At 49.7% G+C, this 139313-nt stretch overlaps 7 protein-coding genes across 12 annotated transcripts in view; 2 read left to right on the top strand and 5 right to left on the bottom strand.

The window, feature by feature from the left end:
* The window catches only part of LOC8023859, an 11889-nt gene extending 4750 nt beyond the window's left edge, over nucleotides 1–7139 (bottom strand). The window contains exons 1-4 of the mRNA XM_040499256.2: nucleotides 7003–7139; nucleotides 6470–6563; nucleotides 5870–5897; nucleotides 4686–4934 (exon numbers count right to left, since the gene is read on the bottom strand). Coding sequence (XP_040355190.2) covers nucleotides 4686–4934; nucleotides 5870–5897; nucleotides 6470–6562 — 370 coding nt within the window. The 5' untranslated portion in view covers nucleotide 6563; nucleotides 7003–7139. The remainder of the gene's footprint in view (nucleotides 1–4685; nucleotides 4935–5869; nucleotides 5898–6469; nucleotides 6564–7002) is intronic.
* A 25750-nt stretch (nucleotides 7140–32889) lies between these two features.
* On the bottom strand, nucleotides 32890–41480 carry LOC115332712 (COMM domain-containing protein 8). The gene is made up of 5 exons (XM_029995131.4): nucleotides 41323–41480; nucleotides 35037–35195; nucleotides 34628–34762; nucleotides 33967–34122; nucleotides 32890–33049 (listed from the first exon to the last, which is right to left on the bottom strand). Exons 1-5 carry the CDS (start codon nucleotides 41395–41397, stop codon nucleotides 33026–33028), a joined length of 549 nt encoding a protein of 182 aa, XP_029850991.2. The 5' UTR covers nucleotides 41398–41480; the 3' UTR covers nucleotides 32890–33025.
* A 2033-nt stretch (nucleotides 41481–43513) lies between these two features.
* On the bottom strand, nucleotides 43514–61481 carry LOC8023852 (serine/threonine-protein kinase PAK 2). Of its 2 annotated transcripts, XM_029995142.4 has the most exons (13): nucleotides 61393–61481; nucleotides 59973–60053; nucleotides 59530–59645; nucleotides 59354–59463; nucleotides 59139–59298; nucleotides 57764–57793; nucleotides 53693–53763; nucleotides 51957–52046; nucleotides 51264–51359; nucleotides 50801–51202; nucleotides 49758–49850; nucleotides 49265–49699; nucleotides 43514–46945 (listed from the first exon to the last, which is right to left on the bottom strand). In XM_029995142.4, the coding sequence occupies exons 2-13, from the start codon at nucleotides 60032–60034 to the stop codon at nucleotides 46862–46864; spliced, it is 1749 nt and encodes a 582-aa protein (XP_029851002.1). In that variant the 5' UTR covers nucleotides 60035–60053; nucleotides 61393–61481; the 3' UTR covers nucleotides 43514–46861. The 2 variants fall into 2 exon arrangements, with proteins under 2 accessions (XP_029851002.1, XP_029851003.1); XM_029995143.4 differs by lacking the exon at nucleotides 57764–57793.
* Nucleotides 61482–61648: 167 nt separating this feature from the next.
* LOC8023853 (autophagy-related protein 16-1) lies at nucleotides 61649–90125 on the top strand. 2 transcript variants are annotated; one of them, XM_029995139.4, is made up of 15 exons: nucleotides 61649–62171; nucleotides 62231–62345; nucleotides 68501–68585; nucleotides 69519–69592; nucleotides 70250–70340; nucleotides 70975–71135; nucleotides 76022–76093; nucleotides 78501–78561; nucleotides 79155–79260; nucleotides 80344–80414; nucleotides 82922–82993; nucleotides 83197–83317; nucleotides 84682–84946; nucleotides 88206–88352; nucleotides 89827–90125. In XM_029995139.4, exons 1-15 carry the CDS (start codon nucleotides 62069–62071, stop codon nucleotides 89918–89920), a joined length of 1638 nt encoding a protein of 545 aa, XP_029850999.1. In that variant the 5' UTR covers nucleotides 61649–62068; the 3' UTR covers nucleotides 89921–90125. The 2 variants fall into 2 exon arrangements, with proteins under 2 accessions (XP_029850999.1, XP_029850998.2); XM_029995138.3 differs by having other exon boundaries at nucleotides 61742–62171; nucleotides 78414–78561.
* A 101-nt stretch (nucleotides 90126–90226) lies between these two features.
* Nucleotides 90227–99550, bottom strand: LOC8023854 (SET and MYND domain-containing protein 5). The gene is made up of 11 exons (XM_029995141.4): nucleotides 99240–99550; nucleotides 97862–97965; nucleotides 97287–97434; nucleotides 97040–97155; nucleotides 96087–96330; nucleotides 95653–95723; nucleotides 94575–94681; nucleotides 92516–92572; nucleotides 91779–91873; nucleotides 91493–91563; nucleotides 90227–90395 (listed from the first exon to the last, which is right to left on the bottom strand). The coding sequence occupies exons 1-11, from the start codon at nucleotides 99288–99290 to the stop codon at nucleotides 90275–90277; spliced, it is 1185 nt and encodes a 394-aa protein (XP_029851001.2). The 5' UTR covers nucleotides 99291–99550; the 3' UTR covers nucleotides 90227–90274.
* On the top strand, nucleotides 99523–122143 carry LOC8023855. 4 transcript variants are annotated; one of them, XM_002403212.5, is made up of 13 exons: nucleotides 99523–100317; nucleotides 100782–101666; nucleotides 102539–102812; nucleotides 104930–105181; nucleotides 107468–107628; nucleotides 107686–107921; nucleotides 114944–115000; nucleotides 116941–117015; nucleotides 117696–117992; nucleotides 118811–118837; nucleotides 118895–118990; nucleotides 119052–119134; nucleotides 119794–122143. In XM_002403212.5, exons 1-12 carry the CDS (start codon nucleotides 100049–100051, stop codon nucleotides 119129–119131), a joined length of 2709 nt encoding a protein of 902 aa, XP_002403256.3. In that variant the 5' UTR covers nucleotides 99523–100048; the 3' UTR covers nucleotides 119132–119134; nucleotides 119794–122143. The 4 variants fall into 4 exon arrangements, with proteins under 4 accessions (XP_002403256.3, XP_040355189.1, XP_040355188.1 ...); XM_040499255.1 differs by having other exon boundaries at nucleotides 99727–100317; nucleotides 118811–118990; XM_040499254.2 differs by having other exon boundaries at nucleotides 99775–100317; nucleotides 107468–107921.
* A 1831-nt stretch (nucleotides 122144–123974) lies between these two features.
* LOC8023857 (WW domain-containing oxidoreductase) lies at nucleotides 123975–125617 on the bottom strand. Its single transcript, XM_002403214.5, has 2 exons — nucleotides 124438–125617; nucleotides 123975–124382 (listed from the first exon to the last, which is right to left on the bottom strand). The coding sequence occupies exons 1-2, from the start codon at nucleotides 125415–125417 to the stop codon at nucleotides 124127–124129; spliced, it is 1236 nt and encodes a 411-aa protein (XP_002403258.1). The 5' UTR covers nucleotides 125418–125617; the 3' UTR covers nucleotides 123975–124126.
* Between the last annotated feature and the right edge of the window lie 13696 nt (nucleotides 125618–139313).

The raw sequence follows: 139313 nt of genomic DNA, 5'->3' as shown, positions 1-139313 counted from the left end.
CTTCGGATCACCTGGGTGAACTGTGGCGTGGCATGACAGATTTCTAGTCAAAACATAAGGAAAGCTTTTTTTCAGAAGGCATTGATATGATCTATACTGTTATTATACCTTTGTCAAGAATTAAAGCAAAACAAAATGTTTAAAAAGTCGTTTTGCGCTGTGTTTTGGAATTAGCGGGGTTTTAGCGGTTTTCGGGATTCCGACTGCGGTTTTTCGATTTTTGAGTTGGCAACACTACTTTCAATCATTTGATCGTGCAGCGACAACTGATCGAGATTCACCAGTACAATAATGTAGCCGTAAAAGCGACGGCGGCCAATGTGGCCATCGTACAAAATTCGTACAAATTTCCGTTGAACATTTTATATTAAATTACTGTGTGACACCGCGACAGAGTTCCATACCACCGACGAGAATTCAAGGCGCGACCTTACAAGTGCACAATACAGGCTTAAAATAGATTCGGAATTACGAAACTTTCTCGTAAGCCGCGAAATGACGCCCGGGTTTCGGAGTCGCTCGTTAACAATGCCCGAAACATGTAGACGAACATCTATTCCAGGATCTACAAAAGTGCCAAGATAACGCACATAAATTACTCCCCTTAATTGTTTAAAAAAAAAGATAATAGTCGAAAACTATGCTTTTCTTCTTCCTAGTAAGCGACATTACCAACGTCTTTTTTTTAGGTTCACTTACAGCCTATTAATCAAACACCATTGCTCAACAGAGCGGATATAATTTTGTACCAATAAACAACTATTCTCATTGTTTAAATTCCGGAACAGTTTTAAGTCATCGGCAAACATTGGCATTTTTGAGTTCCTAATACATGACGGTAAATTGTTTACAAACACCAAAAACAAATGCGGTCCCAGGTTAGAAGTTAGAACTTTGTGGTACGCCAGATGGAGATGGAAATGACTCGGACACACAGTTTGAAAATCTAACCAGATTTTTTGGGATTATCGAGATAGCTCTTAAACCATGCGCAGTACAATGGATATAATTCATATTCTTTCGGTTTTAGTTTCCGAAGAGAGCACATCGCTTCATCCTCTGTCACACTTTGGTATGCAAAATAGGAAGAAAAACCTTCGAATGACAATAGGAAGGGTACTATGAGGTTAAAAAATAAGCTTGAGCTAAAGTGCTCAGCGAATGTCAGACACACTCCCTGTGGTTCGATACAGATCCTATCATCATGTTTCAAAAAAGCAGCGCTGACATTATATTTGGTTTGTGGCCGTGCATAACGCCAAAAGCAATTTGGTTCTTTTCTAAAGTTCTCCTCCACGTGGACATGATAGTATCAAGTTCTAAAGTTCTCCTCCACGTGGACATCGCTGGTATCAAGCCTTTTTACTATCATTTTGCAAACTGGAAATATTTGATACCAGGGCTGACTTGTTAATTTTTTACACAGCCTTTGGTACCGCTGCTTTTTAAACATCTAATGTAACAAGTCAGATGAAAGCCAACTAAGAAATTTCAACTTCCTTGAACGCTGTTTGGGTACAAATTTTTCCATAGCGCGCTGGACAGTTGACGTTAACAATTCTACACAAGACTCAATGTTGCTAAGAGAAAAAAAGCGAGACCAATCGCAGTCGTGATGACGATTGCACAGGACCAAATAGTTGCCATGGGCTCACGTAGACTTTGGCATGGCTTGCTCACGTAGTGGATGAAAAGACAAAAGAAAGATAAACTAAATGGTGGATTAAAATTGTCAATTGGAACAAGCGCGTCACGTACCTAATTAACTTCGAAAACGGTCACGTTTGATATGATTAAATCTGAAATGTTTCCAGAACATTTCTTAATTTTATTCTGTTGAAAAAGTCTTAAAATTAATAAAATGCGTCGGGAAGTGTGCATTCTCTCCCTTGGGTGGATTCGTCGAGCGGGCTTGCCCAATCGCGTGCTCGCGCAGCAAAACAAGCGCTAATCTTCGCACCTCCACCACATGAGGCGTCAGTGCTCGGCGGCATCAAAAAATAATCGTCCTATCTTTAAACACGCAAAAAGAACAATACCATTGTAAGAGATCTGTGTAGATAAGCGTGATTGATAAGTTGATTGGATACACAGTATCATAAGACGCTTATATTGGTGAAGAACGCTTTCAGAACGATGAATCTCCGTAGCGATCTTGGCGCGACTGGTTCAAAACGACCTTTTCGAAGCTTCGAAAATTCAAATAGACTGAATTGACGATTTCCATGGCAACTGAGACCGCACAGCCAATCGCCTTGCGAGCTTTCGGTCGTCTGTGTGGTCGTATCAGTTTGCTTCCGGCTAGCAGGCAGAGAAGGCAATGGCGCTATTTTCCCATTTGCTTTAGTTTCGTCAAGCGGGCTTCCCCCAACGCGCGCGTGCGCTGCTGAGAAGCGACATTCGCAGAGCGCATATTTTTGTCGCGCGGTATTCGGCGGCCTCGTCGGCGGCCAAGACTGGTCTCCGAGTTGCGTGTCCATAACCTTTTAAATTCGGTTTGCCTCGACCTAAAGCGATAGCTGCTCTGGGCACTTCCTCCAGCTCGAAATGATGTAGGGCGTCCGTCCTCAACATCGGCCAACGCTCGAAAGAAGAAAATTCTCCAAAACCATTCTTCTCTTTCCCGGATTCAATCCGGAGTCGGTTGTTTGTGAAGCGAGACTCCTATGCGCAGCGCCACTCCAGCTTTAGAAAAGGTACTGCTGCTGACGCCAGCACGTGCGGCGCGTGGAACACCGATCCCTGCATTCTCCTTGATGCTTGGGTAATATAGCAATAGGTCTATTGAAGCAGACAGCAACCAGCCTAGTTTTGCGGTGCTCCTGTGCATTCCTATGGGAATACGCGCATGCATTTTGACTCCTCGACAAAAAATAACCTGTATAACTTTTGTTATTTGGATCGTACTGAGTTGCATGTACCTTCATTAACATTGTAAAAGTAATTGCTTTATTTAGCGCATTTTTCTTCAACAGCGAACGATGTTTAACGTCGCTATATTTCAGGGCGAAACCTCTGTTCCGCAGCAGGTGTGTAAAAACGAGCGACGATTCTAAGCAAAATAACAATCAAAAGGAATATAGAGTGTGTTCAAGGTTTGCCAGCATTCCAGTGACGCCCGTATATTGCTAATGTGCTAGTCCTGTCACTATATGAAAATGACCCCGTCTTGCATCTTTGCGAGCGGTCAACGTTCAAAATGTAAAGAATAATGTACGTGGGCAATAAAATCTGTGTCTTTTTTATTATTTTTTGTGCCGGCCAGTTTTTTTTCAGGTACTTGTTCTCAAAGATTTTGAGCGTGCGTGTTATGTTTTGAACGTGGAACAAGTATCTTCGCATAGAGCAGACTTAATAAAGCAGTACTTACGTATTAAAAATGGGACTATATTACGTGGTCTTTCATTTATTTCGTTCGTACATGCAGCGGTAGTTACTGATACAGTGTTACTAGCTGAGTAGTTCTTACCGTCTCTCTCGGTTTTCTAGATGCCCTTTGTTCGTTTGGCACGTATATCCCCCATGCTGAAAAGCGCCGACGTTGTGTTCGCACTAACAGTTTCCTACAGTGCACATTAATACACGTAGGAAGCCGTTTCAGCCCAGTGTTTAATACAATTAATTGGAAAGAAAAACGCCGTAACCGACCAATTATTTCGTCTGCCTGACTGAGCAATGTTCCAAGCTACCTACGTACGTACGTACAAAATATTCGTGGTATTTGCCTTTATAATCGAGCGCAAGAAGAAAGTGCGCTCACTTTTTCCCATAGAAATGCATTACCGGAAGTCAATTTTCGACTGCTTGCTGTCTGCTTCAACTTGCCACAGCGCACTAGCACCATTTCAACTTCTAGCGTACCTTATAAGAACTCTATGCTCTAAGCATCGCCCTCAAATATGGCGTCCAGTGAATGCATCTATACAGAGTGTAGGATAGCCTCGATTCAAGAGAGGGGGCAACCCGAACCAGCGAGAGCTCTTGCAAGCTAATGGCGACCGCCGCAGATCGACTGAGTAGGTGAATGCGGGAGTTGAAGCGCGGCGAAGATAATAGCGGTAGGAGAAGCGAAGTAAGGAGAGGAGACGCAAACCACCTGACCCCGATGGACACTGCCATCGTTGCTCGTACAAAAAACGCGGAGGCGTGTTTCTCCGAGGAGAAACTGGCTGCAGACGGGAGCATAAACGAGGAAACACACTTCCAGCATAATTTTTGTGCATGATGTACGAGCCAAATTTAGGCATAGAACATAGCCTCCTATATACCAACAAAGCCTGGCAGATCTCCACGACAAGCGGCCGCCGAAATGAAAAAAAGGTGGAGATGCAGACAACGGATGAGAGGAGAGCCACGTGACTGGCGCCCCGCTGCGGCAATACGCCGAAACACACTTCTCCCGAGCGAACAAGTGTGTTTCGGGTCCTCGCCGCTGCAAAGCTGTGCGCTGACGTTCAGGCTCCCCGAGAAATGGCTTTTTGAAGCTCTGCGCTACCAGATCTTCGCGTTCCAAATCTGCGACCGGGCACTCTATGGCTCCGTCGTCGAACCGCCAGGCTTTGTGAGTATATTGGAGGGTATGCATAAAATGAAGGGGGGGGGGGGGGGGGGGATCAAAAGGCCGCAGCCCGACGCAAGTGCTTCGGTCGCGCGTGTGAGGAGAGCGCGTGAGGCGAGAGGCGTACCCCACTCCTTGCGGTTCCTGATGCGGACGCCGGTGACGGTGATGTCTTGCGCCAGGTCGACCATCCACCAGGGGCACAGCTCGTTCCAGTACGAGTCGGCCGTGTGGGCGAAGTAGGGCGGCTTCAGGCCGTCCGTGTTGTGCGACCCGTCCACCGCCTTCTCCGGCGTGTAGTGGATGCCGTACAGCTCGTAGGTGGAGCTCTGCTGCGCCTTCTTCTTCAGCGCGTAGTTGACGCCGGCGCCTGAATCTGCGTCGGGGACGGCACAGAGTCGGCAAGGCGAACGCAACGATCTCTGCTCTGAACGAAGCGATCTGGCTAGGGTTAAACCGACCTCAACGGGTTAAAGGGTAACTGCAAAGAAAAAAAAAGTGTAGTTTTAAACAGCCTAATTGGAACAAGCATGTCACAGAACAATTTTTCCGCCAAAAACAAAAATGTTTACAGCAATATTTATTGCGCAAGACTGATTTTAGTTTTCGGCTATTTCGTCCGTCTTAAATCGCGCTCCACAAAGTCGGTATTATACGTCACAGAGTGGCTGCTGTACGTCACGGAGTGACGTATAACCGCCACTCCGCGCGCGTCGAAAGAGCGGGAGTCTCAAATGTGGAGAGGTTGTGACCCCGACTAAATTACGTCCTGTGGCGTAAATATTGCTAAAAGATTTGTTTTTTCGCGGAAGATTTGTTTTGTGACATGCTTGTCCTAATTAAGCTGTTTAAAAAAAAACTTTTTTTCTTTGCAGTTACCCTTTAAGACGGAACCGAACGGATCTCGTCAGAGCTGGCGAGCGCACATCACTCGCTTTCGCTCGGGACACACTCTCGCAGCTTAAGCCTGGATCGATCCTCGCGATCACGCGGTCCTCCGCTATTCCTGGTGCACGTATTGTTAGAAGGAAGCAAGTGACGTCTTCACCCCGCTTCTGCCCGTGTTCAAATGATTAAGCGCCACCGCAAAGGTCTGCTGGCCTTCTGGCCAAGCGCAACATCAGCTTTTCCCCAAACCTTGGACCCTTTTTAAAGCAGCCGGCTGAATGACCTCGCTTCCTTCCGAAAAGAAGTGCGGCGGAAAAAGTGGACGCAGCAACCAGGATGGTCGCTGCGTCCTTACCGCGCTGAGGTGGACCGTCCAGAAGCGGATGGCAGCCCACGAGACCACTCCCCGTCGTTCTCACTCACCGTTATACAGGGTGTCCCTGTACTTGTTCTGGAACAGAGAACACAAAATCACTGCACGCTCCTTCGCTGCACGGCCGCGCCTATATAGGCAAACCCGCGAGCCGCTAAATGCGGCGCAACACCTCAAGTCGAGCCTCGCTAACTCCTCCGTGAAAGCCAACCAGAGTTCCGAAATTTCCACGTAGACTCGCACCGCGAGCTTTTCCCAAAATGCCGCGTCCTCAAGCCTCTCAAGCTGCACAAAACCGCCGGAAAGCCGCTTGGCCAAAGCATGTTGCCGAGGTCCGTGCCGATTCCGTTCCGGGCTGTGCAAACCTACCACGCCTGAACGGTGAACGCAGGGGCCGGAAGGCCGAGGCACCGACGGCTCTTGGTCGGTGACGTTACGTCGCATTCAATCCACCGTAGAGGACGAAGCGGTAGACATGCATTGCAAGATGCTTTACCTAACTCCTATGAATTGCATGCCCGGTGCGCGATGCCCACGAGGCGCGCTTTGTGCGTGCGGCATTCCTTACTCGCCGAGAGACCACGGAGAGCGCGTTTGCTCCGTGCCCCGCCGCGGGAAGAACACCCGGGAGAGGGTGTCGCACCACGTACCGCGGCATAGTAGATGAACCCTTTAGCCACGAGCGGCTTGCCGTGCGGGAACGGGGTGAGCAGGTCGCACGACGGCTTCTTGGTGTTGGACATCCTGCGCACGAAACGCGGGCAGTCTCTGCAGACGTTCACGCCGTTCACTCGCCAATCGGAGATCCGGTCTTTTAATGCGCACTTTAGCTGACTCAGATTTCGTGCTCATCTCAAGCGCGGTATGAGTGTCACAAGTGGAGAGGGAAGGATTGCCACAAAATTACGTCAGTTTGCCAAGCTTCTATCGCTTAATATTTATCATTTATTTTCCACCACGCACACGTACATGCAGGAAGGAGAACAAAAGCTGCACAAGTGAGCCTTGACGAGTCATCGGCCCCCTCCCCAAAATTACTAATAGCGGCGCATCACAAAATAAAATATAAAAAAAAAACAATTATAGGGAGTAAAAAGTAGGTAATCAGTTTAATAATTCAAAGCCGACTTTGACAGAAAGAAAAGAGCTCTGCCATGGCCCTAGTGCGCCCCCCTGGCCGTACCTGATGCAGGCGCACGGGGGATTCCTCTCGCAGCGGTTCAGGCACTCGAAGACGCGTCCTCGGTCGGGCAGCCGGCCCACCTTCTTGTCGTTGCGGAAGGTGCCCGCCGTGGTCAGGTATCCGTCGCCCAGTACCAAGTGAGCCTGCACGCCCACAATACGCCCTGCTTGTCTTAAGGGCGCCATAGGCCGCGCTAGAGCCACTAAATAAGCTACGCTTCAAAGTAAAGACACTTGAGCCATCTTTGTGCTTAAAATCATGGTTGCCAGTTATATCAAGCTTTATTTGAAATCGCAAAAAAAAAAAAAACGCTTTTCCGTTCTCCAGAAGAAACGTTAAAACAGTTCGCGACAAAGCAATACAATATCATATCACCTGAGCATCCTAACTGAGGAAGTCACATTTTTTAATTGTGCCGATTGACTCTTCCGTCTGCTTTGCACTAAGCACCAAGATGGCAACGCCCACTAGCCGATTGGGCCACGGAGCGCCGATACCAACGTTACTAGAACCACTGTTGGGAACTAGAGACTGCTCTGAAAAAGTGGCCCCAATCTGTCCACCAGAACCGAGCTAATGGCGAACACAACGCCGCCATTTCTCCCGCAGCGGCCACTCGAGGAACTGCACGTTACTTCCATTTTGACTTTAATCCGCCATTTTGGCGTCGAAATAGATACAGCGGGGTGCCACCCCCGTCTCCCCAGGGGACGCGCCGCGAATTTCTACCGAAGTTAAAATCAGTGTTGTACGGAACGGCGTTCCAAGGAACGGCGTTCCTGGAACGCGTTCCTTTTAGGAGGAACGAAGGAACGCCGCCCTTCCATTTTGCATCGCTGGAACTGGAACGGGAACGCGTTACATTTTTACGGGAACGGAAAAAGGAACGGCGTTCCTTTTTTTCGCCCAGTGGGGTAGATTTTATTTATGACAGGGAAATTTTTACGATACAAAAGCAATATCTTTACGAAGTGCAGGATCTCGTTAACTCTTTGGCTGCTATTCTTACGGATAATTTTGTGTGGTTCTCGCTTGCTAATAATTTTGGATCCAGGAGAGCTGGTGGACATTGACTCTTTTTTGAGTGCCCGAAACTGCGGCACAAAAAGCAAAGCTTTAAGTCGTAGGAAAAAACAAAGGGGGTCATTTCAAACTCGGCTACTTTTTTTGGTTTCGCGAACCCTCATACACCAACACCCAGAAATCTAAGGCCCCCCAACTACAACCATTTCTGAACTTTCCTAACGAGAACTACAGTTACAACAAAATCACTGGTTGCCAGACATGTAATGCACCCTGTATCCCGAACATTGGTCACTTAAAAAAATACACAAAAAAATAACCTTTATTTCTTCTCTTGTCCCCCACCTTCAAACTGAACAACAAATCCAACCTTCACAAAGAAGTATTTGTAGTTTTCAAGACTGACCTTCAAAAATCCATATCCGCTCCTGTAGTTGCTCGTCTTGTGGGCAGCAACATCGAGAAGCAACTGTTGCTACATTCTAACAAGGGACTTTGTTAAATTGAAACGTGTGAGGTCGTTGTAAAACGCTCGTGCAATGTGGTTACATTTGGCTCGTCTCAATCGTCCCCTACAAACATGAATATGGTTAAAAGATGAGATTTTTAACTTGAATATATCAACAAAAACCCTGCTTCCGTATGTTTTCTTCTTCTCCGTGCCCTTCCATCGCGACATACAAACTCGTATCGTATGTTGCGTATTGAGGGGATAGATAAAAAAGAAAACAATCTTTACTTGATTTAACTAAATATGGTAAATAGCAAAATACAAATGGAACGTATATGTAACGATACGTTCCATTTTTTTACGCTGTAACGGGAACGAGTTCCTTTTTCGCAGATAGAACTTGTAACGGGAACGCGTTCCAAAAATAAAAACAAAAAACAAAAAAAAACTTTTTTTTTTTTTTTTTTTTTTTTTTACGAACGTGTACAACACTGGTTAAAATGCACCTAGGTCGGGACGCGCTACCTGAAAGGACCGCTGAGGCATGGTTGTATAAAAACAATATTAATTGTTCCGCAAAACCTTGCAAACTAAAGATTATAGAAACATCGCGTGCCCTTCATTTTGTACTAAACTCCAATAAATTTCATACAAAGAGAGTCTTTTCCGTTTGTTTTTACGCAAAAAACATGCTTTCTAAAAGTTCAAGGTGACCACAGTACAGACAAATGATAAAGAGTGGCGCTGTTGTCGTATTTAGCTCGGTCTCGGTGGACTCCAGCGGCCCAGGTTTCGACGGCGAGTTTCACAACTGAGTGGTTCTAGTAACGTTGGCCGATACTCTAAGCGTAGCTCATTTAGTGACTCTAGGCCATAGAGTCTAGGCGGCGCTATGCGCTGCACTCACCGAGTACGCGGCCAGCACGACACCCACGCAGATGACGCTCGTCCAACGGCAGCCCTGCAATCGCCCGCAGTTAAGGTGAATTCACACGCGGACAAATTAAGGGAACCAGATTCGCGGACCAGACAAATGCGCGCATCACGATACCTTGGCGTCATTACGGCCAGATCCGCTCTAAATCGCACGGTTACCGTGTTCCGAAGTGAGGACTGCAAACCCCCATCTAGCTTCGTTTACTAATTTCGCTATACGTGCTACCAAACAAGATCAGTACCTCCCAAAGTTGTGACCCTGCGCCCCTAGCTTTCGCTGCGCTCCAAGCAGCATAACACCAACAAAGCAAAAGGGAACGAACTCATTTTAAGGTATGATGTTAAAGCAATCGATGCAAAGGTGCCGCGAGCTGGACAAAAATAACAATAATATTGGAAATAGAGACGTCCCTGACTCGATACCAGGACCAGAAAGGTTTTTTCAACCACGCACCAGTCACCCAGCTGTGTTTGAAGATCTGTGTTTGTCCTTTGTCCCTCTTGTCCCTCTCTCCTGGGATTACTATTGTTTTTCTTGTCCAGCTCGCGGCACCTTCGCTTTAATTGTATTAACATCTTCCGGCGACGCTCGCGTCAGTCTTCTCGACGCTCACGGTGGAAGGCGACTCGCGAAATTCAACTGCGGGGCCATTCTCACGCTAGTTGTCATTCACCCGTTAGGGTGCGGAGAGAGCTGCGTGAATAGATCCGCTGCGGCAGTACACCATAGAAGCCTCGATGAGACAAAAAAAAGAAAAAAGACGCAGTCGCTAGTTGGCCACATTTTGTTGCCAAAAGCCAGACGGCTGTCAGCGGAGTTCGCCATTCTGGTTGGTGGCGGTCAGATCGTCTCGGGCAGCGTTCTTCGGCGGCGGAAGCTCGTGCTTTGGGGAGGTGCGATCTCGAGCACGTCCGACGTGGATGCACCGAAGTCAACGTAGAATGGGACCCCCTAGAGTGACTACCCGATTCCTGGGGGAAAGCAGGGATGCTTTCGCGGGCCTTCCTGAACCCAATAGCTGGCTGCAGCGCCCAGTAATTCCTTCGCTTTATAGCTGTGCCATCCACGATGCATGTTACACGCGTTTCGAGTTGCCGACGGGACCACTTTGGCGAATGTGTTCGGTGACATCTCCTCAGCATTCTAAACCGAGGAGTGCCTCCTTCCTTGAATGAACCTTTTCGTGCTCTACTGTGGCTTCCGGTTTTTGTGCCCCGCAGCCGACGCGGCCGACAGGGACACCTCTGGCGAGCACTTCTCGCGCATTTCCAACACCAGCTCGCGCGATGCAACGAGTCCCGAAGGCATCGACGCCTCCCCCAGTCTACGAGCCGTGCTCGGCACGCCCGAGTTTTCCCAAGCTCCGTTCGCCGCATCTTCTCTCTCGCGATCTCCGCAGAGCGGTTCGCGAGAGCGAGTCCTCCGACGGCCACGACTGACCTCATCCGTGATGCGAAATATACCCGTGGTCGCGACCAGCGGTGCTGCGTCGGCCCAGTCGGGGAACTCCGAGGGACGGCGGTGCACGTTGCCGATCCTCCGTCGTCGAGCGGCGTGACGACTCTGGTGCGAGTGCTCCTGAGCAACGTCGTCGCCGGCGCTTTGCGACGGGTTGCCGACGACGTCCACGATCTTGTCGGTTTGCCTCGAAAGCATAACCATAGTGAGATCTCTATACGGTGTCGGTCCGCTGCCTCAGGAGGACGCTCAATGAAAGGCTGAGAAAGGTCCTTCAGGCTTCCAGTGCGAGCTTCCTCGATAATACTTGGGCATTTCGTGAGCGCGTAAACAGTCGACGACGGGACGATAGTGACAGAAAGCCGGTGACTGCGGCGCTACGTTCTAGCCCTGGACGTCGGTGCATCGGGGGTGGCAACCGCCTACTTCCATTGGGCAACTTCCTGGAGACCGAAGTGAGCGACCGTACCATCAAACCGCCAGGGCTTCCAGAACGTTCATCGAACAGCTCGCCGAAGGTCACCTTGGCTCGCTGGCCGCCTGAACCGCCATCGAACCTCCAAGACTCGCGCAGCGGTTCTCACAACGTTCAAAAGAGCATGCCGTCCTTATAGTGCTTCTTGCGTATTATATCATCGCATAATCACCTTTCCTATTGTCCATTCACACATAAGCTGAAATTGCAGTCAAATGCAGCAAGCACGAGAACACGAGCGCGCTACTTTGAAACGCTCTCCCGCAGACCGAGCACTCGTGCTAGAAATGCACTTCTCAAAGCCAGCAGTGCGGGCAAGTTCGTGTTTGTAGCTTTGGCTGTAGTCTCAACTTAAAGGCTGGTTCACACAACACAGTTCACACAACACGCGTGCCAGGCTACCTCCTTGAACTGGTGGCCACACTTAACATGATGCACATTTGTCCCGGCAACTTGTACGCGAGGTTTCGTAGCATAACGTAAGGAAGCGGGGCTGTGTGAACCGGCCTTTAGGATGAACAGAGTACATACGCGTCACTATTGGCGACGTGCGCGATCGGAAGCATCGCAGTGGTCGGCTTTCCACGATTGGCCGAACGCTGACTCTGACGTCAGCAAACGATTTCTCATCGACAGAAATAAGAGGAATGTAAGAACTTCAATTTTGATGGAATTGGCAGAGTTGCTTTGAGAGCGTAATGATTTCAAGCTTCCACCATGCTCATTACAAACAGCATTCCGTAAGCTAATGACGTCACGAGAGGTAACCATACGAGGGCGCCACCAAAACATCTCGCCGCTAATAGCGCGGCAACGTATTCGCAGTCCAGAGAGAGAGCTTGAGTGCAGGCGTTGCCCTCGAATTTGGACCGCTTCAACGAATAGAGTCCGGACGAGCCAGCTAATGTCGGACCGGAGGAGCATCTGAGCGGCACCGGAATTGATAGCGACTTTCGACGCCATCGGGCATCGGCACGAGAACGCACACGAGAAGCGAGCCGACAGTGCGCTTCAACGTTTCTGTGCGCGAGCGAGATCACTGGCATCGTTGCAGAAAGACGAAAGGCTCATTCACACTGCCACATTTTCTTACGTTAAGTTGCGTAACGAAATATTACGTTGGACCACTGTGCTTCATATTAAGAGAGGCTACAAGTTCAAGGAGAAAGCATGACACGCAACATTCGAGACACGAATGTTTCGGTGACTTATACGTAACGTAACTTAACGTAAGAAAGTGTGGCAGTGTGAAGGATCGGTTAGTCGCTTTAAATGCTTGAACGTGCACGTGGGTCTACGAGCGCATGTGTGCTTGCGCATCCTGAGAGCTCATTGAAGCTGTGGATTGGGAAATGCCACAGAAGTTTTTTTTTTTTTTTTTTTTTTTTTCCGCGAGTATGGTTTACAGGCAGATGTGACAAGAGAACATAATGAAGCATTTGAAAGTAATCGTGGAAAAAGTCATAACCGGAGCCGGATGAAAGCAAACGCGAGCTCAAAATGTCCACTGAAGCGGGTGCGTCAAGATTTGTGCCTCGTGTGCGCGTGGAAAGGGCCCTTCGCATCGAGTGTCGAAGCAAGAACGGGCGTTTGTTTGTCCAGCGACTGGTCAAGACTGCGCGGCTGATAGGCGAGCGTGCAATATGCGAAGGCGGAGACGCGCAGCAACGCCGCTCAAAAGGACTAATTCCGTACGGGGCTGAGGCCGTGCGGTGGGGAGAGGGCACGTACCGCCTGGTCCCGTCCCGCGGTCCTGCGGCCTCGGCTGTCCTCCATGGCACGACTGTAGCGCTCCGAGTCGCGCACGGTTTGAGCCGTTGTCCGTTCCGCTCGCTGGACGCGTCGTCATTGGCTGGCGCTGGCGGAGACGTCACGTTTCCCACACGGGGCCCACGGACCGATCTCGAAACGGTCGATGTACCCTTGGACAGCGGCGTCACTGCTTGCCCGTCATGAACGCCTCCGCCTTGCCCTCTCGGAACCCGTCTTTTGCAGACCGCTGATTCTACGTGCCCGAAGGAAGCAGTTGTGATCAAGCGAGCGACTTGTAATCAGGATAATTCCGTAAGCTCAGAGTCGCTGCTGCCACACTGGCCTTGACGTCCTTGAGCTTTTGGCGTATATTCAAGGACCCGGGAATGGCGGAGAACCGATGTGAGAATACCTGTCTATACTACTATATATTCTTAGGAAATATTGTGTCCGCTATTCCGATGAGTCCTACCAACGTAATCGTACACTGTGAATGTGTCCATGGAGCCTGAAGGGCTATAGTTGCTTCTAAAGCCAGGAGAGATTTTAAGTGGTGAGGCTATCCTGCGCCGAAAGCACATAGGTGTGTGGCGAGATAAAGGTACGGCACGTCTGTCGGTGCCGTCTCACGCATTGTCCAAACTCTTAGTAATCACCAAGAATATCGCAAATGCCTGCAATCGAGCGTGGAGAATTTCATTTCGGCCGAAAAACAGGGGCCGGCGGAAACGCACCCAAGGCTCAACGTAGGGGAGAGTGCCGACAAGTAACTCGTCAGCGGTATCCACCAACATCATCGGTTTGGATTTTCGATTCAATAAACGTTTTCTCAACTCTTTAATAAAGCTCGTTCCAATTAGTCCTCATCTCCAGCGATACCAATGTGGCACCCAAACTAGATGTAGTTCAGCATTGTGCGTCGGCACAAGCAGAGGAAAGTACTTCAGGTAAGACTGATCATCACCTCTAGTCAGATAATCGCAAACAGATCGAGAGGCAGTTAGATTATGATATCCAATACTTCAGGTAAGACTGATCATCACCTCTAGTCAGATAATCGCAAACAGATCGAGAGGCAGTTAGATTATGATATCCAATAATCATTGGTAGTACTTCTGTCAACTCCAGAACCATGGCGAGAAATGTCGTTTCAAAGATCGGGGTGTAGTCAGGTAAGCGCGTGTGAAAAGCGTGTCCACGGCTTGACATCTTTAGGGTGTCTACAAGGAATATCTGCGAACTAAAGCGAGTCAGAAAAATCGGCGCCTGTGGATAGAAAGCTCGAACATTCACCTAACGTACATTGAAGTGGTGAATTTTTGCTGATGAACTTTTAAGACATAGCTTCCCTTGGGAGCAAAATGAGACCAACGAACTTGTCAGGCTGAATTGCAGAAGGGATCGCAGACGACCGAGTTACTGGTGCTTGTAACGCGTGGCGCCATCTCGGATAGCACACTCTGTAAATTGGATTGTTTCTCTCTCGGGCTTACTAGCACTACAGTATGACCTTTCACTTGCTACGCCAAGAAGCTTTTTTGTCGCGGTGTAACCAAAGATAAAAGCCATCTTTCAGTCTCTCCTTCGCAATGTCAAATGATGTAGTCGCAGGGACTGCAGTGTTGACGTATTCACAGGACGTATTCACAGGGGGATGATGTTGATATGAGGCTTTTAGATCGGGCACCATGACTGCGTGAGCACTCGATTTGGGCGGCTGACAATCGATGCCTCGATATGCATTTGGATAGTGACTCGTGTACAATGGCTGCTGGAATAACCGAACCCTAACCATGTCTGGAATCGACCTATTGCTCTATTACCCATGCATAAAGGAGAAAGGAGGGATTAATGTCCCACGCGCCGCACGTGCTGGCCTCAGCAGTTGTAAATTTTCTAAATCAAAAACCTAAAACAAATTGTATCTTGCACGCGCGTTCGTCAACGCTTTATTTTGGTTATTTACTTCGAATCTTTTATACGGGGAATGCATGCGCGTGCGGCGCGTGGAACACCAATCCCTGCATTTTCCTTGATGCTTGGGTAGTACAGAAAATGGTCTATTCGGGGAGAGATCGATGGCCGAGTGGGTTAGAGCACACCAGCTCGGAGCACGTGGAGCGTAAGCTCGCGCTGCAGAACCCAGGGATCCTGAGTTAAATCCCCAGCCCTGCCCGTTCTGATCCCGATGAGCATCGTACCGGCGTGCAGTCGTGTATCACTACTGCGTGGTGCACGTTAAAGACCCCAGGCTAGCAGTCGTACTGCACTGACTAAATTTCTACTCTGCAGCTGCGATACAAGTTGCCCGTTGAGGCAGACTAACTAATGCTGTATAAACACACCCACAACCTAACCTTTCTGGAGTTCAGCACGTCCCTTGTGCTTTTCCAACCTCAGCGGATATCTGCGATTTAGTGAGTTGAGAGGGCAAACGTTTTTAGCTTTTCTTCACTTTTTTTTTGCAATTCTCATTTCAATGAGAAGGAACACTAACGCGTGCTTCGTAAGTTATGAACGCCATGTATTAAGTTTAAGCAGCATTTAATTAAGTAAAAAAAATGGTTCAACCGCCCTTTCGAGGGAAGGTGATCACTGTTCGTTTTACAATCTACATTGCCTCATTAAAATGGGTAAAGATAATAACTTGAGATCGATCGCTGAGTGAGACACTTCTCTGATAAATGTTAGCTTACTTCGACTCGATACGTCGATATTGTTAGCACACAACCAGCTCCACAGCCGGTTGCACCATACATCAGTTTTCAATTTCTGCTCAGTGTGATGCAAGTTAAAGCCTCTATCAACAATGACACGTGGACGAGATTGAAGACAGCTTGGAACCTCACTGAAAAATCTGTTTTTTTTTGGGGGGCAGCAGGAGTTTAGGCTACCAGAGTATGGCGGCATCGTTACCCACCGTAGATGAGAAATTTAGCCACCGCAGTACGACCGCTAGCCTGGGGTCTTTAACGTGCACCACGCAGTAGGAATACACGACCTCACGCCGATACGATGCTCATTCAGATCGAAACTGAATCTATGCAATAGCTTTGGAAAATTTTGTATGTGTCTTTTTTATAGTCAGAGAGCCAGCTGGAACAGTGGTACCACGATGTCTTCGATCGACAGGGTGCACAAGCTGTTCGATTCCAAGCTCGACCGCAAGCTGGTAGACATCAAGGCCCGCTTTCGCGAAGACCGCCGCCAGGCCAACATTGGCGCCAACTACTGGAGCTCCACCACGGGGGTGCTGCAAGCCCTGCGTCAATGGAAATTCGGCCGGCTCGTCTGCAAGCTGGGCACTCGGGGAGTCCTCGCCAGGCGCTCGAGACTGGCTTGCCACAAGTCAGTAGCCCGTGGCGGCCCAGCGAAGACTTCCGTCACGAAGGCCGCTGCTAGGCCTGATGCACATTATTTCATCATCATCGTCATCATCCACACGATTCATTCACTGCTGGGCCTACAGGGGCTCATGAATGAGTGTGGTGCAATTGGAGAGGTCCTGGGGCTCAGCTTCAGTTCGCATAAATCTGGGCTTATGGCCTTTGGGGGAACAGAGGAAAACGGGACCGCCAATCTGTCCATTCAGGACAACCATGTACCGTGGGTGGACCGCTACAAATATCTGGGTATAGACGTAGCAGGCGGGAAACCACTACCTTCTAGAGCAGGAGGAACAAGGGCATAGCAACGGGCCTTGCCCTTGCTCCTTCTGCTTTGTGCAAGTGTGTCACCGCTCGGTGACACACTCGCACACATAGACACGCACTCACACACACGCGGAACAAGAATAGTGTTGTGTTGTTCATTGTTTTGTTGCTTACACTGCGGGCTGAGAGACAATCCACTTTGAGGCCTACCTCAATGGCACTGTGTGGCGCCGTCTGAGGTACGAGCAGGAAAACAGTAGCCTAAACATTGAGCTTCAGCTTTCAGCCGAGGTTGGGAATTTGAATTGCCTGTGAAGTTATTTTTTTTTTTTACCAGATCTTTACGTCCCTCTTTCAGTACTGTCCCATATTTGTTTCTTCGTATTATTTTCAAGTTTCTTTCCTGTCGGTTTTACGTCGGATATTATTTGCATAAGCATTTCGGAGACTGACCTCGCACCTGTGAATACTGTCACCATTGATTCGAGAGCCCCGATTCGATACTTATATATTTCTGGGCCATTATAATTTCAACTTGATGCCAATAATTTAGAATAATATGAAACGTTTGTATGTGAATGTGGTCGTATTAGGTGCGTGTGGCTTGTAGTTTAATATTAACACTATAAAAATATTCAGATATGACTAATTGTCGCAATCTTTATCTGCCTCGCTAACAAAAGTCTGTCAACCCAATTTTACTTGAGCGATCTGGCGTCTAATACGAACTAATTTATTATTATTTATTCGAAATATAAATACGTGGAGTTTATTACCCCAAACCGTAAAGTTCTATCATTCATTTAACGAAATCCCCAAAAGGAAAGCACAAAACGTGACATTTATGCAGCGATGCTTAAGCCCCCTCAAACATTAGGGCAAGGAATGAGCAAATGCGTTGCATTCTAAACAACTTGTCTAAAGCTATATGGCCCTCTTAGAAATAGTAATTGTAATGTCATTGAATTACTTTTAAAAGTTATTTGTAATTGTAATGAATTACTTTCTACTTGGTTCAGGTTTTCCCACGAGCGCCCGCCCTGGCTTCCGTGATTAGTCGGCGCTGCGCTCGACCTTGGCGCCGGCCAATCACGGCGATCGAATCCCCTTTTTCGCGAAGTGTCCACATTAGAGCCCCTTCTCTTCGCCCTCGCGGCATTTACCACGTGGGACATTGAAGAGAGCGCAGTGCAGTTGCTCGCTTGCCCTCGCCCACATGCCTTCGCCTGGAGGTCTCGTTTGCCGTAATCGGTTGTAGTACATGTGGCATTCCTTTTGGGCGCCCCGAACGCCGTTGCCCGCTTTGCGGTCTTCGTGCGCGGCGGGCGTTGGCCGTAGCGCAGCGCTTCGGACGTCGAGCGATGTCACGGACGCCCTGAGCGCTTGGCTGCGCGCGGCCACGGTCACGAGCCTTGTGCCTCGTGCCCTCCGCAAACGTCGGCCTTTTCGATTATTCGTCCGACGGGGGGTGCGCCCTAAGGCCATCTAACAGCCGTGTTCACACAGCTTTTTGCTCGATGCCTCCGAGGGCGCTGTCAACGCGGCCGGATCTTTGTTGCCCATTTAGGCCGCTCGAATCGATGGCGCCAGAAATTGGCCGTTTTTCAGTACTGTTATTTGTGTCCGGCCAAGATGGCGCTGTTCCGTCGCAGTGTCTAATCTCGCACCATAAAATGCAAGATCCCAATTATCGCACGACAGCTAACACGAGGATTGTATAGGATGTCGTGCCATCTAACAATTATGATGAGTGGCAAGTGCAGCGCCACTTAACGACCGGGCAGAAGCCATCACGAAGGTACTGCGCCAATCATCAGGCCATTGTTCGGGCACACAATACGAGAGTTGAGGCAGCGTTCCACTCGGCTCGTATTGAAAAAGAGGGCTGCGTTCAGCCGCCAATCACGAACTTCCAAGGAATGGCCAAAGCCGACGTCGCTTGATGCGGTCTTGAAGGGGGTCGTCAAAACAAACAGTGTTCGAAGGGATCCCCCCCACGGACGCTACATATAAGTCCGCCCATAGTTGGTCTTTCGGAGCTTTCCTTTACGAAAAGGACATATCCTCACGACGGTGGCGTAGTGGATTATTTGTTCGCTTAACTACTGGAATGCCGAGAACTAATTTTTCGTTGAGATTCGAGAACTCTCTAGGCGCCGCAACTTTGTTGCAGTGGACAGCGCTTGGCGGCTCCACTTTCAGCATGAACAGTGCGCCAGGGAAGGTAGAGATTTGACCAGAACGCGGCAAATATTGGCCGCTCACATCGGCAATCCCGAGAGAAAGAACGAGAAAGACAGCGGCAGAAAATAGAAATAAACAGAGGAAAAGTTAGGCGTGTTCGTTTTGCCGCGACGAGCTGAAGTTGCTCGAGCGCTTGTCAACTTTATGTAGTTAAGTGCAATGCGCGATTCCGGTGTTTTCCTGCAAAGGAACCTAGAAAATAACGAGGTACAGACTTTACAGGTGATCTTTTGCAGCTTCTTTGTTAAGGCGTCAGGATTTCCAACTGGGACCGCCCATGTGTCTATGCCCCGCCGTTTCCAAACGGCCCTTATACATGGGACCCTCTTGACTATTATATTAACTCTATGGAATGGGCTGCAGGGATGGAGAGGCTCTGTTGCAGACGTTTTTGCGTGATTTTTTGTCTACATACGGTATGCGATCCTTATTCCTACCGCATTGTCTACCGCCTTGGATAGCATCAGAAGGTGGTCCGCTGCTTGACTGGGCGGTCGTCGTCGCATAGCAGACCAAAGACCTAGAACCGTCGACGCCCACGGGATATATTTCATCGAACGAGAGAAGACTTGGCTGCTCGGTGTGAAGGTCATTACTAGTGTTTAGGCAGCCCCTTTCTCGGCTTGCGTCGTGGACAGCGCGTGTTGCAGCGTCTCACATCGAGGACGTTAGCGGGCCGCGACGCCAAGAGTCTCGTCGAGCATCAGCGTGTTTTGGGGGACCTACGCGCAAGACTCGTCTCTTATTCTAGATCAGGGGTGGCCAAGCTGCGGCTCGTGAGCCGCATGCGGCTCTTCGCGTCTTAATGTGCGGCTCGCGGCTCCCTCGCCTAACCCCCCCCCCCCCCTCCCCTCCCTGAACTCACCCGAACTCCCCCGCCTCCCTCCTTGTCACAGGAGCACTTCCCCAAGAAAAAGAAATGGAATGTGTTTTAAATAGAAAGACAGGTTGCAGTTTGGTAGTCTTGCGCTACTGCTACCTACATTAAGTACAGTTGGACTGCTTTTGACTCTGTTAGATGGAAAGTAGTTCGAGCTTCGTTTATTTCTCTAAACAAATTTACCCCCCCCCCCCCCCCCCCCCCGCCCCCGCGGCTCTCGGAAGTTTCGTGGTTTTGCTTGCGGCTCTTAGGCCGGGTCAGCCTGGCCACCCCTGTTCTAGATCGTCCTGTCCAAGTGCCCGCACCCGGGACCAATATATCCTTCATTATATTTCATTAAAGGCATCAAATAAGAGACCACAGCGTTTTCCACTCCCGGTCAAGCTCTGGCGCCTTACAAATATGTTGTTTCAAGGTCCACCGACATCCTAGAAAAAGAAGGTCCACCGACATGCTACATTGTTTTTGACTTTACAAGCTCTGGCACGGCTCCAACGCGTAGCTCAGAGCCTCAGGCCCCCTCCAGGCCCTTTTCGATTACCGGGGGGCAAAAGACGCAAGAACGGTTCGTCTTTGAGGAGGGAGGACCGCAGCCCTCGCGCAGCACGCTGTGGCGCGACGCTCACGGATGAATACCGGCCGCGTCTGACTGCTCCAAGCATCGCCTGGGGTTCAGGCAAGGAGGAAAGTCCAAGAGTCAAAGCGCAAAGATTTTTGCGTTACCAAACACGTCCTCGATAAAGGCACAAAAAATAAACCTTCCAGAGCTGAGGAGTTGACGAGGAGGCCTTAGGGGTGCCCATAGACAGATTTGTCACTCACACACACGAGGTAACGTAGCTACAAAGAGGACCAATTTGGAAGCGCCGCTGTGTCAATAGACTACTTTCAAAAATCACTGTATGGTAGAGTGCACCGCACTCTAGCTATGCGCAGCAGTGGCATGGTTTCGATTTCGATCGCCGCGTTGACGAAGTAGTGCTTCTCAGCACTGCATGAAAACAAAGTCAGCGCTCGGTTATCCCACCCATTTATCTCCTTGAGAGCCCCCGTTGAAACACGGATATGTCCAGCGGTCGTAAGGACCTGCCTTAGACTTAGCGAGGAGTCGGAATACGGCCGGCCGCGTCCCACGCCTTCATGGTCCAGCCTGGCTACAACTCTGGAGTGCATCGATCGTGACCCTCCAGGGTTACGTATCATTTAAGAAGCCTAGGACATTGAGACGATGGAACAGACTGATCGGTCCAGTACGCGTCTTCTTCTCCTTTCTTCGTTTACCTGCGCACAAACTCTGGTACGTTGAGAGCCCCTAAAAAAAAAGTATTTCAGCGTTCGTCGGTAAATAACATCTACAGAACGCCACCGCGTCCCAATTGTTCTGATTTAAGCACGCACCGTCCGCTGCGCGATTCACACGGTGCGACTTTACTCTCGATTCACACTTGCGATGTCGCAAAAGCCTGGGGGAAGCTGCAGTGCCCGACGTCGCCGCTGCGAACCCGCGAGCAGAATCGCACCGTGTGAATTGGGCACTGCAACCGCAGATGGCCGGTTGTGTGTACATCCACACACACGTGGCATTATTCTACCGCTGCCTTTGTCACGTTCGGCGAAAACTTTCCTGGAGGGAGGGGGAGCATGTGGCATGTATTGGCCACGAGCATTGCGTCGGCGTGAACTCGGCTCGCATCGAGAACGAGTGTCAGCGTTCGGTGAGTATATCGCGCCCAAAGAATGCGAGCGCCAATGCTGCTCCATTATTTTGGAAAAGGATCTATCGTGAAACGATGGCACTCAAAAAGAAAGTAATTAGAGTGATGTCGTCAAAGATGTTCGTTTTCAGTTCAGTCAATAGGGGAGACGGCCAGGGCACTCCGAGCGAGTCGAGCCAACAACAAGTGGGGCGCTGTATGCGCAGGACGTCCGGCGCCCCTCCGCGCCCTGGGCGGGACCGGCGCTTTGACGTGATTGCGGACGTCAATCGACCCCCTTGACCTTGGGTCCCCTTTTTCCAATTTCCCGGAGCAAGTTCCTCGGCGGAACGACACGGTGTGCGCGTCCACTGATGCGACGGAGCGTGCGATCGTCGTGACGCCCTTCGTTCGATTCTCCACGGCCGCTTGGACGGCCTGAAGGGCGGCACGTGAGCTGCCTGCACTCGGAACACTTGCCGCGGTGTTGCCGTCGCGAGCCGCAGCGGTCCTCCTCCAACGCAAGGCCCTTCGACCAGACCTCGAGACGCCCGACTCTTGGGCCTTGCACCGAGAGCACCATTTGCGCTCGAGCGCACTGCGTTCAGTTGCGGCCGGCAGAACATGGTGGAGAGTGTTTCCGCAAATGAGTTGCGACACCCTCGACCGCAGTCATGAACCACCAAGAAGGGGCATCGCTCGAGAAAATCCAAGGCAAACATGGTGGCACCTGGCGACAGCGCTCATGCACATTTGAAGAGATCCCACTGCGGCTTCCGCCACTTCTGTACAGCTTGAACCGTAGTGCTTCCCAACGAGCAAAAGCAAGGTCCTGCAATCGGAGGCGCGTTGCCCCTAAAAGCACGTGGCGCTTCCTTTCTTTTCTCGGTTTCCGATTGGTCTCCCGCGACACTCCCTGTAAAGACGTTAACAAGTTGAACATGGTTCAACTTTCTTCCTCCCTGCCGCAAGGACGACGTTCCGCCCTGAAAGTTTCAACAGTCCATAAGGGGCACACATACTTGTCTTGGGGACCAAACAGGCCTCTATACCGAAATACGCCAAAGCATAAAAAAAGGTGTTTTTTTTTTTAAATTATTATTAAGGCGAAATTTTTACTTTTCCCATTGAGCGAAAAGCGGCGTATGCGGCCATCAAAATACGATTGAGCGGCACGCGCCGCTCAATCGTATGCTCAAGGACAACGCTGTCCTTGGCGTCGTCCTTGAGGTCGCCCTAGGTGTCGTCCTAGACCTTCGACCTTAGTTGTTCCATTAGGCGATAAAGCGGCGTCGTTGTGCCCGAGAAATGGCCATAAAAGTACGTCATCAAGCACGCGCCAACTCACCCTCACGCTCACACTCAAGTGCGAGAGCGTCATGTCACCGCTGGAGCGCCGTGTGCAAAAGGTGCGCTTCGGACTTCATCTGTGCTCGTTGTATGCGTTTCAGCTGATATTGGTTTTTTCCTAGAATTAAAGCCTCTGACATTTAGTGTCGCAAAACGAGGGCCACCAACTAGAAGGGAAGGAAGAGAAAAAGGGGAGTGGAAAAAGAAGGAGGGGAGGAGAGGGGCTATGGGCACTATGGGTTTGGGTTTAAACACTAGTTGCTAGTGTGCAAGGTAGGTTTCTGCTTACTCGCGGGGGTGGCGTCAGGTGGCACATCTCGTTTTCGTTTGGTGGCGTTAGTGTCCATGGAACTGCTTTTGGTCACATCCATTGAGTCTGGTAGGTCGTCGTTCCCTTCTGACGTCGTCGGCTTCTCAGCAAGATCTGCAGGCTGCTGAGTTAACAGCCGTGGTCGTGGGGTGTCTTCGTCCTTGCTTTCCTTGCGAGTCTTTCCCTTCGTTCTTCGTCACCGAGTTGGTTTGTGGTATCTCCGAAACTTCTTTGACAGCTGGGTCTTTGTTCTCAATGTATTTCTTAATGCCAAAAAGGTGAAATAAACGTTCCTACCTACCTACCGTTCTTATTGGAAATTGCAGCCCCGGCTTGGAGTTTGGAGAACCTCTCCCGTGGCGTCCACGACTTCGGAGATGTCCATGAACTCCTGGTTGGCATCTGATTCTGTGCCAGAGCCCTGTAGCACGGCTGCATAGCTGGAGTAGCACTCGTCTCTTTCGAGTCCGAATCTGTGGCAACGCGCACACTTTCGAGTGCGACACTGCCTACGTATGTGACCAACTCTCTTGCATCTTCAGACACAAGGGTGGTCGTGCAACATGACCAGGAGGGATTGTATACCGGCAACTCTGAGCACATAGAGAATATATTCTGATGTCGTCATGTCATGAAGGGTCAGGCAGACCTCTCCGTTCAGCGTTTCCATGTTTTCCACCCCTGGCACGCGCCACTTTTCTCTCGAAACGCTCCGCACTGTTCCAAATGGCGACGATGCTACAGTAACATTTTTATCTTCTGCGAAGTTATCTTCGGCCTCTCGTGGCGACCAGGAATCGTCGGCCGTATGAAGTAAGTTTGTTGTAAAAACGACAGAGGAGAGCTATAGTCTTCCCTAGAGTCACTAAATGAGCTACGCTTAGAGTATCGGCACTCTGCTCCCCTCGTGGGAGCCGCCATCTTTGTGATTAGTACCATATAGACGAAATCTTCGATCATCACGATTCAAAAGTGCGACTTCGTCAGCATTAAAAAGCCCATGTAATATTGGTTTTCTCTGCAGCAAACTGCTTAAACATTTGTGGAGGACGGAAAAGCGTTTCCTCTAATTTCAAATAAAGCTTCGTACAACTGACAACCATGATTTGAAGCCACAATATGGCCAAGTGTCGTTACTCTAAAGCGTATACCTTATTTAGTGGCTTTGGTCTGCCCCAATCTCCCGCTGTACATGAGAAAGGCTAGTTCACGTGCACCACAATTGTATGGAGGGGCTGCACCTACGTCATAAACTCTAAGAAAAACAAAGGCAAAAGATCGCAATAGTACGTTTTCCTCCCTCCTACTGACGCGCCCCAAGCGGACACGAGAAGAAAGGAGGAACGAGCAGAACGAGACGTTTTTCTCCTTCTCCAGGTTCTTCAGGCCACAATGTCGAACCGGATTTTTTATCGGTTCGGTTCGGATTCGGGTTCAAGGCTTTCGGTTCAGTCCCGGTTCAGTCCTGGGGAGCGAACTGCTAAATTGAGAATATACCCTCCGCGTTGTTTTGACAATAGGCACTCTTTCAACCCTGAAACGAGCAACTATATAGGGCTACTGAAATAACCAGGTTCGACCTAAAAGGGGCCGTAAAAATCGGCACCAGCGCATAGCACTTTACACTTTTCGCCAAAGGTTATTTTACAGGTCGGGTTTATCTTTTGAAATTGCAAAGCGTATTTCACGTTCTGTAAAAAGAGGGAGCAAAAAAAAAAAAAAAAATTGCCAGAGTCAACGGCGGACGCAGCGACGCAAACGTCCGAGTCGAGTGGCGGGTAGCGTTTGGCGCACGTGTTGATAGGCGGCGCTACTCCCTTATTGAGACTGTTCGCGACGACATTGGTTCATTAAACTGAACACAATCTTTTATGTTATGTACTTTTGGTTTAAGCATAAATGCGGAGAAAACTCGAAGTAAAAAAAAAAAGTTAAAGAAAACGCGGTTGCATAACGACGGGGTTCTTGCTGCCGACGGATTTCGTCCGAGTGTCGTCTGCTTTCTTTCGCTGGTCGAACCTTCACTTTCCGACGCTGCTCTAACGGCATCTATCAATACGTGCGCCAAGCGTGCCCTGCCACTCGACTCGGTCGTCTGCGTCACCGTCCACTGTTGACTCTGGCAAATACAGGGTGATTCAAGGAGAGGCCAGGCTCTTTAAATCGACCGCGAAATTCGGTTTCTTAACCTATCGCGCTACGACTTTGTGCAGCGTTGCCCACAGATGGTGCTTTTTTTTTTTTTAGAGCGCAGCTCTTAGGGGCCCGTTTCCGTTTCCGGTTTCCGGCGCGGTCACGTGACCTCGGGGGGGGGGGGGGGGGGGCTCACGTGGCTCCCAGGTCACGTGACCCCCCAAGGTCACGTGGCTCCCCCCGAGGTCACGTGACCCCCTCCCCCCCCCCCCCCCCCCCCCGAGGTCACGTAACCCCCTCCCCGGAGGAGATTCAAGAATGAGGGGAGGAGGAGGATAAGGAGGTGAGGAGGAGGGAGGAGGGGTATACCTTCCCTTCAGTACCCCTCCATCCTCCTCCTCAAGAGCTGCGCTCTAATTCGGCGTTACAGGGAGTTGTAAACGGCTTTCATTTTTTTTCTGTAAAATTTGCAAAAAGCGAATTTACCTGAAGAAAAAGTAAAGAAAGAAAAAGGCTTAGTTCCTATGGAAACGCAGCGAAGCCACCGGTCTTCAAACAATGCGGAGCCGCTTCGCACGGGACCAGGGTGGCCAGATGCGGCCAAGCGAATAAGCAAATGGTCGTCCCCAACCAAGCCCCAAAAAAAGCGGCGTTACCTTCGTGAAGAAGCCCAAAACAAGCGGAAGTTCAATAAATGTAGGCATTGTTGAAAATAGTTTATTAATAATAAAATGAAAAAAAAAAAGAACTGGCTCAAATACGAAGTCAGCGTACCATGCCACTATCCGCCGTGGCATGGCACGCTGAGTAACTTGCTATTGAGCCTCCCTATAACATGCCAGCTTGAGCTCCAGTTCTGGTATCGTTCTTGAAGGCGACGACTTGGTGAAGCCCATGGTAGTCAAACGTGCACTGGAAAGTGGCCAAGAGTTCCTCACGTGTTTTTCTGTTGCTATGTGCTGAACAAGGTCGGTATAATGAGCGCGGATCTTGCACGCTGTTTTTTTATCGTCTCCGGTGACTGGTCGCAGCCACTCCTTGTTTCCTTTTCCTACACTTTCCAATATTTTTTAACATACTACTTCGAAGCCATTTTGGGCAAAATACAATGGCAAGACACAACGACCGCGACTGCCGGCTGGCAAGATGGGCACGACGCCAAAACATTTGTGAATGAATAGTAATTGTTTTGCGCCTTGTGACGGACGGTAGCTTGCACCACCTAACTGCGGCGAAACGGTCGTGCTTTTTTTCGCGTTTTTGACGACAAACGCGCTGTCAATGAGCCATGACGAGCAATAAAATAACAATATTTGCGGGAAAAACGCGAATAAGCCCAAAAAACGCGACAAGCGACTGGAAAAGTCTACCAGCGACTCGGTGAAAAAAAGAAGCCCAAATCCGTTTATAATAAGCGGAACTGGCCACCCTGCACGGGACACAAGAGATGGCGCAAGCGGTCGCGATTCCAACTGCCGCAAACACTGGCCGCAAACGAACCAGCATACGTCGCCGAAAACCGCCGTCTTTAGCAGACGATCGTTTCGACTTAAAAACGGCGCGAGCTTTTCTGATATCAGTTTCCAATACATTATATTATCATCCTTACTACTAAAAAATATTGAATGGACAGATAATCGATTAAAAAATGGTTTGTAGAGATATTTTGACTGTTTTTTTTGTTTTTTTTTTCGGGGTACTGATGTCGTCTGCTTTGCAGTTCCTTGTTGTTACCGCGCCTGTTTTTGTTTCAGCGACTGTCACCGCCTGCGGAACGCGCGCCGCTTTTGAGCCGAAACGATCCTCTGCTAAAGACGCTGGCTCTCGGCGCCGTATGCTCGTTCGTTGGCGGCAGTTGGCATCGCGACCGCTTGCGCCATCTCTTTTCTCCTGTGCGAAGCGGCGCAGTATTGTTTGAAGACCGGTGGCGTCGCTGCGTTTCCATAGGAGCTAAGCTTTTTTCTTTGTTTACTTTTTCCCCAGGTAAGTGCGCTCTTTGCAAATTTTACAAAAAAAAAAAAAATGCACCATTTGTGGGCAACGCTGCACAAAATCGTAGCGCGATAGGTTAAGAAACCGAACTCTGCGGTCGATTTAAAGAGCCTGGCCGCTTTTTGAATCAACCAGTATGTTGGCCTTATTTTTCACAAAAAGGAAGCTACGCTTTGTAATTTTAGAGGACAAAACTGACCTGTGAAATACACCTTTGACGAAAATATTAAAATGTTACGTGCAGGCGCCGATTTGTACGGCCAATTTTAGATCGATCATGGTTATTATTGCGAAGGCATTAACTGTCCCGTGGAGCAATCGACGTCATCAGCTTTTGAAGCCTAGCCAAACCGATGCCCTTTGGCGCGGCTTCAGTGGAGCGAAGCCTCGTCTGTCCCCGATTTTTACGGCCCATTTTAGGTCGAGCCTGCTTATTTCAGTTCAGGGTTGAAATAATGCCTTCCCCTACCCCAATGGAGCGAAGCCTGTCGTCTGTAGTAGAAATCTGATGGATAGGCTCCCATTGACTGGCGCGCGTCATAGCTTCAAGGAACGAGGTATATTTCATTGGGCGCGTTCAGTAGCGCCTCCGAACGGAGTGAATCGAGTCGGAGCTCTTTGGATCTTCTCTCCGGAAATCGTCACTAGTTAGGAAATGGCGTCATCTTTAGCTCCTTTGACACTACGTGCACCGTCTCCGGACCCGGTGCTTCGGAGCTTGACTCCGAAGCCCCGGAGTTACGTGCACCGAGAGTGACTTTTGGCTGTCCAGTAGGAGTCAGTGACCCCTTGACTCCCGGGCCGCTACTGAGCGCGCCCACTGGCTCTCGCGCGGCATAGTTCCAGGGAACGCCACCAGAGAAGCCCTCTCCATGGCGACGCAGCGCATGCACCGGCACGGCTGCCGGTGAAAGGGAGCAGATAGAGCGCGCACGGGCAAACTCCGGAGAGGTTGCACGGCCGAGCACTGCGCGGCGCGGCCACTTCACGAGAACGCGCGCTTTTGAGAGCGCAGGCGCCCGTTTCCGGCTTGAGCGGCGTCGGCGTAACCGCGCGGTGCATTATGGGACGTTTCCCATGATGACGTCATACGAGACGTCACGAAGATCACCAGTGACGTCACCACGCGTTGCATTATGGGTAAATTCCTCCGCTTAATTTAGCGGAACACTTTTTATGCTTAATCTAGCGGGAAACATTTTCCGCTAAATTTAGCGGGAAATTTTTCCGCTATATTTAGCGAAAAATTTTCCCGCTAAATTTAGAGGGAAAAATTCTCCACTAAATTTAGCGGAAATATTTCCCGCTAAATATAGCGGAAAAAATTCCCGGCTAAATTTAGCGGCAAATTTTCTCCTAAATGGGGTCGAGCAGGAGGGGTATATCCTTCTATCCGTACCTTCCCCTCCTCCCCCTCAAGAGCTGCGCTCTAATTCGGCGTTCCAGGGGATTGTAAACGTCTTTAATTCTTTTTTTTTGTCTTTCTAGGGAATACTTTTTATTCCGAAGGACTTTACCTTTGATTGGGGGTGTTAAATTGACAATTATATTTGTCATTCGTTAACAGTAATCCTCCATTTCTTTTATTACAGCGAAGCTGTATGACTCGTTGGTCGTATTTCTTCGTGCCGGCGTCCTAACGAAAAAAAAAAAGCCTTCAGCGATTGAAGCGAAAAGTGCATATAACGCATACGACATACAGCACAGCATTCGCTTCAATGAAGAACAAGCACAAAACAAACATCCGAACCACATAGTTGATGATACGGCGCTCCTGATAGCAACGCGAAACACGTAGCGTTCATATTATATTCCTAACGAGCGTGTGGCTAGAAAGAATGTACTCGTCTGTGTTTCGTCCTCTCTCTGTTTTATACTTTCTGTTATCTAGTACGTAGCGTTCACCGCACACGTTTCGCGGTAAAGATTACTGTTGCGCAAGCTGCCGCGCGACGTGGGAAGTGACGTCACTAGCCTTTCATACAGGGTTTTTCACATAAGGGTGACAAAAACAATTCCTAAAATGAGTGTATTCGATGTAAAAGGGTAATTTTCTCGGGACCGCATTACTTGTGGTGGTTGACATCAGAAAATACGCGATACTTACTAATTGGTTCGCTAATTAACTTTCTAATTAGTGAAAATAGACATATGGTTCCAATTAGAAATTTGCTGGGCGTCATCGAAAACCACCAAATCAGTAATTTTCAGAGACTGAGCGCGTAAGAAGCGTAGTAGAGCGCTAAAGTTAACACTCGTAGAGCAGGTACAAAGCTGGGGCCCTCATAAACGGCCCCTAAAAAGAAAAAGAAAATTAAACAGACTAGTGGGGTCACGTGTGCCCCCCCAAAAAAATTATTTTACGCGAAAAGACAATTTTTTTCGTGCAATATTGACGGCGCCTTTTCCACTTGTTTTCTCTCTTGGCTTTTCGGGCGCATGGGGGAGATGTGGATCGGCTTCGCCTTCACGTTGAGGTGCAAAGGGCGAATGACAATCTCTTTGAGGTCAAAAGAGCGAATGATCATTCCGTGACGTCATACACTTTGAGCACAGAATTTCAAATAAATCTCTCACCGTCAATATCGCTGTTATTTATTCATTTATTTATGCGTAAAATTTATTTTTTGATACGCGCGTTCCTACAAGACTTCCCGCAATCGTCAGCCCTGTACCTGCTCCACGAGTGGTACATTTAGCGCACTATACAGGGCGATTCAAGGAGAGGCCAGGCTCCTTAAATCGACCACGAAATTCGCTTTGTGCAGCGTTGCCCACACATGCTGCGTTTTCTTTTTTTGTAAACTTTGGAAGGAGCAAACTTACCTGGAAAAAGTAAAAAAAGAAAAAGGCTTAGCTCCTATGGAAACGCAGCGACGCTGCCGGTCTTCAAACAACACGGCGCCGTTTCGCACGGGAGACAAGAGATAGCGCAAGCGGTCGCAACGCCAACTGCCGCCAACGAACGAGCATACGGCGCCGAGAGCCGGCGTCTTTAGCAGACAAGGAACTGCAGTCGTTACCGCGTCTGCTTTTGTTTCTGTGACTGTCGCCACCTGCGGAACGCACGCCACTTTTGAGTCGAAAAGCTCGTCTGCTAAAGACGCCGGCTCTCGGCGCCGTATGCTCGTTCGTTGGCGGCGTTCGTTGCGCCATCTCTTGATCCCGTGCGAAACGGCACCGTGTTGTTTGAAGACCGGTGGCGTTGCTGCGTTTCCATAGGAGCTAAGCCTTTTCTTTCTTTACTTTTTCCTCGGGTAAATTCGCTCTTTGCAAATTTTACACAAAAAAATGCACCATCTGTGGGCAACGCTTCACAAAGTCGTGGCGCGATAGGTTAAGAAACCAAATTTTGCGGTCGATTTAAAGAGCCTGGTCTCTCCTTGAATCAATTTGTACTACGCTTCCCATGCGCACAAAGCCTTCGTGAAAATGACTGATGTAGGGGTTTTCGATGACCCTTAGCAAGTTTCTATTGGAACCATATGTATTTTCACTAATGAAAAAGTTAATTATTTCTTTTAATTATCAAACTAATTAGTAAGTATCGCGCATTTTGTAACGTCCGCAACCACGAGTAACACGGATCCTAAAAAATTATCCTTTCACCTCAAATACACTAATTTTAAGAATATTTGGCACCCTTACGCGAAACACCCGGTAAATAAAAAGTTTTGGCTACAGTGCATTCACTTTTCTTTTGCCAATCGTTTGGTAGAGTGCAGTGGGCAGTGAGCAATCGTTGCAGGTGATACAGCTTCGCTGGCCGACCACCTTCACAGCGTGGATTGGAGCGCCGACTTAATTTTCTCGTCTTCTCTCCTTTTCTTTGCCTTTTACCCTTTTTCGCTACATCTAGCGGAGAAACTGAATTTGTCCGCTAAATCTAGCGGAGAAATTGAATTCCACAACTAAATTTAGCGGGGAATTAAATTTGTGTTGAGATCACGTAGCAGGGAATTGAATTGGTGTTGAGGTCACGTGACGTCAATTTTTTCGCTAAATTTAGTAGGTGTTAAGGCCACGTGACGTCAATTTTCCCGCTAAATTTAGTAGGTGTTAAGGTCACGTGATGTCAATTTTCCCGCTAAATTTAGTAGGTGTTAAGGTCACGTGATGTCAATTTTCTTGCTAAATTTAGTAGGTGTTAAGGTCACGTGACGTCAATTTTTTCGCTAAATTTAGTAGGTGTTAAGGCCACGTGACGTCAATTTTCCCGCTAAATTTAGTAGGTGTTAAGGCCACGTGACGTCAATTTTCCCGCTAAATTTAGTAGGTGTTAAGGCCACGTGACGTCAATTTTCCCGCTAAATTTAGTAGGTGTTAAGGTCACGTGATGTCAATTTTCCCGCTAAATTTAGTAGGTGTTAAGGCCACGTGACGTCAATTTTCCCGCTAAATTTAGCGCGGTTACGCCGACGCCGCTCAACCTTGAAACTGGCCTCTAAGAGCTGCGCTCTAAAAGTAGAAAAAAGTGTGTGCGAAGTACCATAGCGGAACGTTGGCAATCTCCGTGCCTCGAAGTTCGGAAGTTTTGTATCTCCGGAAGAAAATTTAGCTACGGCGTTCGTGCACATACCTGAATGCTCCCCCAAGAACACGATTTAACATATATTTTTACATAAATATATATAAAAAAAATATAAGCCGGACCATAATTGCCCAATCTGACGTGGAAACACCCGGCACTAATAAATAAGAGAAACCGTTTTGGTGCAAGTTCGTCACATTTCGCCCAAATGTAGCAGGATATGTACCACGGTAAGCACTTTGGCGCAGTAATCACATATCTGAATTTCAGTGATTTCAAACTGCGTAATAAAGTTTGTTTTGCCGACACGACAGTCCATCGCGTCATAACCTTCCAGACGGGACGTCGGCGGACCCTCGCCGCCGTATATCGACAGGGCGATCGCACCGACGCCGGAAACATCCGCTGCACGCGCCGGCTGGACGTCGTCATCGTAAGCTCGGCACGTTGTTTCAGGTGTCTAAAACAAGGTACCTTCGCATGTGAGCTAACGACATGCCACGCCTTGGTAGGGGCTGTGACAAACATGTGGCACCCCCCGGCCTAACCTTCGATGGCCCGGCAGGCAACATTGATCATCCGCGCCAAATAAACGTCTTTAAATAATTAAAAGCGCCGAAAAAGACAAGGACAAAGAAGTGGAACGACACAAGGACTTCTTTGTCCTTGTTTTTTTTTTCGGCGCTTTTAATTATTTAAAGAACCATGAACCAACTGGCCCAACTTTCCACTTTGTTCCACTTTGCCGAAATAAACGCCGTCGAGCACAGCCTCTCGCAGTGTCAGTCATCGTTCACCATCACCAGGCTGCAGGTCGTCTCTTTTCTCGGCGGGTGCTCCGGCCCCCTTGTCCGCGATCACGGGCCCCCTGTCCGCGATCACGGGCGATCGTGACAGGAGCCCACTGCGACCACCAGCATGGCGCGGGGCCCCCCTCCAGCGAGGCGTGGACAATGGCTTGTCGGCACGACCTCACCCACATCGATACGGGCGGGAATGGAACATGAGTTTTGTTTCGCGTGGCGTGAGCGAAATTTCGACAGCGGCTTTATTGGCCTCGGGAGCACCCCTAGCTCCCCAAGGTTCCAGCGGCACTGAAGAGCTGTCCCTGGAAGTCCCCTACACGAGCAACGGGCAACGTCAGACCTGCAACTGCAGCATAGCCTGCAAAAGAAAAAGGTTCTCGTTCAACGACGAAATACGACGCCGCCCCACCCCGAAGTTAAAAGTAGGGCTCAGCGGCACCGTGTTTTCTGTAAAACCCAAGCATTAAGCCCCGAGCTGGTTCTATCAAAATTGGGGACAACCGAAAAGCCCCGACTTTTATTTAGAACACACCGCAGACCAATGGTTGGCCCAAGCAAGGGTGAAAAAAAAAAAAAAATGTTCATACAAAAAGAGGCATTTGGGAACCAAATTAGCAGGAGAAGAGGTTGGGAGGAATTATATTTGCATGCACAAACACACAGATACAAAAGGTTTAGTTTTTAATAATCTTTATACAAAGCGAATCATGCAGTGTAAATTCTTCATACTTTCTTACTTGGAAATTCGCTTATATGTCAATTATACCAATATTCAAGAATAATAAGCATCGCAAAGGCGTCTCTCAAAAATTTTGGAGGGTTCCCTTCAGTGACGATGCAAGGGCAGGAGGAAAACTTGAAACGATTCGTGCGAGCAAGGACTGGTGTAAACGAGTTCTGATTGAGATGTCTCGTGCTTCGTCTCATCAACGGCTGTAGATAATGAGGCACACAAAGCCTAATTTTCATTTTGTAGTTCAAGGACGCGCCTGAATAAGAAAGAAGACGGCAATGTTTGCGAGAAGAAAACCTTTAAGTAGAGCGGAAAGCCAGACTCAACTGTCCGCGCTTTGTTCGGCACCCGTTCTTCTGTCGGGACGTTTCCCAAGTACACGCGCATGAGGGATCCCCATTCCCTTAGAGCCCCGATAAACGGCTAATTGTGGCCCGACAAAGAGACTTGACCAGGTAGACTAACGAATGTGTGGGCAAAGCCCGAAAGCAGGAAAGAGCGGCAGCGAAGGCCGTGGGCAGCCCGTCGCGGGCCTCACTCGCCTTGTGTGCCGCTTCGAGGGCGCCGACGAGCGCGAGCAGCTCGGCCGATCCGAGCTCCAGACACAGGCGGCGGGGCCCCGTCTGGTCCCGCAAGCACAACTCCAGCGCCGTCAGGGGCACGCCCAGCGAGCTCACCCGGTCGCTGCCCAGCACCAACTGCAGTCCAACGGACAAATCTATTGGCACGAGAGACTGTGGAGCATTGCCAGGTAAAAAGGAAGCATGCGCGCGTGCTAGCCGCCGTAGCAATTCACTGGGGACAAGATCCATCTAGGGGGATTAACCGGGAAGTCAGGGAGATTCGGCAGGTGATTCTGCCACCGGGAGGAATACCGCGATTCGTCTTAGGGCAGTCGCTTCGAAGTAGGACAATGCATGACCAAGTGCACGATGATGACGTTCAAGTAAACACCACGTAGCCATGCTCGATCAAGCAGACGAGTCGCAACGAGGCAGCCTAGTTTTTTTGTCGCGCACAGAAAGAGGTTTCCTGACGAACGACATATCCCAGGGCTGCCGCGCGAGATGCCTTCGACGATGACTCGAGCTTTTTCTGGCTCGAAACACACGCGCTGAACCCGAGTCCACAACTCGAGCAGTTCTTTCGCGCGTTCTTTGGGGCGACCGAGCCGACGCGCGAGCTCGGAGCGCAGGTGCTCACCTTGACGGCCCAGTCGAAGTCGGTCAGGAACGGCCCCGAAACGGTCCCGAGCAGCAGGTGGCGGAGAACGCTGTCGGAGCGCCTTTCCAGCACCGCCTTGGCCGCCGCTCTGTGCGAGGCCGGAATCCGCCCCAGCTGTGGACAGAGAGACGGGCTCACTACGGCGTCCGACATGTCCTATAGGCCCTCTGCGCCTTGCTCTGCACTGCAACTGTCGAGGAACCTGTGAAGCCCGCCTGCTGCCGTACGGGGAGGGCGAGCATCCAAGCCGGGGGGAACGAAAGTGCCCGACACAACGCCAACACAACATCCGTGTGTACTCAAGCATCCAAATGAGCGCAGCCGGCGCAAAGAAGAAAGAAACCGCTGATGGCTCTTTAACTCGGACACGGCCGGGACCGTCGCTTACGGTGCTTTCAGGCGTTCCGGCCGACGTACTCCAGGACTCGAAGCAGGCCTTCCAGGCAGCGTTGCTCTGCCAGAATTCGGACAGGGTCCATAGGTCGGAGTAGCGGTCGAACGAGGGACCCCTCAGGCCACACGCGCTGTCCGCCACGCCGTCCAGGTACTGCGCACCAAACGCCAGCCATCAGCTAGCCAATGGTGACCACGAGAGTGCTCGTCGCTTCGAGCAAAACACGTGTCATATGCGCCAATACTGCAGATGGCCAGAAACTCTTTGTGTTCACTGTTGTTTGGGAAGGAACTAGACGTCCTCGATAGGTGGGATTCACTAAAGTAACTGGATCGTGGGATCGTGAGCCATTTTGGCTCATAAAATGAGCTATTTGTCCTTGACCTCTCCATTCTTGGTGAGCCGACCTAAATTCGCTGGTGACAGGTAACTTCATAGAGACATTTCTTGTACATCGAAATTTTGCTATCCTCGCACCGGCGAAACAAGCGTATGTACATCTTCGTACCACCACCACATGCTGTGTCGGTGCTTGCAGGCACTGAAAAGTAAGTTTACTGTTTTAAAATACGCAAGAAAAACAAGATAATTGTAAGAGATCCGTGGAGTTGGGCATGATTGATAAGTTGATTGCATACACAGTGCCAAAGACGCTTATATTGGCGAGGAACGTCTCCAGTTCGATGATGCTCCACGGTGATCTCGGCGCGAATGGATCAGAACGACCCTCTCGAAGGTTCGAAGATTTGGAGGGGCCGAAATGGCGATAGCCATAGCAACGGAGACCGATTAGCCAATCACCTTGCGGGGTTTCGGTCATCTGTATGTTAGTGTTTGTGTTCGGCTAGCAGGTAGGGAAGGCAATGGCGCTATTTTCCCAGGATCCAGCGACTTTAGTATTCCCTAGACGCTTTATTTGAGGTGACTGCTCACAGCCAGACTTCTACAAGATACTAAAAAAAAAAGTACAATTGAGGTTAGGTTAGGAAATACCACGCTAAAAAGAAACTAAGTGGAGTACTAAACGCCCAACTTTAGAAAGGATCTGAGTAGAGTACTAAATATGCATAAAAGTATCTCGTTACTTCCGAGATTTTTTCAAGTTACAAATTGTTATAAAAATCAGTCACACAGCTGTTCGAAAATAAAGGAAAAAAAACGCTCTTACCAAAAAGGTTTAGTCACTCGAAGGAACAGCTGATTCTCGAAGTTTTCGTCGGACAGCCTGCCCCGGTTCTTTTTGAACACATGACCGCCGACGCTGAACACGTGCTACGGAAGCGCTGGAAGGCACAACGATCTACCCCGAGAGAAGATCATGTGCAAGGTGCTTCGTGAATTATTCCACCCTCCCTCCTATCAATCATTGTGAGAGAAAAGATGTCTTCTCGCCCGCACCCTTCACCCAGGGTAGAATATGAATATTAAAAGAGAACTTGGCAGCGACCTTAATCTTCAAAATCATATAATGCGGGAAATGCCGTATTTAGGAGAGGTCGTTTCAATAGTATGGAACACAGTCTTTCCGGGAGCGAAGAACCTATATTTTTAATGCAACCAGGGACGGGGAGGCGGAAAGGAGGGGGCCACTGTACGAGCGACGGAGAGGTGCCCCCTCTAAATTTAGGGCTGTGTTACGTGACCAGGAAGAGGGGGCACAGTAGGAGAACGGGAGGAGGGGGGAGAGGGACGGGGATTTGGTGTACCACGTGTCGTATATTTCTCTACTAAATTTAGAGACCGAATCATTACACCCGCTAAAATTAGCGGGGGAAACCGGATTGGTGTTCGGGTCACTTGAAGTTTATTTCCCCTCTAAATTTAGCGGGAAAAATGAATTGGTGTTTAGGACACTAGACGCGCAATTTCCCGCCAGATTTAGCGGGGAAACTCAAATGACGTACAAGTCACGTGACATGAACTTCCCTTCTTGTATACGTCACGTCAATTTTCCCGCTATATTTAACGGAAAATACACGGACAGGCAAACATTTTTGGGGGTTGGGCATTAAAGAGCATTTCATGCTTTAAAACTGACTGCGAATAGTTTCTAGTCATTTCGCGTGAACGTGAACACGTGGTTCAATCGCAGCTAGAATCCATAACCAAAGACCCGCCATAGCGAGCAAAATATGCTCGTCCACCGGACCAATTGTGACCACGTGAGCCGTTTCTCCGAGCATGTCGGAGCAAAGAAGCGGAGCTTCACGCGCACGCACCGGAACCGAGCGGTGAAGCTTGAAGCAGGCGGGAGCGCCGGTGCAAAGCAGTCAAGCTTCACGTGAGAGAATTCTCCAGACATTTGGAATTTTCGGCCGGTTCTCACATGCAGCGAAGCGCAGATGTAGGGCTGCTCACATGTCGTCAGCTACTTATCGTCTGCCATGAGCAACAGCTTTGATGGTGCAACACAAATCTGGTAAACGCTCCCGTGAGCACGCGCTTAGCGTGAAGTCAGCGCTGTGGTTGTAGTGCTTCACTGCATGAATCGAATAGGACCTTAAAGGGATACGGAATCGAAACTTGAAATATAGAGAAAACATCAAGAAATGAGTTCAATGTGATCAGCTAAGCCTGTAATGAATAATCGCACGGTCGTATTTTGAGCAGATGGCTATATTTTATGCTCTAAATGCCGCGATTTTGGCGAGCGCTTCAAAATCAGCCATGGAGGAGCGCGATGCATCTCGGGAGATCCGGCAGACGTCTTGACGTCATCATGCCTCGGACGACCAAGCGTACCGTAGTGACGAGTTTTGCCACTTGGAGGCGTCAACGCGTTACAATCTCGCTTTGTCGAAGTACCCAAGGGCTGTAGATATCGCGGGGCCAGCACGCGCACCAAACCTGAGAACAACCGAAGCACGCGTTTGCACGTCGCGCGAGAGCTGAAACCAAGGTGGCTCACTTCGTTTTGGCTCTTTCCACCAAGACGCCTCGGTATTGCGTTCAGGCCTAGGCAATCTATACCAGTGAGCGGACATACCGCTGCGGCGCTGCTTTCAGAGGCATGTTGTCGTCACGACATTCCATTGAAGCTTCATAACCAACTACCAGGTGGTTTTTGATTATCGTTTAATTCACTTTAAAATATGTTTTCTTGCGTTTTCTAGCGCAATATTTATGTTTCTGTGGTTGTGCTGCTACCTGCGTCGTGTTGAAACAAAGAAATGAGCTCCAGAATTTGGTTTCCGTACCCCTTTAAAGTGCCAATCCAATCAGATAGCAAACACTGCCTGCGAATATTTAGAATTCTAGAATATTCGCGCAGTTGCACTTCTCGTTCGCGAGTTTCTCGAGCGTGCGATTTTAATCTGCCAGGGGTTCCATCCCAGAGCGTAGCTCCATTGTACGGCTTGTGAAGGCCAGTTCAGACAGTTGCGTTTGAGTGCGTCTGACTGCGTTGCGTCGAGAACCGAAAGCGAGTCCCCGGCACATCTGTGCTTCGTATGAAGCGTGGACTCCAATTCAAGGAATCATCTTGGCACGCGATATAAGCAGCAGGGATGTCCTGGTTTCTCGCAGCCGCAACGCAGTCAGACGCAGTCAAACGCAACTGTCTGAACCAGGCTTTAGACTGCCGAGTGCGAGTCGTCCCTTTGACCTGTTATACTTGCGTAATGCAAAATAAAGACCACGATCGGGAGCTTCGGAGCACCCCACTATCAAGCGTCAAGAGTGCCAACTGGCCGCTAGAGGCCGGTTCGCGTTTGCGGAGTTTCCGTCTACGCGAACGCAATGCAGGCGACGGAGCCGCAAAAGTCATGCCGACCCAAATGCAGTGACGCGACTAGCTGTTGCACCAAAATGCGTACCCTGCTACATCCGACTACTTTTGGTCGAGATGATATGATCTGCGCAATTATTTGGTTCGAAAATACAATAGGCCCCGCTATAGGGCCGGACGGTGTCCGGATTTTCGAAACTTTCGATTACCGCCTCAATTAATGCACTGCTCTATTTGATATCCGTGCTGACAGTACTGGGAAGTGGAGAAACATTTCTCACGTTTGTGGTCTGTTCTGGAGGCATAGGCAGTTTCATGGGGTGCGCTTCTCGCAGCGCACTGGTGCACTGCAGTGAAGCGAGAACCGCGACACCGCCACTTTGCGCCTCTTGCTTCGCCACAGTGCAGCTGCGTGCTAAGGGGAAAGCCCGACGCTCGTTCCCTAGTCTGGGGTGTCATTTTACGCTATCGTCGATAGCCTGCCCCGTTAAACCAACTCATCTTTTTTTTTTTTCTTTCTTTTTTACAGATTGGGTCAAATTATGTTTGCCGTCTACCGCCCTTTCAGTGCGCATTTTATTTAATAACTTTCTTTTACACATTCGGCGAAAACGTCCAGACATGACTCCACTTCCAAAAGATAACCCACTCCCTATTTTTGGCAGGATTTACTATTTTTCACAAACACAGAAAGGTAGCCCACCTACAGTAATTGCAGAGCTCTGGCCAATGGTGACCTCGGTAGAAATGGTGTTAGTTAGCCACGACGGGAAGTAAGCGAACATTGCTGACCGGGAAGGACAGCCGTCTTTTGTTCATCACCCTTCTTTGCAATCATAAGTTTAGCAGGTCGCAAAACCTAAAACTAGCATTTTTTAAACTTCATTCAGACACCGAAAGTGAGCACACTTCATATTTTCATACAATTTACTTTCGCTTTTAAGCGGGCTATCTCTCGGGATGTTATGTTAGTTATTTCGAGCGTTCCTCTCCATTTGGAGGATAATCTTAGACCTCCGGGATCTTGCTACATCCAATGGAATAACTACAACATCTTTGATTTTAACTTTTTTCTGAGGGAGTTTTTCTTCATTTATGAACGTTTTTAAATCACTGTTCTTTTCATAAGACCCCCAGTTTCTTTCTTTGTCTTTTGACGGGTTACGTTCCAGTAGAGAGGGCACAGGTACATTGGCAAACCACAGCAAGGATTTTCTGGTTAGCCACTCTGACGTCTCCTGAACCTCAAGTCGAGCCCCGAAGAAGAATCTTGACTCCTCAAGGCTTATGTCCTTCTTTCTTTCTTTTTTTTTTTTTTTTCCTGGTTGTTTTGGTGAGTTAATTTGTCTCGAATACCACAAAATATTTTTATAAAACTGTCAAACACAAAAAAAAAAAGAAGATTCCAACAAGTTTTTTTAGTGGACATACAGAACAACCATAATTTTATCACATTCCAATATACAAGCATAGAATCATGCCGTTTTTAATTTCCAAATGTCATTAGTTAGCATTACCATACAGCAATCAATCGAGAATATTAATTCCTTAGAAACACAAATCAATATTATCCTAAATGCTTCTCACAGAAACACAAATCAATATTATCTTAAATGCTTCTCACAGAAACACAAATCAATATTATCTTAAACGCTTTTTCGTTCTGTTCCTAACAAGCATGTTGGTAAATCCTGCTCAATATCACTCACAGCAGCTCATATATCTGTCCTTCATCAGCCAGCATAGTGACTTTTCTACTTTTGGTTGTTTCAAGATTTTCTCACCCAGTGTTTTAACAAAGTGGTAAGGCATATTGCTGTCGTGCTTGGTGCTTTTACACGTTGTGTTTGAGTCATTTGAGGGGCTTACCGTGCAGTAGGTCGCACAGGAGTGGGAAGTCAAAGTTGTCTTTTGATGGAATGGCCAACCCGTAAAACTTAACATATAATATTCGCACTGGTGGAATGAAAACGAAGTGCGCGCTCCAAAACCTCATGCTGCTGCTCCAAAATGGACGTCGAGCTACTTTAAAAGGATTGAAAACTTATCCACGACGACCTTGATGGTCGTCATAGATAGAACCTTCGGATCTACTTGGTGGCAAAGAAGAGACACCTGCTTTGCGGCTCGGAGGCATACGCGTTAGTGGCTCCCAGAACGGTCGGAGAATCGAGGAATCTGATACCGAACCCTGGGCGTTGACCCTGGGGACACATTTTGCGCCTGAAGACTCGGAGCTTCAAGCGCAAAATCGAGTCGGTATGACTTGAGTGCCGCTTGTTGTCTACGAGTCTACGATTATTACTTGGGCCGGGGTCCTTGAGCGATTGGCAGCAATACTGTGCCTCAACAACAGTTGCAACGACGTCCTCGCAGCATCTATCAACAGGAACACCGTGGAGTGGAAAGCTAGCGACGCCCCTGCAGGACACCGATGTGCTGCTACATTAAACGGCAGAGACACACCGGGCCACAATTACAGTTCAAGGTAACGGCAGACACAAAATATCGCTCCAGAAAGTCAGGCCTTTCTTTCAATGCGGTAGTACTCACGTTTTCAATTCGTTCCACCGGGCACTTTGATAGCAAACACAAACCGCCGTCAACCTCAACGGGCGCCGCCATCATTCATTCGGATTGGATTTGGATTTGAATTGGGATGGCTGGCCGACTGGCGTGCGTGAATGAAACGCCAAGGTACAAAACCCTCACCCTGGAGTAAATTTTGGAACACGGCCCGACTGTTGTGTTTACCGTGCCCAAATAAAAGTACTCCCTCAATTTCCGCCCGATGGCGTCATAGAAGACGAGTGATGTTGTCATGTTGTCGCTGGTCGCGATCCTGGTGGTGTTCTAGCAGCTGTGGTTTATGTAGCAGACGCCTGTTCTGCTGCAGGTCGCTCTCCACTTGGACAGTCCACTGAAGCTCCAGCAGCCAGAGCAGCCAGAGATTGGGACGTAGCACCAGCCGCTGACTACAGCGCTTTTCCAGCCCCTGACGGGACGCCCCGATCCGAGTGGCTCGTTGTTTTTCGCCCCGCTTCGGTTGCATAGTGTTTATTTCCTGGAATTTAGCTCTATATGTTCCCATTCTAGCTTCAAACAGCAGTGAGCTCCCCAATGAATTACCATACAACTGTTCCTTCCTTATTTCTTGTTTTAGTACCCTGTATGTTGTTAAAGCTGATTTCCCCTGCATTCTCTTCCCACAATTTCCTGCTTTCTTTACTCCCTTTTCTACCGATATGCCCTAATCGGCCCCATCTCGTCGAATGTATTTAGATCTCAGCTTTCGGGTTCAGTTTGTCCATTTAGCGTTTAGACTTTTCATATGTAGATACTTGTACACTTTCACTGCCCACCTTGTATCCTATACTTCAGCTGGTCTTTGTTCAAATTTTACTTAACTGATCGCTTCTCTTCTCTCGAAAGATGCCCAACCCACATCCCCCTGTACTCCGGTGTATTCCCATGTGCCCCAATGCCAATCTACCCTCACTCCTGCCTCGATTTCTCACCTGAAACACAATACCGAATTCCCAAATGGCAGTCCTGGCACCATGACTCCCTTCCATACACCCCTAACGACTATGTATCTATTATACGCAGGTCCAGAGTGCCCTGTGTTTCATAATAGCCGAGTCTCGTTTCCCCTTCTTTATTACATTATCTTTATGTTCTTTCAGATACTTTCTTCCCCCACTTAACCATGCTCCCAGATATTTGTACTTTTCTACGTGTTTTATCACCGTGTCCTGTATCTCCAAGGGCTCCCCTCCTCGCTGTTGAAAATTATTATACCCGACTCGTCCCTACTGAAATTTAGGCCTAACCTGTCCCCTTCCCAGCTGCAAATCCTAATCAGTTCCTGCATTGTCTCACGACTTTCTGATAAGAGTACAATGTCATCTGCATAGATTAACCCTGGCAATACTTGATTTATTTAATGTCCTTCCTCCATGTAAGTCAGGCCAAAACCTAAGTTGCACTGCTATAATCTTTTTTCCAATTACACTGAAGTATACCAAAATGTCTTGATATGGTGATGACAATGTCCAATGAATGATATGACGAGGACACACTTTACGATAGGCAGAGTTCGCTCTGGTATCTTTGTTTAAATGGTTTGTTCCTGTTGCCACTCCGTTTCTTTACGCACACTTATTTTTGCCAGGTGGGCCTGCTAGGGGGCCACGGGCCGGGATTCAATGGAAGAACCGTGCCCAGCCGCGGGCCGGTCAGAAAACCTCCGCAGACCGGATTTGAACCGCAGTTCGGGTTTTAAATACCCCTGGTTTAGAGTTCCCCGTTTATCAGATCCTTTCATAGAGAAACCCACTTGAGAGAAATCGGTGACAAGATAGTGAATTTGTTTTTATAGAAACAAACACAATTTGCCTAACTCGGCTGATAGTTGGGCCATTCTGCCTCCACCCACAGCTCAGCTGAGCCAGTTGCTCGGGAGGCCAATGAATTTGGAAAAGACTCAACAGGGCCAATTGTGGCACTTCGATCAATGCACTTTGGTGGACGTCACAACCCCATTGTTCCCCAACTGCAAGTGGCACCTCGCCCAGTTTACAAGAGAGGCAGCAAAGCCCGACATGCTCCACGCCGGTTGGATTGCTAAGCAGGTCTCCTGGATGAAGTCTCCTCGAAGCAAAGGTACTCCATCGGAGGATTTTCAAACCAAAGGGTTGGCAGATCCAGGGGGGGCTGCCCTACACATGATCCACGCCCAGAGTTCTTGCAAAAGAATCTTTATTGGCTCCAGTTATTGCATCCTCAAACACCTCTCCAAAGGCACGTCCCGAGTCTGCAAATTGTCCAGGTCGCTCGAGACACGAGCTGCGGCAGCGGGGGAGGCGCACGTGGTGCGGGCACAACTAGACGTACCGCACGGGGCCAAGGGGGGACCTCTTCGGACAGGCTTCCCATGCACTTTTCAAGAAAGTTGATTCTTTGGTACCACGGGCGAGACTTCCTTCGCTCCGGGAGACCTCTCACCCCTAGGGGACGTGCTCCAGACGAACCGTCGGCCGTGCGGTTCTTGTTGGCGCAGAGGGGGAAGGGAGTCCCTTCCAGTCGGGGCTGAGATCATCACTTTCCGAGATGCTGTTGGGACATAGCGGCGCTCCAATGAACAAATCGCACCAATTAGAAATAATAGCCCTCGCGTGCACGTAAAGAGGTCCTTTGCAGTCTGTGTAATGAGTATACGACGGGAAGGAGAAAATCTGTCCTCGCAGTTAAAAGGCCCGCCGGCGATTCTCCAATTTGTGACCGCACACCCCGGGGCAAAACATTTGTTTCTCTTCACCACATTACCATCCATTGCTTTCACTAGAGTATGGCCACAATTCCCAATATTGTACGGAACAAAGACCAAGAACATGCTTGGAATGTTCTCGACCAAGTGGACCAATAAAACTTTTTAAGGACTTATGTTGCGTCAAGCACCAAATCTTTGTTTAATGCGCCCCATCTCGATTGCCATAACCACGAGCACATTTCAAAGCAATGGTTTTGGTGCTTGGTACTTGCTGTCGGATTCGGAACTGCATCTTCGGAGGCAGTCGGTTTGGCACTTCTGGACTGCAGCCGCCTCTCGATGCCGTCATACTCTGTTTTACCTTAAGACAAACCACAGAGGAGCCTACGAGCCATCAAAGCCAGTCCAATGGCGCTCGAGTGACCTTCGAGGGGGGCACTGTGGCACGTGGGCATGTAGAAATACAGTACGTTCAAAGCATCGGATTAAGTGGGAGGACTCGTAGCGTCCGCTGCAGTAAGGTGAAACGGGGTCTAGCGAGGGCTAAGAAATTAAAGCGCCCACTGCTCCTATCTTCTTGCACTCTCGCAAGCGTGTGGTAATGGCTACACACTCAACTTCTCCAAGAGCTGCGCCGTCGTTCAGTTGGTCCTCACTGCCACGCCCACCGGCTGTGATCGCCACAGTGAGGACCCAAATTTCCTCAGGGGGCAAAGAGAAATGATCATTGCTTGCTAACGTAAGTTTTGGAAGGCTAACTGATGGTAACGAGATCGAGGATCAATGCCGCAGGCAAGCAAATATATCCGTAGAACACCGTTGGAAAACAATTGGCCGAATGTTTGGTCATTTTGCAAAACGCGTTAAAATGTAGTAGGTTTATAGGGTGGGTGTTGCCTAGGGCAGTATGATTGTTAGTCTTTCAGTGCATGGGGTGGGTGGTGCTCTTTAATCCAGGTGGTGCCTAGGGTAGGGGCTTGTTTAGAAACAGATTACATCGCACCATTGTCTCTTTGTGACACTGCACGCACTTCCCTTCAGCACCACCCGTATACAAAGCCTTTAAGCTGAATTTTCTAAATCGGCAAGAGGAGAAACGCGCTTTCCTGCTCTTTCCACTCCTCATTCTGCATGCTCCTTCTACACTACCCGTTTTTGCTCCTCTCTTTGGCCTTTCCATCCCTCTCCGCATGGTTTCTTACACCACCTGCTTCTGCTCCTCCTGTTCCTGCGTGCTGGGTCCATAGCTCAGCGAGTGGTGCACTTGGCTTCCACGCCGGTGACTGGGGTTCGACCCCTGGCAACGTTTGCTATTTGTTTCAAGATCATTTAGTGATAACGGATTAACCGCCCTGCAAAATTCGTGCTTACGCGGCTCCTGAGGTTGGTTTACCCTATGAAGTTACTGTTTAAATAAATGCTGTATGGTGATGCAGTAACCTAGAATCGAGGCTCCAGTGTTGCTCTAAAAAAAGTGCTGGATTTACAGCCTGCGGAGCTCGAAGGAGTGGCAGTCGCTGGCCCCTGACCGGGTTCGTACGAGGTGCCCCCGCTGGATGCCGGAGCAGCCACCAACACCTCGGCAGAGCTGCGGGCATTGCGACACACTGGGGAACGTGCCACGACACTGGCCTGTTGCCGAGGCATGTGCCGCAGAGTCTACCTCAAAGCCGACGTACGCACTGCACCGAAGAATCGATGCATCGCTAACCAGGTGCAGGCACCCTAACAGTATTGCTACACCCTTATTTCGTGCAATTAGACTGGGTGCAGCCGGAAAGCTGCCTTTCTCTAGTGCAGGTTTTAAAGAATGCTCGGTGGGGTGGACAAGCGTAGGCTTTAAAAGGGAGACCACAAAGGAGAGAAAAAAAAAAAAGCTGCTTTTACATTGGCAAACAAATCACGGACAGAATCAGTCGGTCTGCAACTTGTGACCAAACATTTTAGAAGGCCAAGATAGGGCCCTTATTGCTGCACTCTGAGACTTCATAAAGTTGCATTACCGACGGCGCGCTTGGACGCTCCTGCATGTGGGGCAATTGCGACTGCGCTGCAGATCACCTGACCGACCCTTCGGCACCGCTGCGGAGGTGCGAGGGCATATTTGATGCGGCCTCCGCATCCGAGAACGGGACCGAAGTGCCCCCCTCTACACGACCCCATCTTGGCGTTGCATGCCACCCCAACGGGCGCCCCCCCAAGAACAGACGAGTGCCCCGGTCTAAGACACCATTCCTTCCAAACCGAGCGAGACGTATGCCTCGTCGAAAACAGCTCCGTCTCAAGCAACGTCCCCCTCAAGAAAGTTAAGCATCCTTTTGCTGCCACAGTGTCGAAGCCACCTAGCGGGCCTGCCCAGAAGTCGGAATGCCACGTCGGTACCGTCCCAGAGCATGTCGCTGCTCCCTCCGCCCGGGGTCTGCCAGCACACGCCCCCTCCGCACGCCGGGAACCCCCACCGCCGGTCGTGCACCCCGAAGTTCGTCCCGACGGCGGGCAAGCACAAAATAAAAGAAATGTGGAGATCAAGTACCACTCCGCTAAAATTAAATAGCTGCCCAAGTTCCTCTTGTAAACGAAGAAAGGAGCTCTCATTAGAGCCGGACATCCGCCTTGGGTGCCGTGAGGGATGCCGCGTGGCTCCGAGAGAAAGTCCAACCTCGTGGGCCGTACGCCCCGGCCACGAGCGGGAAGGACGGGAGAGCGGGCAGATGCAACGCCTTCCCGTATGATGCAGCCGGATCACACTCCCCAGGCAGTCACGGCCGGAGCCGGAGCCGTGCGTCGAGGTGTAGCCCTCCGTGGGAAACAAGGCCGGCCTCAGTGGTTCTTGGCGGCCTCCTTGGCTGCCACGATCAGCGGGTGCAGGCTGGTGAGCGGCCGAGCTTGCTTCAGGAACGGGTGCTGCGAGGCGAAACGCACGCAATCAGATGCCAATAAGCGCAGACTCGGTGGCTGGACAAGAGAAAGGATAACCACCACGCCCCCTGCGCGTGTTGCTTCGACGGTAAGGAAAGTTTTCAACTGTTGTTACCGTTGCATCACCAAGAAAAAAAGTACTAGCTCGAGCAAGAGCTGTTTTTCGCTAGAAATATGTTCGGTAAGTACTTGTGGCAGCAACTGCCTCCCTATATTAAAGGCGCCACGACGCGACTCTTAAATCGAAGGAATTCCAAGTGTATTAGTTTTATTTTGAGTGTCGCATCACGTACGAGAGAAAATGTGCTGTATTCCATCAAAAGGTAGCAGAACCTCGTTGAGGGGTTTTTCCTGGCTGTGATGTTCACCAACGCCATCCAATTCCCATGGGGACTTGTATGAATTTTCTGTCAGTTGTGCTTGATTTCCTGGCACTTACATCCCAACGAGACGCGTTGGGTCACTTGGCTGTGACTGACCGTCCTTTTGTTAGCTCTGTTCCCTATCTTTTCTATTATTCGCCGAGCCGTGCTTTTTGCTCGGGCGTGCAACCTCTTGGACTATGCTCCAAAGGTACCGAGGCCGATGCAATGGGCCATTTATTTTTCCGTGCCCTTCTCCGACAAGCTTTGTGTTACGTTCTGTTACGTTTTCAATAGTTACAATTTGTGTGGAGCGCAAAGCTTGCGATCTTGCACTGTGTGTGGCAAGCGCAGGTCTTGCTTCACTGTTTTGCGTCGGCAGGCGCGTCGAGCTTCACTGCCTTGCACCACTAGGAGCGGCAGCCAACACAGAAAGGGTTAGCTCCATGGGCTCAGAAATTTCGCTCACTCTTATAGATCCTTTTCATGGCAAACGCCATCAGACAGCGTTTTTAACATCCCAGCGAACTTCCGGTTCATAAAAAGAATGAGCAAAGCCCGCCTTAACACTGCCGCTTGAAATGTCGATGAAATGTTTACCCACAAATTCTCCGGGAGAACGCCAAGAAAACCAAGAAGCACGAGATCTGTTATAATTCTTGGAATATTCTAGTAAACCGACTCGTTTGCCCCGAGACGTCGTACGGCCGAATAACCTCGTTAACCCTTCCGCGTAGCATTTAAGCTTTCTAGTACTAGTGACATAAGCAGCTCGACAGGCTTGCAAAGATGGTCCGACCAGAGGTCATTCGGGACGTAAACGGCAGTTCGTGTTCGTAAACAGTTAAAGGGCCCATAGCCCTGGGGCAGTGAACAGGAGGCGCCTCCATCTGGCTGTTAGTTGGCACCACTGGTGGCCAAACTGAGCAACTTTTGGAAGGGGAAACCACCAAATGATTGGGCACGAGCGCCATTTCGGGGTTTGGCAGCGTACTCGGAGATTCGAGCTCGAGATCGTGTCCAACGACTGTGGCCGTGAGCCACTTCAGAGTTGCGAAAATTCCGCAAAAGATGAAGTTACCTGTCAAACCAAACTGTATTGCCCGGTCGGTATAGGTCGACTTCCTTCGGTCCTCAATTTAAGAAATATAGACCATCATTCGAGTAACAAGCTAGTTCTCTACAGCCGCCACGGAAGCTCAAGAGAAGTACTTCGACGTCTTTGGTGGCGCTGCCGCCGGCATGTTACAGCGCAGACACCTGGCACAGGCAAACACGGACTTGTTTGTAAACAGCAAGGTGGTCTACGGGTGCGCAAAAGCATCGTTGGTTTGTACATTTTCCCGGTACCCTATCGACGAAGCTCTACCACGGTGCAACGGAGCTACATTATTAGAAAGTGCTCGTCACACGGCAATCGCTATAGGATCACGTTTTGCGATGCACGTCGGGGTACATCGTAGTGATTGAGCAAGAAGTATCACCCAAATCAAAACTGGCTTCCCAACCTCGCTGTCTGAAGCTTATAACGACAATGAGAAAACCCGAAATATTCAATCCTTGTATCTGGACTCGTGGATTGTACTGTAGTAACAAATGCAATAAAAATATTCTGTTATTGGTAAGACTTTACAATAGATAAATGTTTCGGCGGTTCCTCCTGCGCCTCTATCCCGGTAAATGTTTATCTATTTGCAATGTGCGTACTGGTAGGCTTGCCCGTAACGCATTTCGAGGCGGAAAAAGTAACAAAATCGAAGTACGTCTTTTCCGACGTGAGGAGCTTCCCGACGCAAATATAACATACTTGCACCTTCTGTGCCGTGCGTCACGCTAGAGGACTGTGTGCGAGAGAATCTGCCGTAGAACGGACACTCACGGATGGCGGCGAACCCCTTTTAAACGATCGACTCCACGCAACAGATGCAGGATTGGGACGGACCTTGAGCAGCTCGGAGGCGGAGTACCTCCGGTCGACGTCCACCTCGAGGCAGCGGTCGAGCATGTCCCGAAAAGGGGCCGTGAGCTTGTCCCGGTCCTTGATCTCGGGCTTGCCGTTGGTGGCAATCAGGTACAGGGCCCGCAGGGGGTTCTCGTTGAGGTAGGGGGGCTCGCCTTCGATCATCTCGATGGCCATCACCCCGAGGGACCAGACGTCCACCTTAGGGCCGTACTGCTTGCGGGTCACCACCTCGGGGGCCATCCAGTATGGGGTGCCCACCATCGTCGTACGCTTGCTCTGCTCCGGCGAGATCTGGGCGCAGAAGCCGAAGTCCGTCAGCTTCACGCTGCCGTCCATGCCCAGGAGGATGTTGTCGCTCTTGATGTCTCGGTGGATCACATGGTTGCAGTGCAGGAACTCCAGGGCCTGCAGCACCTGGGGGACGAGCGTGGTTCAGGACCCCGTTCCCCCTGGGGACGGCCGAGTTCCTTACCTCCCGGCAGACGGCAGCGATCTGGCCCTCGTCCATGCAGGTCTCCGTCACCACGTCCGTCAGGGACCCTCCGGCCAGGTACTCCATCACCACCTGCGGCGGGGTGGCCATTTGGGTTGCATTCCAGAGACGCCACCTCGTATTCCAAGGTGGACAAAAAGTCTCGAGCCAAGTTTGCGCACGGCTGCTCTTAGGGAGCCAGACATAATTGGAGCAAAAGTCCGTACATCGTCAAGGGAGAACACTGGTCTTGGGGCTTTCTTCCCTAATTTCTGACCAAACCTAATGAAACAGCATAAGCTTGTTCAGATTTCTGTGCTAATTTCAAATAACTAATATTTTTTTTTATTCGCAATTAGGATAATTATAATTAATGCAGCTTTATTTCCAAAAACAATGGTGAAAAAACATTTTTTAAAACTCATGTTTTACCATATGGTCAGACCCTACAAATTGTGAAGATTACAATATGGGAAGTATTTTTTAGACTGAACCATTATTAGCGACTTTAAATCCCATTGAAATTCAATGTGTGGCTATTGAGCAATAAAATTGCTCGCAAGCCATGCACCTATATTAAAACATCTGCTTCCAACATTGTATGCTACCTATATGTTTCTAAGAAAGTTACAGTTATGTCTGCTCTAGATACCGAAAATTTGTCCGAAATCTGTTTTGCTCAGATAGGTATTATAAAGTGATAATATGGCTCAAAGATAAGAAACTTGGCAAATCAAAAGAAAAATAGCTGTAAATTTCAAAATTGGAAAAAAACAAGTTTATAATTTTTTATGGATTTTTTGGTTCCAAAGATTCATGTTACGGTGCCTGAAATGTGCCTTCGACTGATGTGTTCAGCATTCCATCCTGACATCCAAAGTGGTCCCCAAGTACCACAACTGATGTGTTTAGCATTCCACCCTGACATCCAAAGTGGTCCCCAAGTAACACAAAAGCTGGCGTATCATGCTGCTGGGAGCAGAAATGGAGGAAGCGCTTTAAAGGATAGTCGGAGAGCGAGGGCATGCAAAGCGGTCACCCACCCAGAGCTCCTCCCCGACCAGGTAGGAGTCAAGGTAGTTGACTACGTTGGGGTGCTTGTTCTCGCGCATCACCAGGATCTCGTTGATGATGAGCTCCTTCTTGGGCTGCTGGCACAGGTTCATCTGCTTGATGGCCACCTCGGTGCCCGTCGAGGTCTCAATGGCCGTGTACACCGTGCCCGAGGCCCCCTGACCGATCTTTTCCATCTTGGTGTACTTGCGGTTGGGGTCCCCCACTGACACGATGCTGCGCAGCTTCTCCATTATCTCCTCGTCCGTCATCTTCTTCTTGCGGGCCCGCGCCACCGCCCCCGTCGTGGCCCCGCCGCCGCTGTTGTTGTTGGCAATGTCCCGGGCGTCGTAGCCTCCGTTCTTGTTGTCCTCCTCGATCGGCCGGGTGTACTGCGGGGCGGAGCTTGTTAAGAGGACCGCAAGAGGGGAAGAGGGGAAAGGGGCCACTCACGATGGACTTGGTCTTGTCCGGCCGGGTGGCGATGGGAGGCGGCGGTCCGGGCTCTTCCTCGTCCTCCTCGGGAGAAGAGGGCGGCTCTGGGTGAGACTGTCAAAAAGACCCACCCCGCTCAGTCGGCTCCAGCAACCGTGCCATACGGTTCTCTATTGTTACGGCGACCGCCAAGGTGAGAATGGCGTCTCGTTCCTACACCTCCGGCCTTGCCCCTTCGGCTACGCGTGCATGCACGAGGAGACAAGTTATCCGCGCTAGGAAGCACCTCCCTACCCTTCTCGTCTCGCGAGAGACTATGGCAGTCTGTAGGCCTAACAAGGATGCTGGGGGTGCTGCCTCCAATGCGCTTCCCCGGCTAACCGTGGCAGAACTGCCCTTCTAAGCACTTTGCCGGTCTGATACGTCCGTGGATCAGAAACCGCCAAAGAGGCCGGCGGAAGCCGAGCACCGACCTGGGTGGCTCGGACTCAAAAAAGTGTCGAGCGCCTGACGCGACGCAGCTTTTGAAATCTTCATTTCAATGGCAACGTCCCGAAGAAGAGCCCAAGGAGCACAGCGGCACGCGGTCGCGAGTGCGACAGACGGTCGCATGTTCTGGCGATGTTCCACGAGGAAGCGCGACCAGCGAATGACTGCTGGGTACGACGGCTCGCGGGATGCGGAAGGCAAAGCACGGGAGAGTGCACGCACCTTATAGATGATCTTCTCGGACACGTTTCTTCGGGGCTCGTGAGGTGGGAGGAACTTGGGGGCATTTTCGGGCTCAGATATGCTGTCCTCCTGAAACAGACATAGCAGGAACTGTCCAGCAGGCCTCCCCAGTGTTGGTCAGACGAATGGCACTGGTGAGTCCTGGCCCGGACGTTTTGAGGCCCCTCCGTTTCTTCCTTTCCATTCTTGGCAATCGAAACACGCGTTGCTAAATCTGATGTCAAAGACACCCTGGGTACCAATTCCAAAACCAATGCTGACACAGTGGCACCTGTGATTCTCAAATGCAAAGGGCTTAGTCCCGCCTTTCCCAGCGAACTCACTCGTGGTACTGGGAGCGGAAAGAGGGGACTAGGCGACAGAATTTCGGGAAGCGGGGTGCAAGCAGACTTCAGGAAAAATGCCTGTCGCTTCCCCACAGAACCTCTTCATGCACAAAGGTTTCTTCTACCTTCTGGGACCCCACAAAAAAGCGAGTGACCGACACGCCGTTCAGGAGCGGCAGAGCGTCCATTCGGCTCGTCCACTCAATGCGCTGCAATGCACCCTATTTGTCGGCATCTTTCAAACTTGAAATATTCGGCGGACCACCCTTCGGAACACACCCCCTCCGTAACTGCATGTTCGTCCTTGCGGTTGACATAGGTCCAGCTGAATCCGAGATTTATTCAATTTAGGGAGCAAAGCTTATATAATAAAACTAGATGTAAGAAACAATGTCTCTTATATTCCATTTGTATCCACCTAGACTCCGAATCTTCAGCCACAGCAACAGCCAAACCAAAAAATACCGAGCGTGCAACCGTGTGGCAAAAGGGGGCCACTCCTGCCAATGTTTGAGCCCACCAAGCCGACCGAAGGACTTCTTCGTGCTGGTTAGGTACTTCGAGAAGCCGGAGCCAAGCGGAGAAGCGTGGAAACGACGGCGCATTGGCCTTTCCAAGGAACTGCATTAACCGGTTTATTAACAGACTTGCCGTAATCTCATGCAGAGGTGTAACAAGATAGTTAATTTTTTTAGGAAAATTATGAAAGAAGGAACACTTTCAGGAAAATGATAAAAGAAGGAACAATATGAAAGGCTGAGTTCACCTACCAAAAAAAATGACAAAGTACAATGTTCTGCCTAGGAATGGTTACTCGCAACAAGTATGAGAGCATGACGGAACACAGAGAAGGATAGACGGAGTACGAGGACAAAAGCAGCTTTTGCTGAGCCTAGCATACGCCCCGATATTAAAACGGGACAGACAAGAAATACTTTTTCTCCTTGAGCAGCCACTGTAGCTTTGATTCTGGCAAAATGAAGGCGATAAAATGTAAGCCAATTTTATTCTATTTTCTCTTCACCTTGTTTTCCGTTATAACAAATGCCACACCGACCCGCAACGCTATTCAACGAGTTTGCGAAGAACAGGGCTTAGCAGGAAGTTTGTCCGTACGAAAAGTAGTGTTTCTCTTTCTCTGACCCGAGAGAGCCGACATTTTTCTACTTCCAGGTGATAAATGCAGCACCTACAGGCACCGTTGCAGTAAATTGTACCGCGCTCAAATCTAGGCAGTAGTTCCGAAGGGCATAGTCAGGTCCACGCCCAAGTTCTCGGAAAGTATGGGTAACCTCCTCGGCGCGACTACGACCGCTCGCGGGCTCCCGGCGCTGTTGTCCCGCTCCGACATGAGGAAGCGAGGTCGTGGCAGCACAGCCTACTACTCACGGAGGTCGAGGATCCGATCACCGTCGTTGCAACAGCATACTTGTCTCCCAAAAAGCTCGGCGGAGAGGGATCTGCAAGAGACACGAGCGTCAGCCAGCCCGGGGAAGGTCGGAGGGCGTCTGGGGGGCTAGCCAAGCGGGAAGAGCACCGGCCCAAAGAGCGCCTTTCAGCTAAAGCCGGTTCTTACCGTTTGCGGAATGTATCGAGAAACCACCGATGAAACTGCTCCAAATAATTTATCCATGAATCGGGAGAACAAAAAAATCTGAGTGCATTCACGCTATCGCGTGTCGCGGCGACAGGAGCTCGGCACGTGTGTAGTTCACGGTTCATTATCATTGTGGCTTCGTTGGCGTTTCTGCGCGTCCTCCCGAGCATTATTTGGAGGATTTTGGTGCCATTCTCGCTTCCGCTCTCCATTCCATTTCCCTGCCCGATCCGTACTCCACCTCCAATGAGCTTCTTCGGCGTGCCGTAAGAAGTTGCGTTTCTCAAACACCCTACACACTTTCTAAGGTCTAGCCATATGGCGTGCAGGTCAGTCTTCTCGGACGGTCGAGCGCACGCGCAACAAGGCGTTGGCCACGGCCATTGTCCGAGTGAGCGGAGTGTCTCTTTCAGACGCCTCCAGCACGCGTTGCTTTCGACGCCTGCTCTGCCTGCATGCTCGAAACACCGGGAGCCTTCACTGAGGATGACCACACAACTCCCCAGGGATGTTGTCTCTAACGGCCGTTGGTGTAAAATAAATGCGATGGTTCAGCACCTACAACCTCTTCACCCCCAATACCTTGGCAAGCGCCGCGGGAGTGGATGGGAACGTGGGCGCCGGATCTAGGGTTGCCACCTGCCCGGTTTTCGGCCGGCACGGCCAACTTGTTGGGAGAGGAGGCTGATTGAAAGTCTTTATCTAAAACAGGCTGTCATTTGCCAGATTTTTCAACCATCCAAGCACAAGCACACTTAGTGACAGAATTGAAGCCTTTTCATAGTAAGCACTGCACTCTTTTCTCTATGAATATCAAAGACTTATATTATTCGCTAGAACCTAAGCATTACTTGAACGCGTAGGTCAGTTTCTTGAAAACAATCTTGTTAGATTCCAGTCACATTCTGGGATAGGGGTAGCCAACTTCCTTAGGATTCTTAAACTATATTTAAAAGCAACTGTGGTTCAACACAATAATCAAGATTTCATTCAGAAACGTGGAATATGCATAGGTTTGGCAGTTGCTCCAATTTTGTCAGAGATTTATTTAAGTTATCTAGATCTAAAGCTCCATGATATCGTCCGGAACCGTTCTCCTAGCGACGCTCTTGTAAGGCAGTATGTCGACGACCTTTTGATCTGCAGTACCAATTCTAATTTAGTGGCATCACTTGAAAAGGCTGCTCTTAACAGTTCTCCAGAATTAAAGTTTTCTGTAGATAGACCAGAGGGGGGTAACTTACAATTTTTAGATCTACAGCTGAAACATCCATCCAATTTGTGCTCAGAATACGGCAAGCCAAATGCAAAACCTCCCCTTCCATTTCACAGTTGTCACTCAAAACATGTAAAGGCTGGCATAGTACGCAATTTGGTCAACAGTGCTCTGAAAAAATCATGTTCCCACTTTATCGAGTCTGCTCTCAAGCGCTTGTTTGACCGTTTTAAAGCCGCTGGGTACCTTCAAGATTACGTGTTCAATCAGTTGTTGTTCCTCATCTCCCTCAAGAAAAAGTTTTAAAGTGTTCTTCAACCCACAAAGCGTGTAGTTCTTCCGTTTTTTCACCAGATTTCGCATAATCTTAAATCTATTGGTAATAAGTATGGTATTAGCACGGTTTTCAGCAATGATTACAGACTGAATCGTTTGACTTTGTTTGCTTCCGTCAGAGCAGGCTGCACTAAAAAACACAAGGAAAAAGAGGTCAGTTGCGTGTCGGGATCCCGTTTGATTGCGGATTATGCTATATAGGACAGACCAAGTGCTGTATAAACGATCGTCTCACTGAACACAAACGTTGTGTCAAAAACAAAGATCCTTATTCGGAAGTATCAAAACATGTAGTTGAATGCAATAATTGTCTACCTAACTGGGACTCAACAACAGTCATCTTATCAGAAAAGGATGATCGGAAGCGTTTGATAAAAGGATCTATAACAATCGTGAATCATGGGAATGCGGTAAATAAGCCATCCCTCACAATAGATAAAGAACAAAGAAAATTCCTACAAATTTGATGTCCCCACGTCTTGTCAATTGTTGTGTTGAGGCCTTTGTCCGATTTTAAGTCTTTTCACTTTATTGTTTCCTGGTCGTTTGTTCGTTGCGTCCTTCCTGCTATAATGTTGGGGTTTCTTGGGGACTAATGCACTTTGGTCCTTCTACTTTGCTTTTGTATAAACGACTTCCTGTTATAGTGTTAAGGTTTCTTGGGGACTAATGCACTTTAGTCCTTCGATTTTGCTTTTGTTTTTGTATAAACAATCTCATTACTTCTCAGTTCTATTGTAATGCTTGTTTTTTTTTTTTTGTTGTACTGCTTGTGGCACGGGTTTTCCCAATTCTCCCTCTTTTTCTTTCGTCTCTTTTGTTTTGCGTAGGTCTCTCCCTCTCTTTCCTTCGTCTCTTTTGATTTGTGTGGGACTTGACGCCTATATAAGCACCCTTCGTTGTCAAATAAAATTCAGCTGTGTTTGAGACTTTGTGTTTGTCTGTCCCTTTTTGTCCCAGTCCCGGGGTTTTTGTCAAAATGTTTTTTTTTGTTTGTTTGTTTTTTTCGGGGGAAAGGGGGGAGGTTTTTTTAGTATATTTTACGCCGTCAACGCAAAAACTAGCATAAAAAGTGCTTGTCGTTTTTTTTTACATGAAGTACACAATAATTTGTTGACTCCAGCGTAGAGAAAGCACGTGAGCGAGCTTGTTTGAGAAACGACTGCATCGTTCAAAATCTTTAAACGGGTGCAACAGCAAGCAGGCACACGAGGGGGAAATGGGAAAAAGCAGAAAGCTGGCGCCTGCGGAAGTGCAGGAAACACGCGACTACTCTACAGGACTGCCCCGTCCTCCCGATAGCGATCTGTGCTTTTGGGGGGGAGTGAATGGTTTTTGATACTTTTAACAATTGTTGGCATCCTGACAGACATGCGTCATGTATCGCCTGTCCTGGGAGGTGGCCGGCCAAGGCGTGTCCACTTTCTTTCCCACTTTCCGCTTGTATTTTTTTTAGTCACGTACGTTCACATGGTGTTACAAAAATGTATTTGCTTCAATGCAGTAAAACTCGTTGTTTTATTTAATCTGGAACTTTTTTGCAGTCTTTGCCCAAACATGAGGATATGCTGAAACATGCGCTGACTGTCTCCAGGAAAGGCTGACATCTGTAGTGAAATCGTAGTGTGCGTGTATCTCAAAGTAAAAGGAGCAGTGCACAATACAAACAACCTGCTGGGTGCTAACTCATCCCTGCTGCACAAAATGAGTAGAGATGTGGGATGTACTATTTTTGGCACCTTACTTTAGACTAAATGATACGTATCAATGCATGTAATTCAGTTAACGCATTCGAGTGCTTATGCATGCTATCGTATCATTATACCTATGTTAATCAATATCACTTTTGAAGCTCTTGTCAAAATAAATTTAATTTGTATATTAAATATTGTCAATGCTGCGTGTCCCCGCCCCCTCTCCCCCCCGACATGGCCAGATTTTTCTTTGAGGAAAGGTGGCAACCCTAACCGGTCGCGATAATGCTGCACGATGCGAGGATGCGCGATCGGAGAGGATTGGGCAATCCGAGAAACTAAACTTATATTTCCACTGTTGCACCTCCGCTCTCTTATATAGTACTATGTCGATTTGCCAACGATTTGACGAGCCAGAATCGCACCCCCGTAGACTAACCGAGAAAATACAACGAATGGCAGGAGATGCGCAGTTGTTCAGTTCCTCAATCACACTGGGTTACTCAATGCCAAGATCGCTCTCCGAGCACAATGGAGATGGGTAGGAACGGCCCCGGCAAGGGCGGGCACGGCAAGACACGGGGACATGCAGGACAGCCCAAGAAGGTGCTACGTACGTGAGATCTGCCACAGCTCTACTAGCTCGGCTGCAGTCAGAGGGAAAGGAGGACAGACTGTTAGACCCCGCCACCAGGGAACGCCACTCACCCGCACTCACCCCAGAGAGCATGCCCAATGCAGCTGACTTTACTCACACAAATCACAGCCAAACACCTCATTTCTCTCATTTCACGCTCCTCCACTTTTCCCCCGCTCAATGTGAGTGCTGGCTACCTCAAACATTGGCAACCCACTGTGAAAAGACTCTTAGTGCACAGGCGAGCTGGAGGTGGCTAATCACGTCGGTTAACACCCAAGACTGCGGTGCAGAAAAAGAAAAAAACTTTTAGTCTAAGAAACTGACACAGAAGGGAACGAAAGAGGCGGACTTTTTCATTTGAAGCGGCGTTAATATTTGGGAAGCTTTACCCGCGTTGGGGTACAAAGAGCAGCAGTCGCCGTGTTCCCGAGGTCACCCAGATATAATTCCTGAAACCCTCTCCCGTCGTCCTCGGTGATAAGGGCATTGTATTGTGGGTTTGACTGCATAGTCTCTCAAAAGTTATCTGTTTTTGATAATGCTTTCAAAAAGAGACTTTTGCGTAGAAGCTGGTTGACAATGATGGTACTGTGGGTTTGACCGTTTGGTCTCTCGTAAATGTGTGCATTCTTTGTATTTGAAGTGCTTTCAACGAAGATCTCTGCGTAGAAGGTGCTTGAGAATGGCTCTGTCGGTATATATACGATTCTCGAGAAATAAACCAGTTAGTTAAGTCTGAGACATCCCTTTCTGTGATTGTTCCTCCGACTAAAAGTTCTTTTTCCTTTTCTGCATCAGTCTCAGACATGATCAGCAACTCACCATTCTTGCAAACATCAGTTGCCAAACATTTGTAGTTTTCAAAAGTAAAATTATATGCGACACACTCGCCAAGCTGCCTGCCACTTGGCAGGGGACAATACCCCAACCTAGTGCTGTCCCCCAAGAAAAGCACTGACAGAAAGCTAGCCCAGTGCGCCACCACCCAATCGTCTGCAGATGCCTTCAACTCGCCCAAACTTCTACATTACTCAGCCTCAAGAAGTTCGGAGCAGAGAGCAAAGGCCTCGACACACCGGATGGATCGATGTTAACGGTTGTACTCTTTAAAACAGGCAATAGCTTGCCCCACATATACTAAAAAGAATTTTAAGGTATTTTTGTAACTATTACTAGGCTGTAGGAATGATTACCAGGAAGTTTTGGGGGATCAGACAAAAAGACTGAACCATCCGTTCTATCGGCAAGGAGGTCGCCGATTCGGTCGCTCCTTGTCGGCGTCACGACGGACCCACTGGGGTACAGGGTTGAGACTCGCAAGAAAGAGTCCCAATTGTTGTTTGGGTACCCACCTAGGGTGCGGTTGATGGTCATGTACTTGGAGCGCCCCTTGTCCTTGGTGGAGGCGTCGTACCAGTTGAGCACGTCCAGCACTGCCTGCGGGTTCTTCTTCTGCTCCAGCTTGGTGATGTTCGAGTTCTGGAGCAGCCGGGCCCAGGACTCCGGCATACCCTGCACAGAGGCCATGGCTCGCGCAGCTGCCCCCCAAGAGGAGGCTGCGCCTCACCGTGAACTCTCCCGTGACGGCGTCGAAGCCCACATGCACCGTGTGCTCGAAGTTGGTGGGCGGGGAGATGACGGGCTTCTCCTGCTCCCGGCGCTCTTTCTTGGCGGCCCCTGCAGTGGAGGGGGCGGGTGAGCGGACGGAGGGGGTGGGGGAGTGTGCCGAGTCTCAGGGCTCACCCTTGGAAGGCTTGAGCTTCCCCTTCTTGCGGTCGTCCCCGTCGGGCTCCTTGGGCAGCGGACGCATGTCCACGGGCACCGCCGAGGGGGCCGGAGGGGGGCCGCCCCCGCGCACGCTGTGGGAGACGCTTCGTGACCCTCTTGCTCGCACGCCCCACGTTGCCACGGCGCTTGGAATGCGCCTCTGACCAGTGCATCGAGCGCGTCTAAAGTGGCAACGAATGACCTCACAAACGCCACAGAGTGCGACAGAACGGGCGTCTGCCACATGCAGCACCACAACCGTGATGCTTCCACGACATTCTCTGGTGGAAATCGAGGAACCACTTTTTTGGATACGGTAGACACAACGATCGGGGATGCATTCCAGACACCGTGGCAAGGAGAGGAACCGAGGCATTCCAACGAAGTGGGTGCCGTGGTGGCTGAGGGAAGGCTCTCACCTGGCACTGGTGAGCCTGACAGGCGGTGCGGGGGGTTTGTCGTCCATGCCTGCTCCACTCATGGGCCGGGCTGCGCACCGCCTGCGGGGGACATTGCTCACGGACATGCCCATCTCCCCACAAAACTGGGAACCAATCCTCGGGTGCCATATGAATGGCCACAATAGTCGTGCTAGCACCGGAGCGGCTCCTTGTATCGAATGTTAAGCGCGAGAGTAAATGTTTTTTGTAAACGAAAAAGGTGTAGAGGCTCATTCACCCCTACTACTTCCGGTAATTAATGTGCAATTGAAAATTAGGCTTTCGACTCCCTGAGTTACACGGCGACTCGACGAATTTGCTCGTTTCGGGGGACTGATTTCTTTGCCATCTCGATGAGATATCTGTTTGTCGCAGTTCGGTCAAACGTTGCGTTGTGGTGTGCTCAAACAGATTTAGGCCAATAAATTTAAATGTGTGACCATGCAACAACCATTAGAGCAAATGTTAAAAGAATGTTGCAAATTCTAACTTTTCCCAAGCAAACATTAGTAGAATGTTCGGCAATCTTTAGAGAATGTGCAAACGCGAATGTTCGGTGAACACCCTGAATGCATTTGGAACAGTAAGGCAACATTCGCGCAATGTTGGGTGCTACCTGGGTGGAACTTTCCATCCGTTCACTGTCAGTATCCTGCATTTCTTATCTTTTCGATGGCTTTTGTGAACGTGCAGTGTCCCAAACTGCAGGCTGTCACGGTCACTCTATCTGCCGCCGTTACTTGAGGGGCAACTGTCTAAATTTAATTCAGGAACATTTTTAACGATAGAGAGCTTTCCCGATCGCCACAGCTGCAATTCCTGGGCGGGCTAAGCATCCGACCCGGAGGGCAAGGAGCCACCCTAGGATGTTTCTGCAACGAGGCAGTCGCGAGGCGCACTCGAAACAACGGCTCTGCCCCTGGCCAGGACGGAGACGACAGCGCTCACGGCCAGGCTGTCCGATCTCTTTGGGCGACGAGACCGGCCGTGCGGAATCAGTCCAGGGCCACTTTCGCAACCCAGGGTGCGGCTCCGTGCACTGATAACGCCTAGGCAGGACACGCACCGCGGGCCGCCACACCGAGGTTGCGTCCGCGACTAGGTGGACGCACGGGATGCGCCTCCGCGAAAGATCGGCCACCTGACCGCTGGGCATTCTCGGTGCGATCGGGCCGTTGGACCGCGTGCGCTAAGGGCAGCCTCGGTGATCGCCGTGATCGCACCAGCCGTACGGGCAGACGGCGTCGGACAAGACGTCTGACGAAGCCTCGCTGGTCGACTCCGGCGCGGGACGCGCGCCCCGACGCGCTGCTGTCCGCCCGATCGTCGAGTCGGCCCCAACACGACTGGCCAGCTAGCTTCGGAACAGGCGTTCCTCGCAGGCAGGAAGCGGCCTCACCTTTCTTTCCCTACGAAGAGCGCACAGTAGACACGGAGGACATATCACCGCTACCATAACCACGGGACCCCCAAGCCAGCCCAAGCAGCCGCGGCGACTGACGCCTTTTTAATCTGTGACGTCACACATGTCTCCGACCAGCCGACTGCACCAACTGACTCATCCAGACACATCTACTGCGAACCCACAACATTGCACTCGGGCAGTAGCGCTTATTTACCACCAAGTTAAAATACTTAGACGTAGAAACCGTAAATACGGCTTGCTTTCCGCTATGCGTAAAATTTCCCGGACGGCCGCAGGCGGGCAGTCGACTGAAATTCACAGATGGCGCCAGTAGTGCAGAAACGGTGAAACGTGAAACGGTGAACCAAACATCTGTGGCTGTCTGTGGTCTATGTCACTGTGCCGCACCATAGCCTCTGGCCGTGCTATCTGTCAACTAAACTGACAATTAATTAGGCAACTTGGCGATTAGCGCGGTGCACGAGCCGGTGGGCGGTTGTCGTGGTGCGTCGTCGACCGGTTCAGGACGCTTGGCAGCCGGTCGGGAGGACCTTCCCGGAGAGACGACTGAGCGCCTCCTCAGATGGGCGACTTGAGCGAGCGCACGGCGAGCGGCAGCCTCCGTAGGAGCGGGGACACGCGGTGAGCGGGCCTTCGTTCGACTGTCGGCATGGCGGGCGGCGTGGCCACGCACTGGAGAAACCGGGTGCTCAAGTCGCTGCAAGAGCGCAACTGCGTCGAGTCCAAGCAGTTCGAGGACATCATCCAGTTCAGTGAGTGGCCGCATCGCGTGGCCCCCCGTGCCTCGACCCGAGCCCCCCTTCCCTCGCAGGCAGTCAGCTCTTCGAGCGCGTGGACGCGCTGAGGGCCGACAATGTCCAGCTCACGGTGCAGAAGGAGCGTCTCCAGCAGGAGAACCTCCAGCTCCAGATGAACTCGGAGACCAGGTCTGTCCCTGGGCCACTTGTGCGCTTGACGCGGGCGTGATCTGTGCATCCTTTTGTATGCGGAGCGCAAGTTCGTCTGCTTCTTTTGCAGGGGTTGTGGTGACGTCAGAACGCCGAGCTCCGATTGGCTCTGATTGAGGGATAGTGGGTAGACCTCAAAGCAAGCTGCCTTGAGGTCTACCCACTATCCTTCATTCAGAACCAATCAGAGCTCGGCGTTCTGACGTCACCATAACCCCTGCAAAAGAAGCAGACGAACTTGCGCTCCGCATAGGGTTATTGTAGGTTTTAATCCACTCGGCGGCGGGCCAGCAGGCACACCTTAGGATGTCCTGCACACTGACGAGTGGATACTACAAAATAACTATTATTTGCTCTACCTTGTGCTCTCATACTTCCCCTGCGAGACAGTGGTGCCTGCAGCCTGATTCTAGGTGGTGCCACGCATCTAACTTGAGGACCTTGTCCTGGCAGTGTGTCTACGTGACTCAGAGTGTAGATTCTTGCGGGAGTTGAACAGTCCTCAACGAAATGAAGGAGACCAGCGGAGCGCTTGTCCTCGCTAGAGTGGCTAAGCTCTGCTTGAGGAGCGTATGCAATTACTGTAGCTCAGAGTAACCATATGGCTCCGCCTTTTAATTGAATCGCCAGAGTAACCGTAATGCTCGAGGCCACATGGTCCCCTGGGGGGCTATGTTCGACAAATGTTTCGTTTCTCCTAAAAAGAAACGGAAGTGACCGAAGTGACAATATCGCGTCTGATTGGTTAGAAACTTTGTCATTTGAACCTCTAGTCAATCAGACGCGACATCGTCAGTTCCATCACTTCAGTTTCTTTTTAGGAGAAAGGAAACATTTGTCAAACACAGCCCCCCTGGTCTCTTTCGTTGAGCACTGTTTGTAAAAATCAAACAATCGTATACGTCCTCGGGTGTTCGAGAATGTCCATTTGGGCATATCTTTTTGCGTGAGAGTGTCCGCGCAAGCTCTCTGAAAATAATAAATAGTTTCAGAAGGTAGTCCAATTGATAAGCAACATAAAAATGTGCAGAGCGTGCATGCTGACGAAGTAGCAAAGGGTCTTCCATTAGTGGCTGAAATCGAGCAGAAACAAAAGCATATCAGGAACGCATTTGGGCATAAACTAATTTGTGAACTGTGCAAATAGTGGACAAATTAGCATGCCATCGTGTGAAAGCCCCTCTTTGTATGCGCAATGAGGATTGTGTTGCGTGGAAACTTGCCGAAAACAGTTACTGCAACTCAACCAAAGCCTTTGCTTGAATAGGAGGGCTCATAATATCCGGCAGCTCACGACCATCCCCAAACTGGGGGGTTCTCAAACCGGGTTTCTGGGAAGGTTCCCCAGAGTACCTCCGAGGGTTTCCTGAGCTCCCAACTTTCGTACACCGTTGTGGCCCCCAAGTAAAATGTTTTCCGAGTGGGTAACTCCGCCGATTTTTTTAGAGTCTTCAATTTGGCTGAATATTGGCAAACTGCATCAATATCTCTTTTTCAGCTGCTAGCCAAAAATACTTTATAAAAATGAAACATTTCTGTGGAGTTATTGAATTTTCAAATTATGCCAGCCATGTAAGTTTTGGGAGGCAGCTCTCTACTAGCAACATTGAAAATCCCTACTTTTTTCCTATCAGTGTGCGTCAGTGGCGGGAAGGCAGACAAGTAAACTGCGAAGTGGCTTTCCGGGTCACCAGTGATCGAGATGTTTTTTTTTGCAGCTTCAAGGTTGAAAGATTTTCTGCAATCTGTAACAATTGTGCTCCGTGGTAGATTGCACAAACAGAGCCGGGAAAAGCTTCTTTGTCTTCTACCCTTGTTTTCGGAAAAAAAGAAAAAAAAAGTGTTCTTTATTAGTGGTAGGCGAGCCATGTCAAGATGCTTTTGTTTAAGCCTGAGCCGTGTACCAAAAGAACTAGTGTCACATGAAACATCGTTGCCTCTGCTGGGAATACTTTATAGCCGCATGCTGATGAGTTCAGTATTTTTCTGCATTGGGAAAAGCTTCAAGATAGGCAACTGCAGACTCAAGCCGGCGTGGTATCACTACGACCTCCATCCAAAGAGAAGCACTAATAAAATTGGGGAAAATAGTGCATATTCTAGCAGTAGTAGAGATTTGACACAGTCACATCTGTTGTTTACAATGGCTTTTAGGTAAATTTTTAAAATTTAATTTATAGTAGGGTGGTTTAACCAATCCGCTTGGGAGAACAGAAGCCATTACAGCCATCTCAAAGCTACTCTCGGCGTTCCAATCAGACAGCCTGTCGAAAGCAAGAAGTTTGTCTAAAAGAAGTTAAAGTCTGAGTTTAGACGTGACTTTCGATACACTGCTCTTGGTGTCTGGTATTAGGGAGTTTTTGGAAACAGTGGTTGAACTCCGATAGGCGATAGAGGCCTGGTACGTTTGTCAAATGGTTGGCATGCAATCTCGGAGAAGAGTTGGTGAAAACGTCTATTTTATTGTATTGCAGAGAAATAATATATAGGAATGAAATATGAGAAAGCTTTGAATGTTGTTGACGGAAGGCATGTTAATTTATCGCTAGTAAAGGCTGTGCAAAACCAAACATCCTTTACCACCCTCGTGAATGAGAGGTTGAATTCATTGCATTCTACTTCAACGGTGAACAAAAATTATATGTATAAGTATGAATTTTCCTTCGGTTAACTTTTTGTCGCCTTATTTTAAATTTTCTGTTTTATGATGCATTCCTTTACTTTACGGACTATTGCATCTCCAAGCAACTATTCTTTGCTTGAAAATGTATAGTGTATTTTATACGTCTGTCATTGCATTGCACCTTGATGATGTTTGGCTTGGTGGCTGCAGAGTTTTTTTTAATATTAGCACAATCTTCATGAACAGTAACTTCTTGCCACCTGGCGTACACGTGTGGAGTTCATTCCATTCTATACACTATTTCAATGTTTATGAGAGGCCCGTACAGGCACTTGCATTTGACTATAACCAACTAAGACAAGTCCGGTTTTTAAGATTGGTTATAACCAATTCTGCAGCAGAGCGTCTGGTCATAAGCCGTTGCAAGAGGCTTAAAAACTGGTCTTGTCTCAGTCGGTCATATTCGGTTGCAAGTGCGTGAACCAAGGTGTCGAACCGGAACCAAATTGAATTCAAACCGGAGTCAAACCATTATTTTTAGCCGAATCAGAACTGAAATGAACCAAAACTTTTTGCCGCCATCTTGGAACTGAACTGGGAAAAAATATAACGGTGACCGGTTAAAAATGATTCGCAGTATTTTTTTTTCTTCTTTTTTGTTAGTGTCACAAAATGAATATTTGGGAATAAAAAAAAATGGCAGCTCTATTTCTACATATTTCTACAAATCTTCTCGCGGCATTTTTCTCCTAGACAGGCAATCTGATTTTGAAGCTAATTGAAATAGCTATGTGTTCCTGATACATACATAACTTCTCAAACAAATGGAAGTCTGTTATTGCCTTTTTTATGTGATGAACATAAATTTTATGCGTCTGTGGGCTGGACAACAAAAAGTACACAGGTGCGCACGGCGGAACTATGACGATTATGAACGCAAACCATCGGAAAGCGACCAGTTAAGTAACTGCCATTTTGAGTTGAGCATAAATTACTACTTCGTTCGATTAACAAAAAAAAAAATTATGAATTAGCGAGGGTGTTGTTTTTTTGCAAATTTAATTGACCAGCAACTTGTCAAAAATAAACCGCAACGGCCAGGGTATGCAAGTTTATCCTGTCTAAGAAAGTGTCCGCTTAGGTACGCGCTATTTAGACCTCTGAAAAGAAAAAAAAAAAAGATTTTTTTAGACAGTCTGATTGGGACACGCATGTCAAAAAATAAATTTTACGCAAAGAAAAACATTTTTTCAGAGCAATATTGACGGCGAGAGATTTATTTGAAATTCTGCGCGCGAAGTTCATGACGTCGCGGGTCATTCCGGAATGACCATCTCGGTCGTGAAGATGAAGCCGATCCACCTCTCCTCCTCACTCCCGAAATGCTGAGAGAGAAAACAAGTGGGAAAGGAAATGACTGTTGACTTAATCGCGTCTTGCGCCGTCAATATTGCTCTAAAATATTTGTTTGTTTTTTTTCGCGTGAAATGAATTTTTTGACGTGTGTGTCCCGACCAGACTGATAAAAAAAACTTTTTATTTTTTTTTATTTTCAGGGGTTTTTTAAGGCCAGATTTGATTTGAGTACGAAGACGTGTATATATTAGTGTAAACAATTTTGATTGCGCCTTTTTGCATGATTCTTTGCTTGCATCACGGTGCTGAAGGTAAATAATGCTGATTACGAAAACAAGCGTTGTGACTACCACTCAGTGTTTCTGTAAAAGGTAGACTGAAAGGGCTTGTCCGAAAACTTTCGTGATATTTTGAAAATTGCATTGCTTTTAGCTATGTTGTGTCGTCATCATATATATGTGAAACGTATTTCATAAACCATAGTTTACGACATAAATGGCAACGAGGTGCCCTTTCCATGATTTTATGCTCTGTAGATAAATCCTTAGTTCAAGGGCACAACTGCGATTTAACTTTTAATACTGCGACGCAAAGTCACACCAATCGCGTGTATTTTAGGCGACCTACCACAATTTGCGACAACCTTTTGATTCGGGTACAATACATGTGACTCTGGTAAACAGAGGAATGTTGAGTCGTATAAACATGACATTGTGTATGTTAACCAAGGTTTTCTTCTGCTGGTGTGTCGAAATTAAAGACGGAATTTCATAGTTTTGGTGCCTGAAAATGAAAGTGGATTGTACGAATGACAGAAGAAACTGCAGAGTTAATCATTTCACGGCAGAAATAGTGCCTATTGCCAGAACAGTGCGGAAAATATATTCTCAATATAAAGGCTCAAATCGGTTAGAAGCAGTTTGAACCATTATTTTTGCTCCCCGGAACTGAACCGAAAGCGGTGAACCCAAAGCCAAACTGAACCGATAAAAATTTTGGTTCGACACTCTGGTGTGGACGGGCCTTCACAGTCCACGTCTGTCCGGTGATGGCCCAGCACCCGCAAGTTCATCGCTTTGGGAAGCGGGCATAGCACGCGCCATGTGTACCAACGCTGAAAATGGCACCAGCCAGAAGTGCTTTTCTGGAATAGTGTATAGGCAGTTAGTAAATCACTCAAGCAGTAAGCATATGCATGCTACAAATGTAGTAACTTTGTTACACGTGTTGGCATCTGCAACGGTAACTTTTCTAAAGCAATTTTAAAACAAATGGCACATGCATTCAGGTAAGATTGTGTGCAGCACTCACATTTCAAGAATTTTTATTTATTTTACAAAAGAAAACCTGCGGCACCGTAACTTCGGCATTATAGCAGGTACAGCCCATGGATTAAAGAACTAAGCACAGAACACTTGAATATACAGCCTTGGTTGTCAAGAAAGAGAATACATAAACGCTAAAATCGTGGTGCTTATTAAGTAATTTGTCAAAAAATGTATTGCAAGACTCCTTGAGCTTTCTTTGCCAGCGTAACTGCTTGCTTGTGATAGAAGGAGAGCGGATTGACGCCAGCGAATTCACAAAACTAGTGAGCCGCAGCTTGAGCATACCAGGTTGCCCAAAACCATTTTCTCAAAATCACAATTGCTTTTCTTTTTCTTTTTTCATAGTTTAGCTCATAGGTCCAAGTCATACTTTGTAGGAAATAGAGATTATTAATAACTTCAGATGTCACGAACGCCCCTGTTTGCTCGCTGTTAGATGCGAGCAAGGAAGGCGTATCTGATCGCCGGCCGCACACCTTGCTTCCCGCCAGTGACGTCAGGTTTGAAGTGCAGGAAAAACTAGGGAGAACGAAACCCCATATAAGCGGGTCTCGTAGCTACTCCCCGCAGAAAGGAGGAGGGTGTCCCTCTTTCTCGTAGGAGGAATGAGGGAGGGCCCTTTCTGGCTGTTCGTCAGCCTTTAAGGATTATATAGCGAATCTGAGCTACCCTTTGATACATAGCAATAAGCCAAACACTTGCTAGTGCATTATTGTATACGAGGAGTGTATTACATCAACACCGAGACCGGGAGGGGCTTCCACCATGCTGTCAGCTTGGGGATGTGAAGGGAGTCTAGCGGACCCTGAGCGGGGGCGTGTTTTCAGCCTGGGTAAGCCCCGAGCTGCCCTGGAGACGAAGCTGTTCCAGCTGCAGGAGGAGATGACCGAGCTGCTCAGGCGCAAGTCCCAGGTGGGTGCCCCTCCTCTTCTCAGTCCCGGCATTGGCTCGCTCCGCCTAGATCCAGTATTGTGCGGAAATGAGGGTTCCATGGAGTCGGAGTTGCGTTTTCAAATTTCCTCGAGCGAAATTGGGTCGACTTTTGGGAGAAGCCTCGGGGACGTCTGTGCTGGGAGCGCGTGGGTCCTGCGTCCTCTGGCGGCGGGCGTCGACAGTGATCTATGTGTGCATGCGTGCGGCTGCTGCTCTCCTCCAGGCTTTGTTTTGTAGCACTTTTAGCAGGTTGAGTTGGGGGGAGGAGGGCTTCTCGAAAAAGTTGCTTAATGTGCATGGAAATATTGCTTCTCCACACGGTATTCTATACGCGGAAGGCTTCTATGACTTCACACATGCCTGACAGCAATTGTGAAAGTTTGCTTATGCTCATCTTTGCTGCAAGCACCCTGACGAAGCAGTCACGCCGTGGGATAAGAGGACCAAAGGGGGGCTTGCTCAGACCGCAAGTGATGGGAGAGCAGCATCGGGGGAGCTGCGCGCTAGTTTTGGGGGCTTTTTCTTAAAGGCGGTAGCCATATATGGGTAGTTAGCACTGCGAATCGAAGAGTGTGATCGTCGTCGTAGCCGAATAGCTAAACTTGATGCTAAATTTTAACAGAGAAATTTAATTGGAGGGTAATTGCCATGCGACTCCCTGACAAAAGCATGTGGTATGGGTGCCAATTTAGCAGACTCGTGTCCCACTGAATTTGGCAGATTGTTTTCACATAACACAGTGACGTTGAGCGACACTGTGGAGTCGCTTGTCATGTGACACCGCCACATTGTGTGGTATCGTGATGTCATGAGGCACGATGACACTGCAGTGCCACTTAGCACCCCGCATGCAGTGTCTAAATTGGGCTGAATGCGGTTGCCGAGTGTCTGACGGGGCACCGTGTCTCGCAGCACTCCCAGCAACTCATTGACCTCAAGAACAGCCTGGAGGATCGGGATCGCCAGCTGCACCTCAAGGACGCCAGGTGAGGGAGTCCCGAACGACACCGTGTGCGGTGCGCTGGAGGAATGTCCCCGGAGGCAACGGTCTTACCTCTGCAGACCCGAAAGGCGGTGGCGATGTTGCAAAGTAATTTACGGGAAACCATCGATGAGCAAAGTCGGCGGAGACAAGACACTCCCCCTCCGTCTGCCACCCGAAGCCCACGCAAAAAGGACGGGAAGCGAGGTACCGACCCCGGCAGCGTCCGATGGAGTCCACGGAGCGCCGCGGTGGCGACGGCTTTCCGGGTTCAACGAGATCCGGGAAGGGACGAAGGCGTTTATCCAACTGCTCTTAGGGCGGCCTCCACGAGGTCGCGATGACCCCGACTTGTCGAGGGGAGTAGGGGGACCACCTTCAGTCGCTTTGCCCCCTCTAGTGCATTGGAAACCTTGCCCCAGCCTCCCAGAAGGACCAGGAGTTCTGCTGACCAATCGAGAACCGCGTGAGCGTCGTGTGCTTTGGTCGCAATAGCAGACCTGCATAAAAATTTCTACAGATTTCTACAGACAGCACATTTCTAGTGGGAATATATAGTTTAGGAACGCCGTAAGTAAACTCGATTGGTTGGCTCGTGATTCCCGCCAGAATTACTTGCTCGTAGTTGCCGACGAATTGATTGTGTGTTGCTGCGTGCCAGGATCCAGGAGTGTGAGCTGGAAGTGGCCTCCCTGAAGCAGAGCCTGGCTGCAGTCAAGAAGGACTTGCAGGACATGAAGGATGCCAACCAGGTACGAAAGCACGTGGGCCATCCTGCCCCGGTGCTCCTTTCCAAAGGACGACGGTGCTCCAAATTTTTTACTGTAAGGTCATGCATTCCTTTAAGCACCAACTTTCCTGCCACCCATCATTGTCGATCACGAAAAAGGAGAAGGGAATGACGAGGCGCCAGTGGCAATATCGCCCGAAAATGCGATTCGCGCGTGAATTTTTTGACTCGCCATTCTCCGACTTCTTACCGTAAATGGCACCAATTGGCTATTCCCAGACTCCGAGGTAAAAAATAGACTCGCGGACTCGGTTCGTAAAACTCTCATAGGGGAAAAATCCGAGAGGCTTTAAGTAAAGAGCGTTAGGACGGAGTGGCGGTGTGTGCTCCCCGGGCGGCCTAGACCCCTACGGCGACTGTGAGGATACAGTGCCCAGGATGCATCTTGGGCATACTGCCATCGAAAGGGAGCGAGGTCATCGCAATCCTGGCGGTTGGTCGAAAATGGCGAAAAAGGCAACGTCCCGCCTCGCTTCCGCCGACTGTCTGGCTGCGGAGCATAGCCGAACGGGCACCTCTCGTGCTACCGCCATGATCGCAACGGCAGGAATGGACCTTGGGGGCGGTGGGAGACGTTGAGGGGCCCTTGTCCGCAGCTGCTGCACGACGAGCACGAGGCCCTGCAGCTGGCATACTCAAGCCTCGAGCGAAACTTCTCCTCCCTGGACCGGGAGCACCAGGACCTCATCAAGCGCTGGATGGCCCTCAAGTCGAGGGACGCCGACCGACTCAACGCCGAGAATGAGCGCGTCGTCAGGTAAGAGCACGCTCGTCGCAGGTCCCATACACTGCGGTGTCGCGCTGCTTGGCATCACCATCTCCAAGTGAAAGCGCCAGTCGTGCCTTTCAAGGTACTGAAAGGACAATGGCACAATTGACAGAGCGATAAGTTGACTTGTCGATGGGAAGGCAAAATCGCTCGATTCAAAAGGCACTTACCCGGTCCTTAACTTCAGCGATTTCTTTATAATCCCTGATTTGCCCCAGAATTGGCTGACACACCGATAGATGTGGCTGTACCAATACCCCAAGTATTGCTTGAAAAAAAAAAAAAAAAAGAAAGTTCTTGCAAGGGTAATGAATTTTTTAACTTCGATCTCACCGAGGGCCCCCATTGGCAACACTGAAGTGTGACGGCAGAAATGGTACAAAGTGGGCAGTGAACCAAATTTCCAACTGATAACGAGACGTTTGATGGCGGGAAAAAAATGCTTGGACACTAAGGAGTATGAAAAAACGCACGACATGCTGTGATTAAGACTACCCGTGCCACCTGAAAGTCGGTACCATTTACTGCTGAGCGCATGGAAATTTGAATGTTGGTTTTGGCATCATCTTCACTTACGGTTTTCTCAATAGCTATTTTGAATTTTAAGGCTATAAATAGCGTACCGTAAGACTAAAGGCCGGGTATGAAGAGTATGCAATTTGTTTGGGTAGGTAAAAATATAACCGGGTTCCCTTTTAAAGGGGTTAGGACACAAAAATTAAACGGGTAGAATATTACTTAAATGGAATGCTCATAGGCTACTTTGTATATAGTATAAGTTTCACAATTTTTAGAGCTCTAGTAATTGCAGTAATCAACTCACGAAAGTTGATCATTCGTGAATTTTGTGAAGTATGCTTCACGGTGTGCACTGTTTGTTTCAAGCATTCGCGCCAACTTTGTGCAAGTATGGAGTGAGCGTCCGCGTCGCAGTTTTTTCAGGTGTGAATTATTTTCATAACACGCACCACCGTGGGTGTGCATTTTGTTTCAGCATAAAGTATTGCAAACTTATCTTTAAGATTGTCTACGGTAACGCAACTCCTAGAGGTTACCCACGATTTTGCGCTTACTATTAACGATAGACAACAAACTGATGCCATTTTTATAGACCTATCAAAAGCCTTTGACCGTGTGCCCCATCAGAAATTAATAAGTAAGTTGCAGTCAGTTGGAATTAGTCATGCTTTGATTTCCTGGATTTATGGTTACCTTGTCAAACGCAAACAGTATGTTACACTGAACGGTAGTACCTCTGGGATGCTGGATGTGTTTTCCGGAGTGCCACAGGGGTCAGTGCTTGGCCCATTGCTATTTTTGATTTATGTAAATGATTTGCCGGCTTGTGTTGATCCAACTGTGAAAGTGAGACTCTTCGCCGACGATTTCGTCATATATACAACCATAGCTGGACCTGAGAGTCAGATAATTCTTAACAAATCATTGCAAAACATAAGCCTTTGGTGTAAGAGATGGGGTATGAAAATCAATCACGACAAAACTGCTGTTATCACTATCACTAACAAGAAAAACCCGTTAGACTTCTCATATATGTTAGATAATAAAACTATTAATAAAGTAAATGAAATAAAGTACCTGGGAGTTACAATATCCAGTAACCTTAAGTGGGAGACACATGTCACAAACGTATGCAGTAATGCATTTAAGAAGTTGGGCTTCTTGAGAAGAAAATTAAAAAACTCTACGTCTGCAACTAAACTGTCAGCATACAAGGCACTGGTCAGACCAGTTTTGGAATATGCCAGTATTATCTGGAGTCCGTATCAGGATTACCTTGACAATAAGCTGGAAAAAGTTCAAAGGATCGCAGTAAGGTTCATCTATTCTAATTACTCATGGAGGGCTAGCGTTACCGCTATGCTTGCGAACGCAAAGTTGGACACCCTAAAAGATCGAAGAAAAATTGCTAGCCTAAAGTTTTTGTACGCACTGTACCAACAACAAATAAATATAGAACAAGAAAAATACCTCAAGGCCCCCTTTGTGCACTCAAAGCGAACCAACCATAACAAGACGATCAGGCCGTATTCAGCCAAAAACAACACGTTTAAATATTCCTCTTTCCCCCGCGTTATTGATGATTGGAATAAGTTACCAGAAGAAATCGTAAATAGTACATCAGCGCAGTCTTTTGCCGAGACTCTCACTTCTATGCTCTAGCATAACATTCCGCCTATACGTTTTTCTTTTTGTGTCTTTTTTTTTTTTTTTAATTGAATGTCTTATACCGCTGTAGTGCTTCTTGTTTGTACTAATGTCCACTTCTGTATGGGTCTTCAATGACCTACAGTATTGATAAATAAAATAAAAATAAAAAAATGGTAGGACGGTTTGCTCGGCAATTCATTGTCAAGTAGAACTATTTCAGAATGGTCAGTCTTTATTTTTATATTTATTCATAACTCATAAGAAGTACTTAGGTGTTTTTAGAGTTTGTTTTTATCGCGTTTCTCATTTTCAGTTGCACCGCACATACCGATTGAAACTGGAACGTTCTAATCTACCGACTCTGTGCCCCGTAAAATGTTATCCTTTATGAATTCTGACATAGAATTGTGATCGGTGTCAGATGCCTTCAGTATTCTTGTTGCTCAGACATTGTGTGTTTGTGTTCAAACTGGTTGGATAGAAATATTTACACACTACATGTACAACATTATGTTTTTTTATTAAAATCATTTATTAGTTTTTGATGGCTGGCAATTTTTAATTTGTCTTCACCAATTTGAATGAATAAACGGTCTGGTGTAAGTGCAAGTCCTTTTACTACCTTATATATTTTAATAACTTCACTAGTAACTATTGATAGCCTAATTTGGAAATTCATGCTATATTTGAGGAGGGGGAAGGGTGCGGTCATGCAACCTAATTAAACGGTATACAATTCTTAAAAATTTGGATTGTTTGATAAAAAAAAGTTGGGGTACTTAATTTCTTCTGGTGGGGAAGGTAGGTAGGTGAGTAGAAAACGTTCATTGAAAGCGAAGAACTATGAATAGAAGGATTTCGCGCCGCAGTGATCCCCGGATCTGGCAGCCTCGTTCTTGCATGATTTTGGGTGATGAGGGATGACTGTGCGATCGGTCTTGAGGGGTGTTTTCATATGGAATCCCCCAGATCGGCCTTGGCTACGAAGTCCAGGAAGTCCAGATTGGGAGAAAAAAATATTTAATGTAATTCTACATGCATGCTATATCTACACGATTCTACATCCGTCCTATATCCATGTAACTCAACAAAATATTTCTACACACGCGTCTTTGCGAGAGAAAGTGTTTGTGGGCAAGAAGAGTTCTAAATGTTACTCTCTGGGTAAATATTTTAAGGTACCTACGGTTATTTTTGTAAAATATACTTGTAACGAATAGGCATAGTTTCGGTTTGCTTCTACTCGCTTGGTGCCAATATCAAAACTATTAACTCCTGCAAAAACGGGACATGATCTTATATTGGGATAAAAAGACGGGATGGCAGAAGTGGACCTCAAAAACAGGACTGTCCCGGCCAAAACGGGACGTCTGGTCACCCTATCAATGGCTCCCTCTTGAGCAACCAACGGGGTGTCGAATAGCAGGTTAGGAACGTCCATTTGTTATCACCAATATTAAGTAAAAGATTGTTTCATATTTCTTTGAAATTGTCGTACGACAAGCCACAATCGAATTAACTTTTATATGCCACCAAATAAACGTAGCGGCCTTTAAACCCAAGTGCAAACAAGTCTGGTATTTTGGGCGTACTCGAGCACCAAGACGTGTATGCATACTTTTTGTTTTACAGAACTCCAGGCTACAACTTGAACAAACAAGTATAAAGACGAATTGCGACAGTTCCCAGCCGGCTTTCATTTTAATCTTGGCTTCAGGATTAGCGACCGTGCATAAGGCGAGCACACTTGAAATAGCAACGTTTGCTTTCAGGCGTACCGGCGTAGCGCTTGTTTCCCTCCTTAACAAAACAACAAAGCGCCGCGCATATGTCGATGCCTCGCAGTCTATAAGAGAGCGGCAGAAGATAGCGGAAGGAGTCCCCCACCCCCTCTCTCGTCATTTCCCACGAAGCAGCGACGAGCTGCAAAAAACCATGCCAAGCCGCCGCAAAGCGAGCCGGAGAGTGCAGATAGATCAATAGGCACCTTTCCTCCTTTTCCATCACTCGTAGAGAACCAGCCGTACGAGCTAACGGCACCATTGCGAAGCGAGCGTAGACTCAACTTCTCTCGAAATGTATGGAGAAGTCACATGACCCGCCCTTCCTCGACGTCGCCCCACAAACCCTCATCCAACCCATGGTCCCCCAGGGACCTTACGCTTTGCCATACTCATGAACTCACCGACCTCGTGAACTCACATATCTCACAAAACTCATGAACTCACGCCCCTCACTCAACCTCAAACTAGTGAGCTTTCGAGGCTTACAAACTTGCTCACCCTCACCTCTCGCTTGATTGGTGAGGGTGAGTGAAATGAGTGAGTGCACTCACGAGTGAGTTTTGCCAAATTATGAGGAACATACAATGAGTCCTAGCAGTATAGTTATCTCATATTTTATTTCTGGCGTGTCCTAACCCCTTTAAAAAGGCTTGGCACGACTAGCGGTCCTAGCTCCGGTTGGCGAAGTATTGGCTCGGCCGGGTATCTGCAATCTGAAAGTCTCCAGAGGATGCAAACAGTCGCCTTTCTTTCTGGGGAAAATTTTGGGGCTATTAGAAGGTGGAACGGTGGCATTTCCTCGCCGGGGACACGGGTAGAGTCGCGTCTGCCACGCAGACCGTCGAAACGGGATGCGGATGTGTTGCCCGCGGGTGAAGGTGGGACGATGAGACATGTGTCGTGTGTGCACATTCCCTGCAGGCTGAAGCAGGCCCAGGTCAAGAGGGACCTAGAAGAGGCTGCCAGGGAGCCCATCGTGGTTCCCGGGGACAGGTGAGTGCCTTTCCGAGCTCTGCATGAGCAGAACTGCCCGTCGAGATGGGAAGCAATTCCCGCCCCGCACCCTGTATTCCGCAGGAGGCAGGGATTAGACATGAGAGCTGCGTTGTCGTTCGGCCTCGCGTTTCGATCGGCGGGAGTCGCAGCCGACCGCCTACTCGTGTCTGACCAGTTTCTGTGCAATGCTCTTTCGTTACGGGAAGTATGTTGCAGGAAACAGCTAGGAGTTGGCCGTATGAGACGTTCTACGCTAAAGACCGTTGCTGCGCGGCAAGGCCAGAAGGCAAGACTGCAGCCGAACGACTGTGCAGCCGCACTGGTGCATGCCGGGGCCACTGGGGAAGGCAGCTCTGTCTGTCAGGGTGCAGGCTGGCTCACACATTGGCGTTCGAGTGCATTGAAATCGCCCGTCACCACTTGCGACAAAAAGGCCACGCTTGCAATGTCTTAGATGGCCCCAAAGTACTTCCGATCCTTGCATGACGAGACTGGAGGTTTCGTAGTATCTGAGATTTCAAATGTACCGTATTTATTCAAATATAAGTCTACCTTTTTTTTTTTTGGAAATCGTAACCAAAGAATTTCGACCTACATTCGCGACCAAATTTTGAGACCCTACCAGAGGCATGAAGCTATCGAGTCACCAAGCCGGCGTTGCCGTAGAGCCACGCCGCTTCTTGTTTCAAAAAGCTTTTGGTAAACAACCGAAATGGCCCGCCCGCGGTGGCCGGTGCCGCTATTGCGCGCACCCCTCGGGCGTCAGATTTCGCCATCGCGCCTCTAGCGTTCCCCTTGCTGGGCAACGGGGAAGGAGGGGAATGCGATGCGCCATGCAGTTTGCCCTCCATCCTCGCAAACATGCACAAAAAAAAAAAAAAAAAAAAAGATGTTACTTTTGTTAGTTGCTTGAGGCGGCTCGGCTCGCGTGTTGCTCATGGCGACACGGCGGCTTTGCTTGCGTCTTTGTAGTTTGTCTTTCGTCGCTTCGCACCTTCTTTCGTTTCTTCTTGTCGTCATTTTACAATGGTGTCAGTGAAGTATTGTTGCGAATTCGCGAGGATGTCTACCAAGTTGACGAAGCTTCGGACGACGATGACATGTCCAGAAGTTCTGACGGTGATTAAGTTTTTGGCATCGCCCCGTGATTTAGCTGAGAGTGATGTAAATAAAGGTTTGTTTCTTTCTTTTGCTCAAAATTTCCCGTTCTTAAAAATAAAAAAAAAGTCGACCTATATTTGAATTATTTTTTTTTCTAGTCTCGGTGGGTCCAATAAATAGAGTTCGACCTATTTTCGAGTAAATACGGTATGTGTTATCTGTGAGAGGTCATCAGTTATAGCATTGTCAGAAATAATTGGAGCCCGAAGTGAATGAATGACGCGAGAAATGAGGAAATTTATGCAGACTAGAAGCTTTCCGGGGCTACCCGACCTGGTCATAAGCGGAGACTGGCAGTTGCGACGCATTCGGTCACGCTCAAGCGCCGGTGTGTTAACCTCCCTTAACGCTCTTCCACATGCCTACTCTCTCAACAACTGGTCAGAAAGGATTGCACGTGTCACCGTGGAGGTCGTCTGAACCGGCTTGGTTTTCGCGACGACCCACTGCGCAAAAAAAGGCAGAGCGCGTTCCAACGTCGCCCGCTCCTTCTGCCTTTCGAGGTTGGTCCGACGGAAAGACCTTTCTGACGCACCGGGCGTGCAGCGAACCCGATTTTCGAGCGACTTCCCCGTTCGACACCGTGTCTCCAACTTAAAACGAATTGCTCAAACAAGTGGAGTGATTAGACTGCCTCCAATGTCAAGCATCTAGTGCCTTCGTCTAGTGTTGGTACTCTTGGCAGCTGAAGCTGTACGGTGGCTCCGATGCACGCTAGCTTTCGCAGGTGCCGTCGAGGGAACGGGTGCTGGGGAACTTACCGTATCTCTGCCCGTGGCATGTCAGGCAACCTTGGCAAGCTGTATAGAGAAGCAATTAGTAAACTGAAATTTGAATGAAGGTAATATGAAGTGGAGGACATGCAGTAGGTGGGGAAAGTATACGCATAATTATAAAGTTTAAGCATAATGTGCACAAACTGATTCCGAAAACCTACATTTGGGTACCTACACACTAACGGCGCGGTAAGCGGATTAATGGGGCAGAAAAGAGAACAAAAGAAGCGGAAAATGTGGGACGGAGGTATTCGACAGAAATGGGCTTTGGCAACGTACGAGTCGTCGATACTGTCCGTCCTAAGTTGTACCGTCGTCCTCTGGGACGGTTCCCTCGCATTTCCGACGGGGCCCAAAATGCGTGGCATCTGTCGCTTCAGAACTAGGGCCCACCTAGTTGGGTCCCCGTCTGTCGGCCAGTGGGCGTGGCGAGCACCCCGCACTGAGGCCAGGCGTCGTCGTTTCAGCTCCCGGCTGCCGCCGCCTTGCGTCCAGTCCCTGGTCCCCAGCCGGCTCGTCCTCAAATACGTGAGCAGCCCTCCTCCGACCCACCCCGCTTTCGCACGCAAGGGGGGTCGGTGTTCCCGGAATCGGCCTCGCCCGACCGGTAGCGTTTGTTTGTCGAGCCTCGTCGCCCCACGAATGGCATTGCAGTGGAGGGAGGCTTGTAACAACTTGGGGGAATTGCTCTTCGTAAACGTGATCGGCATTTGACTGCGACGGCGAATACCTATTTGCGTGCGGGGCCGAGGGAGCCCGTTTCGCCCAAAGAGTCGCGACGACGGTCTCTGGTTTTGTCAGAAAAGCCAGGAGTCGCAGACGTACGAAGCTGGCAGTGGCGGTACTTGTCCACGGCCCGTGTATCTTGTATAATCCCCGCAAATCAAATGCGAGGTTAGAATGGTATGACATATCCGGTCGTAGGAATCGGTGTGAGTCCTTGCATCTGGCTCGTGCCTTGGAAAGAGCGCTCGTCGTAGGAGGGTGGGTCGCGCTTCTCCGCAGCGCCCGTCCAGACTGCGGAAAAGTGCGCGCGGAACGCGGCGTGCCTTTCGGGGGTTCTGCCGTCTGCCCGCGTTTGGGCTCGAGAGCGTACCAGCGTGCCACGTCCTTGCCCCCAGGAGGCCCACGAGGGGGAGGTGAATGCGGTGCGCTTTGCCCCCTCGGGCAAGATCCTGTGCACGGGAGGTGGGGACCGCAAGCTCAAGGTCTGGGAGTTCTCCAGGGGTGAGTGCACCCGCGGCCTCTTCTCAGCGGTCGGGGCCTGGCCCCCGCGAGTGCATTCCCTCGACCAAGGGAGCTGGCAAACCCTCCGCAGGTCGTTTGTGAAGGGGTGCCGGCGAGACTTCTTTAATCTGGAGCAGCGCTCCAGAGCCTCAGTCGTCGACTCGAACTTGGAAAAAGCGCAACGCCACCGGTTGAGTGCGTACAGCCTCGAGTCTGTAGAAGGATGTTTTCTACCCTGTTTGTTTTGGCACGTCCCAACCCAGGCCCTTAGCCCCTTAGTTGCCAGTCACTTTTGTAGAAAGACTGCTCAAAACTGCCCAGCGAGTTTTAGCTAGTTTTTCTGATCTTTTCAGTTTTTTTTTTTTTTTTTTTTTTTTTTTTTTTATTATTATTATTGAACTTGCAGTCTCAGCTCTTCTTTTTTCTAAAAACTTTTTAATCGAAATGTGTGCGGTAAGAATCTCATTTCCAATCGTGCAAACAAGATATTGCAAACTTCACTTCGGCTTCCGCTGGCACCCCGACATTTGCAATGAAGCAAAATCTCCATTGAGCCAACAACGGATTATCCGCGCCTACGTGAGCCGGGTCCTACGCCAGATTAATTTCTACTCATCTCTTGACCCGAGTGGCCAGGAGACTGTTTCCACTCGTTCGCCACGTGCGACACCGGAAACGAGATCTTGGGAGCACGGTCAAAGCCTTGCCTGACAGTTGAGGAAACCGGTCCTCGGAAAAGGGATGGAACATCATTTTTCCTAAAGTGCCTAGTATGTACCGGCGCCGCGTCCAGGGTAGGGGACAGCCACCATATTGGGTCAAAGCTGCTCTCGTCGGCACCGTCTCGAGTTGATGTAGTCCAAATTACACTAAACACTCAACTTTTCCGCCTACTCCTAAGGAAGTGGGACTTGAGGTGGCTCCGCCACGTCAGATTGACCCGGGGGTCAATGGGTCCCCTGGAAGCGGCACTAGCATCGAGGCACGCTAGATTTTCCCACGACGGTAGCAGCGAGAAGTGGACACAACGTCCGGTCGGTCGAGGGGATGCCCCCTTGCCGACGGCAGTGTTCCCCTGTGCAGAGCAAGCCCTGGCGAGGGGCACCCTGGGGGGCAGCAACGCAGCCGTCATGTCCATAGACATCGACTCAGAGGTGGGTCCTCCCTTTGCTCGCTTCTTGCCCAGACCCCCGATAATGCGCTCCTCGGCGGCACGCATCTACCTTTTTGCTCGACTATTTGCGACTCTAGCTTCCTATAGGGGGCACCACCTTTATTCAAACATGGCTGCCAGGAACGGGTCCCGTTGCTCAGGCTAACTGAACGAGAGTTGCGCGTTCAATTTAGCGGATGTTCTCGGTTTAACACCCTATTTTCTAGACATATCGACTGTGACAATTAAGTGTAGTTGCGGCACCCCAACTGCAGGGCATGGTTTTCTTTTCCCAGTTCTGCGTATTATTTTCACATCAGTGTCTGGGTTCAGAAGGGTTGAGTCGAAACCGAAACTACAGGCTCAGCGGTAATCGACTTTGATCAGTTAACGGGGGCGGCGACTCTATCGTGACACTGGGCGTAAAGTTTAAGTCGTGTAAACCTTGCCTACACAATTTTTTTGGTGGCGAAATCGAGCGACTGTGCACGTCCAAGAAACGGCTCCAACCGTCAACAACGAAGAGCACAGGCTGCACAAAAATGACAAAAATGAAACCAGAGCATCTTCAGCGGCAGTTGACCTGACAGCGCATCTTTAAAGGTGCACTGACACATCAAAATAATTTTTTTTATTATCCAAAATGATTGAAAACGATGCATGAATACTACCCTCAAAATTAAAAACTTGGGAACTCTGTAATTGCGAAGTAAAAAAACAATTTCCCAAAGCCGAACTTGAAGTTCCCGTGCAAACCGTGCCGGTGCAGTGACGTCAAAGATTGAGTCGTCCTTCAACTCGAGCTTCCCTCACGGCTTTGAGCCGTTTTGACCAGAAGTGTCATGTTCGCCCGCGTCCTGCAAACAACTGCTCTCCAGCGCCTGTCCCATCTTGTTTGTTCCTTCTCTTGTCTTTGTCATTCTGCGCTGTTTTACCTACATAGTGTTTAACTGCTCTCCTCTGTGTGATGCCTATTGCTCAGAGCAGATGGCGCTTCACCTTCAAGTTTGAAGTTCCTTTAGGGCTCTTTCAGCAATCTCAAATTCTTTGAAATAGTGTGAGATCAAAGAGAACTCGCAGTGGACTTTTGTGCGTGACGTGAGATGCCACGTCACGCCGGTTTTGCATGAAAGGCTGCCCCAGTGGAGTCACAACCAAAACTATGCTACAGAGACACTAAACCCGGTTGTTTTGACCGTTTGACGATTTGCCTTTCGAAGTCTGAGAGGTTGTCGGGCATCTAAGAAAGAGAAGTTTGTCCGATTCCTTGATTCAGCGATCATCCACAGTGCTACATATGTCTAGCACCGCAACACCGCCAAACGGAGGGTGATGAGACTGAGTCTCCAGTCTCATCGCCAAAGGTTTATGTCACTGTATCATTACTGCATAGACTTGACTCCAAACTCTAAAAGGCACTAATGCACAAGCAGATGACCTTTGTGACTCGGCAACCTAAAATATGAAGATGCATCACTGCTGCGACGTGGGCATTGTGTACATTTTGGAGGCGCGAACAATTGTGGTGCTATAGCGGCTTCAAACTTTGCGAGACCATACCCCGTGCCTTTTGATAGCCTTCTCCTCACTAGTCGTATGCAGGAGGCAGGGTACTACAGGGTGTTCAGAAGGGCTTTCTCAAACTCATGGAATCATGAAATCAGCCCAACTGTACCGGTGTTATCGAGGGACTTTTTTTTGCGGGTTAAGCCAAAAAGGCGAGATAGATACTTGATTTGCACATCTTGTAGATGAAAAATACCAAGGTTAAAATTTCTTTATTTAATGCATTGCAATCTTTTCCACTTTGACGCTGTACGTTACACAAAGCCACAAACCTCTGACAACTTCCGTCAATTTACTTAGTTTGCCAGTGACAACAATAGATTACCGCGAAAGCCACCAGAGTCAAGTAGAGTTGTGCGGCGACCTGTACTGGCTAGTTCACGTTTTTCCCACTAGGTGCTGTCCGTTTTGCTGGAGTCTCGAATAGTCGAGCGAATGCTTCGCCCGAGCGAGTCGCAATTGTTATAGTCCTTGATTATTTGAAATCTAGTCAAATGAGTTAATCAAACTGGTTGAGTGCATGTCTGAGTATTTGCGACGCATATTCATTCTGTTTAGTCCAATCGTCGGAGTGCGCAACGAATATCCATGTTCTATTTTTTCCTTTCTGCATAGTAGACCCCTAGGTCCGCGGCATTTTTTATAAATAAAGAAAGAAACAAAAGGACGGGCGTTAGCTTTTGCATCTAGAAGTTCCCCGTTTCTATAACTCTGGCATCATTTTGTGGGCTTTACGTGCCAAAAGTCTCGCGAAAGACTCGAGGGACGGGCAGCCCCTAGACGGTGACCGACTCGGCACTGAGACCCCGGAAAAGCCCACAACGCGTCGGCTGCCAATAGGAAGCTCGCTCTTCCGAATGGCTGCTGTCGGCGTCCGCACTCTGCTTTGAGGGGCGTACCTTGAACCTGGGAGGGGTGAAAGTTGCCGCTTCGCCCTCCCAGGAGAATCTGGTGCTGGGTGCCTCCAACGACTTCTCCAGCCGGGTCTGGACCATGGGCGACCAGAGGCTCAGGGTGAGTCCCCTCGCAGGCCGGCCACGTCGGCCGGGCGGCACGAGTGTCCGTCACCGGCCTAACGTGCCCGGAAAGCATCTTCGACCGGTGTGTGTCACTTGTTGCCACTCAAGGATCACTTTGAATACGCTAAACATGCCCGTCGGAGATGCGCTCCTGGCACCGTAGCTCGCTTCCCTCTGGTGACTCCCCCGCACGTGCAGCACACGCTGACGGGTCACAGCGGCAAGGTGCTGGCGGCCAAGTTCCTGGGGGAATCCAGCCGGGTGGCCTCCGGCAGCCACGACCGCACTCTCAAGATCTGGGACCTCCGGAGCCGGGCCTGTGAGTGCTGCCCCGAAAGGGAGGCCGCCCCGCCTCTTTGTGGGGGCGCTCGACATCGATTTGTGCGCGTCTCTCGACTAAGAGCGTTTTGGGAAACCTTCGTGCCCGACCAGGGGCCCTAATCTGGACACTTGGCGAAAAAGTCAGCGAGAAGTCTGGCGGCCGTGATTGGCCAACTCCGCACTTGACCTTGGTGCCGGCCATTCAGAGCTGCCGGATTTCTCGCTGACTTTTTTGCCAAGTGTCCAGATTAGGGCCCCTGGCCTCTGCCCTGCGGTGCTTAGAAGTGGCGGTGTTTGGGGGCTCGCCCAATGAAAAGCCTCAAGACGCAATCAGCAAGAACCAGAGTCGTCAAGGCGAGCTCGATTAAGGGAGGGGGGAAGATGTTCACTTTCTTTCCCAGAAGTATCGTCTCTGTCCATGGATGCTTTCTGAAACGCGGTGGTTACCGTTGCTGCGTTCTAGTGCTCCCAAGTAAGCAAAAACAGCAGTCATTCAAAGAGCACTCCGATGATCACCAGAGAAGAGGGGAAGAGGGAGCTCCCCTTTTATCAAGATTGTCTTTTGTGCCTCCCGGATTTGCACAGACGTCGCTATTCTCCTCCCAGAAGATTATAAAAGAATAACCCGTCACTCCAAATTCTTACAAAAGCAACTTCCCTCTCCTCCTCTTACATGGTGGTCAAAAGTATGCGATGTGACATCAGTGCAACCTATGTATGGTGAAGATTGTGTGTCGTCTTTTGTTCTATGTCCCGGATGTTGTAAGCCTCGGAAAATGTCCTGGCAAAAAAGACTTTGCCCGTAACTCGGAGCCCCGATTGTGCTGACCGTGCTGCAACATGGCCACTGCTGCTGTTCCACTCTTTCTTTTCCTCTTGCTTGAGGAAGGAACAGTCGATTTACACTGCGCAACAGCAGTGTGCAACAGCACTGCGGTATGACCAATTGTTCGAGCACTAGTGCCTCCCTTTTAACTACAAAACATTGAGGTTGAATTCATTTGCGTCATTCTCGTCACAAATTGACCCTTGTCTCTCGATTGTCTGTGTCGAAGTTGAAATGCATGCGTTGCGGGGAGCGCCGGTTTCACGATCTCGCAAAGAACACGAAACACTCGTGAACACTCTGAACGCAAATGTCACTCCGCGGCCGTTTGGCACTCTTTCTTCGGCAAAGAAGAATGCCGATGCACGCAGCCTGCTTATTGTGGTACGTACGAGGAAGTAGAAACAATTCCTCGTAGACTAACGAAAAGGAGGAGTGCAATTTGAGTGCTTTTCTACGACCAAAGTGATTTGAAGTGCTTGCAGTTCCCTCGATTGAGAGTGGACCATTCTCGAGAGGCTGGGGGGGCCACGCAGGTGTGCGCACCATCTTTGCGGGCTCGTCGTGCAACGACCTGGTGACGAGCGACGGTGGGGGCAGCACGGTGATCAGCGGCCACTTCGACAAGCGCATCCGCTTCTGGGACACCCGGGCGGAGAGCAGTGCCAACGAGATTGTGCTCGGAGGCCGCATCACCTCCCTGGACCTGTCCACCGACCGCTGTCTGCTGCTCTGCTGCGTGCGCGACGACTCCGTCAAGCTGCTCGACGTGCGCATGAACCAGGTGCTCAGCACCTACGGGTGAGGGCCTCCCCTCTTTGTGCGTCTGGCCTCCACCGGTGAGGACCAGTGCTCTAGCTCCACCATTGTAGTCCCCCGGGACAAGAGAGCCCTTGGGGTTTTCCTAGCCACCTTTAATGCGTAATGTTACGCGCACAAATATCGACCTATTCGGCAGAAGATGGGAGATTGCTTGCTTCAGTTCAGAAACTGTACTCTCCTAGCTGTCCCAGAGGCACGAGGAGAGGACGCCCTAAAGAGGAAAGCAGGTGCCGAGAGTGAAATGGCTGGCTGGCTTGTGTTGGCAAACCGGAGCCACAAGTCGGGTTGGAAGGACTCGCCTCGACACGGTCAGACGTAAATCTTGCTAGGCGGACCGATGAGAGCGAGGTGCGTACGAGAAAAGAGGAGTCGAGTTAGGTGTGCCACCGACGCAACCCCTATTTCTATTTTCTCGTCAAATGTGTAATTATGGACTTCTGAGGCAAATGTGTTTTTTAACTTGGCACTTTCTTGCTCAGGGGTGGTTTTCGTAACATAATTTTGCATCTTTTAATTCGTCGAAATAGTATTCATGAGCCATCTGCCAATCCTGCATTTTAGCAGTGTTTGTTGCATAAAAGAAACTGGTATTCCAATTAGAGATGTGCGAGTATCAAATTTTGGTCTGCAGATCGAATATGAATATTAAAATTTGACTGGGAATATAAATTAAAATTTTTTTGGAACATGAATATTTTACGTTTAGAGTGAATGAAGCGTGAATACTTTATTAAATTGTGGCTGGAAATCTTTTCTGGAAAGCATGCCAATGAAAAGGAAGTTTTATTGCACGAGAAATATTTCACTGCATGATCATGCTGACAAAGGAGCAGAGAATGTCTTGCACGAACCACTCTGTGGGTGATTTGTGCTGGATACCTTCTTATCTATATTTTTTTACTTATTTTCCTTTCATTGCTTTTTTTTTTATCTATCAGTGTTTTACTTTATTTTTTGTGTTTATTTTTTATTATTTTTGTTTATTTATTTTTGTTATTTACCATATTTTCGGGACTATAGGTCGCAGAAGCAAATTTGGGGTCAGAAATAAAAGATTTTACTCGGATAGTCTGCACTTAGTGCTTAATGAGAACATTATCATATACAGCACACCTTGACAAATGTCTGCTGTATTAGCTCGCAAAGAAGCTTGTATAAATCAACATTAATGTACTCTGTCATTCACAAAAGCCTTCATGTCTTATCACAGTTAACAACATAGAAAAAAAACAAATCCTTGTATAGTCCACACCTGTAGACAGTCCAGGTGTCGGCAGACTATTCGCGGCAAGTTTGGATATCACCGCCTAGTGGCGACAATACCCAAACTTCTATGCACTATGAAAAGTAAAGCATAACTGCATGGATAGCACATGCACTACCCATAGTGAGGAAAACAGAAGCACCCCTAGCGAGCTTCTCACCGCGAATAGTCCAGAAAAGACGGTAGTTATTTTTATTTATTTTATGTAATATTTTATTATTTGCATACAAAACCTGCAGCTCTTGCGGGAACGCTTGCATTCCAATAAAGAAATTTATCCTTCCAGACGAGCTGTGCCAGCAGCTCGGTGGGTTTAAAGGGCATTTTTTCTTGAGGCTTTACAGATTTGTTTCGTAAAAGCCGTGGAAGCTGCATTAGTGCGGTCTGTACAGGCGAGTTACACAGCTAGGAGGACACGATATGGCGGCTCATCGTCACAATAATTCATACCGTTAACTATAGTTCGTTGATTAACTTTTGAATTAGTGAAAATAAACATGGTTCTAATTAGAAATTGCCGAGCGTTGTTAAAAGCCACTAAATCAGTAATTTTGAGAAAGACTTTGAGGTCGCGGGGAGTGCAGTAGTATGCTAAAGTTACCACCCGTTCAACAGGCAGAAGTCTGGTGGTGAGAAAACATGGATGATAATGGCCGATTCACACAACGAAGTGATCCGCAGACGGATTGATCGCGTGACGACATGTCCGTTTGTCTCCCAAGCGCTTCCACACAAGGGAGACGACGAGCAGAGGCCAGTGAAGACGAACCAAACCTGTTCAGTGCTGCGAAACTCCAACATCGTTGTCCAAGAGAGAAGTCATCATTTGCTACCGCAATTTAACACTGCTCTTACATACAGATCGAGACAAAACACAGTGATAAGGCCCGTTCACGCTCTTGCAACCAAGTATAACCCAGAGAGACAAGACCTGTTGAAACCTCTTAAAATTTCTTCCGACGAGAGAACACACTGGCACTCTGGCGCCATCTATGCAGTGACCCTGGAACTGCATTTCCCAAGAGCAAAAGTTTCGCGGGATTTCCGAGGTCCAATGTGCGTAATACCTATAAGAAAGGCTCGTTTATAACTCCAACAAAAGTTTTTTAAGCCAAGAAAGAAAGGATAATGCGCGAGAGAAATAGAAAATATGCCGGACCGCCAAGTTTACACTGCTACCCAATAGGTGGCGCCAGTGTGTCCTCTCATTGTAAGAGATATTAAGAGGTTCCAAGGCACCCGGTTCTAAGAGGTCGCAAGTGCATGAACGGGCCTATAGGTTTTGCACCAATAGCTTTACTAACCCATTTACACAGGCGAGGTCCTGCTTGAGAAGACTTCGGCGTAGAAGCGACCAAGTTCTGGGCTCGCGGAGGTGCGTTAGGAGATGCCTTCATGCACTCCGCACTCATGTGCAACACTTATGTGCTGCACCACAGTCACAAGAAAGGTCTTGCTCGATGAAAGACTACTTGGACATGCAAGAATTTTCGCGGCGTGCTAAACAAGTTTTTATGGAAGCTTCTCGACACGGAATATAGCTCAGCTTGAAATTTTCTTTCCCAGCACTGTCCTTCAAAACCAAGGACCCCACTCCAATAATAACAATACTGTCCGAGAGCATCCAGTTAACCGATGACGCTTCAGTAGTTTCTTCTACTCCACCGCTGCAAAGCAGTACAGCTGGAGGCCCGAGCCAGGTGGTGAAGCTCGACACCAGAGTGCCAGAGGTGGACGCAAGAAACCCGACGATTCTAAAGACATTTTTTTTAATTCGACAAACGTGGAAAGTAAAAGTGCACTGCACACCGAATGGCAGACACTTTTTGCGAGTTATTGGAAGATATTTGCACACCTCTAGTTCTAGCTTGTCCGGAACAAGAAGCATATTTGCAATAAATGCCAATGGGTGCCCCACCAAGAGGGTTTCGTGGCACGCCTGAAAGTCCCTTTGTGGTCTGCCCGGCACTGCAGGGACGACAGCTTCAAGGTGGCCTTCGACTGGACGCGGGCCAAGCTGAGCCCCGACGGGAGCTACATCGCGGCGGGGTCCCAGGACGGCACCCTGTTCATCTGGAACACCGCCACGGCCAAGCTCGAAAAGAAGCTCAAGGAGATGAGGTACGCTGGCTAGGAGGTGGCCATCGGCAACCGACCGTTCTGCCGGACGTAATTTTTTCAACTATCTCTGTACTCTGTTTCACGACAACTTGGCAAACAGCGGAGGCCCCCCGTGGTGTGACGAAAGTTTTAGAGTGAGGCACGCGACGCTGTTTAAACTCGGGTATTTCATACTTCCGGTTAATTTAAACAGCTATGTTTTTAATGTATTTATAAGCCGCTTATTTCGAACGTGGTTTTCGCTTAATTCATACTTTTTTTGTTCTCGCGGCCCCGTTGAGTGCGCTTCTTTCCGAGCACAGGTGCACCGCAGAGAAGCGATACCCGCGGAGCTTACTTTCGTGAGTGTTGCTTCTCCGCAGTGCACCGGCGCTCGGAAAGAGGCACACTCAGCAGGGCTCAAGCGTGCACACATTAGCGGAAAACGGCGTTCAAATTATGTGCTTCAAGACTAGCGATGATGACCAAGACGACGTCGAGGATGAGGAACAGCTCACCGGCATTATGCTTTCTGGCCTTGAAGCACGTAAGGCCCGCTTCAGACGGGGCGATTTCGCCCAGCAAATTGACGTCGCAACACCAGCAACACGGGCCGCCCTCGTCCACACGCAGCAACGAATCGCTGCACTTTGCCACGTAAGGCCCGCTTCAGACGGGGCGATTTCGCCCAGCAAATTGACGTCGCAACACCAGCAACACGGGCCGCCCTCGTCCACACGCAGCAATGAATCGCTGCAATTTGCCATCATCATCATGAATTTTTATTTTATTGCACTATTTAGACACACAATTACACTCTATAAACATATTTTTATGCATTTAAATCACGTCACGACGACCGCCAAAGCAACTGCAGCTGTGGTCCTGGGAACCGCCATTTCCTAACTGTGCTCCTCTTGGCTTTAGCCAACTTACCATGCTTCGCGTATCCTCCTTCGAAGAGCGCAGAGACTCTGCGTACGCGCGCACTTTCCGAAAAGTAGCGCACACAAAGCGCAAATCACAGTTGGCATTTTATATGTGTGCAGTGGCGACAAAGCTATTATTTGCATTTGCAAAGCTTTTACGTACGCTATTCTAAAATTCCCTACTAAGTGGAGTGCCCTATTTCAATTGCTAAAAATTGATTTCGCTCTCGAATGAATTGCAACACATAGGGAGAACAAAACGTGTGCTCATCCGCAATAACATGTGGAGCTCCATTTGGGGCAAGGCACGAACGAACGCCCACAGACGTGCAATGCGGAAGCCACCGACATTGTCGAAACAATGCAAAGGTTTAGGCTTTGTTTCTGTTAAAATAATATGGTCAACTGTTAGAAGCAAAGGTGCGTCGGGATTACGTTCTGGCGAGAATAGCACACCGTCCCGCAGCGGTTAAAGAGGCGTTATAGCCTATGCCGAAACGAAGCACAAAGGTGGTAGGGTTAGCGTGGAAGGCCGCCCTCCACCGAGTGCCGCCTCCTTTTCGCAGCTCCGCCATCATTGCCTGCGCCTGGAGTCCCAGTGGCGATGACATCGTCAGCTCGGACCGAGACAAGAGGGTGTGCCTCTGGTCCCATTTCTAGGCAAGGCAGCTGCACCATCGGGGCACGCTCCATACCGGACCACGGACGCTCCAGTCGCCGTCCTCGTGGCAACCGGAGCTTGCGGGGGCTGCTCAGGGACGTTGACTAATTCTCCTCGCGGCGACAGGAAAGGACGTTACTGCTTCTTCGTGCGGAGTGCCGACACAAATTGCATCTTTCGCAAATAAATGAACTTTCGAACGAGCGTTTCGTTCCGACAACGTGGCGTACGCATGGCAATTTAGGCCACACGACACAAACGACCTCGGGCTTTGGAGCTTGGCCGCAGTCACGACATCTGACAAAGCCCGGTACGTACGCAGTTTAATGGTGCTACAGATTTCCCAGAAAGGCTCAAGAGCACGCTTCCTCCGCGTCGCTCGAGTCTTCCATCTCCTCGTCGCTGGTCACGTCCGGCTGCTGCGTGGCCTCCTCCTCGCAGCGCGGGCAGGTGCAGGTGAACAGGTGGCTCTCCCTGGAAGGGAGAGGTGCGTCTTGCTCACTCTACCGAGCCGGCAGTGCGGTATGTGTGCATTGTCCTCCCTCGCCCAGCCTTCGGCGCCCGGAACGCGTCTGCGATCGGTGCGTCTCATGCTTTCGATTTCTTCCCGATGCAACGTGACTCGCGACACCACAGACCGTCCAGAACCCGGCACAAAGGTGGGACAAAAGCTCCGGCAGGCGCGGGACGCCCGTAGTCTGTTACGCCGCCGTCGGAGCCGTTCCTTCCGTGGCTTCCGAGACGTCGCTTTTCGGTGGCACTCTTACGTCCGGGCGATGCACCGGTCAGACACATGTTGCAGGTGCACTAGTGAGTCCCTCCAGACAGTTGCTTCTTTTACTTACGGCCAAATCTGCCGGCAGGTTAAGTGCTTCGTGCACTCGCTAGTTACCTTGCACTCGCAATCTATCCCAAACTTCTTCACTACCGGCGGCAGATTTAGTCGTTTCCCTTTCAGCCCCTGCCCCTACCCCCTACTGCCCCCCCCCCCCCCCCCCCCCCCCCTTACCAGCCTCCAGTTTTGGGGTTGGTTTGTTGTGCCTTCACACACGCATGTGCCAAGTTTGTCTCCACCTACGTAGTGGCTCTGTGAGATCTTGGGATGCCGGGGCAAAGTGTGAAAGCAAAAACAAATTGCTCGAAAAAGTAATAGCGTGCCGGGAGGGTCAGTTCACCCAAGAGCAGCCCGATTCCCGCAAGGTTGCGTGGATCCAAAACAGTCGGGGAGGCTGGGTAACCTTGACCTCCCCTACCGTTCGTCCGCGTCCCTTCTCTCGCGAGTCGGATGCACTTTGTGGGTCGTTTCTTCAAGCTTCCAAGCACGAGGAAAAATGCCCCTCTATCTCGAGAATGACGTCGGTTGCGTAAGAGCTTACTCGCGAAGCTGGAGCGTTTGGTCGTTCGCGTCGCGAGCAGACTTTAGGGCGAGGCAAGTCTGGCCTGGTCAGTTTTGTGAAATGGGCAAGAGAAGGCATGCTCTGCGCTGGCAGTCCGGCCGCCCGCCTTTCCACTGGTCCCCGGGTGGTCGGACAGAGCGAGGAGAACGGCCGGGGCACTACGAGGGTCGTCACCTGAGCATCTTGATGCGGCTGTGCCGGCTCCTGCTCAGGCTGCACTCGTCTATGTAGGACACTGTCACCTCCTGCGGGAAAGGGACGGCGTGAGGACTGCCCCGCGACCCGGGTCCCTGGGCTGGCTCGTGCTGAGTTCGGCAAGGCTCCTAGCCATGCACGGCCGACAATCGATCGTAGAGACTGGTTTTTGTGAGCGAGATAGAGTGGAAGCCTGGCTGCCCAGTTAACCTTAAATAGTACTCCGTCGTGGGCAAGGAAGCCCGGACGTTTGTGGGACACTTGCCTCTCCCGGCCGGATGTCCCTCAAGGCCACCAGAGAAAGGGTGTGGTCGTTGTGCAGGAACCTGGCCTCTGCGTTGGGGCAGCAGCTGTGCGCACCTGCAGACAGGCCCTCGTCAGTCACCTCTGCCCGCTATGCTGGAAGAGTCGCCCCTTTTGGGGGAACGAGACCGACGTGCCACTCTAGGCTTCCTGTCTTCATTTCCTCGAGAAAATTAAAAAAAGGATGTAAAATTAATGTCACTCTCCCAAAAAGTGACACGAAGATAGGAATAACTTGCGGCACTCGTTGTTCTTGTTTTTCGGCGAGGACGGCCGTCGTCTTCGCATTGTTGGGAGTATTGCTGGGCAACACGGAACGCAAGTTCGCCCGCTTCTTTGGCAGGGGTTGTGGGGACGTTGGAACGCCAAGTGCCAATTGGCTCTGACTGAAGGATAGTGGGTAGGCCTCAAAGCAAGCTGCCTCGAGGTCTACCCGCTATCCTTCAATGAGAGCCAATTGGAAGTCAGCGTTCCGACGTCACCACAACCCCTGTAAAAGAAGCAGACGAACTTGCACTCCGCACAGGATTTGACGCCGTGCATAGTTCGCAATGCCAGTTTCTAGTCGCTAGTTTCAGAAAAAAAAATGTAACTTCACTAGGCAGCTAGTTTATAATTTCCTCAACAATGCCTATCCACCTAGAGTCCATAGAGGTGGGAGAACCTTGTCCCGCCCTAGGACGGTCGTGGGGGACTCACAGAGGCTCTGCAGTGGGTACAGGCCACAGCCTTCGTTGTTCAGGAACACTCCGGACTCTGGAAGAAGAATCCACGCTCACCAGGCACTCCCGGCAAGTGGTCCACAGTCCTCTCGCACACCATTTGCGTAAATAAGGTCGTGGCTTTAGAGCAAGAAGTCCACCATCTTCCTTCGGCCGTCTCGAATCGGCGAGAGGGGGACGGTGCCGGTGGACCCAGGCTGCTGGTGTTAAAGGGACACTGACATGGTATTCATGCTCGCCGATGTTTTTAGTTGTACATGACATATGAGAGCCCCACAACCCAGAACAGAACGAGGCTCAAATTCGGCCTCTTTCTGCCCGAAAACCACCGATCAAGAACTGGCCAGATTGAGTCGCGCTCACTCTCTTCTCCGTGGTCACGGGCTGTTTTCTAAGGTTTAGACACGACCACCAAATTTAATTAAAGTCAAAGTTTTTTGCGCGACACAAGGGACAATCACAAGCGAGTAGACACGGACAAGCACAAAACACTTCTAGACCGCATCATGAACCAACTAGGCCAACAACAAGTTTTAATTAATCAAAGTCGTAGGTCATCGAAGGCACATGCACAATATTAAAAATAGAAAAGAAATACAATACCCATTTTTTGTGGCTTCTAAAAAGCTGCAAATGCGTTTTTTGGCAAGGTAAAAGTATCACAGCCACGTGATTTTGACACCTCTCTCCTCCTCTATATTTCTTCCTCCCCAGTCCATTTTTGGTTTCAAGCTTTTGCATTTTTTTGATTTCATTAAAAATGTGACGCTGAAGCAAAATATTGATTGGGTAGTCTTCTGACACCATAATGAATCGCCTGGCAAAAAATAAAAAAAAATAAATGTGGGGGGTGTCAGTGTCGCCTTAATACAGTGAAAGAAGAGGGGAAACTTTGCACGCAAGACTGGTACCTAGTTTTTTCTCATTTCATTTGTTTTACCCTCTCACGGGGGGCTTTACATAAGGGAGGCAATATTGAACAGATGATTAAAATGGTATAGAATGAACACTAGTTTACTTTTACTACATGCAAACACAATGTATGTAGTAGCATGTGCGAGGAAACTCTCATCGTGTATTCTTTAAAGAAAGAAAAGTTGACGAGCACTTGCACGATGCGTCACAGCGAAACGAAGGTTCCTAACATATTGTCTTTCTTTTTCTGTCGCCCTTTTCCCCTTCAAAACTGCCACAATCTTTCACACTCCATTCCCGTCTTTACCGTCCATAGCTTTAGGTCAACAGTTCCCTTTGCAGAGCCTCAATCGAGGACGTCTCCATAACGTCGACCAACCGTCCCCTCCGCCATATCGTCCGGAATAGGTGGTTAATGGGTCAAGAAGAAATGGCAGTGTTTTGGATCATCTTGCTTCTCTGAGCAGACTATGCATCAAGGTGTAGTGGCTGAGACGGGCTCTGATCCGGCGAAGAAAACCGCCCACGTTCACAAAAAGGGTTCCAGTGTGACGCAGGTGCGCTGCCCAAAATGCATGTCTATCCGGGAAGTTTGGTGCTCTGTACCTCTCACGCGAAACACACTACTCTAAAATACTGAGCATGCGCCCCCGTGTCAGCACCCCCTCCCATTTTATAAAAATTTATTATTTTTGTGGCCCCCGTCTTAAATGTACCTGGCCGAGTAAGGGTCCCCTCCCCATTTTGATTGGATAATCTCTCAATTTGGAGAAGGCACTTGCTCGGTATTTTATGGTAGTTTTCAGAAGCCCTCGAAGGGACTGCCAAATGGGCATCTGTCCTGCCAAAACGCGCTTCCGACAACCGTTCGAGCCGTTCCCAATGGTGCCGTCGACATGGCGCAGACAAGACGTGACTGTCAGACACGTTTCATGCACTGCGGTTCGAAGGCACTTTTTTATCGCTGCGTCTGTGCTCTGCCAACTCAGGAAAGCGAGCTCCGCGCTTTGGCACCCCGTGCGATAGAAAGGCTGCTGAGGCATCGCCCGGGGTCAAGAGAGGGGCCGGGAGGCCTCCAGGCGTTGCGACCCAAATGCGAGACGGCGCAGATGTAACTTTACCCCTCTCTATGTCGTCGTAGATCTCCTCCACGGCCGAGTCCAGGGCAGCACGCTCGCTCGGAGGCAGCTCCAGCTCGTCGACGTTCCTTGCCCAGACGCTCAGGGCACTGCATTCGGAGATCACGGTAACGTTACCTTCGTACGTCTCGATGTAGAAGCACCCTCTAATACCGAGACCCGCAGTCCGTGCAATGGGTCACAGCACAGACGAGTCTAAAAGCTACCATATTTTCTGGGCTATAGGGGCAGGCGAGGGGGAACTCGAAGAGCCGCTGGGCCCTTGGAAACCAATTCTTAAAAGGCGAAACTTAAAAAAGTTTGCACGAGCCTGCTGCAATGATTAGATGGTGGGGCTTCACTCTTTGTTTCGGTATTAAAAAGATAAATATAACTTTCGGTACAATGTTGGCACAAATCCTTAACATTTTGGCAAAATTCAGCGGGCTAAGCACGTTGGTGCAAAGCAATTGCATCGCTGGAAGCATTCACTGTTTTCCAGAAAATGGCCCTTGAGCAGCAAACACCTGGTAACTTTGTTCTACTAACTTGAAGACAATCGTGAAATGTGAATGGGTTGCTTCTCTTTTCAATTGACCATCCTACCTACGTTTTGTTCATCTCTCGAGATTGTCCCACTACAATGCACTCAGCAGATTGAATCTGGAGAGAAGAGGGGGATAGGAGAGAGAACAACTGACGACTCGAAAAATCCCGGCATTTGCTTCGTCGACCGAATTCGCAAATTGAACAAATACTCCCCTCGGGGACATCTACACGGTCGCACAAATGTCAGTTCCCCGCAGCATGCTCTACCACGAGGGGAAGCACGCTCGGCAAAGTGAGCTTCGAAAGAAACCTGGAAATAGTTTTAGGCTTTCAGAACTATCCAAACTCTAGCGTTCAATAAAGATTCTATCAAAATTATTTCCAAGTTTCTGACAATCGCAGACATGCAATAATGAGGTGTGGACAAGTAATGTAATTTGCGGGAGTGGCATTTGTCGCTCCCGGAAAGTGCACGAAGACAAACAACGCAGTTGCGTGGTCCGCGAGACTGCCGGTATGAGGACCCACCGACCTGGTGCCGATGGATTGGCCCCTCTTGACCAGCAGGGCCACCAGCAACTCGAAGTCCTCGGGGGCCGTCCACTGCGCCGGGAAACATTCACCTGAGGAACGCACACCGCTGTGGTGCCTGCAACGCATCTCCGACCAACGTGTCCCCCCCCTCAACAGACGAAGACCGTCACTATCATGGCAGTTCTGGAAAGCCAGAGAATGCGAGCGTTACTGTCGTCCTAGCTGCCAAAGCTTCCGTCAAGCTGGAGGGCGACTCGTAGTGGAAATGCCACGTCCACCACCTCTGCTGCGACACCGCCAAGACGCGACAGTTTTTGCGGGTCCGCTTTTTACGATGCGCTAAACACGCCGGTCGGAGAAACGTTCTAGGCACCGTACAAGCCCCTCGCTTTCCGACCATGCGTCCGGCCAGCGTTGCGAAGGCCGCCCCACCTGGCCGACGCGGGGGTGTCCTTGGAACACGTCGAGGATCAGCCGGCGGAGCAGGGCCAGCCGGTCCCGCCACTCGGGGCCGAGCAGCCGGGCCAGGGTGTCCTCTCGTTCCCGGGGTCCCAGGCCGGGCGTCAGGCGTCCCAGGGCGGTTGCCAGGGCGGCCCCGTCCTCCGCCTGGGCCATTCGGGCCAGCAGGCGCACCGCCAGCAGCACGCTCGTCGTCTCCGGTGGGTGGTGCAGCTCCCTGTGGGGATGGCGGCTCTCTGCACCCTAGGGACGCCTGCCCACGCCGCCCCGGAAGAGGGCTCCCTCGCGAGATCCCCGACTAGAGCAGTTGTGTATGGCAACTGCCAGTGGACCTAGATGCACGACGCACCGACGGTGATCTCCGTATTTCGGGCCCAGAGGTTACCATGGTAACCGAGCTGGTAGTGGTGCCTGGCAGCTTCTTTATTCGTACGGGTCATTTTATCTCTCCATACTAATGGGGTACAAGTTGGTAAAAGTGAGAAAAAGAAGGGGGCGGTTGGCATACCGGCACGAGCATGTTTGAAGTCTCGAGTGCCTCACTAGCTGTAACATATGCAGATACGCACACCAATGGTTTGAACTTTGCACTACTCAAGAAGCAAGTGAAGCGGATGACAGGTACGCACTCCGAAATATCCTGACGCTACTCCAGCAATTGTCGGTCTAGTTCAGCTCTGTCGGGTTCTATATGGCGAGGAGGAACAGACGAGACTGTGCAGGGAAGAAAGCCAAGCTCCGACTGAAATGATCGGTGGGTGGACGGAAAGCTAGCGGACTTTGTCTCTATACTCGCTCTTAAAACGCTTTCGAATGCCGGCGTCCCGCGTCGTAAACCACGCGTTGCCGCCAAGGGCAGACCGACCTTGCGCTGTCTAAACACTAATGTCGAATGTGGTTTGGGTGGGAACCATAGGGGAACTCACTTCCAGGCCTCCGTGAGCCTCTCCAACGGCTGCGGAGGGTCCCTGCCAGCGGTGCACAGCACCCGGTGGTGCAGCGCCCAAGCCCGAGCCCTGCAGGCATCGCTGCAGTAGAGCACCTGCACAGGGTAAAGCACGCTGCCTCGAGGGTCCCCCTGCCAAGTCGGGAAGTACGGGAAGAAGCCGAGAGGCGAAAGGAGAAGCTTCCGAGGGGACCACCAGAAAGCGTCTGGAAGCGAGCAACTGTCACCTGGCAGGCAGGGCACGAGACGTGCTCCTGCGGCCGCGTGGAGCAGCACTGCGGCCAAGGCAGGCGGAGGCCCGGCTTGGCAGCTAGGCGCTGCACGTTCTCCTCGGCGGTCTCCAGGGGACGCAGGCAGAGGTCGCAGGCGGCGTACCTGCGGCAAAGAGCCCCATGCACATTCAGGACAGTAGGGGAACTGAGCGACGCACTCCGGTCCGAATGCTCCGGCCCACCCCTGCCATGCGTGCAGACCCGCCCCGGCAGTCGTGCGGCGCACATGCAATTTTTGCTTCCTCTTCCCCGGCTCCCAATCCACCCTTTTTGGAAGAACTGGTGCACCCTTCGGAGGCTCCATTTGAGGATTTCTCGGTATGAAGAGGAGTGGAGAAGCTTCTCTGTACTGACTTGGGGACGAAGCCACTATGAGCACAAAAGCAACGTTTCGGGAGCTCAATCCAGGTTGCCATAGCTTAACGAAGCCAACCAGACCTAACGCTCACGCTGGCTCGTACCACGTCCACGCAGCTGAGTACCGAAAAACTCAAACCGGGAATGGGTAAAATGGTGAAGGTGACGGAGACCTGCAGGCACGGTTCCAAGCGAACTGGACAGAGGCCAGGGGGCTTTCGACGAGCAGCACGTCTCCTTGGGCGTGGGCACCCCGCGAGAACAGCCGTTCGGACACCTGCGAGGAGGACGGCCCCTCACTGCAGGTCCTTGGACGCTTTCCTGGTCACAGAAATCGACTGGCACACCCCGACAGGGGTTCGGGCACGCTGGGGAGTGTTAAGAGGGGCCCCGAGCTAAAAGGTGGATGAAACGCAGGCCTTTCCCAAAACAGTAAAAAGCAACAATTAGCACCTGGCTTTGGGAAGATCTTCACCATGTACATATTTTACCAATGCAATTGTCATACAAGCATTTCAGGACGCTGGCTGATGTATATGGCGGTATTTTCTCGCAAGACGACAGTCGCTGCCCGACCTGTTGGCGCTGACCCCAAAGCGGAAAGAAGCGGCTTTTATTTCTTAAGCCGCAATTCTGTCTATCCCTGTGCGGTAACATGCAACTGTTAGTGCAAACACAACTTATTTTTGCATTTTGTTCACATACAAATAAAAACGCCACATTTTGCCACTTCTATTCGTTGCTGTTCCAGACGAGCAAGAAGCGCAACACTCTTTGTGGAAACAATTAACTATGGTGGCTGTTATCTTTTTCAATATTTTTGTTAAATTCAAAAGGCTAGCTGAGGCACACATAAGTGATAACAAAAAATGTGAAAAGGTGTCAAGTGGTGTTGGTGCTAGGAATGTCTATCAGTGTACTCCACCATGGCAGTCTCTTCGATGACAGAATCCCCAACTTTCTTGGATTAATTAATGCATCGGTTCATGCACTAAAATATGAGAATTTCATCTGAACCACAAACATTGCAAAGTTCCCTCGGGAATATTGTGGATGACAGTCATGAAATATCAATAAGTAGTAATTAAACTTTTGAAAACTTTTTTTTTTTTTCATTGAATATACGTTTACAAAATTATCAATTATTTCTGCTCTTTTTGACAAAAAATCGTAATGTTCCTAGAATTTTGATATTTCATTGAAAACGTTTTATTCAGCTGAATGTCCCAGAAAGTTTGCCATGCCCTCAGTTGAGACCAAGGTGGTTGAGACCATAGTCGCCATAGTTGGGACAGAGGGAAAACCGGCACGTTGCAATTTTTGCATGTTGGCGCCAGACATGTTCTAAGATTACCTCTTCCCAACACTGACGCGGGTGCAATGAGAAAATGCACCGTGTGGCGAAAAAACGTCTCGAAGCTAAGGCGGCTGCTGAACGGTATTTTATGCGTTGACCGGTGCTCTGATCGAGCAATAATTAAAAATGGATCTGACCGAGCCTCTGAGAAACGGCGGGCTCACGCACGTGGTGGCCCGCAACGACTCCTGTACCTTGGACCCGTCACCTTTAGAGCGAACTTCCAAATCCACTGAGCCGTCCATGACTCTCTGGCACCGGCACCGCTATCACGCACCTACACGCACGTGGAGCCACAGTTCACGCACACTGTACCAACCGTACCAACTGTACTCACGCCACCCGCACTCTGATGAGAGCTTTAAAAATGGCGTTGTTGACTTTTTTTTTTTTTTAGTCGTTTAGATGGATGAATGTTACTACGGCTATACTTTCTGTAATTGGCGGTAGCTTGCGCCACCTAAAACGCGCGCGCCCGCGCGCTTCGGGGATCTTGGAGGCCATTGGATTCTTTATTTTCTCCCTCTAAAACAGACATCACCGTTACATTCATTGTAAAAAAAAAATAAAAATGTAATGATAATTGTTTTGTTTATTTGTTGTTGTTTATAGAAACCCGCCGCCCGTTAGGGAGAGATTTAGCGCTGCCGTCTCAATTGGAGTATTCCGAGGGTTTATAATGTCCGATTTTACGCTTTGACTCTATGCGGTGGCTTCAACTGTGGTGGCTTCCGTGCTGTGCGTTTGTTGCTTAGCGGCATAGCCAGCTTATCAGACCTACGGTGTGCACGGTTGTATACCAGTTGTGTATCTTATCCGCAGCCTGCTGTACGGAGGTAGTACCACAGTGGGTAGTACCGTAGTACGGTACGGAGTACCTGCACCGCGCTGGTAGTGCTGGTAGTACTGTGGTGCTACCAAAGCTCCGTCAGTTGCCGGAGCCGCACGCTGGTTACGGCGCAATGTAAACTGGGCCCGTGAAGAGTACCACGCGAAGGGAAAGATGCTAAAGCTGGGTGATACGTTCGATTCGTTCGCCGACTGGAAAGCAGCGCTGGACGAGTTCTGCCGGGCGACCGACCAGGGCTTCAAGGTGTACACCTCCAAGTCGGTCATGAGCTACAACAAGAAGCTGCAGGCGAGCAGACTCAAGTCCAAGACCAAGGTGTCGCCGACGGATGAGCTGGACGAGAAGTGGCAGTTCGCCCACGTCCAGTACGTCTGCGTGCTGTCCAGGGGAAAGAACCGGCCCAGGGACGACGCCAATGGCAAGTGAGTGGCCGCCGCTCGCTCGCGAGCTAGTCTAGGGGGCGGCAGTTTTTCTAGAGATATGACGTGCAAGTCGACTAAAACTAGTCTCCCCGCGCATGAGTGTGGAAGCAGGAAGAAAAACAAAAAATGTAAAAATTGAAATTGATCATGTGTTTAAAATCTTTTGTTTCTTTATTTGGGGGGGGGGGGGGGGGGAGAGAGAGAGAGAGAGAGAGGGGAGGGAGTCATTTGTTGAGCTACACTGAGACAGAGGACACTATTTCGTTTTTATGCACACAGTCTGTGGGCTTGACTTGGGGAGAGAACACTAGGGTGCCTCAAGGACCATGTTAGTGTAGGAACGGTGAAGTGGCCAGATTAAGCAGAAAGAGAAGGGGCAGTTATGGCCACATCCGTTTATGCCCGCGTAAACCCGTACGCTCGCTCGTCACAGATGCCGAGCTAGTGGCGGAATTCTCTCCCAGGCTGGTGTACAAGAAGTGCCAGGCAGGGATCGGCATCAAGTATACGAAGCAGCTAGACAAGCTGCTCATCATCAAGATCAACCTGGAGCACAACCACTCTGATACGCCAGACGTGCCACCAGACGGCGGGGGAGATCTCTCCCAGGATGCTGCCGTTCAGGACGCTGCCATGCAGGATGCTGCCATGCAGGACGCTACCATGCAGGATGCTGCCGTACAGGATGCAACCATGCAGGACGCTGCCGTGCAGGATGCAGCAATGCAGGATGCGGCCACGCAGGACCCGGACGGGGAGCTGGCCAATGACGCGGACTCGTCGACGACCAGCGACAGCGAGGAGGATGACGACCCCGTGGGGGCTGGGGTGGGGGAAGAGTACCGGGCCCTGAGTGTGCGCCTGGCACGGGCACTCCCGCTTTCGCTGGGCCGGGAGGCAGATGCGGGCGAGGTGGCGGCGCTCCTTGCAGAGCTGGAGAAGCTGGAGGCATCGGATGCAGACGCGGCGGTGTCTATTGTGGTGAACCAGGGCAATGTGGTGACGGCGGTGCTGTTCCAGACAGGTCCCATGCGGCGCTCATTCCGGCAGTTCCCGGAGCTTCTGCTGCTGGACACGGGCTACGCCTTTGCCATGGCCGGGGGATTTTCCCTGGTGTCCCTGAGCGGCCACGATGCCTCCGGCCTAGGCTGCCCTTTTGCCTTTGCGGTGCTCACGCGCCCCATCCGCATGGTGCTGGGCCTGCTGCTCAGCGTCTTTGCCAGTGCCAACCCCTGCGCGTCCCAGGTGCGGGTCGTCCTGTTGGGCAAGGAGCAGCTGCGGCTCCGGGGCCTGGGACACTACTTCGAGAAGGCCGACACCACCCTGCTGTGCCACTACCACGTCATCAGGTGATGCCCGTAGCCCCTGTGCCTGTCTCGTCTGGGCTGCCCTGTCGTTGCTAGGAAGCGCGGCTGAAAGAACAGGAAGCGGTCGCAAACGAGCGTCTCGTGGAGCTGCGCTTGGTGGCGTGACCCGACTGGTGGTTCCGGTTACGGAGGTGTCCGTACTGGTTGTTGCTAATATACGCTCAGGAACCGCCAGCTTGCCAGCACGTTGTATTTGTCTGCTGGTGGAGTGTGGGCAAGCTCACGAAGACTTCTGGCTATAGGGGCTGCCATTGGCCGAGGGGTAGCTCGTTGACGCGGCGGCGAGTGTTGGACAGAAGAGCATCATTGCCACTGTAGTCTTCGACTAGACTGTTGCTCCTGCCTTTGCCCAGTCATGTGGCAAGGGAGGGATCTCCATTACTAGCACTGTCGTACAATACCAAAAAAGTAAATGCCCAACTGTCGGTGAAAAAAAAAAAAAAAAGTGCCGGCATTTCTTAGGTTTTTGCAGTGCAAAGCAAGATGTCGGAGAAGCGAAAATGGTTGCGAGAAGTATAAAGGTACAAAGAAAATGAGAACTGTAGCACCCTCAGTAGCCATCACTTAGCCTTAAGTTGAAGACCGTGAATCATTGATTAACCATGCGATTCTTCTTTTTAAAAATATGGTACCCTTGGGTATGACTCATTTATTGCTTGAATCAGAAAAATGGACTCGAGATGTTGCAAGACATGCCTCGGAAGTTAACGACGGTGAGAAAAACGAGGGCTCTATATTTGCCTCGGAAACTTAACGAAAAGCAAACTTGGAAGGCACGTACAGCTCATGAAAAAAAGGACTGAAGACCGCCCACAGCGTCTGTGGTGGGAGGCTGAGCTTCCCGCCCCTCGCAGGTCCCTGCTGTCCAAGATGGAGCAGCTAAAGCTGAGCGGGCCTGAGCAGGAGCGGCTGTGCCGTACCCTGCGGGCCATGCTGGCCTGCCTGCACGAGCGCAGCTACAGTGACAACCTGAAGCGGCTGGAGCAGATGGACGCCCGCTTTGGGCGCCACTTCCGCCGGGCCTGGCACGAGCGGCGGGACCTGTGGGCGGGCTTTCGTCGGGGGGGCATCGTACCCTGGTGCCAGGGGGTCAACGACCGCATCGAGGCGCTCGTCCAGTTCCTCCAGGTGGGTCGCGCGGGATGGCCTCAAGGGAGCCTGCGGGGGCGGCCGGCCAGCCGGCTCGTGCTTTCGCCCGGCGGGGCTTGTGCCCGGGGTTCCGTCAGCCTTGTCCCTCTCTAGTGGCGACGTCCCGGACGAGGGCGGTCAACCAGCGGCCCGTCGATCGTCGTCGCCGGAGCGGCAGTTCGGCTGCGGACACGCAGCTGCAGTGGCTCTGGCTGGGCCGTTACCGCCGCGCCGTTGGCGGCAAGATGCAGCTGTCGACCGACTCGGCGGGGGTTTAACTCTTTTCGTACCACACCCGTAGGGCTTTTATCACCCATATTCTACGGTTTCCGCACGTCGCCAAGAGCCAAATTCGGCGTGCAAGAACATGTTGCACCATCTCGTGGACGACAGTTTCGATTTCGGTTTGCGCTTTCTCTCAAGTTTGTGAGCTATCAGAAATAGAACTCTAAACAGCAATGGCACCCATCAAACAAAGTATCATTTTGGCATTGAGGACCGGTACAATGATGGCCTTTGCTGCTTGTGTTTTTAATGACGGCATCAGTGAGGACTGAACGATGTTGAATCGGACAGGTGCTCGCTGGAGAGCGTCTTTTTAGCTTTCTTGGTTGTCGCGAGCCCAAGCACGCATTTTATGTGTGCCGTGGGCCATAAAGACAGAAGCAGAGAAGTTGGAGCAGTGCTACAAACCAAGATCTCCTACAAAGACAAAAAAAAAAAATCTGTTTGCAGGGCATGCAAAAACTTGTGTAAATGGCATGATGCCACAAAAGCACCTTTGCCGATGGGCCAAAAAAGATTGCATTGGCTAAGGCTCCTAACTTACAGAAGTGATAGCAGTGAATATGGGGCACGCATCATATATTTAGGATTTTTAAAAATCCTAGTATGAATTGATATAGCTGCAAATATTTAATCTTTTTGTTCTAATTTTTGTGCAAATTCCAAGTTGAGCATTTAAATCTGACAAACTATTTTGAGACATTAGCATAAACCTTTTGTTTTGTCTTAGGGCTGCCAGCTTTCCTCGAAAGAAAAAACGGGCCATGCAGGGGAGGGGGTAATCATGTGGTACTAAACTGGAAAATTTATTTATTTATTTATTTAATCGTTATCTACATTATTGTAGGGGGGTAACTTACATGTTAACACAACAAATACACAAATGGAGATGCAAAAAATGTCAATGCATGGTGACATCTGCGACAAGTAATACAATGCGCAATCACACACACAAAAAAAAAACATTTGAACACAACATACACGTATCTACTGTAAGCTGCTAACATCAGCAGAATGCAAAACATTACATTAGTCATGGATCATTCTCGTGTAAGTAACGACTTAAAAGACTTGTTGACAGTTAAAAGCGTGTTGACAGTCAATATACAAATTCAATTAATTTTGACGCGAGCTTCCCAAAGTGAAATCAATTAACATAGATATAATAATACAATAGCACATGTAAGTGCACAAACACACCACACTGAGCTCAATAGGCATGCATAAATATCTATATTATTTAGTGAAAAGTAGAGCGCCAAAATAAAATCCCGCATTTTTACTCATTCTGTGCAGCAGGGACGAGTAAGCACTGTCAATCTGTTTCTATTGTACACCGCTTTTGAGACACAGACACGCAGGCCACAATTTTGCTACAGATGTCAGCTTTTCCCGGAAAGCTGACATCCTCAGTAATGCCAGATAAAATAAAATTAACCCGAGTTTGAAAGCAGTGAAGCAAAAACATTTTTAACATTATCTGGACACGCGTGATTGAAATGAAAACAAGCGGAAATGTGGGAAAGAAAGTGGAAATGCTGCGGCCGCTCGCCTCCGTGAAGGGAAGATAGAACCACGCGTATCTGTCAGGATGCCAATTCCTAAAAGTCGTAAAGCCATAAAACTGTTAAAAGTATGCGCTTGGGTAGTTGAAGAATTCGGCAGTGACGGCCAGTTATAGATACGGACCGGCAACTAGCATGCTATCCAAACAGCCGGTCGAAAACCTGGCAGGCGGCAACCTTACTTCCTCTAAGGAAAAGCTTATTCGCTTTGATGTATCATACTTAGCCCTAGGTGGTGGTTAAAATAAAGAAACTGTGTGGGCGCAGGCGGTGTGCGGCCAGTCGCGCAGCCTGTGCGAGGTGGTGTGCAACCTGGCGTATGGCGCGCACGGGGTGCTGGCCCGCACCTCGACGGACGCTATGCTGGACGAGATCCGGGAGTACAACGTGCACCTGCTCCAGCACGAGGCCCGGCTGTTGGCGGCCTGCTGCGACTACGCCGCCCTGCACGTCCTTGTCCAGCTCCGCATCTCCCGCAGCCACAAGTTCTCCGCTGTGCAGACGGACCAGTGCTACGTGGTGGGTGGCGCCCCGCCCTTGCTCGGGGACCTGTCCAGATTCGTGGGCTGTTGCAATGATGGATCGAAAGGACGGACCGCCTTCTCGATCTTGCCAATTGGCAGGTTCGAGAGGATGGGGCGGTGTGTTGGGTGCGGCTCCGCGAAGGAAGGGTGTGGCTGGCCAGTTTTTACTCGGCCATAACGCAGCTGCGTTCGGTAGCCGTCTGGAGTTATTCGGCTAGGAAGGACCATGAGCCGCCGGTCCGAGAGTGCGTTCCCAAGACCTACGTGCTCGGGAGCTTTCTTTCAATAAGACCTTGGATGAGTTAAAGGGACCATGACATTCCCTTTTTACTTTTGCCAAGTAACTTTTACATTAAACATGTAATGTTCACTGAATGCCAAACAGGCATCCGTTTTCGTTTCGGTTTATTAACTTCTACACAAAAACAATTAATGAAATATTGACTTCTTCCGCTTCAACTCATCGCAAAACAAGCTGCGGCATAATTTTGACGGTCGTGACGCCCGCCGGCATCGGAACCGGAAGTTGTCTCGGCAGTAGGAAGATTGGAGCGTTAGCGGCGGCGGGTTGGCAGTGTGCTGGTAGGTTTTACTGCGCTGATGCCACCGACATGATTTCTGAATCGTCGCCTCTCATCGCTGCAGAAACTGTAATTCGGTTTTCGGTACGCTGCAGCCTTTTGGCATAGCAACCCAGCGATCGATCACAAACATTGTAAACACTACTCGAGCAGCCAGAAATGAAAGTCTGCTCTGCGAAGAAAGCGCGACCAGGAGCAAACCCGTTCAGCAGACGACGCTCGTGTATTGACTGCGCAGGCGCAGTTGGGTCATTCTGTTGCTTCTTTTGCCGCACAATAGATGGCGCTTTTCTCTGAGCATTATTGAATTCGGCAATTTTCGTCACATCTCTAATTATGCTACAAAATGTGGATCTGAATATTATTTAACAAAATTTTTAGGAAACATTCGCCGACTATTTATTGTTTATGATCACAGTGCTGGTGAAGTAGGCTCTTGCTCAATTGGCGACATAGATTTGGCTGACGTGCTGCGGTTCCGCGGATGCATCGCAGTGAAAAGGCAGAGAGCTTTCGAAGGAAAGAAGGTCCAAACGAGTCCAGTTTTCTTTGAAAAGTTCTATAGCGAAGAATTTTAGGGGCGAAGCTCCTTAGGGGCTAGCCATGTCCGTCCGATGTCCGGCATCGGGAGCTCGTGCTCACGAGCACGTGAGCATGTGCTCCCGTGCTCGTGTAGGGCAAAAAAAAACAACTCATCTCCACGTGGTGAATGATGTTGATTGGGGCGAAGCTCTGGTGGTGCTTGTCTGCGTAGACGGTGAGCCGCAGCATGCCAAGCCTTTCGTTCGTTTTCATCCATGTCAGAAAGAGAATGTGTGGTATGGAACGTGGTTAAATACGCATTTGAGCATTTGACCGCAGCGCGACATGGATGAAAACGAACGAAAGGCTCGGCATGGTGCTGCTCAGCGTCTACGCAGACAAGCACCACCAGAGCTTCGCCCCAATCAACATCATTCACCACGTGGAGATGCGGGGGATTTTCTTTTTTTTTTTGGCTCTATTTTTGGGTTTTGGAGTTTCTTTTTACACCTTTTACGACGTGCGGTGGATGAAGTTCGATTTCAAAATCGTTTCATGGTCCCTTAACACGCCGCCGTGGGAGGTGGTGCTCTAGTGGACGACGGAGTGTTTTACCGCGCATTCTGTGCTTCGGGGACTACTCGAAATTTCTATGTTCCCTTTAAAAATGCAGCACCAAAGAGTCGAGCTTGCGTCATGCAACGACCCAATCACATTTTGTTACCGCACGTTTTACCGGAGAGGCGTGAAAATGTACAATAAATTGAATTTGAGAAAAAACACTATTTTTTTTGTAACTCGCATAATTGACTCGGGTTATTACGTGAGTATGTAGTTCTAAGGAAGTGCAAAAGTCAAGTTTGCCAAGAACGTGCCTTTCTGAATTGTGCGGGTCGGAAGCCAAATTTCTGTCGACGTACGGCAACCCGTCTTGCTGCGGGCATGCTTTTTTGAAATGGCGCCCCTGGCATTGCTCATCAAGTCCGGAAAAAAGTGGAAGTCACGTGCCAAAATGTCATGTGACTTCACCGAAACGTCACGCGACGTTCCGGTGAAGTGATGTTTCAGCGCGGTGCATTATGGGAAGTTTCCCATAACGCACCGCACGGTTACGTTGACACCGGGGACGTCTGGCCGGGCCTTTTTTTTTCGAGAGACTGAGCAGTTGGACGTCGCAGGTGAACTCCGCGGCCGGGCGCGGCGTGGTTGGCCCCGGCAGCTACACCTGCACCTGCGCGTTCCGGCAGACGTACGGGCTGCCCTGCGTTCACGCCTTTGTGCTGGCCCACGCCCGGGGCACTACCATTCCCCTGGAGGCGGTGGACCAACGCTGGCGCAGGTGGGTGAATCGTAGTCCAGCCTTCCGGGCTCGCCACGAAGGTCCCTTTGGGTGCAGGTGCGGCCCCTTCCCCGTGGACCTCGGCCGGGCGGCCTCGGGCCCGGACGGCGGCGGGGCAGAGGAGGCCCAGGCAGAGCACCGGGAGCGCCTCTCGAGGGTGCGGGACCTGGTGGACTCGCTCACCTCCCTGGTGGTCACCAGTCCCCCCGACGACTTTGCCCACATGGCCGCCCTGCTCGGGGAGCTGTACCGCACCTGGGCCCAGGACACCCGCCTGCAGGTCTCCCTCTGTCGTGAGTGCCGCCCCAGAAGCCCCGGCTGAGAGGCCCTGTGCCGTTTGTCTCCCCGTTCGATGGCTCCCGCCATTTTCTTGTTGGAAATTCCCAACACTCGCTCGTAACTTTTGAATCTGACGACGGCAAGCTTTAAACCTTAGACGTCTGTTCTGGGCCGCCAGCGCCGGAATTTTGGCGGAGACTTTAAAGTTTGACGATGCATAGTTAATTTTTGCAGTAAAAAAAAAAGTGAAAGCCGTTTACAACTCCCTGTAACGCCGAATTGGAGCGCAGCTTTTGAGGAGGAGGAGTGAAGGGTACTGAGGGGAGGGTAGACCCCTCCTCCTCCTCCCCTCACTCTTTAATATGCTCCGGGGGGGGGGGGGGGGGGTGTCACGCGACCTCGGGGAGGCGTGACCTGGGGGGTCACTGGGGGTCACCTTGGGGGTCATGTGACCTTGAGGTGATCTTGGGAGGGGTCACGTGACCTTGGGAAGGGGACCACGTGACCTTGGGATGACCTCTGGGGTCACGTGGAGGACACCTTGGGGGTCACATGACTTTGAGGTGACTTGGGGGGGGTCACATGACCTGGAGGGGTCACGTGACCTTGGGATGACCTTGGTTACGCCGATGGCGACGCCGCTCAAGCCGGAAACGGGCGCCTAAGAGCTGCGCTCTAAAAAACGTGGTTTTCTTTTTTTGAACATTTATTCGTGGCATTAGTACAATATTTAGGATACAGCAATTGCTCGTTATAATGAAGTTAACGGGACGGAAATAATATTTGCTGTGAGCGGTAATTCAGTTTTTTTTTATTTAATTTACCTCAAAGCGCCCTTTCGGGCATTGTATGAGGGGGGGAGTACAAGGTTTTCGACAAAAATATTGAAACGATACATATCGTACATATTTGCTTAATAAACAAGAAACAATGCAATGCACCCACTCGAAAGGAATACACTTTTACACAAACAGGAAACAACGTGCCAACCAGGCTACAAAAAGAGAGAGAAAAGACCATATTTGCACATGAAAAACAAGAAAGACACCATCCCGCGGTTCATTCCATGGAAAAGTGAAACAAACGTTCACATGATGACTTGAATTCAGTTTTATCTATGATATCTACAACGTGGTGGGGCAAAGAGTTCCATTCTGCAATGGCAAGCTGTAATGGTGAGTTGCGAAACTGGTTAGTGCGACAATTTGATAAACGAATTTTGTGAGGGTGATCATGTCTGGGAAAGATGCGATGAGGGGGAGGTAATAAGAGTTCCTTAAGGCTAACATTATAGTAATAAATATTGTGAATGAAGGTAAGACGGGAGACTTTGCGCCTGACTTTTAATAAAGGTAAATTAGCCCTTTGTTTCAGTGCCGAAACGCTCGTGTAAGGTGAATAGTCACTAAATATGAAGCGCGCGGCTTTGTTTTGAATTCTTTCAATTTGGTCAATCAGGTAGTCCTGGTGGGGAGACCATATGATGCTGGCGTATTCGAGCTGCGATCTGACAAAGGACTTAAAAGCTAGCAAACGAGTTTCAGGGGGAGCTAAATACAACTTCCGCCTGATGAATCCTAAAGAATGATTTGCTTTCCCAACTAAGTAGTTAATATGGTCATGCCAATTAAGACTATCGGAAATAAAAACACCCAGATACTTATATTTATTTACCTTTTCCAGAGGGACACCGTTGATAGAGTAGCTGAAATTAATTGATGTTTTCTTTGTTGTCACGGTCATATATTTGGTTTTATCTATGTTAATTCGCATTTGCCACTTGTCGCACCACGAAGCAATAGAGCTCAGATCGGTTTGAAGTGTCGAGGTGTCGTCTATATGTACTATCTTTTTATACAATACACAATCGTCTGCGAAGAGTCGAATTGATGAGGAAATGCTAACAGGGAGATCGTTTATATATATAAGGAAGAGAAGGGGTCCCAGGACAGAGCCCTGGGGCACGCCAGACTTAACATCAGTGGACGATGACAACTGATCAGAAATTACAACGGATTGAGTTCTGTTCGTAAGGAATTGTCTAATCCAAAATATCAGTGAGGGGTCTATATTCAACGTTTCAAGTTTTTGTAATAACCGCTGATGCGGTACACAATCAAAAGCCCGGGAAAAGTCTAGAAATATCAAGTCGGTCTGTTGGAGCGAATGAACGTTATCATAAAGATCGGTTACAAGCTCGAAAAGTTGAGTCTCACACGATTTGCCTTTTCTGAAGCCGTGTTGTCCCTCAAAAAGAATGTTGTTCTCCATGACAAAATTAATAATGTGACTATATAGGATATGCTCTAATATTTTACAAGGGATGCTCGTTAACGATATAGGCCTGTAGTTATTTAAGCATGACGTGTCACCAGACTTGTGAACCGGAATTATTTTTGCATGCTTCCAATCACTCGGCAAATGCCCATCTTCGAGGGATTGCTGGTACAATAAAGCTAGTATGTCGCTAGAGAACGGCTGCGTAAGTTTCAATAGTTTAGTGTTAATGCCATCTATGCCTGGCGAGGAACGATAAGGAAGGTCTTCGATGAGTTTACTTACACCACGTGAACAAACAGTGATCTTTTCCAAGAAAGCGTGGTCATAGGTCAATTCACAAGAAGGTAACGGAAACGATTCGTTGGTAAAAACTTCACTAAAACATTCATTAAAATTGTTGGCAGTTTCAAGGTCAGTGCATCTATTTCCCTCCGCATCCGTAAAGTTAAGATCACAACTTGTTTTCGGTGGATTTATGCAACTCCAGAATTTTTTTTGATTTGACTTCAGAAGGCCATTTAGGTCATCTCTGTAGAATGTTGTTTTCGCTTTTTTAATTTCGGAAGCACATATAGATGAATGGGAATTATACAAGTCCCAAGACAAATTCGTGTTCCTTTCCACAGCCCTGTTGTACAAGCGTTTCTTTTTGTTCAAAAGAGACTTAAGATTTTTAGAAAACCACGGACGTAAAGGGTTGTTCGGAATTTTGATTGTTGGAAAGAAGTTTCTGAGGATATAATTCAGCTGATTTTTAAATGCGATCCAGTTTTCTTCAACAGACCGTAGGCGGAACGACCGCTCAAAGTCATCAAAAAAGATCCTCATAGTTGTGCTTATTTCATCAGTTTTTGCCTTTGAGTAGTCGTGGATTTCTTTAAACTGGTTACGGGGGTGCTGAGTTGTCATTTCGACTTCGACTAAAACCATTTTATGATCACTAATTTCTTCAAGAACATTTACGCGCTTAATTAAGTCAGGGGCAGTCGTGAAAAATAGATCTAGAATAGAGGTACCTCGGGTAGGTTCAAGAACAACTTGAGAGAGGAAAAGTGATTTAAAAACATTCAAAAACTCTAAACACTCGGAAACATGTCTGCAGTCAGGTATTGGTTCACAAGAAATCCAGTCAATTCCTGGGTAATTAAAATCTCCTCCAAGAAACACGGGACATCCGGGGTAACGAGAAATAACGTCATCGAGGCTAATACAAAGATCCTGGACAAAATCAGCGGTAACATGAGGCGGCTTGTAGCATACACCAACCAAGACATAAAAAAACGAAAACTTAACGCGAACCCAGAGCATTTCGAGTTCGGTTTTTAATTCGACAGGGACAGAGTGGAAACATTTTTTAACAGCGATAAGCACCCCTCCACCCTTTGAGTGCAACCGGTCTTTCCGATAAACCAGATAATCTTTATCAATAACAAGTTCACAGTTATCGATTTCACTGGAAAGCCAGGTTTCCGTTCCAAGTATGACATGCGGATTACAGATGTCGATCGAACACAAAAGGTCATCTTGCTTCGAAACAAGACTCCTAAAATTAGCAACAAGAAAAGACACAGTTCCGGAAAGGCGCTTCTTTGCGCGACGTCATGATTCAGTTGGTGTGGACATAAAGTTTCTTCTTTCTTGTTCGATCACATCACCTGATTCGGCATTGTAAAAGAACATACGGTCGCCAACGAAAAGCTTGTCAAAAACGAGGCGCACACGCGTCTGGGACGAACGGAGGGGCCTACCGTATTCCCATACCATTTTTCGAGCATGACGAATGTTAGGTGAATAGTCTTCGTCTATCCAAACACGTAAGTTCTCAAGTTGTTTCAGCTTTGACGCATTTTCAAGGATTTCCTGTTTCTTTTTAAAGCTACGGAAGTTAACAATGATCGGACGAGGGTAGTCCCCCCGCCTTCCTCCCAGACGGTGAGCGCGCTCAATTTCTCCGGCCTCAATTCCAAGGTGCGTTTGAATAAAGTTCTTCACAATTTGCTCGGACCTGTTCCACGATTCTTTGTCTTCTTCTGGAAGACCTTTAAATATCAGGTTATTCCGGCGTTGTCGGTTATCCAGCGCGTCCAAACTAGTTGGTATACTACTTAGGTGGTTACAGGTAGCGGATATCGCTTTTACTTCATTTTGCAGAGTAGCTATTTTTGCTTGGACATCGACAACGTCGTTCTGAACCCGTACCAAATCCTCTAGCCTTTTTTCTAAATGAGTCACTCTTTCATTCAGATCTTTCACCCCATCTGCAATGATAGAGAGTTTTGTTGCGTTTTCCCGTTGGTATTGCTCAGTAGACTGAACAAGTTTTTCAAGCGTGCTCTGAAGTTTATCCAAGTCCCCGGGGCCGGGGTTCAACTCCACATCACCGGCAAGGATCAAGACATTGCACAGACACAAAGCCAATAACAATACGTGAGCTCTAGGGACAAACGCTAACGCCCGCGGAACAAAGAGATAGCGTCGACTTGAGCCGTGCGAGAAGGAGTAGGAAAAACATCCTATGTGAGCGCGATAAACGGACAGGTCAACACCCATGCCGCGAAGGCAGGAAACACAGGGGATCTGCAGCCTTACTTTACAGTGTGACTAACTAGAATAGTAGGACAGAGTTCTCACCTGCAAGGTCAGACAGGAAAGGTTTAGCCGCTCAGCCTACCAGGCCGCAAATCCCAGTGAACTATGGTGCGATAGGGCCAAAAAAAACAGTGCCAGCAGCCTTGAAGGTAGACAGGAACAGTACGGTACACTTTTACTGCATATTTAATCAAACAAACCTTGGTTATGAACATCTTGCGGCAGCTTTACCGAGTTAAAAAATAATTAAGTGGAGTTTGCCGATAATTTTATCCGGGCATCAGTTCTCCTTGAACTACTCCAGGCATCGCAACAGCACAGTCACCGCCGCTGCACTCCACTTTGTTTCGACGCAGCAGTACAATGTTTTGCGTCTGCGCAGTCGTTGGCGTTTCCTGAGGTGCTTCTTTGACGTTGCTTCTCATTTACACTGGCCGCACGCAAGATCTATGATCGTAGCATCCGTGGCTGGAGCAGCAATGTGAGCGTCTGCATTGACAAGCGCAAACAAATTAAAGTTATCCTCGGTGGCTTTGCTAACATGTTTTCACACACTCCTGGAGTAATTGTAGCAGCTCTAAGAATCGTGTGCCGGCTCGGCAAGCATGCTTGCGAGAGAAAATCCGACGGTTGCAAAGCAGTTGGCAATCTTTCATCTTTGGGTCACTGGTGCACTTTCCCTAGCATGAGAAACTTCTCGAACCCGTCCAATACCTTGCTTGTCCTGCAAAATGGTGGGCAGTGTCGAACAGCTGATGCTGGAATGTCGAATTGTTTGGCGCATTCAGATTTGGGGCGGCCACTTTTCTCAACCTCGCAGATTTAAGAGACTTTCGGTAAACACTCCCAATCTCAAATGCGGCGCACGTCTGCATGTAGCATACATCCTCAAGGCTCAGTCGCTCCCTTGACCTCATTCCGACAGAAGTCGGACAGTGTCGGCCGCGGGCACCACGAGTAGCGTCGGAACATGGACGCTGTGCTGCTGCTCCCTGCCCGCGTTTGTGCATCGGAAGAGGAAGTGACGGTCTGTCGCTCTGCCCTCATTCACCCGTCTACTCCGTTTTCTTTTTTGCCGTTTTTCCAGTTTGCTGTTTGCCTTGGTGCAGAAGGGGGAGGGAACGCAAGGGTCTCCGTGTGCCCCTGTGTAAACTTGCATGCGTTCGGCACTGCGGCTGTTGTAATAAGCGTGGTCGGTCGCCCATGCATTTTGGTCGGGACCACATTGAACTTTGATAATAGCGATAATGTGAAAAAAGCAATTTCGCTTTAACGAGGGATTACTGTAATCGATGAGCGACGCGTTGGGAGGTCCCATATCCTTGTCGCAATGAACCTTTTTCCAGTAAGGAGTGCCTCACGACGGTTTCGCCGCCTACTACAAATGGAGGGCAACCGGACTCGCCTTCTCCCATAGGAACAGATTAGTGTTGCAAGAAAACAGTGCCCCCCAAGAATGGCGAAAGGGCGGTCAAGGTCAAGAGAAAAGGGTGTGCGCGTGCGCAGATGCTTACTGGAAAAAGGTCCATTATGCGATCATGTTTTGGCTGTACCCTGGGAAGGTTGCTACGGCCCGTACTAAAGGCACTTTTCGTGATGTCAGCGAAACGGCCACAACCGAATCTTGGCTAGTTTCTTTTTTGGGAGAAATAGCTACCACCATGATAGTCTTCTATTGGAAAGATTCAAGCAAATCGAGCCACCTCGTAGTGCGGTCTAACGTGCAAGGACCCCGCCACGTACGTATGGACGGGGCCTCCTTGAGGGAACGCGTTTGCAGCCTACGGCGGGTTGGAGAGTGGGTGCTGCGTTGCAAGCCCCGCGAGGGGGATTCTGTTTAAACAAGATGCCTGGAATGCGTTTTTGACTGGCGCGTTTACCGCATCCTCGTTTGTGGTCGCTCGATTTCTGCTTGACGACGTCCCGGAAGTGTCACGCGATCTTGGCGGTGGTTCTGCGGGAAGGCGGCATTTAACGGTGCAATGTGTACATTGGCCCCTGTGACGCAATTAGCCACTTTGGATCCACTTTTAATGCGTGGGCGGATGGGACGCCAATGCACCGGTCGAAGAAACGTTCCAGGCACCTTAGCGACCCCGCAACCGGCGTAAGGGGCAGAAGCGCAGCAGGTCTGTGTGCTGAGCCTCCTCTGGTCCTCTGCTTCCAGCCAAAGTCAAGGAGGAGCTCCTGGACCTGGACCTCTCGCACAAGGACGTGGCGTCAGGTGGGTGCCAAGGGTGCCTCGAGGGTGGGGGGGGGGGGGGTTACGTTTTTAACCTTTAAAATACTGGTTTCTGATGTTAGGACGCACATGGACTTTTAGGAAGATGGGAAAAGTTAGGAATGTTGGATGTGCAACGAACAGCATACAAGCTGTGTTTATCATTTTAGACAAAACCCTGAGACTGGGGGGAAGGAACGACAACACAACACAAAGTCTGAAACACAGCTGAAATTTATTGGACAGAAGGTTGTGGTTTCATAGGGTACAAGTGCCCCCAAAACCAAAAGGAAGGAAAAAGGGAGAGGTTGAACTTCTCTTTCCCGAACGTACAAGAGAAGGAGGACATTGACCAATAGCACACCGGTATTTTTCTAAAGGGGGGAGGGGGAAGATTTCTTATTATACCTCGGCGAGGTCCTGATACACATCACAAAAAACACTTCTGCGGGATGGTGACATATTGGAGGAAAGCCCCAACAAGGACAAAGGCAAATAACCCCCAACATTCGTCACACCCGAAACAAAGGGGGCAGGGGTGAAACTAAAACTTAAACAAACAAAATCCTACACAGATATAAAGATGACCTCCAAGCAATCAAATTTGTAGAAATCTTTTCATTTCCGTATAAATCCACAATCTTCTGTCCAATAAATTTCCGCTGTGTTTGAAACTTTGTGTTGTGTTGTCCTTCTTTACCCCCATTCTCGGGGATTTATCTAAAATGTTAAGCCTTCACCAACTTGTTTGCGCCCTAACTTTTTTTGTTAGGTGTATTTATTTTTATGCAGATACATAAAAACCGTATAATGACAATACCTGAAAAAAAAAGTTTTGGCACAAACTATTTGTAAGCTACAAACCTAATTGTTATAATTGCGAGGAGTACTTTAAAGGAATTGTCAGTCAGTGTTTCACCTAGCTCGTTACATCACGGGAAAGGTCAAATGAAAATCGTGTCATTCAGAATGCACCGCATCATTTGTCACTTGAGCAGTGGACTGCGCAAATTACTGGTCGATCTTCTGTTGTTGAGGTAGAAAATATTGGAGAACCACACTCCACAAACACACAGTTACCGTGTTGCCTACTCCACATTTCGTCGTAACCGCTGCTTGTACTACACAGTACGATGGTAACCGCACGACTGCACGGCGTCCATTTGCAATCTATGGCACTGTCGCGTCCTCGCGCAGACCTTTGCCGAATTTTCCTTCAAAAGTTTGGCGTGTGGCGAATCTGAAGTTCGGCAGATTCGGTCCATCACTACTCGCCACGATGCGTGAAAGGCGTATCGCTGGAGCTTTTTTATTGGGTTTGGGATCGAGGCTTCCTCTGTAAATGGCGCTAATCCATACTTTGCTTCGGATAGATGATGTTACAATACCAAGTCAGAATATGGTGTTTTTATAAACTTTTCTAAATTTTGGTTATTTCAAAGAGTGGTCTCGCTTCAGCGAAATGTATCAAACTTCGTATGTTTCATGCTGCATCGGTTTGAAAGCTATAGTAAATTTCTTTGGGACGTGTAAATCTTGGGAGTTTGCATAACTACTACTATTACTACCCAGCTTAAAGGTGCCTCTTGTTAAGGAGGTCTCGTAAAAGCAGTTGTGGGTTTTAAAACATCTGTCAACAAAGCTGCATTAAAACTAGCCAACACGCAAATGCTTGTACAAAGGAGTGCCTTGCACGAATGCCATAAGAAGACGCATCTACACTGCAGCTTATTGCGTCCGTTTTTAAATGTAAGAATATATTCTAAATTACTCTGGATTACCGCATATCATGCAGATTAAAAATAGAATCCCAACGCATTTTTTCCTTAATTAATGTGGGGAGGTTTTGGTTGTTGCCCCTAGTCTAGAAAAGAACCGATGGGGAATAACTGCTCGTAGTCCCTCGCCCGAGAACAAATGCCGACCGCCGCTTCCCCTCGCAGGTCTGGAGGGCAGCCACGCCGTGCTGTCGGACGATGACGCCGACATGGTGCGGGACGGCATCGACGTGTTTGCAGGTGAGGCCCCCTTCCGTCTCTCTGTCCCCCTAGTTCGAAGTTTGTTTTGTGCCCGCACCACCTCGTGGGGGACTGCGAGCTATATTTTGCTAGTTTTTTCAGTTCATTTTTAGGATCGTTGACACGTGAGAACCTTCACGACCACTGCTGGGCGCTCGACGGCGGCAAACAATTATTAAAGGAGAAAACTTGTAAGGCAGGGAGCTCGGCGGTGTCCGGCGTGAACCGCACTCCCAAAGGAAACCACCGTAGTGGCTGACAAGGCGAGACCGGCGTCTCTCGAGGCTCTTGAGAAGCGTTATTGCCAGAGGCGACCGGGGACTCTCGTCCGGTGGGCGACTACGGCAACGTACAGATTCCCTCGTTGCGGTCCTTGGGGCACCCGTAAGAGGACCTGGCAGTTGGGGACGAAGAACGGCCTCCCGTGTGCGGTTTCGGCCCACTCTCGGGGGAGGGCAGTCTTTCTTTCTCCGTCGCGTCTGCGTTGCTCTTGCTTGGAGGGCCCACCGCAGCATCAACGCGAGCATGTTAAATACGCAACAGAATCTGTTTCGATGGACCAATCCACTCGTTGGCTCTCGGCCAAACTTTAGGAAATACTATGCGGACGTGCCGGACTTGGGACGTTGGGGTCGAGCTCGCAGTGGGCATCCCGGGTCTCAGAGCGGACGGCCTTGCAGGGTCGGAGAAGCGCGAGGAGCCCCCCGCGCCCCTGGTCAAGCTGCCGGACGAGGCGGTGTTCGGCTTCTCGGGGGGCATGTTCAAGGAGGAGGGGGCGAGGGGTGGGGAGGAGGTGTATGGCCTGCACTCGGGGGACCTGGCCTGCTTCACCACCTCCATCGGCACCAACGCGGGACCCGGCCCAGGGGACGGGCGCCACCTGGGCGACCTCTTCGGCTACGGCTCGGCCGCCGACTTCCCCAGGGGCCGGGACAGCCCCGTCCTGCTCAGCATTAAGGACGACGAGCTCGGAGACGGTAAGTGCTTTGCCGCACGCGCGCGATCGTGGTGCGAGGCTGTGAGTTTGTGGAAAACTGACGACCTCGTGCTTCGGTTAACCGTCGAAGGTAGACCGACCCGGTGCACGAAGCGCATTGCGCATCGGCCAGTGGTTGGGAAACGTCATATCCCGGCACCCGGGCTTCCGAGAGTGCGGGCCTGAGACTTGAAACTCGTTGTTCGCCGTTAAAACTATTATCTGCTTCTCGGTGTCGAGCTTGAGGCCTTGTCCAAGATACGTAACCGAGCTTATCGGCATCGGGAGCTGAGCGGTGTCACGCAGCGAGCTCTCTGTTCGACCACAGAGCTTTAGGGCAGACGTTGGCATTGTTTTAGCCAGAATCCCACGGTAGCCGAGGAGGGCACTTGGTGGCGCTCCTCGAGTAGTGACTGCCGCGTGGCCATAAAGACTGTTTCCATCGGTCGAGACAGAGTCGAGAGGGGGTTCATGCAGCAGGGTCGGTAGCTTCCGGTCGAATGCGCCAGACCTCGAACTGCCCTCGCCCGTCGAGCCAGCCGGCAAGTCGAGCTGGCCCGTTTTGTAGGCCTCAAAAATTAGAGTCTGAGATTTCATAAACCTTCCTCGAATGTTTGGTGCTCGTTTGGCGACGCGCACCGAACGAGCTGTACCCGTGAGAAACTGCCGGAGGCATTCGAACTGTTGCACGCCGCCGCTCCTCGAAAGCATGCCAGCCGGACGGAAGGACAGGGACGTGGGAAAGGCCTAGGCAGAGGTCGTGCCCCTGCCAAAGTGCGGGAGCGGGTTCTGAGCTGCGTCTCCCCGGGGTCCTCGCAGGTTCCAAGGAAGTGGCCCGCATCAAATGTGAGTTGCGGGAGCCCCCTTTTTTCGGGCACTGGCACGGTGCCATCCTCTCTCCAGGGGACAACGAGGAGAGCTACAAGCTTCTGGACAGCATCATGGAGGCGGAGGGCTCGGAGAAGCTCGACTGCGTGGCCGACGACATGATGGCCGCCGGTACGTACCCTCCGCCAACATGCGGGGGGCCGCCGTGAGCCCCTCCGTCCGTTCCCTGCAGGGTCCGGCCAGCGGCTGCAGGCTGACGTGGAAGGCTCGCTGCTCCATGATGCCAAGGACGCCGGCGAGCCCGCCCAGTGAACGGTGCGTGCCTGCTGGGAGACGTTCACCTGTGCGGCATCCCGCCCAGACGAGCAGGCGTTCTCCACGAGTCGCTAGCCGTCCTCGGGAGAGACCGCGAAGCGTCCTGTGAAATTCGTCTCCGCGATGCCAAAAGTTTTGTCGCCCACGTGTTCTTTTTTTTTTTTGTGTTGGTGCCGTTCACTAACCACCGCGCAATAACCTAAATATTTTTTTTTAACGAGCCGGTTTTCGAGACGCTTTTGTCGACAGTTGTATTTGGGTAAATAACTTCAAAATGCATTGTAGTCCTAATTTGCTTCGAAGCGGTAGATTACGATTAGAATTACCGCCGTATAAGAAGTTGTTAATTAAACTGACCCGTAACTCACGCTAAGTGATGCAGCTACTTCTTAGTAATTTTTTTTTTAAATCTAGCAGACTCCGACAACGTTGATTGCTGCGAAACGTTCCCCTCGAAGTCCGCATAGAACCATATCAATACGTTCTCAGTCTATACTTATTCCGGACGGTTGCGCTCATGAATGCCAGTCCCATTTAACTCCCCAAAAGGGGAATATTTTCGTTAGGTTTTCTCTAATTTCCTGGAAAAGGCGTCGGCGAGGCCCTACCTGCGCGCACGTCAGCGGCGTGAGCCCCGACGACGCTCGACAACTTTCCAGGGCCCTCCCGCGGACTTGGCCGAGCGGGTTCCTCGAGGATTTGAGTCCCCAGACGAGCAACAACCTCAAGAGGGCAGCCGTTTTCCGGGCTTGCCCCCGGGCAGAGGCTCCGACGGTCTCCCGTGGTTGGAGCCACAGGCTGCCCTGCTTGCTCTGGGTCGTCTAGATTGCTGCTCGACACTTTGTGCGTACGTTTTGTGTAATCGACCGTGTGCGTCTCGAAGCCGTGGCTTTGCCCACAAACCTGCCGGTCGGCTCTGTGCCGTCACGCTCCATCTTGTACATTTCCCGTGCCATGCATCCTTCGCCGTAGGCTTCCCATTCGGCGGTGGCTGCCGACTACACCAAATCCAACCTCGACGGGCACCGCAGCAAAGGTTAGAAGTCAAAGCTCGAAGCTTAGGTAGTCGCTCCCGCCGGTCCAAAGTTTGCGCGCCCTCGAGCGAGGAACTTCGGCTCGTAGCCTTTGCCCTGGCAGATCTTAGAGCCCGTAATGTGCAATTTAAACTGGTTACGGTTAATGCCGGTCTTTTAAAACCAGTTGCACTTATTCTGGAGCGAGTTCGTCGGCGCCACCGTGTTTGGGTTGTCTTCGTGCGACGAGTTCCAATTGCGTGGTGGACAAAGCTCTCGATTGTGAGATTAGACGTGCGCGATGCTGCTCACCTGGGTCCCAAGACGGAAAGACGAGAATAAAAGAGACCTCTCCCTTCTCATTTCCCTGCTGTGCGATGCCTACAGTGTGAGGGAAGGTACAAACCACATTTTACAGAAGTGCGCATCGCTTGCAAACAGTCGCGGGCTACTGCTCTCAAGTGTCACCAGAACCCTCACGCCCCATCCCAACACCAAAACTGTCATTCCAAAAGAACCTACAGTTGTGACAAGAGTGGTCCTCCATTTTTTGTCGTTGGGCGGCCTCGCACCACACTTGTGAATGTTTCCTCTCACTTGTGCCCCCCTTTGGAGTCCCATTCTGAACAATAAACTCGCAGGTTGATCCGTTCTCCGGGATTCGGCGCATGGTTAATTGGGTTTTTGACCCGTTTTTTTGCTATGCACGTCTCTTTGTTGGTTAACCTTTTTTTAAGCTAGTGTAGGCAGGTACGGCTGTAGACGATGGTAATCCTTTCTACGAATTAGTTTGGTCGTTTTGCTGCCGTACCTGGCTGAAATTAGCAACGAACATGACCAAATGCGTCGCAAGCTGTTTGCAAAAATAAGTGCAACCTAGAGATAACGCTACTGTTGCACTGTCATCATCATCATTTAGGGGGGGGGGGGGGGGGGGTAGAAGCATGACCGCCTCATAGGTTCTCCACATTCGCGCGCGAGACTGTGTAGAGTCTTGCGGTTATTTTGTCACGTACTATCGGCGGGAAAACAATTTTAGCGGAAAATGGTGCGGTACTGTTCGGTGCTTCAGTGAAGATTGAATGTGTTTCCAGCGTACGGCCTAAGTTTAAATAATCGCTCGTGTGGACGCGCAGCTCGCTCTAGGCGGACTTTGGGAAGCATGGGCCACCACGACAGGTGCCTGTGTCCGTGTGAACTGCACTAATTTATGTTAAATATTTTTTTGGTTCACCTTTGTGGGAATTTTGCAAAACGATGAATTGCAACCCTTATAACATAATACTGGTACTGTGAAATCGCAGGTTCCATGCATTGCTTTTGTCGAAACTTTTAGCTTTTGCAGTAATATACGTATTTCGCATGAAGAGAAGTTAGTGCTGTATTTGAGGTTGACATGCTATTGAGTTTCGCTGCAGGAAATGTTTCCCTTTACTGTGCCATGGTGTGGGCAAGTTCTTCGAAATCGGAGCAATTGTACTACGTTGCGATGAGGAGAGTAGTTATGATCCACAAACTGTTCGTTGGCAGGACAACTGAGACAAGTGAAACAAACTGTTCCAATATATCTGCTGCGAGTGGAATAAACGAGTGTAATTGAGTGCAGCAGCGTGCGTGCTATTAGATGCTCTCATCGGTAGTGGATGTTTACCCGCTTCGATTTTCTCTGTGAGGACTGCGGATGTCAAGAGAATAATATCATAAATTTCTGGCTAAATAATTTTCGATTCAAACATAGTTGACTCTGCAACTCCAAGGAACAATCTGCACAAACGTCATCGGCCACAGCGACAGTCTTTTACTGATGAGGGCTAGCAGCTCTCGCGAGACGTTCTGTTCGCCCTTCGTCCTCACCTAACACACATCGGGACTGTGCAGCTCATCAATTAACCTTCAGATTATTCTAGTGCTTTAATTGCAATATTTTTTTTTGCCATTTAATCGGAGTGTTGTGCTGGAGAAAGTAAAGAAAAAGTAAAAACTGCCTGCTTTAATATTTCTGACGTTTTTATTTCTTTTAGGACACAGGCTTGCACGGTAAACCACTTCATCGTGCTTGTGATTGTCAATGAAGGTGATTAAACTGTTAAAATAATAACTTAATAATTACTTCACGGCGGGGCGGGGCGGCCTTTCCATGACAAAATGCTGTACGAGTGGGAGGGGGGAGAGGAGGTCCCAGCAAAATGGAAGATTTTGGGGAGATTGAACAAGAGGTTGGGACTGACGTTCAGTCGGTGCAAGTCTCAAGCGAAAGCCGACGCAGGGTCCAAACTGTGCCGTGGTCTCTGGTGGAGAAACTCCGGTTGTCTGGGAAGTGTGCGTTGGATGCCACTCAAGCACCAGCGTAAAGCAAGATTGTCCTCATATTCCTTGGGGAAGCAGCTGCGATCGCCAACTATTCTCGCGAGGTAGTTTCAGAGGATTAATTGGAATAACTCGTAATTTAATGGAATGACCGATTATTGAGTCCGGTGCTTCCTAATTGGGTTGTGCATGTTTATACAGCCTAGAACATGGTCTGCCTCAGCGGGCGACGAGTCTCTCAGCTGTAGATGAGAAATTTAGCCAGTGCAGTACAGCCGCTTGCCTGGGGTCTTTAAAGTGGCACTGACACATCAAAATCATATTTTCTTTTTATTGTTTGAAAGGATTGAAAACAATGCCTGGACATTACCTTCAAAACTTGGGAATTTAGTATTTGTGAAGCAAAAAAAAACAATTTCCAAATGCGAATTTAAAGTTCCCGCGGGATCTGCACCAGTGGAGTGACGTCAACATTTGAGGGCTCTTAAGAGTCCAGTTTCTTTCGCGCCTCCGCTCCGAAAGAGAGGACGTGAGAGCGGTAAAAGGGCGCCAGGCGCCGGAGTCGCGGGAACCACCGTACCAGGAAACCGGTTTCCTGCATGGGTGCCGTGCTGCCTATCGCTTCGAGCAGACGACAGTGGCCCGGCGGTGTCACAATCGGAACTATGATACACAGACACCAAACACAGTTGTTTTGACCGCTTGACGATTTTCTTTTCGAAGTTTGAAGGGTCGTCGGGCACCTAAAAAAAAAAACACTTTGTACAATTCCCCGATTCACCGGTCACCCTCTGCTACATGCGTCGAGTGCCGCCACGTTTTCCGAAGAAAGGGTAAAAATCCAGAAGGCGACTTTGCAACGAACTCTGATTTTTGGTATTTCAAAAAGGGTCGTAGTGCATTTACAATTGCGTTGAAAAACATGTTTTATGATTGCCGTTATTAGATGTTATAATAATGTCACCTACAAGGCTTCTAAATTTCACGATTCTTGACGTCCCGAATCAAAAGAAGTGAGGAGGTGAAAAGCGGGAGAGGAAAACGCCAAAAATAAAAAGGAGCGCGCACGCGTAAAATTTTTTTTTTTTCTAGATGTGTTTTTTTTTTTTTGCGTGTCTATGACTACATTGTGTATCGTTTTAGATAATAAAAAAAAAAAAATAGACCTCTGGGGTGTCAGTGCCCCTTTAACGCGCATCACGCAGTGGTGATACATGACCGCACGCCGGTACGATGCTCATCCAGATCGAAACTGGCAGGGGTGGGCGTCGAACCCTGGATTCTGCAGCGCGAGCTTTCGCTCCCCGTGGTCCAAGCTAGAGTGCGCTAGCCCACTCAGCCACCGATTCCCCCTCTGGTGCTTCCTATTAAATGTAGAGGCTGCATCAGGAACAAATGTGAAAAGTCATGCTCAGAGACGACTCCCCGAGTCGAATCGCCCGAGGATAGGTCACGTGAGAACTTTGGGATGAAGCGCTTTCACTATTCCTGAGTCGTTATAAAAGCAAGGTGTAGTAGGGGTTCCCGCCATCTTCTATATTTATGGAAGCAAAATGGCACTTCTCGCTCGCCGATGCTAAAGGACCCGTCCACGAGTAAAGGAACGACGGTATAACAACGAGGCAAATCTTTCTGGTTGCGTGCACTGGCCGAGTCCTGGGAGCCAGTCCGGTCAAGGATGGTCGTCCCCCTTTGGCCGCAGGGCCCGCTCGAGAAGAGCCTCGCAGGTGTCCCAGACCAGGGCCGCCAGCGCAGGGTCCTGGGCCGCTGCGGACGGCTTGCAGCGGCAGCAGTTATTGAAGTAGCAGCCCCCCACCCCTTCCAGCTCCGGGGCCGTGGCGCAGAGCACGCTGGTGGCAGCCGCCTGCTCCAGCGACTTGGTGAAGGGCCGCACCAGGGTGAAGAGCAGGCGGTAGGGCCACCAGTGCCTGGGGAGGGAGGGGGCTCAGCGGGGGTGGCTCGCCTCGGGGGTGCGTTACATACCTGGGTAGCCCGCTGGCCACCATGTTCCCCGGGTGGAGGGCGTTACAGCGGACCCCCCGCGGTCCCAGGCGACGGTCCAGCTCGGCCGCCAGGAGCACGTTGCACAACTTGGAGTCGTTGTAGGCCAGCGGGGACAGGTAGCCCCGGCCCGAGGTGTTGGACAGCCGCTCCTCGGACACGTTTTCGGCCGACAGCAGGCTGAAGCGGTGGCTCTCCGAGGCCACTACCACGACGCGAGCGGGCGCCGAGCGCACCAGCAGCGGCTCCAGCAGGCGGCACAGGTAGAAGTGGGCCAGGTGGTTAGTTTGGAAGAGCGCCTCCACACCGTCGGCGGTCACCGCGTGCGGGAGCCCGAACGCACCGGCATTGAGCACCAGCGCGTCGAGCCGCGACCGAGTGCGGTTGAGCGCGGCCGCGAACTCGCGCACAGAGTCCAGCGAAGCTAGGTCCAGCGGCAGGAAGTGCACCTTGGCCGATGGCCTCTGCGCGCGGATCGAGGCGATGGCCTGGGCCGCGGCGTCGGCGCTGCGGCACGCCAGCACCACATCGCAGCCGTGGTGGGCCAGCGCCCGCGCCGTCTCAAGGCCGATGCCGCTGCTGGCCCCGGTCACGACGGCAGTCTTGCCGCTCAGGTCCCGGCCGTGCAGCACGTGCATGGCCGTCGAGCTAGCGTCAAACCGCTGGCGCGGCGGCGCGTCGCCCCTCTCCTCGACGGGGAAGGCGAGCCGCGGGTCTGTGCCGCTCGTGCGGCCCGTGGCCGTCTCGACGAAGGCCACGCGGCCGTCGGCGGCCTCGGTGCGGCGCCAGCCGAAGGGCAGCTGGGGCGGCACCCGCTTACGCCTGCCCGTGCGTGGGTGCGTCCACTGGGTCCGCTGGGACCCGTGGTCCGCGTAGTACACGCTACCTTCGAGCGTGGCGCGCTCCTCCCAGCCCGCCGGCAGCTCGTCCTCGCTGTCCGTCTCCGGCAGGAAGCCCGACATGGTCGGGGACACGTCGGGGAGCCGCGCTGCGAGGCCTACGCGCTCACCTTCGAGTGGACCGTGGTCAGACAATCGGAGACCCAGAACCTAGATAGCAACCCGGACAACCCGGACCGCAGCAGTAAACCCAAGAGACCACAGCAAACAGTTCGCCATATTTTGATCATATTGGCTGGATATGGATATGGATATGCAGCTTATGGGTCTAGACAATTTTTCTGCTATTTTCTTCTTTGTTTCTCTTCCACTAGTGGTTCAGTCTTCTTTTTGTCCACTCCACCAGCGTCATAGGCCGAGGGGCCCCTGCCCACGATGCTGTCGGCGCCGTCGTTGCCTTTATCGTTGCCCTCCTCGTGGATTTTCTAGAAGCCCATCGTTACCGCCATGTCTTCTAGATTAATGGATGCGTAATAAAGACTATGTCCTTTGTAACGGGCGGTAGCTTGCGCCACCTAGCCTAACAAAATGCTTCCCTCTCAGGTGAACGGCTGGATAGATGAATAAATGTTAATAGATACACCCTTTGTAATGGGCGGTAGCTTGCGCCACCTAGCCTAAATCTAAAAAGACAAAAACATTATTTTTTTTGCCCTTGTAAGATCAATTTTCTTCTCCTATCACCAGACAGTGTGGGATATCACCAAGATGATCTTCAAAAAAAATAGGGAAAAAAACTAGAAACACTGGGAAAAAAACTAGAAACACTATCTTGGCGAGGGAGTCGCGTTACCCCAGCACCGAACCGGACCCACTGGGAGACAGGGTTGAGACTTTGGGCCGGAGCAACGCGGGAGGGAGTCCCAATTTTCTTCTGTCCGGCCTGTCTCCAGCTGTGCTAGTTAGCTGTCCATCATTCAATTTTCCCTAGATAATTTCCACCAGTCTTCTAATCGCCTCTTCGTCACCGTAATCCTTTTCTCTTCCAACCTCCCATCGTCGCCAGTAAAACCCAGGGCCCCAGCCAAATCTGTTACCCCTTCAGGGAGGGCAGGGCGAAGCCCCGTGCACTTCAAAACCAAGAGCTCTAGCGTCTCGCTATCATTATGGCAGGAGGCACATAATGTGTCTGCCTCCTGAAATTTAGACCCATACATCCTCGTCCTAAAAGCTCCCGTTCTCGCCTCGAAGGCGCCGTTCTGCCCTGGCCCCCCCGGGGCGAGAGTACTCCGTGCGTAGGCGCGTCGCGGCGCTGCAGTCGGCGGTCGCTCGAATGCCACTCACGACACCCTCCTTTCTTAGGAGTAGGGAGCTGAGCTACAAGTCCAACCTGTCCGGTGGTCTGCTTGGTCGTCCGCTCCTAGTGACCGCCGTTGGCTGCATGTGACTTCCGGTGCGTCGTGTTAGTCCTGTCGATGTGCTTACAATGTAGGACCTTGGTTGGGCTGCTGGCCGTGTCACTGTACCGCAGGATGCCGGACCACTCAGTATGCGCACCACTGTCTTTGGCGGCAGGCATTCACGACTTCTCACTCTGTGACGCACGTTGTAGGTCTGCTTCACTCGCGCCCTGTACGCTTCATTCCTGCGCCTGAAGTCGCCGTCGTCCCACTTAGGTGCGAGCATCTTGGTTGTGGTTGGCACAGGCGTATTCAGGCGGCGACCCATTAGCAGTTCGCTGGGTGAAAAACCTTCGACTCCTGGCGTAGCTCTGTGCGATAGAAGAGCCAGGTTTATGTCCTTCGACTTCTTCAGGAGTTGTTTTGCTGTTTGGACCGCACGCTCTGCCACGCCGTTGCTCTGGGCGTAGTATGGACTTGAGGTTACGTGGTCTGCCCCCCAACGTTCCACCAGGTTCCTGAATTCAGCTGAGGCAAACTGTGGGCCATTGTCTGTCCGCACAGTTCTTGGCGCTCCAAATCGTGCGAAGATTGGTTCCAAGACTCGAGCGATGTCTTTTGTTGTAGTGCCCTTTAGTTGCTCCACCTCCAGGAACCTGGAGTAGTAGTCCACAACCACAATGTAGTCTCTCCCTTCAAGTTTGAAGAGGTCAATGCCGATAGTGTCCCATGGGTTTTCAGGCAACGGAGTCAGCAGCAGTGGCTCAGTTGGTGGCTTTCGATGTTGTAGGCAGACAGAGCATCTTTCAACAAAGTCTTGTACCTGAGTTCCGATGCTAGGCCACCACACCGACTGTCTTGCTCTTGCGCGACATCTGCTCGTGCCCATGTGGCCGGCATGAAGTCTTTCCAGCACCTCAAGCCTCAGGTTTGGTGGGATGACGAGTCTGTCACCCTTAAACAGCAGACCGTCGACAATAGAAAGTTCACTCGCCACCTCTGCATAGCGCTTTAGTTCCGGTGCAAGTCCATGTACGGTCGGCCATGACGAGGTACACAAAGTAGCCACTCTGGCGAGTGTAGGGTCTGCTTGGATGCCTGCCTTGATTCTGTCCAACATTTGGTTTGACGCCGGCAGCTGTTCCAGTGTCAACTCCTCGTACTCTTGCACAGCGCTCTCAAGGTCTCTTTCTTCGTCCTTGGCTGGCTCTGGTTGCGGCTTTCGGGACAGTAAATCAGCAGTGTACAACTTGTTTCCAGGAGTGTGTGACACTGTATAGTCGTACTCTAGCAAGCGCATTCGAAAGCGTTGGAGACGAGGACTGAGCTCGTCTAGTCGTTTGGTTGTGAGCAGCGGCACAAGAGGCTTGTGATCCGTTTCTACATGAAATGTGGATCCCAGGAGGTACTTGCGAAAGTGTTCACATGCCCATGTGATGGCTAACGCCTCCTTTTCAATTTGGGCGTATCGTTGCTCTGTTTCAGAAAGTGAGCGTGATGCATACGCCACTGGTGACAGCCTGTCGCCTGCCTGCTGCAGAAGAACGGCTCCCAGCCCGTAGGATGAAGCGTCGACTGAGAGTGTATGCGGCTGCTGGGAGTCGTAGTGGACGAGAACTGGTGTTGCGCAGAGTGCCTGTTTGATCCGGTCGAAGCTCTGTTGTTGAACCGGACCCCAAAACCCCTCTGCATCTTGGTGCATCAGGTCCCTAAGTGGCCTTGTCATCTCTGCCAGACCGGGAAGGAACTTCGCCAAGTGATTTGTCGAACCCAGGAAGGACCTCACTTCGGACACGTCTGACGGTGGTTCAAGTTGAGCGATGGCTTCCAGCTTGCTTGGATCAGCACTTACTCCTTCTGCAGATACCACGTGTCCTAGGAACTTGACCTTGCTTTGTCGAAAGGTGCATTTGTTGACGTTGAGGGTCACTCCGGATTGTTGCAGTCGGCTCAACACCTTGTGTAGATTCTTGTCGTGTTCCTCCATTGTCCGTCCGGAAACTATGATGTCGTCCTGCAAGCACGCCAGACCGTCCAGCCCCTCCAGCACGCGGAGCATCTCTCGTTGGTAGAACTCAGGTGCTGTCGATATTCCGAAAGGCAGTCTGAGGAACTGGAACCGTCCAACAGGTGTGATGAAAGTTGTGTACTCGCGCGAGTCTTCTGCGAGAGGCACCTGCCAGTACCCGGCTCGAGCATCTAGGCGGCTGAACACTGTTGCACCGGCTAGCCTTGCGAGACACTCATCAACTGTCGGCATCAACATGCGCTCGCGGACTATCTGTTGGTTCAGTTGACCGTAGTCCACGCAAATTCTCAGTTCATCATTCTTTTTCTTGGCAACAACCATCGGGAAGCACCACTCCGTTGCTTTTTCCACCTTCTTGATGACTCCCATTTCTTTCATCCTTTCCAATTCGTTCTCCACTTGTGAGAGCAGTGGAAGAGGAACTCGCCTTGGGTATGTGACGGCATAGGGCTTGGCGTCATCCTTCACTTTGATGTGGTATTCGGTCTTCATTAGTCCGAGTCCAGACGTCAACTTGGGATACTGTGCCAGAAGATTGGAGATATTGCTTGGTTTCGCACATGTCTCCCCAAGCTCGAGTGGTCGCCGTAGTATGCCAAGAGACTCGACTGCTGGTCGGCTAGCAATGCCTCTTTCAGTCCTTTGATGACAAAGACCTTGTCTTGTGTGCTTGTGTCACGCCGGTTAATTGTGGCTTCGAAGTACCCCGCTGTCGCTATAGGCGTTTGACCTGGGCCAGTCAGTGTCTGCGCTGAAGTCTTCAGGGGTCCCATGGTCTTCTTGTTGTAGTCGTTGAGTGATATAGCTGTCACATCTGCACCCGTGTCGACTTTGAACGTGAGAGGCGAGCCGTTGACCTTGACAGTAACTCTCCATGGTTCCGAGATTGACTGGGTTTTGACCTCACCGAGGTAAACTTCCTCGACGCCCTTGCTGCGTTCCGAAACACGTGCCAGTGTTTCATGCTTGTCCTTTCGTGACAGGCACACTGATGCGTAGTGGCCCTTTTTCCCACAGTGGTTGCACGTCTTGTTTGAAGCCGGGCAATGCACTTTCGTGTGGTCGCGTGCGCCACCGCACCACCTGCGGTGTCCTGCTTCTGTCCTGTTCTTGTGCTGATAGGAAGCTTGGATGGGCGGTTTTCTTGTTTCCTTGCGGCGATTCTTTCTGACCTCGTCGACGGCCGGGGTCGCTTGTTCACCTCCGCGAATCTCTCTCTGTTGCTGCTTGACCACCTCGGAATTGCGCGCCTTCGTGATGGCGGTCTCCAATGTCAGTTCCGAGTCCAGCTGAAGTCTTTCACTCAGCTTAAAGGGGCACTGACACATCAAAATCGTAATTTATTTTATTATACGAAATGATTGAAAACGATGCCGGGACATTACCCTCAAAATTCGAAACTTGGGAATTCAGTATTTGTGAAATAAAAAAACTATTTCCAAATGCCGAATTTGAAGTTCCCGCGCGATCCGCGCCAGCGCAATGAGTCAAATTTTGGGGTCTCCTGCGACTCGACTTTCTTTCGGACCTCCGCACCACGCTGTGAAGCAAAGCGCCGTTGCTACCGCGACCCGAAGAGAGGAGGAGGTGAGCAGGCGGGATAGAAGGGAGCCGACGCGGGGAAAAACCGGTCTTCCCCGACTCGGCGATAAGCCTCTGCTTGAGCGCCGCCAAGGTTTCCGAGGGAGAACACAAATTCAGGAAGCGACATCACACCGAAATCTGAGTTTTGGTATTTCAAAAAGAAAGGCCGTAGTGCGTTCGTCATTGCGTTAAAAAACATGTTTTACGATTGCCGCTATTAAATGTTATTGAAATGTCGCCTACAAAGCTTCTAAATTTCCTGATTTTTGACGTCACCGATCAAAAGAAGCAAGGACGTTAGCGCGGGAAATATAAACGCCAAAAATAAAAAGGCGCGCGCGCGCGGAAAGAAATTTTTTTTCGCGATGCGATTTTTTTTGCGTGTTTATGACTACAACTTGCATCGTTTTAGACAATAAAAAAGAATACGACCTTTGGGGTGTCAGTGCCCCTTTAACGTCGATCAGTCCAACGACGAGACGATCTCTGATCAATTCTTCTTTCAGGTTCCCGTATTCGCAGGTTTCGGCCGCCTTGTAAAGATCCGTAACGAAAGCGTCAACAGTTTCGTGTGGCTCTTGCTTACGGCTGTTGAATTTCGCCCGCTCGTATATCACGTTCGTCCTTGGCACGAAGTGCTTTCCAAACGCTTCCGTCACCGCTCCGTAGTCTTGCTTCTCGGCGTCTGTTAGTTTCAGCGAGGCCAAGATGTCCTCGGCCTCCCGGCCCATGGCGTACACCAGTGTGTTCACTTGAGTCTCGTTGTCTTGTTTTTTCAAGCCCGAGATCACTCGATATCGTTCCCACCTTGTGAACCATCGTTTCCAATCTTCCGGTCGTCGGAAGTCAAGTTTTTCCGGTAACTCGACCACGAACGGGTTGAGAGGCGTTGTTTGCTGGGACGTTGTCATCCTCGTGCCAGTTGGCGTGGTCCTTTGTCCGAGGACGTGCTTTGGCAGCGAGGCCTAACGTTTTTTTCCCGCGCAACTGCTTGGACGCTTCGTGCGGCTTGTACGGCCTACCTGGAGCGGTTGCTCGCTGACTTCGTGTTGTGGACGGATCCCGCCGCTGCCACCATGTCGTAGCCGTTGTTCGGGTGTAACAAGAACGGTTTATTACGGGTTAAAGTCAATACGTGCGGTCGGCGACATACAGCCGTGTCTTTTCATGGTTCCGCCGTTCTGCCCTGGCCCCCCCGGGGCGAGAGTACTCCGTGCGTAGGCGCGTCGCGGCGCTGCAGTCGGCGGTCGCTCGAATGCCACTCACGACAGAAGAACAAAAAACTTCCGATTTTCCTTTCTTATGTCCTGCTTTCGTGACCTGTTCACTGTAAGAGCTTATTTCTTTTACATTCTTCCCTCCCACATTTTCCTCTCTGCCTCTTTCACCCCCTTTTTCACTGAAGTAGCTAGTCTCCTCAGCCCCACCACTAGCATCACCAGTGTGTAGGTATTTAAATGTAAGCTTTTGGGATCGGTTTGTCCATTTTGTGTTTAAACTTTTTATGCTTAAACACTTTAATACCTTACGTGCCCACCGCGTATCATCGATTTTGGTCAGCCGTTGTTCAAATTTCAACTTACTAATTGCCTCCCTGCTCTCAAAAGGCGACCATCCCATGTCCCCCTGTACTCCCTCATTTGGTGTCTTTCCATGTGCTCCCAGTGCCAATCTGCCTACGCTTCTCTGTCGAATTTCTAATCCTTATTGAACATCTGATTTCATGCACAGTACTGCATTGCCAAAAGACAGTCTCGGTAGCATCACTCCTTTTTATATACCTCTGACCAGTGCCTTGAAGGGACACTGACACCCCAAGGGTCGTATTTTTTTATTGTCTAAAACGATGCAAGTTGTAGTTATAAAAAAAAATAATAATAATAAAAAAAACGCATCGCAAAAAAAAAAAAAAAATTCTTACGCGTGTGCGCGCCTTTTTATTTTTGGCGCTTTCCTCTCCCGCTCCTCGCTTCTTTGGATTCGTGACGTCAAGAATCATGAAATTTAGAAGCTTTGTACGGCAACCGTAAAACATGTTTTTTAACGCAACTGCGAACGCACAACGGCCCTTCTTTTTGAAATACCAAAAATCGGAGTTTGGTGTGATCAACGGGCAGTGGCGTCGGAACAGGGGGGGCAGGGGGGGCGACCGCCCCCCCCCAGAGATTTTTTAGTAATGACGGCTCGCGAGCTCGATATTTCGCAAATTTCTCAGAGTGCGATTTTTAAGATATTTCGCGGGCGTGAATTTCTGGCATTACGAGTGGCATGATGATATTCATCATCATGGGATTAGTTATTCGAGGGCTCGATTATTTGCGGCCCTCCAAGAAGGTTCGCACAGAGCAGCGAGCCCTGTCAACCAGCGTTTCTAGTCGCGGAGACAGGCCTTCGGAAGCAGTTCTACGAAGCATTAGTTTGTGTTCGCGCCGAGCTTGCAAGACGATTCAAGCAACCAGGCATGCAGAGTCTCGCACAACTGGAGCAAATAATTTTGTGCGCTATTCAAGAGAAGCCACAAACTGCAGAAGAACTTGAAACGAAGTTAGGATCCCACGCTACTGATTTTCACCCGGAAAGCCGTTAAAAGCAGCTGAACATGGTTCACTCGGTCAGATCGGCTCCGTACCCGAGTTGTGGCGTGCTCTGGGCGGACAAGTCCCAGAGGTCAAGAGGATGATGACTTAGGTGATGCGCCTTGCGGCACTTAAAATGACTGTGCCAGCGTCGGCGGCACCAGCTGAACGAAGTTTCAGCGCACTTCGGCGTGTCAAGAATTACCTCAGAGCTATAGTCGGATGCAACCTAAGAACAATCTTTTAGCTCCACCCACAAGCGCATTGCGCCATCTGAAGTGCGTCCGCCGTCGAGAAAGTAGTTCGCTAGCAACGTTGCTTTTTCTTCCTCCAGGAAACGTGTCTTAAAGGAGTCATGAAACGCTTTTTCAACTTTTTTCTGTTTAGCTTTCCTCCTCAACTCATAAATCACGCATTGTACCAAACAGTTCAAGAAGTCTGAAAGGGGGGAGTCTCCTCTTGCTCGGAATCTCGCTTGTGTAGCCGGACACAGCCATTGTCCCCCTAGAAGACTAGCCCGTCGCTCAAAATTCCGACTAGTTGCTTTCCCCACCCCGTTCACCCCGAAGCTGACAGTGCTGTGGAAGCTACGTGCTCGTTGGGCCAGCCACACATTTTCTACGTGATCATGCTCTCTCGCGCATACCGACCCGCAGAGAATGAGGTCAGGTGATGAAAGGGAGACGGCTGATTGGTCCGGCAAGCGCGTAGCTTCCACCGCAATGTCAGCTTAGGGATAAAGGGATTAAGTGAGGTCCGGTGTCGTGTGACGTGCGCTTGGGCCCTGGTGACGCGCTGCGGGGGCCCATATATGGTGGCTAGTAGCCCGGTGACGCGCTGCGGGGTCCGCGGATGTATAACAGTCAAAAGGCGGAGAGTTAACGAAGGGAAGGAGGTACGAAATAGTCCGCTATGTTTTGCAAATTTTCGTAGCGAAAGTTAAGCTTCTGACTTTCTACCTTTGTTCTTTTGGCCCACTGAACTATGTGCTATTAGTAAAATCCCAATATAAATTGATTTACTCCAGCCCAAAATTCGTTTCATGGGTCCTTTAAACTACTACAATATTTATTTAATTCATTCAGGACATTTAAATAATTTAGAATACGTTTTTGTCAACGAAATAGCTGTTTAGTAAAGAAAGAAAGTCATGTCCAATGTACCGTCTTCCCAATTCATTTTCTGTCAAAGATACTGTCTAACATACCGTCTAACATACCTCTCAGCAGTGCTAAGCCTCGCGCCCGCTTCGAAATTTTCGTTGGCGATAGCGTCGCTGGATTCTCACGTTGTCGCACAAAAACTGCTGCAAACGCAAGCCGATACCATTAAGATTTCGTGGCGTAACCTCGGGCACGTAAAACACGGTGCAAAAAAGCAGAATAATTGTCACGAGAAACTAGCGTCGCGTTGCTAAGGCCAGCAGCCATGTTGGGCTTTTTTTTTTTTTTTTTTTTCAAAAGGATCGCGATTGGTCCACGGAATCGTGACGTCATGAAAACGATTGGCTGGCGTTTCTCGGCGTAGGATTACATTTTCCTCTGAGAGGCATTTCCGGTTTTTTCTTAGCTTGCAACCGACTATACCATGTCACAAAAGCGACTGACTCAGGTGATGCTGCTGCACGTAAATAGTGAGCGAGCAGCAAAACTTGATCTGAACTCTATCATCAGAGAGTTCGTGTCGAGGACGGCTGAACGACGAACCGTTTTCGGGCACCAGTGAGCTTTTTCTTATTTCACGCTGTTTGAAGACGTCAACATGGGAGAAAAACAAGATCACCACATTCCAAAAGAGGAAGGACATATTCGTTCTAAATAAACGTTTTTTGAGCGTTTCGATTTTATATATCCATACTGTTCTAGATGCTTCATCCCTCCCCCCCCCCCCCCCCCCCCCCCACACACCCCCCACCCCACCCCAATTCCGTTGCCCCCCCCACCTCAGAAATACTTCCGACGCCACTGTCAACGGGGGTGATGTCGCCTTTTCGGAAAACATGCCGCCTGGGCAGGCGGCACCGCTCGCACGGAATAAAATCGTTTTTTCGGCCCTTTCCTCCTCGCTTCTGGTCGCGGTGACAACAGCACGGAGTCGGGAAAGAAAGTCGACTCCCAGGACTCCGCAATATTTGACGTCAACGCACCGGCGCGGATCGCGCGGGAACTTCAAATTCGACATTTAGAAATTGTTTTTCTTTTTATTTATTTATTTTTTTACTTTACAAATACTGAATTCCCAAGTTTCGAATTTTGAGGGTAATTCCCCAACGTCGCTCTCAATCGTTTCAAATTAAAAAAAAAAAAAAAAAGCATTGTGATGTGTCAGTGAAGCACGGACACATCAAAATCTTTTTTTTTTTTTTTGCTTCATAATAGATGAATTTCTTTTCTCTTTTCTAATTATATTCTCATGTTCCTCTAGATATTTCCTTCCCTCATTGAGCCAGACTCCCAAATATTTGTATTTTCCTAGATGGTCTATTACAATGTCTTGTATCCTTAGGGGTTCCCTCTTTTCGTCGTTAAACACCATTACTCCGGACTTAATTGTCACTACTAAAACTCATGCCAAAGGTGTCCCCTTCCTCTCCACATATTCCAGCTAGTTCCTGCAATGTATCCTGGCTATCTGCCATGAGTACTATATGTCATCCGCATACATCAGTCGTGGTATTTCCTGTATTACTTTTGTCCACTGATCTCTATTACAATTGCTAGATCATCCCCGCTTTTTCCTTTATCCTTTTTCCTGCGGCACTGCGCATCCGTAAAAATGTCCACGTTTTCTCAACGGAAAGTCTCACGGCTTAAACAGGGTTTGAAATAGCTTCTTCGACGAATGACGACGAACCAGTCTCTCTGACAACCTATCCTGGTCTAACCACATCGACGCCATTACAAGTTCTGCATCCAAAACACTGAGATACTTGCGACGCAACATTCTCTCTGCACCCACTCCCCCCCCCCCCCCCCCCCCCCCTCCATCTACGCAAGTTAGCACACGAGACATACGTTCGCTCTATACCTGAATTTGCTTCCGCTGTGTGGAATCCCACCCCCACCCCCAGAAATACCTTATCCAATCAGATCGAAAGCATCCAAAATACTCTCGCCAAGCAAGTGTCTCCTTTCTTAAAAACTCTATCCTCTTACAACCACTTCAAATATGTCGCACCACTGCCCTTTTATGCATCATTCATAAATCACGCTATTCTAACCCTAACGTCCTGCTTGAGCCTCCTAACCGAACATCACGTCGTCTAACTAACAGCCGAAGTTATAAGCGCATTTTTGGTCATACATCTGCCTTCAATAACTCCTCACTACCACACGCAATCATGCACTGGAATTCTCTTCCTGATCAGATAACCGCACTTTCCGACCCTACAGCATTCCGAGTGGCTGCTTTGGATTTTTTAAGTAGTGTTTAGTTTTCGTTTTTAGTGATGTTCTTGCCCACATAATGAAGTGTTATATGTGCTTGGGCCCTAAAATTTGTATAATACATAATTTTGTTAACGTGGTTTTTCAGTTGTGTTATTGCTATCCTGTTGGTACTGATCTTTTTTCTCTTTTAAGTGTTGACTACACTGTAATTTGACCCAATCCCCCCCCCCCCCCCCCCTTTTGTGTAATGTCCAGAAATGGACCTTCAAGGTATTATGAATAAATAAATAAATAAATAAATAAACGAGTAGAAAACATGTCTTCAGCGCGCTGTCGCCAGCCTCCGCAGCGCTCGAGAAACGCAATTTTTCAGTCTTAAGTAAGTTACTTTTAAAAAGTAATTCGTTACAGTTACTTTCAGAAAAAAGTAGCGAAGTTACCGTTACAGTTACCGCAACAAAATGGCAACTCGTTACAGTTACAGCCACTTTTAAAAAGTAACGACGTTACTTCTCAGTTACTTTTCTACAACACAAAAAATAGGAAAAACTAGAAAGCGCCCCTCACCAAGTTTTATCGCATATAACTAAAAAGTGCGCTTTATACTTCATATTGTAACTTAGCAACCGTTGCTTTCGAAATTAGTGCCTTACCCTTGCTGAACAGCAAGGGTGAGGCACTAAACTGGCGCGCTTGAAGGAATTGCACGGAGGCAAACGCGGACTCAACACAAATGCCATATCCTTGGTAGCACTATAGCACATTGCTAGCTCTTTGACGGATGCGCTAGGTTCATAGAGTCCCTGGACATATTTCAGTTTGTACCCGGCAAGCCAGAAACAAACCCCGCGCGAAGAGCTGTTCCTTTTTTTCCTCGACTGGTACGCCGGAGTAGTGGCGCAAATCAAGATACGAAACATGCGCATTGCGTCCTAGTGGCGCTAATCAAAATACGAAACATGCGCAGTGCCCTCCGCGGGTATGGGGTGTTCACGGTGTATTCACCCAATTTAAAAACGTTTCGCAGAGCAAAGAACAACCGCAACATAGATAGTGCTTCAAGATACTAAGATGTAAGTGTACAGTCACAAAGTACAAGCGCGTCCGTAAAGATAACTTGATTTTTTTTTTCATCAAATCTACACGTGGTTGTATTCGGGTCGTGACTCACGAGAAAGGACGTATTCATAAGTTTGTGCATGGCCAACTTGACACTCGAAATGCCGGAAAAGACAATTTAGAAAGTGCAAGGAATAGCTAGAGTGTATTCGTTCAATGATACAATTTTCATAAAAAACTGGAAAGTAACGACAAAAGTAACGTCGTTACTTCCATCTTTACCTCAGAAAAAGCAATAGAACTAGAGTTACAAGTTACATTTTTATAAAGTAACTCGTTACAGTTACAAGTTACAAAAAAAAAGTAACGAAATTATAGTAACGCGTTACCAACGTTACTATACCAAGATTGATTTTTCAACATGCAAGATGGTCGTCCGCTGGCTTCACTCGCGGAAACGGGAAAATCAACAACACGCTGCAACATTTTTTCACGGTGTACGACTACTACGAATGCCATGAGGTGTTACTTTGGCACTGCATTTGATTGCCTTGGTATTATTGGACACCTGGAAAAATAGAGCTGGGGGCATGTACAAGTAGGGATGCCCGACGGGGAGACGACTCATAGAAGTAAAGTAGCCCTTGTACTTGCGATTGTGTGCGTACGTAATTTCTGTGTTTACGATTGCATAGCCCCAGGTGGTAAGTAGTTTACTGTCACGGTGCACGCGAACCATTCCCTGGTCTCGGGGGACGCGCAAAATTTGCTGTACGAGGACTCCGTCATTATGAGTATACTGCCAACGCCGGTTCCTCCCTGGCCGCCGTCACGCAAAGCTTGAGACTGCTCCGCTTCCTCGCCAGTTGAACTGTCTGCACGTTGTAGGGTTTCCGAGAACAAGGCGTCGTTGATAAAACTGGCTGCTTGACTTCCGTAAATCCGCTTGAATCTTGTAGACTCCCCGCCACATTCATTATGATCACGTTTCCGTCTGGACATGTCTCCCCGTTCGTAGAGGCTCCAAGTACCTATACCAAGCGCACCCAATGTTGTGGAAACATTCCCTGGACAGTGGCGTATCAACTTGTTTTTTGAATGGGGGGGCAAACTTGACCCCACCCCCAGGACCGGGGGGCGGTGCCCTTGGTATCCTTGGGCGCTAGCGGCCAGTGTTTGCCCTGCCCAGTGGCGGCTTTTTCAGGAGGAGGGGGGGGGGGGGGGGGGGGGGGGGGTGAAACACATTCCTTGCCCCCCCCCCCCCACTATGAGAACTGGGAGAGCAAGCGCCCTTCTTGCCCTTCCCCCCCCCCCCCCCCCCCCCCCTCCTACCCCGGGTTGGTACGCCCATGTCCCTGGATGTTCTGAATGTTGAAGGAACGTTAAAGGAACGTTCTAGGAACGTTCGTATGCGAACATTTCCTACAAGGTAGCTCAACATTCTAGCAACGTTCGTGGCGAACATTAGTATGCACAATATTCTCGGAACGTTCCCCTTCGAACATTCATAGGAGAAAAAGCGATGGTTTTCAAAACTTAATTGATAGTGAACTTTGAAGTTGGCACTCACTGCATATGTAGAGGGGCAGTTTTGAATGGATCAGATTTTTAGTATTGGGCTTAAAATTTTGAAAAAAGTTGACAAGTAACAGGTAGGAGTAAACTGTCATTAGTACGTGCTCAGGCTGGTGCGCATGGACAGGGGCTAACATGTGCTTGCGCCTTCTAAAAATCTGTTTCGGCTAAAAAATATCGCCCTGAGAGGAGCTTTATCACATCCATATATGTATAGTGCAGCTCATTGGGACTGTAGCCGTAATTGTGGAATCTTCGTAAATAGTGCTCAAGGAATGTTCCCTGATTGTAGCGATGGGCCCATGCCACGTTCTGAGGAGGTTGAAAGGATGCCACTGCATAAATTTGCAACATTTCACGGAAGTTACAAAAGTTCTTTGGGTGTTCTGAAAACGTTCTTAGAACCT

The sequence above is a fragment of the Ixodes scapularis genome, unplaced genomic scaffold (assembly GCF_016920785.2).
Source record: "Ixodes scapularis isolate PalLabHiFi unplaced genomic scaffold, ASM1692078v2 PGA_scaffold5__190_contigs__length_132052651, whole genome shotgun sequence".
Classification (NCBI taxonomy): domain Eukaryota; kingdom Metazoa; phylum Arthropoda; class Arachnida; order Ixodida; family Ixodidae; genus Ixodes; species Ixodes scapularis.
Note: the sequence above shows the minus strand (reverse complement) of the source record. Positions and strands in the feature narration are given on the sequence as shown.

What these genes read in the sequence shown, in the direction of transcription:
- LOC8023857 (XM_002403214.5), bottom strand. Translation starts at nt 125,417, where the DNA reads ATGTCGGGCTTCCTGCCGGAGACGGACAGCGAGGACGAGCTGCCGGCG. An exon ending in GTGGCCAGCGGGCTACCCAG is followed by an intron (nt 124,383 to 124,437) that starts GTATGTAACGCA and finishes CTCCCTCCCCAG; the next exon opens with GCACTGGTGGCCCTACCGCC.
- LOC8023854 (XM_029995141.4), bottom strand. Translation starts at nt 99,290, where the DNA reads ATGGACGGCTCAGTGGATTTGGAAGTTCGCTCTAAAGGTGACGGGTCC. An exon ending in TCTCGTGCCCTGCCTGCCAG is followed by an intron (nt 97,156 to 97,286) that starts GTGACAGTTGCT and finishes TACCCTGTGCAG; the next exon opens with GTGCTCTACTGCAGCGATGC. An exon ending in GTACCCACTGCAGAGCCTCT is followed by an intron (nt 91,874 to 92,515) that starts GTGAGTCCCCCA and finishes GCCTGTCTGCAG; the next exon opens with GTGCGCACAGCTGCTGCCCC.
- LOC8023852 (XM_029995142.4), bottom strand. Translation starts at nt 60,034, where the DNA reads ATGAGTGGAGCAGGCATGGACGACAAACCCCCCGCACCGCCTGTCAGG. An exon ending in CCGTCACGGGAGAGTTCACG is followed by an intron (nt 59,299 to 59,353) that starts GTGAGGCGCAGC and finishes GCCTCTGTGCAG; the next exon opens with GGTATGCCGGAGTCCTGGGC. An exon ending in TGATCGGATCCTCGACCTCC is followed by an intron (nt 52,047 to 53,692) that starts GTGAGTAGTAGG and finishes TGTCTGTTTCAG; the next exon opens with GAGGACAGCATATCTGAGCC.
- LOC8023853 (XM_029995138.3), top strand. Translation starts at nt 62,069, where the DNA reads ATGGCGGGCGGCGTGGCCACGCACTGGAGAAACCGGGTGCTCAAGTCG. An exon ending in CTGCACCTCAAGGACGCCAG is followed by an intron (nt 69,593 to 70,249) that starts GTGAGGGAGTCC and finishes GCTGCGTGCCAG; the next exon opens with GATCCAGGAGTGTGAGCTGG. An exon ending in ACATGAAGGATGCCAACCAG is followed by an intron (nt 70,341 to 70,974) that starts GTACGAAAGCAC and finishes CCTTGTCCGCAG; the next exon opens with CTGCTGCACGACGAGCACGA.
- LOC8023855 (XM_040499255.1), top strand. Translation starts at nt 100,049, where the DNA reads ATGCTAAAGCTGGGTGATACGTTCGATTCGTTCGCCGACTGGAAAGCA. An exon ending in CGCTCGTCCAGTTCCTCCAG is followed by an intron (nt 102,813 to 104,929) that starts GTGGGTCGCGCG and finishes GTGTGGGCGCAG; the next exon opens with GCGGTGTGCGGCCAGTCGCG. An exon ending in CCTGCAGGTCTCCCTCTGTC is followed by an intron (nt 107,922 to 114,943) that starts GTGAGTGCCGCC and finishes CTCTGCTTCCAG; the next exon opens with CCAAAGTCAAGGAGGAGCTC.
- LOC115332712 (XM_029995131.4), bottom strand. Translation starts at nt 41,397, where the DNA reads ATGATGGCGGCGCCCGTTGAGGTTGACGGCGGTTTGTGTTTGCTATCA. An exon ending in CCGGAACGCCTGAAAGCACC is followed by an intron (nt 34,763 to 35,036) that starts GTAAGCGACGGT and finishes CTCTGTCCACAG; the next exon opens with CTGGGGCGGATTCCGGCCTC. An exon ending in ACTTCGACTGGGCCGTCAAG is followed by an intron (nt 34,123 to 34,627) that starts GTGAGCACCTGC and finishes GTTGGACTGCAG; the next exon opens with TTGGTGCTGGGCAGCGACCG.